A 122,798-nucleotide genomic window follows, 5' to 3' on the forward strand; every position below is an offset into this window, starting at 1 on the left:
CCGGGCACAGTGTCCCTGAAGACAGCCGCACAGAGAGACGGGCGGAGGTTGTAGGCCACCACTGCGTACAGCACGTACTGACGCTCCCCGGAGTAGGGCACCTCCTTGGTGGCCATCTGCCAGAGCGTGATGGCAAAAGAGTAGATGTCGGCCTTGGGCGTGGCAGCCTCTCCTTTCAGGATCTCGGGGGCTCTGTGCGTGTATGTGCCTCCCAGGTGGTAAGGGGGACAGCACCTCTGATCTTCCAGCCTCTCCGAACAACCGAAATCACCAATCTTACAGACATCTCGCTCGCTGATCAAAATGTTCGCGGGCTTCAGGTCCAGGTGCACAATGCTTTGTGAGTGAAGGAAAAGCAGACCGTTGACGACATCTAGGGAGTACTGCAGACACTTGCCCAAACTTAACTGCTCCCCAGTGCCATGGTGGGGCGCCTCCGACTCCTCCGCAGCCAGGCCAGGAGCCCCGTAGATGACTTGGTGCAATGTGACGTCGCCGCCAAACTCCATGATGATGGTCCCTAGGCTGTTAGAGCCTGCGGGCGTGCGCGTGCTGGCAGCCACCACTCGCACGATGTTGTCATGGCGTAGCCTTGCAATGTTCAGCTCAGCCCAGAAACTCCGCTGGGATGCTCGTAGGTTCTTGGTGCACCTGTTCACTTGCTTTATGGCCACAGGGACGCCACGGTAAGTCGCCTTGTACACAGAGCCAAACCCTCCGGCTCCCAACCTCCGTAGCAAGCACACCTGCTCCCAGTCGATGGAGCACCAGGCCAGACGGCGAGGCAGCCGAGGGGCCCGAGGAGGAGTGGCCCCCAGGAAGAGCTTCCCCGTCTTCCCGGGGAGCTCCGAAGGACTGCTGCACGGCCGCGAGTCCACCGACGGGGACAACTCGCTGGCAGCAAGGCAGCGGCGCAGGACGAGAGGCGAGGGCATGGTACGCGCTCCCTAAAGAGAGCCCCAGGCCAAGGTGAGTGTAAAGATCAGGAAAAACCGCAGGAGTTCGGAAACATGAAGGACCACTCCTTCACACCACCCCATTCCTTTTTCTCCTCTTCCTTCGTCTTCTCCAAATGAGCTACATCTGCGCTTCTCGCTCAGCAAGGGTCTATCAGATGCCGGGCAGGCAGAGAGTTTTTCCTTCCACACTTAAAGTGAATTCTCGTCAAAATAAGCTCTCCTCGGATAAACAGCACTAGTTTGTCCCAAAACTCACCCTACTTACACAGCGATCTTTCATAGGAAGAGGCTTTTTTTTTTTTTTTCAACTCTGGTCCAATGCACGTTCTTGGACCAAAGAGATCACAAAAATACGATGTAATTGTTTCACACTTTGCAGGCTATAATGATTGTGAGGGTTACTCTCCAGCTGCATTAAATCACTTCCAGCAGTTATTGGCTGCAAGAGTTGAGCAAGGAACAGCAGAGGTTTGTTTAACCTGTTTCAGAGATAATTAGGTGCAACATTCATGTAGCTAACTAAATTGCAACCTTAAAGGAATCACTCCAAATAGAAACACACAGAGGTCAAAACACGTACCTCCTCGATTCATCAAGGAAAAGAATTCTCTGTCTCTCCATTCAGCTTACACAGCAGATTAGCAAGACTCCTTAACGTCACATTGACTTCCTAACCATCCTTCCTTTCCACAGCAATTGGATTCACCTGGCAAACTCACACATAAGACTCGGCAGCAAATGAGCTGAAGTACTGAAGCGGAATTAGGGGAGAGGGAAAAGCAAAAGTGATTCTGAGCCATGGTCAGAGCTTTAAATAATCACAGAGATGGGGGAATTATAGAAGTGGAAAAATCTGAAAAAATAAAAATGGCACAAGAAACCATGAATTCTTTCTTTCTGGTTCTTATAACACAAATTAACATTCACATCTTTGGAAAAAAAGAACGATATTACCCCATTTGTTGAAGACACCTAATAATGTAGCATCTACATTTGTAAATACTCGAATGGTAACGTTTCCATATTTTAAAGCATCAATAAACACATAGGTGACTCAGAAACACATTTTAATGACAGTTATATGCTTCTGAAGTATACTGGTTCTGAGAAGTAAGTAAATACAAACCACTGACATAAGCAATTTGATGTCTGTGGGGTCCTAGAAAAGAAAAAGGATTTCCATTCTATGCTCCCTGTGTGGCTTAGCATGCAATCCTGTGTATAATAGTTAACCTGTTTGAGCCTCAATATTTTCATGTAGGAAACTAGGAGGGCTGGCACTGTGGCGTAGTGGGTAAAGCCACCACCTGCTTTGCCAACATCCCATATGGACACAGGTTCGAGTCCCAGCTGCTCCTCTTCCGAACCAGCTCTCTGCTATGGCTTGGGAAAGCAATAAAGGTTGGCCCAAGTCCTTGGGCCCCTGCACCTTCATAGGAGACCTGGAGGAGGCTCCTGGCTCCGGCTTCCGATTGACATGGCCATTTGGGGAGTGAACCACTGGATGGAGGACCTCTCTCTGCCTCTGCCTCTGCCTCTCTGTAACTGCCTTTCAAATAAATAAAGAAAAAAGAAAAAGAAATTAAGCTAGGGATTGGCATTTGGTACACATCCTTTGGGATGTGCTTCATCTGATACAGGAGTGCCTGAGTTCCAGTCCCCCCCTCATTTTTTTTTAAAGATTTATTTATTTGACAGGCAGAGATGCAGAGGCAGAGAGAGAGAGAGAAAGAGAGAGAGAGAAATATGTCTTCCATCCACCTTCCATTCACTGGTTCACTCCCCAAATGGCCGCAATGGCCAGAGCTGGGCTGATTTGAAGCCAGGAGCTTCCTCTGGGTCTCCCATGCAGGTACAGGGGCCCAAGGACCTGGATCATATTCTACTGCTTTCCCAAGCCATAGTAGAGATCTGGGTCAGAAGTGGAGCAGCCAAGACTCCAACTGGCACCCATATGGAATGCCGGCACTGCAGACGGCAGCTTCACCTGCTATGCCACAGTGCCGCCCCCCCTCCCCCCTTCTGAACAGCAGCTTCCTGCTAATGTGCACTTTGGGAGGCAGCAGTGATGGCTCAAATTCTTGCGTCCCTGTCATCTACATGGGAGATGCAGATGACTTCAAGGTTCCTGACTTTGGTCTGGTCCAGTCCTGTTAATTGCAGGCATTTGGTGGAATGGAACCATGAATGGAAGATCTCTTTTCTCCTGTCTGCCTCTATCCCTGTCTCTGTCTCTCTGCGTGTCAAATAAATAAAAATAAAATGTAAAAAGAAATTAGGATAATAATAATTAAAGGAATCACTATTTTGGAAAAAAAAGTAGAGCAATCTGTGGGGAGCAATTCGGACTATACTGTTACTGGAATTAAGATTTATTCTATGCATCTGCTCTCCCACAATATGGCGCTGGGAGAGAAGTAAACAGCTTCTACCCAGCTGCCTCTCACCAACTTGACAAGCTGCAGGAGCTGCTCCTGATTGGAGGAGAGCGGCGTGCTCGGCGTGTGGGCAGCCGAGTTGGGATTGGTGGAGAGGACTATATAGGAGGAGAGAGACGGCATGGTGGTGTGGGTTGGTTGGAGAGTGCGTTGGAGAGTTCGCGGGGAAGTTCGTTACTTCGTTCTTTCTCATTTCTCTCTACTCATTCTTGCTTTGGGAGTTTGCTGTTTACTTATTCTTACTTTACTATAGAAAGGACTTGTAAAAAAAGGGAACAACAAGCGCCCGGTCCGGTGCGGCTCCTCCGCGTGCGGAGGAGCAGCAAGTGGTGCCGTGACTCGGATAGGAAACCTAGGAGGGAAAGACCGGGAAGAAGTGGGAAATTACTGGAGAGAGAGACTAGCAAAGAGCCTAGGGGAAGGCCGGACGGAAAGAGTGCCGGTGAAAAGCTAGTCAGAACCTAGGAAAAAAGCCGCGGGGGAAGAAAATTAGAAGCTAGGAAGGAGGTATTAACTGGGAACGTCTGGGAGACTCAGTCTTCCATTACGCTCACTGCTCCAACATGTCACAGACGGTACAGACAATGGAGTTCTTTGGCTACTCTTTGCCCACTGGCTACCTCTTCCTCCTCCTGGGCACCATCCTCTGTTTCTCCCTAAAGATCATCTATGGGCTAAATATGGTTTCTCTCTCTCTCTCTTCCTACTCCCCACCTCGTCGCAGCTTTTCCTCTAAGCAAGGGAAACGAGGGGGGAGGAAAATTCATGCATTTGTAAGAGCAATCGTAGAGACGTCCCCCTGGTTTCCACAGCAGTGGAGGCAGGTGGGACGGAAAATGCGCGAGGCTGGGGAACCGATAGAAGTGCTGAAGCTGTGGCAACTCGTTGATCAGGTGCTTCAGAACCCCACGGAAGGGATCGAGTTGTTGCTTAATGAGGGGAGTGAAATGCAGGAAGAATTATGGCAGGGCAGCCAGGCGAGCAACTATTGTAACGAACAAGTGAGAAGAAAATCAAAGAAGGATTTAGAGAGCCAGGAAGCTTATGGGGGGGAGAAGGAAGCTGAGGAGGGAACCTCGCCCCCGAGAGAGATGCCTGGCCATACAAGGCTGGCAAATTCAACCATAAAGGATGAATCACCACCCCGGTATCGCCCATTGGTACTACCAAAGTTTCCTCCTGTAAAGAAAAGCCCCTTTTTTCCCCATGAGATTGAAGAAGAGTGGGAGGAAGAAGGAGTGATGGAGGGAGTAGGTATGCAGGAGGAGCTAGAAAGGCCAAGAACCGAAAACAAGCAAAGGGGAGCTGTTTATAGAAAACCTGCTTGGGAGCAGTACCAGGAACCAGGCCAGGTGTTTCCTGTAATTCAGGATCCACAGGGAAACAGGGGATGGACGCCTCTTGACCATAAATTACTTAAAGAGTTGCAGCAATCAGTACAATTGTATGGGCCCCATGCAAGTTACACTCAGGCAATCCTTGATAACATCGGGCAGCAAGGCCTAATACCTGAGGATTGGAGAAACTTAGTAAAGGCGGTATTAGGCGGGGGTGACTTCCTCTTGTGGCTAGCTGCCTATAAAGAATTTGCGCGAGAATATTCAAAGCAGAACTATCAAACAGGGAATCAAGCATGGGATGAGGAAATGTTAAATGGAGAAGGGCGATTTGCCTGTCCCGATGAGCAGGCCCGATTACCAACAGCTGTCCTCTTACAGGTGAGAGAGATAGCAAGAAGAGCCTGGAAGGTGATACCCAGAAAAGGAGAAGTAAGACACAGCCTAACTAAGATAGTACAGGGCCCTACCGAACCTTACGCTGATTTCGTGAACCGATTAATGGAAGCAGCAGGAAACATTTTCGAAACCGTGGAAGAAGCAATGCCCTTAGTCAAAAGATTGGCGTATGAACAGGCCAATAAAACATGTCGGGAAGCTCTTAGACCATGGCAGCATAAGGACATCCCTACCTTTTTGAAAATCTGTAGGGATGTCATGGATGATGTAGTTTCTGGATCACATGCTGCAGTAGCAGTAACCCGACAATTTAGACAGAACATCAGGGGACGTATATGCTTTAGATGTGGTCGAGAAGGGCATCTAATGAGGGAATGTAGGGCCAGATTTCCAGCCCGAGATCGGCAGGGCATAGAGAACTCGAGAAGACCAGGCCTTTGCCCACGCTGTAGAAGAGGAAATCATTGGGTCAGTGAATGTTACTTTAAAATAAACAGCGCAGGCAATCCCCAGAGGATGCCAAATGAGCCGGGCCCCATAAGAAGATCAGGTGTATATGGTCAACAGCAAAAAAACGGAATGTGGGCCCCTGCACCCCGGGGCCAAAACAATCGGTGGGTGCCACGGTCCCAAAACCAAATATTTACCGCGCAGAGTTACGAGCCACCGAATATTCGGTACTGACACCTCAAATGGGGCCACAAGCCATAGAGGTGAGGGCAGAAGCAATTTCAGCGGAGCATAACGGACTTGGAATAATCGTAGGAAAAGAAACAAATGCTTTGAGAGGCCTAATGGTCATCACCGGAGTCATTCAGTTACCTTTTGATAAGCTAAAAGTGCTAATACAATCTACAAAGGGTATTATTCAAATCAAACCAGAAGAACCTGTGGCTCAAATACTAATCATGATTGGAGCGCAGGATGTTAATGGACCCCAAGGGGAGAAATTTGCAGCCTTGTCCCTGTCTCTAGCAGATCGACCTCTGTGGACCTTAACCATTAGAGGAAAGTCGATTCAGGGCCTGCTAGACACAGGTGCGGATGTAAGTATAATTTCGGAAAATGATTGGCCGAAGTCATGGCCCCTTCAGCCAGGAGATAATACTTTAGTAGGCCTAGGTGCGGCCATGACACCATCAAGGAGTGCTCAGGTGCTTCATTGGCAGGATCAAGAAGGGAACAAGGGAAATGTGCAACCTTATGTTAGTGCACTCCCCATCACATTATGGGGAAGAGACATTTTAGAACAATTGGGACTGACGTTAACAAATGAGGATCAATTGGAGAGTTCTACAGGACGGCGTATTATGTATAAAAAGGGATATCAGGAGAGAGGATTAGGCTCCAGAGAAGGCAGAAGGGACCTAGCCCAGCCCATAGGCGATTTTAAAAGACAGGACACGGGTTTTTCGTGGGGGCCACTGAGATGCAGCCGCTGCCATTGTCATGGCTGGACAACAAGCCAAAGTGGATACCACAGTGGCCCCTTACCCAGGAAAAGTTGGCTGCGGTAAATGATATAGTATCACAACAATTAGAGGCAGGCCATTTGCAACCATCAACCTCCCCATGGAATACGCCAATATTCGTGATAAAGAAAAAATCAGGGAAATACCGGTTGTTGCATGATTTACGGGCTGTTAATCAGCAGATGCAACCCATGGGGGCATTGCAACCCGGACTCCCGGTTCCTACTATGATCCCAAAGCATTGGCCACTAATAGTACTCGATCTGAAGGACTGCTTTTTTAGCATACCTCTACATGAACAAGACACTCAGAGGTTTGCTTTCACCGTTCCTTCCATTAATCATCAAGGTCCCGACAAAAGATATGAATGGAAGGTGCTTCCCCAAGGAATGACCAACAGTCCTGCCATATGCCAGCTATATGTTGACCAGGCAGTAGAGCCGGTTCGACAACAGTGCCCAAAGGTACAAATTTTACACTACATGGATGACTTGTTAATAACGACTGAAAGTGAAAGTCACCTAATGGAAGCATATAAGCTGCTGTTATTATATTTGGAAAAAGTTGGGTTACAAGTAGCGCCAGAGAAAATACAAAAAGGGGAAGTAGTACAGTACTTAGGACTTAAAGTAACTTCTGAAAAGGTAACCCCATTAGAATTTGAAATTGCAATAGATGGGTTACAGACCCTTAATGACTTCCAAAAATTATGTGGCAATTTAAATTGGTTGAGGCCCTATTGTAAATTAACTACCGAAGATATGATGCCATTATTCAATATTTTAGAAGGAGATGCCCAGCTTGATTCCCCTCGTAGATTGACAATAGAAGCCCGCTTGGCGTTACAGAAAATTGAAAAACAAATTAAAGCAATGCAGATGGAAAGATGTGATCCACAACAAGCCCTAGAAATATTAATTTTTATGGAACAGCTGTATCCCTTCGCAGTCATTTGGCAAGGAGGACCCTTGTTGTTTGTATACCCACATTCACATGCACCGCGTGTACTATACACCCAAGGCATTGCGGTGGCTGATTTAATATTAACAGCAATAAAAAAGGCGACAGAAATGGCGGGGAAGACTCCAAAGCGATGTGTAGTTCCCTTTGCTCAAGAGGCAGTAGAAGCCTTTACAAGGGAATGCTGGCAATGGGCATACATAGTTCTCATTCTACAAATAGAGATTGACAATCACTACCCTCGCCATCCATTTGTTAACTTCTGCACACAGGTTTCAATAAAACGGGTGCAGAAGGTGCGAAGGGATCCAATTCAAGGGGCAGTTACCGTATTTACGGATGGAGCTAAAGGCGGAACAGGAGCAGCTATATTTAACAATCAACGATATTTTGTTTTAACAGCATCCCCTTCTCCACAACATGCAGAATTGGCTATTATCGCAACAGTATTACGCAGAGAGAGCGCACCTATGAATATTTTGTCTGATAGTGCATATGTGGTGAATGCAGTTCAGATGCTCGCTACACAGTGCCTTATTCTTAAATCCTCCTCAGTCTATTCTTATCTAAGTGAAATTCAGGGGTTATTAAATCAAAGAGAGCATGCTATTTACATAGGCCACATAAGAGCTCATTCTAATTTACCTGGCCCACTCACTCGAGGAAACATGATGGCAGATCACTATTCAAGATTCTTGCTTGCATGCACCGCTTTGGAACAAGCTAAAGAATATCACTCTAAATGGCATGTTAACACCCACACTTTAAGTTTTAAATTTAATATTCCCCGCAAGCAAGCAGAAGATATCATTAGATCCTGTGAAAAGTGCGTTGTTACCATAGTTCCAAAGATTCCTGCGGGAGCCAATCCCCGTGGCCTTAAACCAGGACATATCTGGCAGATGGACGTTACACATATCCCCTCTTTTGGGCGACAAAGCTGTGTTCACGTCACTGTAGATACATACTCAGGTGTAATTATGGCCACAGCCATGAATAAAGAAGGAGTACAACAAGTAATCCAACACTGCTTGCAGGCTTTTGCAGCCTGGGGAGTTCCTCATGTGATCAAAACGGATAACGGCCCAGCATATACATCAAAGCGTTTTGCTGCATTTTTGAAAGAATTCGGAATCTCCCATATTACCGGTATTCCATACAATCCACAAGGGCAAGCTGTGGTAGAACGCGCTCACTTATATTTAAAAAATTTAATAATTAAACAAAAAGGGGGAATAGGGGAAATGGCCACATCCAACAAGGATGTCTTGGCCCTAGCTCTTTATACAATTAACTTTTTGAACAAGAAAAAGAACGGTAAAACACCTGCAGAAATGCATACTCAATCAGCTGATAAGGAATCAATACAGTGGGTAATGTGGAAGGATTTACAGGACAACCAATGGAAAGGCCCGTTCCCCTTACTCAGAAGAGTACGAGGCGCCGTTTGTTTTTTTCCACAGGGTGCGGCACAACCAATATGGACCCCTGAGAGAAGAATTCGGTTGATAAACCTGCCAGCAGAAGATCTAGAAGAAGAAAACTCCATTTGAGGAAGAAAACAATGAATAACCAATCCCTGGGATCTTTGGAATACGGGACATTTTTCAACAAACTCTGAAGTAGCACGACAAACAAGAGTCAATAGCATGAAGATCACACTGAACTTTACACAGGCGCGTATCAACGCCAAAAAATAAAAAGAAAGGGGGATCTGTGGGGAGCAATTCGGACTATACTGTTACTGGAATTAAGATTTATTCTATGCATCTGCTCTCCCACAATATGGCGCTGGGAGAGAAGTAAACAGCTTCTACCCAGCTGCCTCTCACCAACTTGACAAGCTGCAGGAGCTGCTCCTGATTGGAGGAGAGCGGCGTGCTCGGCGTGTGGGCAGCCGAGTTGGGATTGGTGGAGAGGACTATATAGGAGGAGAGAGACGGCATGGTGGTGTGGGTTGGTTGGAGAGTGCGTTGGAGAGTTCGCGGGGAAGTTCGTTACTTCGTTCTTTCTCATTTCTCTCTACTCATTCTTGCTTTGGGAGTTTGCTGTTTACTTATTCTTACTTTACTATAGAAAGGACTTGTAAAAAAAGGGAACAACAAGCGCCCGGTCCGGTGCGGCTCCTCCGCGTGCGGAGGAGCAGCAGCAATCCTGTTCAGATTAACAACAACAAAAATCTTAAAAAATGTAACATATGGGAAGGTGGCGTGTGGCTCAGCAGATACCCATAATCCACATCAGAGTGCTAGTTTCAATTCCAGCCTCTCTGCTTCCAATCAAGCTCCTTGCTAACACATCTGGAAAATCAGCAGACAGTGGCCCAAGTATTTGGGCCCCTGCCACTCAGATGGGAGATTCAACTGGGGTTCCAGGCTCCTGACTTTGGTCTGGCCATTGTGGCCATTTGGGGAGTGAACCAGCAGATGGAAGATCTCTCTCTCCCTGTCTCTATGTTATTCTGCCATTCACATAAATTTAAAAAAATACATTAAAAAAAACTTATAAACTATGGGGAACAAGTGTGTAGCCTAATGGTTAAGCTGCATTTAAGATGTCTATGTCTGCTATGGGAGTGCCTGACTTCAGGTTCCTGCTGATGTGGACTCTGAGAGGTAGCAGAATCCTGCTACCCCTGTGTGTGACCTGGACTGACTTTCTGGCTTCCGACTTCAACCTGGCCCAGTTCTAGTGCTTTCAGGAACTTGGGGGATGAACCAGTGGGATCTCTCCTTTCCTCTCTGCCTCTCAAATATGGAATATTTTAGTACAAATGGAGTTGTGTATAAATCTATCAAACCCCAAATATTAAAGGATGGCAATGAAAACAGAAAAATTTGAGAGTAATAAAATTGTAGTTTCTAATAGATCTTTGTTGCAAAATTTGCTCAATAGCCATCACATAGTCAGAAAGTTAATTTATATCTCCAAAATTATTACAGATAAGGAGCGCTGTGAATAGTAGCAGTGTAAGAGGGACAGAGAAGTACCTTTACTCTTAAGTATTATAAATAATTGTTATTGTGTATTTTCTTTTAACAATCATGTAAACAATTAATTTTCTAAAGTTAATTTTATAATTGACACCAAAAATAAAGTATTAATGAAAATGTGGTACTTAGTGTATTCACGAACCCCAAATTCATTAGATCCATAATCTGCCAATCTGTCCAATAATATTTCATTGAATATTGAAGGGATATTATATTGAAGGGATATTATAAAAAAGGGATATTGAATATCCCTTTTATGATAGCCTTTGTTTCCTCTAAGATATTTCTCTTACTCCACAAACTGTAGTTACCTAGAAAGCAAGATTTAGCTCCCTTATGGAATTTTTTTCTCTCCAGAGAGTAGCACAATACCTAACATATAAGTTCTTATTATGTCCTTAAATTTGACTTTAATGCTGTGTTTCAAAATAATTTTATTTATTTATTTATTTATTTTTTAAAAAATATTTATTTGAATGTCAGAGTTACACAGAGAGAAGGAGAGGCAGAGAGAGAGGTCTTCCATCCACTTGTTCACTCCCCAATTTCCCCAATTGTCCACAATGGCTGGAGCTACGCCATTCCAAAGCCAGGAGTCAGGAGCTTCTTCCGGGTCTCCCATGTGGCTGCAGAGGCCCAAGGACTTGGGCCATCTTCTACTGCTTTCCCAACCCATAGCAGAGAGCTGGATCAGAAGAGGAGCAGCCAGGTCTCCAACCGGCACCCAAATGGGATGCTGGCACTGCAGGTGGCGGTCCTTAGTTATTTCAAAGTCACACAGAGAGGCAGGGGAGGTGTAGGGACAGGGGGAAGAGAGAGAAAGACACTCCCACTTACGAGTTTGCTTTCCAAATGCCCACAACAGCTGGGTTTGGGACAGGCTGGAGCCAGGCACCTGGGAGTCTATCCTGTTCTCTCAGGTGGGTGATAGGGACCCAGCTATTGAGCCATCACCTGCTGCCTCCTAGGGTGCACACTAGCAGGAAGCCGGAATCAGAAGCAGAGCTGAGACAAATCCAGGCACTTTGATATGGAATGTGCAGGGGCCTTAACTGCTAAGCCATTCACCACCCTGATCCTACTTTCGTTACTAATATACGTGGACTGTATAACATTTTGGATCCCAGAAATATGGTAGAGAATGAGGGTAAAGAGCAAAGGCTCTGGGGCCAGCTGGCTGGGGTTTCTTTGCAGCCCAGTGCCTCAATTTTCTCAACTGCAAAGCCAGAGAAACATGCCCAGCGCAGGACTGTGGTGAAGATGAAGTTTCATCTTCTGATTTACAGTAGTCAACATGTAAAGTGCTAATTAATATTTATGAAACTTTTTTTTTTTTGACAGGCAGAGTGGATAGTGAGAGAGAGAGACAGAGAGAAAGGTCTTCCTTTGCCGTTGGTTCACCCTCCAATGGCTACCGCAGCCCGTGCTTCACACTGATCCGAAGCCAGGAGCCAGAAGCTTCTCCTGGTCTCCCATGCAGGTGCAGGGCCCAAGGACTTGGGCCATCCTCCACTGCACTCCCTGGCCACAGCAGAGAGCTGGCCTGGAAGAGGGGCAACCGGGACAGAATCCGGCGCCCCGACCGGGACTAGAACCCGTGTCCCAGCACCGCAAGGCGGAGGATTAGCGAAACTCATTTTTAAAATAGTATGTATGGGTTCACACCCATAGGAAACACAAATGTGTTCGTATTGGTTTAAAAACACCCTGCCAGGACTGAAGGAACTTATTCCATTGTAAATCAAATTAATTTAAAGCTTAACTTGAGCATTTTTCTACTGTTAAATTCTGAAGTTAGATACAAAGCTCAGTGGGGTGGGCGTTTGTTCCAATGGGTAAGCCGCCTCCTGGGCTGCCTGCATCCCGCTCAAGCCCCGGCTCCCCTTCTGCCTGCTAATGTGCGCCCTGAGAGGCAGCACTTGGGTGTCTCCACCCACGAGGGAGACCCAAACTTGAGTTCCACGCGCCTGGCTCAGGCTGCCCCAGCCCTGGCTGTTGTGGGTATTTAGAAAATGAACCAAGAGATGGAAGATGTCTGTCTCTCCGCCTTTCAAAAATAAACACATCGAAAAGATATAAAGCAGGCTGAGTTACTGGTACATAACCAAAAAAGTGGAGGATTCACACGAACACGATCAAACGCAATAAGCCTTTATGCCCTCTCCAAGCTAAGACACACCCCAAATTTGTTGCTAACAGGGTAGGGACTACCTGGACTTAGAATTGAAGCAAAGAGAGCGCGCCTGAGGGACTGTGTGCACCTCCCGAGGGAAAGGCGGTCAGGTTCTTCCCTCAAAGACTTCAGAGCACTTTCTGCTCTTAGTCGGCAGCACTATGAAGATGCCTCCCTCTCTGGTACGGAACAGGCTATGTATCATGACATATATCATCATCTGATATCTGACAGATATCAGAGCTGACGGCCCGTTTAATCCAATTTTTTATCAAAAGGGACCAAGGAACCCTGACTGCTGGCGGGAAGGGTTTTTCGCGGGGCAGCGCGGAAGGCGGCGTGCACAGGGCGAGGTCCCCTTCCGCTGGCAGGGTGCGCACGGGGCTCCGGCTCTCGGGCTCCCGCCTTGGCTGCGCGGCGGCAGCGGCTTTATCCAGACTCCAGCAAGTCGCGCCGCTGCTGCTCCGGCAAAGCAGCACGGCCGCCGTGGCCGCCACCCCTGCGCGGCGCTCGGCTCCGCGACGCCTCGTGGCTCGGAGGTCCGTGCGCGCCTGCTGGCAAGGCGGCTCCTCGGCCTCGGGCTGCCGGGAAGCACGTGGATGGCGCCGCCCTCCTCCGAAAGCCGACCCCGGCCGCGCTGCTGCGTACACAGCGGCTTTCCCGTTTCACTCGGGGTCCTCACGTCATCTTCCAGAAGACCTCTTTCAAAGGCCAAGGGCCAGAACGGGCCTCCCAGCCACGCACAGGGCCCTCCGGCGGCGGCGGCCACGTTTGCGCGTGCGCGCCGGGCGACAGCGGCGTCACGCCGGGGGCTGCTGCAGAGAGCTCCGGTTACGACCCAGTTTCTCCCCCAGGAAGGTGGAGGAATGCGGTGCCGCGCAAGGGCGAGCCGATGGCTATTTACTAGTGCGGATCCAGGCTCGGGGCTCACTTTTGCCTCTTCGAGAACGAAAAGTTAAGATATGGAACGCTTGGCTTCACTATGAATCCTAATACCAAGACTGTGGAGTCCAACTTGAAAAACATGTCGTTGAAAGAAAATGCTCTTGCCCAAGTGGAATTGTACGATTCTTATTTTTCTGAAATAATATTGTTTTCAACGTTGTCCTTAGTAATATGATGTAGACTTGTTGCCATGCCCAGGCAGTTTACAGAGAGCTCTTCTGTGGTCTGCATAACAGGGTTGGGGCAGATTCGAGTGGGTGCAACTGGGGTTTGCGCAGGAAGTCATCTGCGCACGCTACCTGCTGCTTCTGTGCGTTCGCAGGGCACTTGGATTTCGTGTTTTCACTCTGTAAGATACGTAAATATATTTTTGCTTCTCTTCTAAATACTGTTTAACTGGACAGAATTTTAAGACAAATGTGTCTTTCAAACTGGTTTTAGACACCTTTGAATTTATTGATATCTTGGGATTTTTCTGGTTCTTGAGACCATAAAATGCTCATGGATATTTGAAAATGTGTCTGACTGAAATTTGGCCGTTTATTAATGACCTTGTCCAACTTAACCGTCGCAACTTAGGGGATCAGTCTGTTGGCGTCCTGCTTTACGCCAGGAAATGCTTTCTAACTATGTCTACAGTATTTACTAAAATCTGTATTTTTTCACCGATAAATGAGTCAAAATAATAGCATGTTTGGATGAAGGATTCAAAAGTAACATGGTCTGGGCCGGCGCCCTGGCTCACTTGGTTAATCCTCCACCTGCGGCACTGGCATCCCATATGGGCGCCGGGTTCTGGTCCCGGTTGCTCCTCTTCCAGTCCAGCTCTCTGCTCTGGCCCAGGAGGGCAGTGGAGGATGGCCCAAGTGCCTGGGCCCTGCACCCGCATGGGAGACCAGGAGGAAGCACCTGGGTCCTGGCTTCGAATTTGCGTAGCTCTGGCCCTGGCGGCCATTTGGGGGCTGAACCGATGGAAGGAAGACCTTTCTCTCTGTCTCTTTCTCTCACTGTCTAACTCTGTCGAATAAAAGAAAATTAATAAAAAAATTAATAAAAAAGTAACATGGTCTATTCAGCTAACCATCTTTATTCAACGAAACACAATACAGCAGGTTACCCTAGAGTCATAATTGACCATGGAATTCAGCCATTTCGCCCATGTATTCTGGAAAGGTGGCATTTAAATTTCAGCATTAAGTTGGCAAATTCAGTTAATTCTCTTAAGCCATTATTCCTAACTGATTTTAGCTGACAGAACTGGAAATTTATGCTTTTTTTCTGTTTAGAAAGCGTGGATTCTTACTGATATTACTAATTCAGTTCTAACATTGTGGCTCCAAATTAAGCCATTTTGATTTTATCCTCCCCCCCCCCCCGTATCTTATACTTAAAAATTCCCCAAACAAAATTAATTAATTAATTATTTGTCATCTGACCAAATTAGTAAAATATATCCTCAGTTATTTTTCTTCTCATACATACTACTTGCAATTAAGGATGTGTAGTCCAACTATTGTAGAATCATTCATAAGAACTCATTCTGTGGAGGCTTCATATTACCTATATCATGTATTATTAATTTGGTTTCCATTCTGAGAGATTAGCAGTATAACTAGATGGCAGTTTTCTTAGAGGGAAGTAGTTTTCAGTCAAGAGGTTTATTCTTTTGTGATACTCAAAGCCTGGAGGATGGTAGAAAACTGTCCTCAAAGTCTATCTTATGAGATTGACCAGAAGAGACAGGGAACAAAGGGAAAATCAAGCAACTTAATTTTCCAGATTCTTTATGCAAATTTCATTTAACCTTTACGTTTTGGTCTGTGTGTGCTGAGGAAGTGCAGTAGTACATGCGTAGGCTTCATCTGCACTAGCTCTGGAAGGGCAACCCAATTTTGAATTTTGCTATTCAATTTCTGGTAATATTAGAATCTACATATTTCATCTATTCATTAGAATTTAATTTAGTAAATATTAAAATATTAAATTTTAAAGTATCTTCTATTTTATCTTCCTTTTATTATATATATATAATTTTCCCACCAGTACTACCAGTTTACAATGTATAAATTCAAATTACTCTCTAAATTGATTTGATCAGAATCCAGTGCCAAATCTTTATTTTCCCCATCTCTATAGAATATATATGTATATTACACTGCTTCAAAACATTCATGGAAAATGGAATTTTCAAAGTTCTTTTGGTGCAAAAATCGTGAGATTCATGTATATTTGGGGGGGTTCTTCAAGAAATTCATAGGTAATGTGTATTATTATGGAAAAACTATGCATGAATTTCAAATTTATTTACTAAAATGAACTTACCTTTTGATTACATTTCCACAATGTTTCATGAAGTAAAAATGTATCTTATTGATGCCTCTTGTTTCACTAAGACTTTTTGTTTTTAAGTATCAACAATGCCTTTCTCACCCCTGCTTCTGTCATCTGGCTCTATTTATAGCTTCACTTCATCTATTCTGAAATAGTAATCTATTCTGCCTTGATAGAAAATATTCTAGTTATTTCTAGGGTGTGCCTTCTTAATGGCTTGCGGATCCTAGTGTTAATACTTTGAGGTTAATCCTATTTGAGATTAAGAAGCACTCTAATCTCAAATGAGATTAAGAGGCACTTTAGAGCAAAACTCCTGGCATCCCTGGCTGGCATCTTTGCAAGCGAGACATCAGGAGACATGTTGGAACTCCACACAAGGTGAGTTTCAGTGACTCTTGAGGCAGAGGTGGAAGAGGAACTCAATTATGAGGTGGTCGTTAGCTCATGTTAAGGTGGAGAGTCTGAAATACATGGGCAGGAAATGGAGAGAGAACCTTGTGGAGGGCTTCTCCTCAAAGTTTCCTTGAGGCTTTGGCCATTTTCTCAGCAGCTTGTGTCAGAACTTCACCTTGCCATGTATCCCATGAATCAATCTGGTTAGCATGGTGATTCCCCTCGTTTTTGTTTAGATGTTCAGAGTATCGTTCTTGTTTGTTTGTTTGTTTGACAGGCAGAGTAGACAGTGAGAGAGACAGAGAGAAAGGTCTTCCTTTTGCCGTTGGTTCACCCTCCAATGGCCGCCGCGGCCGGCGCGCTGTGGCCTGTGCATCGCACTGATCCAAAGCCAGGAGCCAGGTTCTTCTCCTGGTCTCCCATGGGGTGCAGGGGCCAAGCACTTGGGCCATCCTCCACTGCACTCCCGGGCCACAGCAGAGAGCTGGCCTGGAAGAGGGGCAACTGGGACAGAATCCGGCGCCCCGACCAGGACTAGAACCCGGTGTGCCGGCGCCGCAAGGAGGAGGATTAGCCTGGTGAGCCGCGGCGCCGGCAGGGTATCGTTCTTGATCCATAAACGGGAAATTAAAATTTGGTATCATCCCTAGCATTCTCATTGCAAATTTTGCAGACTATTCACTCTAACTTTCCAGCACAGATGGGTGAACACTGGAAATGCCCTCCTTACATTTAGATACAATGGTGCCCATAGCGGATTTGTCTTTTTAGACAAAAAGATTTAATTTCAGATTCCTATGTGAGACTAGAGTCTTCTGCACTAAACAGAGTTGAATCTAAATGTAGCAACCCAGCACAGCTAAGGGATAGTTAGGAACAGAAGTCAAAAGGAAGACAAGACATTAAGCTCAAACTCATTCTGCAGCTCTTTTGCTGAGCTCAGTTACCTGTTGCTCCATTCTCTTGGAATTCCTTGCCAAATTCTGTGGAAATAAAGATCATTATTTCAGACTTTCAGACTCTGTTTTTTTGCTGCTAATCTGTACCCAGAAAGAAGAAATAAAGAAATGTGCTTGTAACATCCACCAGTGGCTGAACTCTCCAGTCTTCCAGGAATCTTCAAGTTTTATTTACTGTTGTAATGTTCCTTTTTGTGTAACACAACTAGGGAACTTAACCACTTCAGCAGCCCATTTACTGGGCAACCCAGAACAGTGCTGGGTATGACTCCTCTGTATGTGCAGGGTGGGAAGGGGCATCTGTGTCCTAGAGGAGAAGTGTGTGCTCCTGAGAAGGATGCATAGAATCTTCATCAAACCACGGATGTGAGTCCCAGCTCAGGCCACCAGCAGATACTTACTAAGCCATTCCCCTTTATTCGTATGCATGGATTTCAAAACTATTTCTCACCCAAATAAACTCGTCTTTTAATGCTCTTTATCCATGAACTTTCTGAAGTCCCCTCATAGTCACAGAAATGGTTTGATTTAGGCTTTTGTATTTATTAGATCACAACAGTGTAATTTTTAACTATTCATAGGACAATTAGCTGGAGGCTGATTTGGAGTTTATATTCCATAGGTATATCCCAATGATTTACCAATTTCCAAAACAGAACAATGTGCTCCCTTCTACAATTGAGTATAATCTCATACAACCCAGTTCTTGTGCACAGGAGCGTCTAATTATATTAACAGTTGTTACTAATAATTTGACTTCATATTAGCCCTCACATACAGCCCAACTCTACAATTTTTTCCCAGATGACCCCCCAGGAGATAACAGTTATTTTGTAGCCTGTATCGTTTTTCCACCAAAAGATACAGAACTACAGAACTAAGTTGGCAGTACATTAGCAAGACTGTTGAACCAGGTGAAGCAGAACTGTGACTCTAGCTTTGAAGCGCAGCAGGTGTAAGAGGAAGCAGGGTCAAGTTCCATTTGAGCAGATATAAAATTACTAAAGGCATCATTTTGATGACTTGAGACTTCAGGTTGTATTGTCTCTTGTTTAATTCTGTTTCCTGTGCTTTTTTTTTTTTTTTTTTTTGACAGGCAGAGTGGACAGTGAGAGAGAGAGACAGAGAGAAAGGTCTTGCTTTGCCATTGGTTCACCCTCCAATGGCCGCCGCGGCTGGCGCGCTGCAGCCACGCACTGCGCTGATCCGATGGCAGGAGCCAGGTGCTTCTCCTGGTCTCCCATGGGGTGCAGGGCCCAAGCACCTGGGCCATCCTCCACTGCACTCCCTGGCCACAGCAGAGGGCTGGCCTGGAAGAGGGGCAACCGGGACAGAATCCGGCGCCCTGACCGGGACTAGAACCTGGTGTGGCGGCGCCACTAGGCGGAGGATTAGCCTAGTGAGCCGCGGCGCCGGCCAGTTTCCTGTGCTTTAACTTACACTTTCCTACTCCTTGGTTTATTTTTTGCACAACTGGTCTACATCCTGTTCTCCATGTTTGTATCACCTTAAATCAACATGTTATTAGTTCAATGGGCAATTATAAGATTTGGATGTAGTTTAGGCCTTTAGTTTAAGTTCCATTGTACTATATTTTGACATCAAGCTAGGGAATATATACATCAAATTATTATTGATTATCAATGATGTTAACAGAGAGAAAGGGGATTGTATTTTTTATAAAAAAAATTTTTTTTACTTACTTTGAAAGTCAGAGTTACACAGAGAGAGAAGGAGAGGCAGAGAGAAAGAGAGGTCTTCCATCCGCTAGTTCACTCCCCAATTGGCCATAATGGCCAGAGCTTTGCTGATCCCAAGCCAGGAGCTTCCTCTGGGTTCCCCATGCGGTGCAGGAGCCTGAGGGCTTGGGCCATCTTCTGCTTTCCCATGCCATAGCAGAGACCTGGATCAGAAGTGGAGTATCTAGGTCTCAAACTGGTGTCCATATGGGAAACCGGCACTGCAGGCAGCAACTTTACCTGCTACGCCACAGTGCTCGCCCCGGGGATTGTATTATCTTGACCTGTGAGAGTATACAAAACCTAGGAGAATTTAGGATAATCCTTAAAAATTTTTTTCCCACTTATTTGAGAGGCAGAGAGACAGCACACTCCCATCTACTGGTTCACACCTCAAATGTCCCCAGTGGCTAGGACTGTGCCAGCCTGAAGCTGGGAACCAGAAGTTCAATCCAGGTCTCCCATGTGGGTGGCAGGAACCCAATTACTTTGGTCATCACTGCTACTTCCCAGGATCTGTATTAGCAGGAAGCTGGAGTCAGGATCCATGGGTGGGTATTGAACCCAGGGACTCCAATATGGGATGCAGATATCTTGACTGATTTCACCACTAGACCAAATGCCCTTCCCTAAGATAAACTTTTTTTTTTTTTTTGACAGGCAGAGTGGACAGTGAAAGAGAGAGACAGAGAAAAAGGTCTTCCTTTGCCATTGGTTCTCCCTACAATGGCCGCCACAGCCGGCGCACCGCGCTGATCCGATGACAGGAACCAGGTACTTCTGGTCTCCCATGGGGTGCAGGGCCCAAGGACTTGGGCCATCCTCCACTGCACTCCCTGGCCACAGCAGAGAGCTGGCCCGGAAGAGGGGCAACTGGGACAGAATCCGGTGCCCCGACCGGGACTAGAACCCGGTGTGCCGGCGCCGCAAGGAGGAGGATTAGCCTAGTGAGCCGCGGCGCCGGCAGAAGATAAACTTTTGATATGGAAACAAAATAAGGTATAGCATTGGCACAGCAGGAACAGCCTCATTCAATTTAATCCCCAGCCAACCATTGTATTTGTTAGGATTCTTAGATTTGAGGAAGTTAACAAACTTAAGCAACAAGAAATTTATTGGAAAGATTTTGCAGGTTCACAGACTCAAGGGCAACCTGAAGAACCATGCTCGGAAGTGGGTGAGAAGCAAGATGTTTCTAGAGAACCAGGAAGCAGGAACCACTCTCTTAGTCCAGGCAGAAAGGTGTGGCCAGGAGAGCACCACTGCACTGAATGTCTCTGAGCCACTTATTTTTCTCTCTTCGAAAGAAGCAACCCACAGCCAAATCTGTTTACTTTTGGACCCCTTGGTTGTACCAGAATGGAGAAAAAGAGTACAGGGCTCTTTGGCCTCCCCTGTGAGAGGTAGGCCCTTGGATATACTGTTTCAACAAGAGCATGAACGGTTGAGAAGTAATTTCTCAAATGCAAATAAAAAACTGCATATTGTGCAGCCAAAGGTGACAAATGTCTTCTACATTCACCAGGGGATTTTTTTCTGGCAAAGATTAGGGCAACAGGCAGAGTGAAGGCCTAGACTACCCCAGAGTATCATACGTATTCATAAACTCAGCTATGATGCCTTTCAGTACTACGGGACCCTTGTATTATTTGGGTTGGGGTAAGGGATTCCAGAGACTCAAGTTTTGCACGATCTAGTAATATTCCCCTCCAAAATATGCTCCGCATCCATTCAATGATGTTTTTCTTCCTCAGGATCATCATAAATCAATTCTGATGCTGTTTTGGGGAAAGGGAAAGCTATCACAGGGTAATTCACCAGGCCTGTCTGGCCCACTTGGAGTGTTGGCATAATACAGTCATTTTGGACACTGAATTTTCCATACATTCCAGGGGTGAAAAGGAGCTCTTTTCATTTATTTGGATCTCCAAACTGGCTAATAATCTTATTCTCTTTCTCTTCTCCATAATGATTGATTCAATTAGTTTCAGTTGCAGGAATTTTCCAGAGCAGTGGGGTCGTAATGAGCAAAGCTGCCACCTGCAGCACCGACATCCCATATGGAGACTGGTTAATTCTCAATTGCTCTACTTCCAGTCCAGCTCTCTGCTAATGTGCCTGGGAAAACAACTGAAGATAGCCCGAGTATGGGGGCCCCGGCACACCCATGGGAGACCCAGAATAAGATCCTGGCTCCTGGCTTTGGATCAACCCAACTCTGGCCATTGCAGCCGTTTGGGGAGTGAACCAGTGGATGGAAGACTTCTCTCTACCTCTCTTTCTCCCTATCTCTCTGTAACTCTGCCTTTCAAATAAATACATAAATCTTGAATAACACTTTTAAAAACTTAAAAAAGAAACAATGCCTCTTTTTAGGTGCATGCTTGCTTGAGGGTGATGTGAATGCAGAACAAAATCAGAACGATGACATGGTGAGAGATGGAGACTTTTTTTTTTTTTTTTTTTTTTTTTTGGACAGGCAGAGTTAGTGAGAGAGAGAGACAGAGAGAAAGGTCTTCCTTCCATTGGTTCACCCCCCAAATGGCTGCTATGGCCAGCACGCTGCGCCGATCCGAAGCCGGGAGCCAGGTGCTTCCTCCTGGTCTCCCATGCAGGTGCAGGGCCCAAGCACTTGGGCCATCCTCCACTGGCCTCCTGGGCCACAGCAGAGAGCTGGACTGGAAGAGGAGCAACTGGGACAGAACCCAACGCCCTGACCAGGACTAGAAACCAGGGTGCTGACGCCACAGGCAGAGGATTAGCCAGGTGAGCCGCAGCGCCAGCAGAGATGGAGACCTTTTTAAACAGTGTTTGAACTCTTAGGACTAATTTTGCATGAAGCTAGATCTTCTCATGGACACAGATGTCCATGAGACACATCTGTGTTTACTGTGATCCAGTAAACAATTACCTTTGGGGAAACGGTGCGTGTGAGGCAGTCCTGATAGTGATTGAGATAGAATTGCCCCATATTTTGATGAGATGGCAGCCACTCTGATCACCATCTCTCTTCCTCACCTAGTTCTTCCTGTCGAGTGGCAACTACTTTCAACCTTTTAGCTGCATATCTGGGAATTTACCTCCTATTTTGTCATACATATCTGTGGTGCTCCCATTCCAAAGTGGCTGATAACTCTAGGCTACTGCATAGCTGTCATATTGACTTTTCCATATACTTCTATTGGAATTCTTTTCTCATCTCTCTTGGTTTGGGTTCACTTTTTCCTAAGTTCTAGGCTTTCATCTTATGTGGTCTATTATTTTCATGGGACACATCTTCCAGTAGCTTCCTGGGAAAAGGAGCATCGAAGGTAATTTATCTTGGATAACTATGGCTGACAGTGTACTTCAATCTGAGATTTGGTGCAAATTGTATATCGAAGTTAATTTCCCATGACAATTTTAAAAAGCCTAAAGCTTCTTTCCTGGTACTTTTCATATAACCAGCTTTTCTTTGTGGTAGTTTTTATCATATTCTCTGAATTTTATATTGATTATTTCATAACAAATTACCCCAACTTTTAAAAAATTTTTATTGAAAGACAGTTACAGAGAGAGGCAGAGCCAGAGAGAGGGGTCCTCCATCAGCTGGTTCACTCCCCAGATGGCCTCAATGGCCGGAGCTGCGTCGATCTGAAACCAGGAGCCAGGAGTCTCTTCCGGGTCTCCCACGTGGGTGTAGGGGCCAAGGACTTGGGCCATCCTACACTGCCCTCCCAGGCCACAGCAGAGAGCTGGATCGGAAAAGGAGCAGCCAAGACTAGAACTGGCGCCCATATGGGATGCCGGCGCTTCAGGCCAGGGCTTTAACCCACTGCGCCACAGCACTGGCCCCTACCCTAACTTTTTAATGAAATAGTTTTGCCTCAATTATTTCATTACAGCAATGAACTTAGTGAGGTTATTATTCTATAGCTTTTATGTAGTCAGGAATCTAAGTGCAGTTAGCTGGGTGTGTTGACTCAGGGGCTCTCACAATATTATAATTAAATTTTTGGCTGGGGCTTCCATGAGATTTGTTATAATGAACATACAGATGCTCTTCAATTTGCCATGGAGGTCAATTTTGATAAACTTACTGTGAGTTGAAAGTATCATGGCTAAAAGGCATTGAATACACCTAACCTACAGAACACTCTAGTTCAGCAACACAGTGAACTGTAGAGAGAGTCTCAGACCACACAGCACTAGCCCAGGAAAAAGCTCAAATTCAAAATTCCAAGTGCAGTTTCTCCTGAATACATATTGCTTTCACATCATCATAAAGTCAACAGCCATCATACACTATGCACCATCTGATTTTCTTCTGCCTTTATTAGAGTTGCCTCAGAAACCATGCAAGCTAGAAGGTAATAGACCTGCTGAAAGAGATCAAATAAGCAACAACATCCTATTCTTTATCTAGCAAAATATTACTCAAAATGAAGATGAAATAGATTTTTTCAGGCAAACAAAAGCTGTGTTTGTTGCCGCAGACCACAATCAAAATATTAAGAGAAGTCCATTTAAAAAAAAAAACAGGAAAATGATACTAGAGGGAAACTTGGGAATACATGAAATCATAAAGAATATTACAAATGGTAAATATGTAGCAAAAAGAAAAGATTTTTCCAATCTTAAAAATTTTCTTCAGAACAATTGAATATTTAAATTAATAGTAACACTAACAATAACAAAAAAGCATTTTGGGGCTTAGAACATTTGTAGAAAGCATGACAACAATGGCACCAAAAAGAAGAAGAGGAATTGGAGGCCTTTTGTTGTGAGGTTCACTTCATAGTAGAAATGGTATAATAGTATATAAGGGTAGACTATGGTAAGATATTGAAACTTTAGAGGAACCATGAAAACAGCAAAAATGGTATAGCTAATCAACCCATAGAAGATTCTTTTAAAAATGTAAAAGGCAGTAAAAAAAGTAATAAAATACCTATATGCCAAATAGTAAGCAAATTGTTAGACGATGTAATTAAACTCTAATCCATCAATATTAAATCTAGTGCCACCTTGCCCAAGGACACACCCTGATTTTAAATTCACAAGATTTTCTTACCTGGTATCCACCCATTAGTAATAACTGCAAGGTATCATAGTGCTTGCATTCAAGCATCCCTTACTTTACTTAATAATGGCCTGAAAGTATATGAGTAATGATGCTGGTGATGCAGGTATGCCAATGAGAAGACATAAAGTGCATCCTCTAAGTGGAAAGGTCTAAGTTCTTAAGGAAAAAAACCCAATCATATGCTGAGGTTGCTAAGATATATGGTAGGACTATATCTATTTGGGCCGGCACTGTGGCATAATAAGCCTCTGCCTGCGGTGCCAGCATCCCATTTAGGTTCACGTCCTAGCTGCTCCTCTCCTGATCCAGCTCTCTGCTGATGGCCTGGGAAAGCACTGGAAGATGGCCCAAGTGCTTGGGCTCCTGCACCTGCATGGGAGACTCAGAGAAAGCTCCTGGATCCTGCTTTGAGATTAGTGCAGCTCCAGCTGTTGCAGCCATTTGGGGAGTGAACCAGAGGATGGAAGTCCTTTCTCTCTGTGTAACCCTACCTCTCTTAAAAAAAATAATAAATCTATTAATGAATTATGAAGAAGGAAAAAGAAATTTTTGCTTCAGGGTGATTCTGCTGAAAGGCTATACTATTCTTGACTTTTAAATGAGACATGTGTTTTGGGCCCAGCGCTGTGGCCCAGTGGGTAAAGCTGCCGCCTGCAGTGCCGGCATCCCATATGGGCACCAGTCCAAGTGGCTGCTCCACTTCCAATCCAGCTCTCTGCTATGGCCTGGGAAAACAGTAGAAGATGGCCAAAGTCCTACACTCATGCGGGAGACCTGGAAGAAGCTCTTGACTCCTGGCTTCGGATCGGCACAGCTCTGGCTGTTGTGGCCAACTGGGGAGTGAACCAGTGGATGGAAGACCTCTCTCTCTCTCTCTCTCTCTCTCTCTCTTTCTGCCTCTCCTTCTCTCTCTGTGTAACTCTGACTCCTAAATAAATAAATCTTTAAAAAAATGAGACATGTATAAAAGGATTTGTATTATAATCTGTGCATGAAATAATCACACAAGATATTTAGATTCACTATAAAACATCTTGAGACCATGAGAGATGCTAACCAAAAAAAAAAAAAAAGTCAATACCTTGAGGTTAGCAGAAGACTCTGGGTCCCTGAGCATACAGTTGAGCCAATGAATAAACCAAATCTGGATCCACACAATCTGTTACATAAGGTAATACGTCTATTTTGAGCTTGATTTCTTAAAAAAAAATCTCGTGAGTTCTGCTAAGGCATCTCAAATTGCAAAATTTCTGGCTACAGTGCTTCACCATTGGCCTCGCTGCACTTCATCTCCTAGATATTATTTCATCTCACATCATCACAAGAAGAACTGTACAGCCAATAAGATATATTGATATAGACAGAAAGCACATTCACATACCTTTTATTATAGTATGTTTTTGTTTGTTTTTGTTTTTGACAGGCAGAGTTATAGACAGTGAGAGAGAGAGAGAAACAGAGAGAAAGATCTTCCTTCCGTTGGTTCACCCCCAAATGGCTGCTACGGCCAGGAGCCAGGTGCTTCTTCCTGGTCTCCCATGAGGGTGCAGGGTACAAGCACTTGGGCCATCCTCCACTGCCTTCCCGGGCCACAGCAGAGAGCTGGACTGGAAAAGGAGCAACCGGGACAGAATCCGGAGTCCCGACCAGGACTAGAACCTAGGGTTGCCAGCGCCACAGGCGGAGGATTAGCCTAGTGAGCCGTGGCGCCGGCCTTATTATAGTATATTTTTTATAATTGTTCTATTTGCTATTAGTTGTTACTATGGATTAAATATCTCCCAAATACTTGTGCGTTCAAATGTAAGGTATTAAGGGGGTGGACACTTGAACTGATGGTTTAGAGCTGGGGACTTTGGGAAATGATTATGACTAGATAAAGGCATTTGAGTAGAACCCTCATGACTGAATTCTGGGGACAGAGAGAGAGAGAAAGAGAAAGAGAGATACACACTTAGAGTCTCTTGCTACTTGATATTGTATTGCATTAGGACTTTGCTAGTAAGAAGGTCATCACCAGATAAGGTCCACAGGTCTTGTATATCCAGAACTGTGGACCAAAATAATTTAAATAAGCTTCTTTTTGTTTTTAAAATAAAGTTGTCTTGGGCTGGCATCGTGGCTCACTTGGTTAATCCTCCGCCTGCGACACTGGCATCCCACATGGGTGCTGGGTTCTAGTCCCGGTGGCTCCTGTTCCAGTACAGCTCTCTGCTGCGGCCTGGGAGGGCAGTGGAGGATGGCCCAGGTGCTTGGGCCCCTGCACTCGCATGAGAGACCAGGCAGAAGCACCTGGCTCTTGGCTTCAGATTAGCACAGCACTGGCTGTAGCGGCCATTTGGGGAGTAAACCAATGGGAGGAAGACTTTTCTCTCTCTCTCTCTCTCTCTCTCTCTCTAACTCTACCTGTCAAAAAAAAAAGTTGTCTTGCCTTAATTATTTCATTACAGCAATGAAAAACTGATGAATACATAAAATAGGTGATGAAGGTGGGACCATTACTATAACTGTACCTGAAGATGTGGAGGCAGTTTTAGAACTGGACTTCCAGTTGAGAAATATCTCTCCTGAACATAAATGCAAAATTTTTTAAACTATGAGCAAATTCACTGCAGACATATATACAAAAGAGACTGCCTCATGATCAAGCGGGGTTTATTCCAGGAACACAAGGTTGATTTAACTATAAAAAGACAACAAATTAAGTCACTAACTTACATGAATAAAAGAGACAAACTATATTGTTATTTTAATAAATGCCCCTAAATCATGTGATGGCACTTAAACCCATCTATGGTATCTCATCTAAAGGGAATTTCCTTTTAGGGACATCAACAATCATTAGGAGCTAGCATCACAACAGTAAATGACTACAGTTTTTTCACCCAAAGATTGAGAACAAGGCAAGTATGTTCATTCTCAGCCCTTATACCAACATTATGCAAGTCCTAGGTACTGCAAAATAAGGCAAGAAAAAGAAAAAGAAACACAGAGATTGGAAAGCTGAAAGTTAAAATATCTCAATTCTTAGACAAAATGATCATGTCTGTAGTCAATCCTAAGAAATCTAAAAAAAAAAAAAATCTTGGAATAACAAATGAATCTATCCAGGTGTCCGGGTAGGTCAATATATGAACAATTAATTTACAGCAGCATCAAAATCAACCAATAGGGATTAGTTTGGCATAATATGCATGCTGACCTAAATAACTGAAGAGATTTACCTTGTTCATTGATTAGAAAATTAAATACTAAGATGTCAGTTGTTACTTGTGTTTTTATACAGATTCATTGCAGTACTAATCAAATTCCCAGCAGTGGTTTCTAGAAACAGACGATCTGATTTATCTAAGGAAACGTAAAGGGTCTAGAATAGCCAACATAACTTTGAAAGAGAATGACAAAGTTGGACAACTAACATTAGCTAAGACTTATTATAAAGTAAAGTGATCCTGACAGTGTGGAACTGCTCTAAGAGTGGACATACAGATTAAGGGAACATAAAAATCAGCTCAGAAAAAGATATCCATATGACTATTTGATTTTTTTTGACAAAGTAGACAATTCAAATATGGAAAAGTAAATAAAAAAAACATTTATTTAATTTGTTTGAAAGGCAGACAGAGAGAAATCCCTCATCCCTAAATGCTCACAGCAACTGGGCCTGGGCCAGGCCATACCAGAAACTGGGAGCTCTATCTGGATCTCCTAAGTGAGTTGCAGGCACCCAAATCCGTGAACCATTACCTGCTGCCTCCAAGGAGTGCACTGACTGGATTAGAAGTTGAGCTGCAAGTTGAACCAGGCACTCTAACACGGGACGCAGAGATTCCAAGCTCTGCTAGTTTACTCCCCAAATGGCCACAAAGGCCAAAGCTGGGCCAACTGGAAGCCAGGAGCCAGGAGTTTCCTCCAGATTTCCCATGCAGGTACAAGGGCCCAAGAACTTGGGCCATCCTCCACTGCTCTCCCAGATCATAGCAGAGAGCGGGATCGGAAGTGGAGCAGCTGGGACTTGAACTGGCACACATATGGGATGTCGGCACTGCAGGCAGCGGCTTTACCCACTACACCACAGCTTTGGCCCCCCAGACAGCATCTTAAGTAGTGTGTAAACACCTGCTCCGAGGATGTCTCTTGAAAATGATACTGAAACTACCAGACAGCCACATGGAAAAAAAAATAACTTTGACCCTTATCTTACACCATCCACAAAATCAAATAAAAACTCAATCATTGACTTCAACATAACACACTAAAACTATAAAACTTTCATAAGAAAAACATAGGATAAAATCTTCACAGTTTTAGGATAGGCAACGACCTCCGGGATTGGACTTGTCAGGAATCAATTCCAAAGACACCACTAAAAAATTAAAAAGTAAGAAACAATGTGAAAAAAGACATTTGCAGTACATAGTCTGATATCCCTTTAGCTGCAGGAGGTGAATGTCTCTACATATGCTAATAAGGAGGCCCTCTGATCTTCACATTTAGCTTATTGCTGATCACTTCCAGATTTTCTTCATCTTTTGTCACAGTCTACTGCATTTAGCAATAGCAACCCAATTTCACTATTTAGTTACTATTTCCCCTATAGTTTTCCAGTGCCTGGCAGGATACCTAGAGCTATCTTGTCCCGAGTCATCACAGGTGACAGTGTTGATAATTGCTCTGCTCCCTTGCCCCAGAATGCCTCTGCTCCATCTTTTAGCAAAGTCCTCACCATTGGCATTGAGGGCTGACACAGCCCCCAGTGGACCATCTCAGCACTGGCACAGCTGCAGCAGGCTGGATTCCCTCAGAAACAGCTGTGTGGGCGTTGACTGGGGAGTGTGGTTGAGATGACACTGTGGAAGGGAAGAGAGGAAAGGAAGGAGGATTGGGCAGACAAGGAAGTTGGGCTGTGAGGCAGTCTTACTCAAGGCCTCTGCTGACCCAGTGGAGAGCACTGGAGATGGGATGGCCCTTCCAAAGTGTCCTGAGCTGAGGCCAGGGGAGTGGGAATTTGCTTACTTACACTGACTTGTCTTTGAACGAGGACTGCCCCTGCAGAAGGAGGTGTCATCTTGGGCAAGGCAGCTCTTCTCTGCTGAAGCTCTCTAAGGAAGCTGATTGCAGGGCACTGCCTGCCAGCAGGACTCCAGGATCTAGGTAAGAAGTGCTGAGCCTGGGAAAGAGGTCTGGGCAGTGTACTGCAGTGTCCCCAGACACCCTGTGTGACACATGTTCTTTCATCCTGGTTGTTGAGTCATCTCGCCAGGTCTTCTGGAAGCAGAGGGATTCATGGGCAGCTTTTGGCTGCTGAGTCTCTGAATTCTGATCCTTCATCCATCCAAAGCGTTATGGGGTCCATAGAGTCTTTATAACTAAGCACGTGTCTTGAAGACACTGTCGCTCCCCCTCTTCACGGAGGAACGACACAGGACCCTGCGCTGTTCTTTTGTCTGCTCGGCCCTCCCCGGGTTTGCTGCTGGTTCTTCCTGGGTTGGCTACCGACCCTTCCACCTCCGTGGAAGGGCAGTTCCCCCTGCCACTTTCCCCACTTCTGCGGGGGAGCGGCACACCGCCGGCCAGCTCTCTCGGGGGCTGCTCAGGTGTTCCCTTTAGATGTTCCTGGTGCATGTTGTCTCCTCCTTTATAGTCCTCTTCCACCAATCCCAACTCTGCTACCCACACACCGAGTACGCTGCTCTCCTCCAATCAGGAGCAGCTCCTGCAGCTTGTCAAGTTGGTGAGAGGCAGCTGCGTAGAAGCTCCTCTCCCAGCGCCATATTGTGGGAGAGCAGATGTATAGAATAAGTCTTAATTCCAGTAACAGTCTAGTCCGAGTTGCTCCCCACAGACACTAATTCATTGTATGAAGTTTTTGTCTTCTATCCTTTAACATGCATATTTCCATCATAATTTTTTTCGAGGAGTGGGATGGTTGGGACATATGGTAGGTCTATATCCAGATTTTTGAGGTATCCCCATATTGTCTTCCATAGTGCCTTTACCTGTTTGCATTCCCACCAACAGTGGATCAGGGTACCTTTTTCCCTACATATTCACCACCATTTGCTGTTTGTTGATTTCTATATGAAAGCCATTCTAACTGGGGTGAGGTGAAACCTCATTGTGGTTTTGATTTGCATTTTCCTGAAGACTAGTGATCCTGAACATTTTTTCATGTGTCTGTTGGCCCTTTGGATTTCCTCTTTTGAAAAATATCTGTTTAAGTTCTTTACCCATCTTTTAACTGGGTTGTTTTGTTGTTGTGAAGTTTCTTGATCCCTTTATAGATTCTGGTTATTAATCCATTATCAGTTAATTTGAAAATAATATCTCCCATTCTTTTGGTTGCCTCTTAACTTTCCTGTTTCTTTTGCAGTACAGAAACTTCTCAACTTGATGTAATCCCAGTTGTTAAATTTGGCTTTGACTGCCTGTGCCTCTGGGGTCTTTTCCAAGAATTCTTTGCCTGTGCCAATGTCTTGCAGGATTTTCCCCAATGTTCTCTAATAATTTGATGGTGTTGGGTTGTAGATTTAGATCTTTAATCCATACTGAGTGGATTTTCATGTAAGGTGTAAGGTATAAGGTGTAAGGTGTAAGGTGGGGGTCTTGCTTCATATTTCTGCATGTGGAAATCCAGTTCTCCCAGCATCATTTGTTGAAGAGACTGTTCTTGCTCCAAGGGTTGGTTTTACCTCCTTGGTCAAATATAAGTTGGTTGTAGATGACTGGATTGATTTCTGGAGTTTCTATTCTCTTCCATTGGTCTATCCATCTGTTTTTTGTATCAGTACTAGGCTGTTTTGATTTTAACTGCCTTGTAGTATGTCCTGATATCTGGTATTGTGATGCCTCTGGCTTTGCTTTTGTTGTATAAGATTGCTTTAGCTATTTGAGATCTCTTGTGTTTCCATATGAATTTCAAGATCATTTTTTCTATATCTGAGAAGAATGCCTGGTATTTTGATTGGTATCGCATTGAATCTGTAAATTGCTTTCAGAAGAATGGAGATTTTGATGATATTGATTCTTCCAATCCATGAACATGGAAGATTTTTCCATTTTTTTGTATCTTATTCCATTTGTTTCTTTAATGTTTTGTAACTCTCATCATAGAGATCTTTGACATCCTTGGTTAAATTTATTTCAAGGTATTTTCTATTTTTGGTGGCTATTATGAATGGAATTGATCTTAGAAGTTCATTTCAGCCATGGCATTGTCTGTGTATACAAAGTCTGTTGCTTTTTGTGTGTTGACTTTATATCCTGCTACTTTACTAAAATCTTCTGTGAGTTCCAATAGTCTCTTGGTGGAGTCTTTTGGATCCCCTACATATAGAATCATGTCATCTGCAAATAGGGATAGTTTGACTTACTCTTTCCCAATTTGTATCCATTTGATTTCTTTTTCTTGCCTATGCTGTTTTCTAATTTCCTCTTATTGTTTTTTGTTTGACTATATAATTTCCTGTGCTTTGTCTTCTAAGTTGGCCATTCTTTCTTCTGCTTCACTGATTCTGTTGTTAAGGCTTTTCACTACATTTTTTTATTTGTTCTGTTGAATTCTTCATTTCATTTTGATTTCTCTTTAAAATCTCAACTTCGTGGGAGAAATTTTCTTTCATGTCTTGTACGGATTTCAGTAGTTCATGCATTCACTTCTAACTACTTCTATGTAATCTTATGATCAATTTTTAAAATTCCATTTCTTGCATTTCTTCCATCTCATCATCTTCACAATCTAGTATTGGAGTGTTGTGTTCTTTTGGGGGTGTCATGTTGTCTTCCTTATTCTTGTTTCTTAAATTGGTGTGTTTGCTATTAGGCATTTGTAGAGATACTCATTGGTTTCTTTGTTGTTTTTTTTTTTTTTTTTTTTTTTTTTTTCTACTGTGGTGGCTTTTATCTTTGTACTATTCCTCTGTAGATAAGGGGAGTATCTGCTTTCAGTGAATATCTAGAGCCTTGTAGTGGGTGTGACCAGGGAGCTCTTCAGTTTTCCAGGGTGAAGGGAGTGGCTAAGGTGACACATCAGGTTTGGCACAGTAAACCTCCTCCTTTTTTTTTTTTTTTTATCATAAAGGAGGTTTGTTCTGCTCAGCTGATCTCCTTTCCACAAAGGAGACCAGTGTCTGAGCTCTAGCCCCAGTGGGTATAATATTTGTCCACTCTGCCCCAAGGACCACACAAAGGATCTGTGCAGTCCTCAGTGTAAGCTCATTCCACAGCAGTGTCCCTCACCAGGTGACCAGGAAGCCTTGAGCATGTGGAGTCTCCCATGGAGATTGCCCAAAGTCCCAGCCACACCATGAGTTCTCCCACACAGCCTCAGTGTTTTCATAGTCCAGGCACACAAGCCTCCTACAGTCATGAGCACCCAGTCCCCTGTTAGTTCTCCCTACCATAGTCAGGAGTCTCTGTTCTGCTGGTTGTTGGCACAGCTGTTACTTTATGTCTAAAATGGCACCTGCTCTATTGGCTTATTACAGGACATCATTGTAAGGTGATTATGGAGAGAGCAACGTGTCCCTCCTTTTTTTTCTCCTCTAGTTTGGTAGGTATAATACCCCCCAAGCCAGGTTCTCTCTAGGCTGTTCCGGCAGCTTTATCACCAGCGGCTTGGGCTGCTGCAGTCTGGTCTCACCTCACTCTCCAACGCTGGTGTGTAGACTCTAGCTGCTGTGGTCCTGAGTTGTGGTCGTCTATGACCTCTATGTAGGTCCACCATGTCCCTCTAATTTTGGTAGAGTTTCCTTTGCCATTTTCTCCCTGACACTGCACTGTCTCCACTTTTTGTAAACTATCTTCTCCTAGACTAGAGCAGTAAGCTCCCTCCCTACTCCACCATCTTGGAAACTCTCTAAAGATTTATTTTATTTTTTAAGATTGACTTATTTTTTTTAACAGGCAGAGTGGACAGTGAGAGAGAGAGAGAGACAGAGAGAAAGGTCTTCCTTTTCCATTGGTTCACCCCACAATGGCCGCTGCAGCTGGTGCACTGCAATGATCCAAAGCCAGTCTCCCATTCAGGTGCAGGGCCCAAGCACTTGGGCCATCCTCCACTGCACTCCCGGGCCATAGCAGAGAGCTGGACTGGAAGAGGAGCAACCAGGACAGAATCCGGTGCCCCGACCGGGACTAGAACCCAGGGTGCCGGCGCCTCAGGTGGAGGATTAGCCTATTGAGCCGCGGCGCCAGCCCTATTGACATTATTTTTGTAAGACAGAGTTACAGAGAAGGCGAGGAGGGATGTGGGGGGGCGTCTTTCATCTGCTGGTTCACTCTCCAAGTGCCTGCAATGGCCAGGGCTATGTCAGTCTGAAGCCAGGAAGCAGGGTGCAGGGTGCAGGAGCCCAAGGACTTGGCCTATCTTCCACTGCTTTTCCCAGGTGCGTTAGCAGGGAAACTGAAAGTGGAGCAGCTGGGACACAAACAGGTGCCCATATGGGATGCTGGTGCTGCAGATGGTGGCTTAACCTGCTTTTCCACAGTGCCAGCCTCAAGATTTATTTTATTTATTTGAAAGCAGAGGTACACAGAGAGAGGAAGAGGTAGAGAGAAAGAGAGAGAGAGAGAGAGAGAGAGAGAGAATCTTCCATCCACTGGTTCACTCCCCAAATGGCTGCAATGGCCAGAGCTGGGCCAGGCCGGAATCAGGAGCCAGGAGCTTCTTCCTGGTCTCCCACGTGGGTTCAGAGGCCCAAGCACTTGAGCCATTCTCTGTTGTTTTCCCAGATGCATTAATGAGGAGCTGGACCAGAAATGGAGCAGCCAGGACTCTAACCGTTCCCCATATGGGGTGCTGTCCTAGGAGGTGACAGTTTTCCATGCTAGGCCACAAAGCTGGCCTCCATGATATATTTTTCTTAAGATTTATTTATTTATTTGAAAGGCAGAGCTACAGGGAGGCAGAGAGAGAGAGAGATAGAGAGAGAGAAAGAAAGATCCTCCATCCACTGGTTCACTCCCCAAATGGCTGCAATGGCCAAATCTGGAGCCAGGAGATTCTTCCAGGTCTCCCATGCAGGTGCAGGGGCACAAGGTCTTGGATCATCTTTTGCTTTTCCAGGCCATAGCAGAGAGCTGGGTTGGAAGTGGAGCAGCTGAGACTCTAACTGGTGCCCATATGGGATGCCGGCACTGCAGGCAGTGGCTTTACCAGCTATGCCACAGTGCCGGCCCCTGTGATTTACTTTTAAATATACAAAAAGGTTGACTTGAAATTTGAGGTGGTCTTAAGAATAACAATGAGCAGAATTCCAAATTGTTTTTAAAGATTTATTTATTTGAAGGGCAGTGATAGAGAGGAAAAGAGATATAGCCCAGGTTAGTCCAGGTAGAAGCCAAGAGCCAGGAACTTCATCCTGGCCTCCCACACAAGTTAAAAAAACTCAAGGACTTGGGCCAATTATCTGGTGCTTTCCCAGGTGCATTAGCAAGGAGATGGATTGGAAGTAGAGCAGGAGGGACTCAAACCAGCACTCCGATATGGGATGCCAGTATCACAAGTGGCAACTTAATCTGTAGCCCAGAACTCCAAAATTTTGCAATTGTTGCAATTTGCTGTTGTTAGAGGTATACATTTATAAAAAATTATATTGCTCTAACAAGATTGGCAAAGTAACGTTATTGTGTACATTTTCAATTGAAAATACAACTAATAACTGAAAAATAAAAATAAAATGCAGCATAATAAAACACATATGTTTCTCACTTAAATGTACTAGATGCATATATATTTTATGGAAAGAAACAAGAAAGGAAAATGGTTTATATTTAAGTGCAGACTGACTGCCTAGACAAAATAAAAAGGACCTTAAATGTCATAAAACTTCCAGTTTTCTATAACTTATATCTGTATGGTTGGACTGTCTTCACTATGGAAATGATTTTGTTATGTCTGCATATTTTAAGCTTCATTGGTAATTTACATGATGGAATAAAGACTGGATACAAATCGTTGGTCCTCTCATATTAAGAAAATGGATAATTTATTGTAAGATTTTCTTACCACAGAAATGCTCCAACCAATAGATTTTAACTTTCTAAAACATTGGTTATATTGCCCAACATTTTCTGGATAGGATATTAACAATATATTATTTTGACAAATAAAATTTTTTTAAAAATTTATTTATTTATTTATTTATTTGAGAGAGAGACAGAGTGATCTTCCATCTGCTGGTTCACTCCCTAAATAGCTGCAAAAGCTGGGGCTGGACCAGGCCAAAGCCAGGAACCTTGAGATCTATCTGGGCTCCCGTGTGGGTGGCAGGAGCCTAAGTATTTGGGCTATCCTCTGCTGTTCTCCCAGAGACATTAGCAGGAAGCTGGATCAGAAGTGGAACAGCCAGAACTCGATCCAGTACTTCGATATGGGATGCCAGCACTGCAGGGAGCAGCTTAGCCTGCTGTGCCACAATGCCAGCTACCAAATGAGATCCTAAACATGGCTTTTCAACAGGATTTAAAAGGTGACTATCCCAAGAGAAATTTATTATTTAAAGGCAATTGCAAGAGATTCAGAAAGGATTATTTCTCAATTATTTTTCTTAAAGATTTATTGACTTATTTATTTGGAAGTGGAGGGAGGAGAAGGAGAGAGAGAGAGAAAAAGAGAGAGAGAGGGAGAGAATGAATATAAATCTTCTCTCTACTAGTTTACTGTAATAGCCATGTCTGGACCAGGATAAAGCCAAGAGTCAGAAATTCCTTCTGGATCTTGGATCTCCCATATAGGTATCAGGGCCCAAGCACTTAGGCCATCTTTCAGTGCTTTCCCTGGCACATTGGTGAGGAGCTGGATTGGATATGGAACAGCTGGGACTTGACATTCTGATGGGGGGCTGCTGGCGTTGCAAGTGGTGGTATAATCTGCTGTACTACACCACTCCCTCCTCACCGGGCTTCATCACACAAAGGCTATGATGCTACGAACACACAGCAGGGCATACTCCCCCAACCATCTCTGTCCCCATCATAGCTTCTTGAACCCTTTGGTCTAAAATGGGAAGGGAATTCTGTATAACCCTCAGAGCATTGTCTTGTGGAGTGTGAACTCCAAATTTAACCCCATTTACCTTTATTATCCATGTCCTTCCACATGGATGTCGGCTTTGAGAGGTTCTGCAGGAATTGTTCTCAACTGAGATGGGGAAGGAGAAATCACATTCACCCAATTAGAACAATGAGACTCCTGACTTAGGATTCTTGGCTCTTTAAGGGCCATTCCTACCACTTCCCAGATGTGTGAGGCTGTATGTCAGCGTGGAATGCTCCTATTGTAAATACCAGAACTTCTCACTCACGCTCTTTGGCTGAAGCAGTCAAAGCAATTAATTATTTCTCATAACAGGAAATATACCAGTCAGTGGTCAGAGCTGTCGATGCTTGATGTCCTTTGAGTGTGCACTTCATGGTTGGAAGGTGTCTGTGCAGCTTTGGGAAGTACGTCTATATCCAGGGCAGGCAACTGGAAGGTACTGGAAGAACTAGTTTTCCCAGGAGCAGCCCAGCAGATTATCCTATGTCTCTCTAATGTGGTAAGGTTCCCTAATTACCATTATGGTAGGGTAGCAGGAAAAAAAAAAAACTTTTTCAGCTCCTGGGCAAGCAAGCGGGTCAGAAATGAGTGTGTGGTAATGCAGCACACAGAGCCTGCTTTGGTGCATTTTCAAGAGTGTACCCACAGAGGGTGGCTTTCATGTCTGCACGCAGGGATGTCAAAAACAAGCGCAAAGTGGGGGCAGCATCAGCAGAGAAACCACGTATGGCTCACATGCCCATGAAGGCATCCCTGAGACGTGACATTTGAACTGAGAACCCTAGTAAATGGGGAAAACTGTGAGTGCTTTGGGCTGAGCAAATGGGTCTGTGAAGACTCGTACAAGAGGCAGAATATGTCGGTGCCGGGGCCTGACTGAAGGACTCTGTTAGACAAAATTGAAACAGCTGGAGAGAGATGGTGTAGCTGAGACTGCGGATGAGGTAGAGACAGGATTGTGGAGAATCTTCCAGGCCATTTCAAGGAATATGCAGTCATTAAAAAGCTGAGACTATTAAAAGGCAAAAATTAAGTCCCATGTGAACAGATTTTAGTGTTGAGCCAGGAATTTTATTCCTTACACTAGTGTCCCCTTATCTGTGGTTTCATGTTCTGTGGTTTCATCTACCCAAAATCAGCCAGGGTTCAAAAATATTAAATGGAAAGTTTCCAAAATAAGCAAGAGAAAAATTTCAAATCACAGATCCTTATTAGTAGTGTGATGAAGTCTCATGCCATCCTGCTCTGTCCAGCAGACAGAGGGTTTGTTTTCAAAGTTTATTCACTGTTTCACTCCCCAGATGACCATAATGGCCTTGGCGGGGCCAGGTTGAAGCCAGGAGTCAGAAACTCCATCTGGATCTCCTAAACGGGTGGCAGGTACATTTCCCAGTTGCATGATCAGGGATCTGGATTAGAAGTGGAGCAGCAGTGACTGAAATGGTATTCTGATATGGGATGCCAGCATTGTAAGTAGCGGTTAAACTCACTATGTCATAATGCTTGTGCCTAAACTTAATTTTTTTTTAATTTCAAAATTTATTTTGTTAATTGAAAAGTTGAGAGAAACAGAAACAGAGACAGAAACTGAGAGACAGAGAGAAAGAGTTCCCTTGTGATGGCTCATTCCCCAAATATCCACAATGGCCAGAGCCAGGCCAGGTCTGAAGCCAGGAGTGGGGAACTCAATACAGATCTCCCAGGAGAATGGCAGGAGCTCATTTACTTGAGCCACCACCATTGTCTCCATGGTTCTGCATTAGCAGGAAGCTAAATTTAGGAGATGGAGTTGGGAATCAAACCCAGGCACTCCTGATTGTGTGACCCAGTGGTCTCAACTTTTAGGCCAGAGACCCACTTCGAATTTATCTTTTAATTCCATTTTCCTTGAACTTTTTGGAGTGCCCTGGTATTTAGTGCTCTGTTCTATCCACAGTTGCAGGCATCCACTGGTGGTCTTGGGACATATCCCAAATGAATAGAGGGGGCTAGTACAGAGTCTCCGCATGAGGTCTGGGGAGGTAAAAGGAGGTAGATCTTCTAAGCCAAAAGACCATGAAGTCCCAGTCCCAGAGAAAGACAGTAGAGCTCAGCATGGTGTTGGCTGGTTGGAGAATCTGCTTATGGCTCTGTTAGCAGGAGATGTGAGGGAAATGTCTGCCCTGGATTTGGGGTGGCTGCTTTGAGAATTTGGTGCCTAGCTGCCTCAGGACAGCCCTGAGTGGGGACAAACTGTCAGCCAGGGCTACTCCAGTGTTACTGGCTGGTGCCAGCTTAGGACCCATCAGCATTACCTTCCGGAATGGGTGAGGGCATTGAAGCACCATCAGATTTGCATTTTTAAAAAGAGTCTTTTGGTGGTAGTTGGGGAATGAATTGAATACAAGAAAGTCTAGAGGAAGGAAGCCAATGGGAAAGTCGTTCTAGGAACCCCAAACTGGCTTTGACAGCTGGAGCCCCCACTCAGGGTTGATGGGACCCATGAGCACTTTCAGAGGCTTACAATCATTTCTGAACTTTGGCTTGCTAGGTCCCACTGGCAGAGCATGGAGATGATGGAGGTAGATTCTGACATCCAGGCTTTACCTTAAAACATGGAGTCAGACTTCACGTTGAAGAAACACATCAGCAGATGGGACAAGCAAAAGACCTGGAACGGGCCGGCGCTGTGGCTCAATAAGCTAATCCTCCGCCTTGCGGCGCCGGCACACCGGGTTCTAGTCCCGGTCGGGGCGCCGGATTCTGTCCCAGTTGCCCCTCTTCCAGGCCAGCTCTCTGCTGTGGCCTGGGAGTGCAGTGGAGGATGGCCCAAGTGCTTGGGCCCTGCACCCCATGGGAGACCAGGAGAAGCACCTGGCTCCTGGCTTCGGATCAGCGTGGTGCGCCGGCCGCAGCGCGCCGGCCGCGGCGGCCATTGGAGGGTGAACCAATGGCAAAGGAAGACCTTTCTCTTTGTCTCTCTCTCTCTCTCTCACTGTCCACTCTGCCTGTCAAAAAAAAAAAAAAAAAAAAAAAAAAAAAAAAAAAAAGGCCTGGTCCTAGGTGACAAATAATGCTAAGACAAGCAGCTCAGTGAAAGCTGGGAGACGGGATGGCAGGTCTGATTTTGGAGACCTTTGGATTCCAAGACCCTGACTGATGGGGGGTGTGGGGTGGGGGGTGAGGGTAGGGGTGGTTCCCACCATGTGCAAACTGGAGCCAGGACCTGAGATTTCTGGATTGGTTTGTGCCAGATGGGTCAAGAAAGAGAAAAGTTCCTGGGAGGAGGTGGAAAGGAAGGGAGGATGTGGATTCAGGAAGGAAGGTCTGAAACATTGTCCCTATGTTATTTGTGGGTTTCAGGGATTACAAAAAGTGGTACTGTCTAAGGGTATATCTGTATTAATGGTCATATTATTTTGCTAGCATTTTGGTTGGTAAATCAGTCCACAATTTTTTTCTTTCAGGATAACACCATCATGGATGAGAGTTCTCTCATTCCAATGTGAATAAAATCTTTTGATTTTGTTATAAAAGATTTGCCAGGGTGTGTTGTACTCTTGTTCATCAGGTATTTGTGTGTCAATCAATGGTTTTCAAACTTTTGGGGCTCAGGATCTCATTCCATATGTAAAAAAAAACAGATTGATATGTGTGGGTTAAACTCATATTTGTCCTATTAGAAATTAAAACTGAAAAAAATTTAAAAATCGCATGCAGCTACTTCTTGATTTACAATGCAGTTATGTTCCAATAAACCCATTGTAAATTGAAAATATCACAAGTGGAAAATGCATTTACTACACTCAATCTACCAACCACTGCAGCTCAGCAGCACAGAGCACTGTAGCTGGTCAGTTGCTCCCCTTGTGCCCATGGGGCTGATGGGAGCTACACTCAGTGCCACTGCCCAGCGTCATCAGAGAGGACTGGATTATAAAGCACCAGCCCACGAGCAGACCCAAATTCAATATTCTAAGTACAGTTTCTACTAAAGGTGTCAGCTTTGTGCCATAAAAACTGTGTTTGGGAGAAAGACTCTTCAGCCAAAGTATCATTCTTATCACATCATATCAAGGGTGAATACTACCACTGTTAATGTTGACCTTGATCACCAGGCAGAGGAAATGTTCATCAGATCTCTCCACAGTGAAGATGTTTTTCCCTCCTTTCTGTATTGTGTAATCTCTTCCCAATTCCACATGAGGTCTCATGGTATTGATAGCTTGACATTTTTCATGATGGGAATCAGGAAGCGCTATAATCTAGGGCTTTCTTTCCCCCCTTAGAAGCCAGTAATTACACATCAGCATACCACTGCTTGTTACCACCACCCAAGCAAAAAATAAAGCCACAAGCCAATAAATAAAATGTTTCCAGCTATCCTAGTAACCCCTCCATGTATCCCATCACAGCTCTCTCACTGCAAAAGTAACTACTACACTGATTTTTATAGTAATCATTTCCATGTGTGTGTAATTAAATGGCTTTATCACCCATGTGTCAATCCCTAGATAATATGGATAAACTTATTTTCATTTTGATGTGTATTGATCCTTTAATCAACTGACTCCCTCTTTATCCCTTAATTTTCCATAGAATTTATCTGTTGAAGCATGTGCACCATGTTATCTGTGGACTTTTCTCAGTTTGGATTTTACTGATTGATATCCATGGTGTAGTTCAACATGTTCTTTTGTTCTCCATTATTCACTACATCATTCTACCTAAAAATAGTAGCATAGACTTTTTTTTTTAAAGTAACCACAGGATATACCAAGAAAGATCATATCTGTAAAATAAACGCCAAGAATGGAAACCAAACAGTGTGCTCTCTCATCACAATGGGATTAAACTAGAAAAGAACATAAGATAACAAGAGAATCTCCAAACACTTGGCAACAAAATAAAATATTTAAAAACAATCCATGTGCCAAAGTTGAAATCTCAAAAGAAATTTTTTAAAAAATCATTGACCTAAAAATGAGAATATAGCATATTAAAATTTGTGGGACAGTGCTAAAAATAAGAAATTTGTAACACTAAATTCTCACAGAACAGAAGATAAGTCTCAGATCAATATTCTATATTCCCATCTGAAGAAACTAGAAAAATAAGGGCAATATAAACTCAAAGGAAGCTTCAAGGAGGAAACAGAACTCAGAAATCAATGAAATTGTATATGGAAATTCAGTGGGACAAAGCTATGTCTTTGAAAATATCAACAAACCTGACAGGGCTCCTAGCAGGTCTTCCAAATACAAGATAAGACACAAGTTACAAAAATCAAGAATTAAACAGGGAACATCATTACAGATCCTACAGGCAACCAAAAAATATAAGGTCATACTACAAGCTCTATCCATATGAATTTGGCAAGTTAGATAAAATAGACCAATTCTTCAAAAAGCACAAACTATCACAATTCATCCAATACACCACATATAATTTGAATTACTCTATAAAGTAAGTATAAAGGAAATTTAATTCTTAAATTTAAGAACTCCCCTCCAAAAAATCTTGTTGAGGTCCAGACATTTTCACAGGAGAATTCTTCCAAAGGTTTAAAGAAAATTTGGCACAAATTCTACATAATCTATTCCAGAAAACAGAAGAGAAGAAAACACTCTTCAATTCAGAGCTAGTTTTATCTTGAAATCAAAACCAAAGACAGTAGAAGAGTAGCAAACTACAGACAAATATCCCTCATAAACATTTATACAAAAATTCTTTAAAAATATTAGCAAATGGAATTCAGAAACATACACTAAAGTTTATACCATCACCAAATGGTATTTATTCAAGGATGCAAAGATAGTTCAACATTTCAAAATCAAACAATGCAATTCACTAAATTAACAGCCTGAATAAGAAGTCATATCTGCATGTCATTCAGTGCAGAAAAAAGATGCACTTAAAAAATTCAACATCTGGGCCGGCGCCGTGGCTCAATAGGCTAATCCTCCGCCTTGCGGCGCCGGCACACCGGGTTCTAGTCCCGGTCGGGGCGCCGGATTCTGTCCCGGTTGCCCCTCTTCCAGGCCAGCTCTCTGCTATGGCCCGGGAGTGCAGTGGAGGATGGCCCAAGTGCTTGGGCCCTGCACCCCATGGGAGACCAGGAAAAGCACCTGGCTCCTGGCTCCTGCCATCGGATCAGCGCGGTGCGCCGGCTGCAGCGGCGGCCATTGTAGGGTGAACCAATGGCAAAGGAAGACCTTTCTCTCTCTCTGTCTCTCTCTCTCACTGTCCACTCTGCCTGTCAAAAAAAAAAAAAAAAAATCAACATCTATGCATGATAAACTCTTTAAAAACTGGGGACAAGGGAGAGTTTCCTTAAGTTCATATAGGGCATTTTGAAAAACCTACTTGTAAGAGTATACTTATTGTGTTTACAGAAGTTGGTAATGGAACAAATCAAGGCCTTAACCAGCCAGATGGGATATAGTTGGCTTACCACCTGGGAGACAGCGGTTTGAGACATCGCCCCATGCCAGCAGAGAGTACCTCGTCGTCCCAAGTCAGCAGGAAGTAGCCCTAAAGACAGATTATCATCCCTCTACCCCTCCTGGACTTTTGGGGCTAATGTAATCCCATACAACTCTTGCTCTATAAAAAACAAAAAGGGAGAATGTTAGTAAAATGGCACAGTCTTATCTATGGTGCAATCTACACCCTGGACACCATCCTAGGCTCTAGCCCCCGCTGTCATGGCTGGAAGCCAGGTGACCACATAGCCCAACCACCGGTGTCAGCTCCACCCCCATCCTAGAGATTTGCTGCTCCTACTTCCCTGCCTGCCCACCCCCCCCCCCTGCAAAGTTTTAAGAGCACGTGTTCCTGAACACGTGGCTCTCTTTCTCTCTCTGTATCTCTGTCTCTCTCTGTCAATTTCTCTCTCTCTCTCTCTGTCTCTTGATCTCTCTCTTACACTCTCCTTCTCTCTCTTTTCCTTCTTCACCCCTTCCCTTAAAAAAAAAAGTGTACTTATTGAGAAAAGACTTGTGAGTCCCCTGTGACTGGGAATGAAGCAGGTTATCTGCTTTCATGACTCATTCACAAGAGTGTTGGGAGCTGTAGTCAATGTAATAAGGAAAAACAAAAAATCCTTAGATATCAGAAAGGAAAAACTGTTCCTATTTCTTAGTGATGTCATTATCTATGCAAAAAATTAAAAAATAAAATGAAAAATAAACCCTGTGGTCCCACAATATAAGATAAACAAACAAAAATCAATTGTACTTCTGTATTCTTGCAATGAACATGTCCACACCAAAATTAAAAATATACTCTTATGCATACTTAATAAAAAAAACTTCTGATGTCTAAATCATTAAAAAATGTACAGGACTTGTATGCTGAAAATTACAAAACACTGATGAAAGAAATCAAAGATCTAAGTAAATGGATAGACACACCATGTTTGTGGCTTAGTAGATTCAACATAATAAAGATTTCAATTCTCTCCAAATTTATATTCAAATGTAACATGATTTCTATCTAATTTTAGAAAGAATTCTCTTATAGATATAGATAAGAGTGTTCCAAAATTCATGTGGAACTGCAATGAAACCAGAAGAGCTAAAGCAATTTTGCAAAAGGAGGAAATCTACTGAATTTCAAGACTGATTAAATGGTTGTTGTGATTAAGGTCGTGTATATTGGTAGAGGGATAAACACATAAATTGATGAAGCAAAATAGAGAACCTAGAAATATGCAAATTGCCCAACAGATATTTTTCTTTGAGATTTTATTTATTTATTTGAGAGAAGAATTACAGAGAGAGAAGGAGAGGCAGAGAGAAAGGTCTTCCATTCATTGATTCACTCCCCAAATGGCCACAATGGCCAGAGCTGGGCCAATCTGAAGCCAGGAGCCAGGAGCTTCTAGTGGGTCTTCTACACAGGTGAAGGGCCCAAGCACTTGGGCCATCTCCCACTGCCTTCTCCAGCCACCAGCAGAGAGTTGGATCAGAAGAGGAGCAGTCAGGACATGAACTGGCACCCATATAGGATGCCACCGCCGCAGATGGAGGCTTAGCCTGCTATGCCACAGTTCCTGTCCCCCAATTGATATTTGACGTAAATCCAAAAGCAATAACAACAGGAAAGACAATATATTCACAAATGATTGCTGGAGCCATTGCTGGAGCCATTTTTGCCATAAGCAAACATAAACAAACTAACAAGAGTAAAAACAAAATAAACCCTGTCCCTAAGTCTCACAGTTTTTACAAAAATTAATTTAAAACCAATCAAGGATTTAAATGTAAAATGTAAAATAATAGAGTTTCTAGGGAAAAGCATGGGCAAACCTTCAGGAATGAAGTTATTTCTAAAAGTGCTTAGATTAGATACCAAAAGTATGACCATAAAAAGAAAAATTGATAAATCAGACTTCATAAATATTTTTAAAAGATTTATATATCTATTTATTTGAAAGAATTACACAGAGAAGGAGAGGCAAAGAGAGAGAGAGAGAGAGAGAGAGAGAGAGTTCGTTCTTCTATCAGCTGGTTCACTCTCCAATTGGCCACAACAGCTGGAGCTGCGCTGACCCAAAGTCAGGAGCCAGGAGCTTCCTCTGGGTCTCCCACGTGGGTGCAAGGGCCCAAGGACTTGGGCCAACTTCTACTGCCTTCCCAGGCCATAGCAGAGAGCTGGCTCAGAAATGGAGCAGCCAGGACTCGAACTGGCGTCCATATGTGATGCTGGCACTGCAGGTGGTGGCTTTACCCGCCAAGCCACTGTGCCAGTCCCTGGACTTCATAAATATTTAAAACTTTTGCTCTAAAAAACCCTGTTAAGAGGATGAAAGCAGTGAAGTTGCTGGTTGGGATGTGCAAGTACCATATTGGAGCGCCTGCTTCCAGTCCTAGTTCCTCTGCATCAGATCTAGCTCCCTGCTGGTGCATGCAGTGGGAGGCAGCTCATGGTGGTTCAAGTCCTGTCATCCCTGCCATCTACTTGGGAGACCCAGATGGAGGTCTTGTGTTTTGGCTTCAGCCTGAGCCAGCCCAGCCTGTTTCAGGCATTTGGGGAGTGAGCCAGCAGATGGAAGCTCTCCCTTTGTGTGTCTCTCTGTCTTTCAAATAAATACAAATTTTAAGAAGAGGATGAAAATACAAGTCACAAATTAGGAGAACATATTTGCAAACTACATTTCTAAAAAAGGGAACAGTATCTGAACTAGACCAAGAATTCTCAAAATTCAGCAATTGAAATGCCAAACAATGCGATTCAAAATTGACACAGTTTCTTTTCATTGCTTTTTAAAGGCAGTTTGTGATTTCACTTTGGATGTCCTCTTTAGTTCAAGGAATATTTGGGATGATGTTTCTTGGTTTTCAAATATTTATGTATTTTGAAGGTCATTGTCGCTCCCCCTCTTCGTGGAGGAACGACACTAAGCCCTGCCTAGGCTTCATATCCGAGTCACGGCACCATTATGTCACTCCCCGTCTTCGTGGAGGAACGACACAGGACCCTGCGCTGTTCTTTCGTCTGCTCGGCCCTCCCCGGGTTTGCTGCTGGTTCTTCCCGGGTTGGCTACCGACCCTTCCACCTCCGTGGAAGGGCGGTTCCCCCGCCACATTCCCCACTTCCGCGGGGGAGCGGCACACCGCCGGCCGGCTCTCTCGGGGGCTGCACAGGTGTTCCCCTTAGATGTTCCTGGTGCATGTTGTCTCTCTCCTCCTTTATAGTCCTCTTCCGCCAATCCCAACTCGGTTGCCCACACGCCGAGTACGCTGCTCTCCTCCAATCAGGAGCAGGATCAGCTCCTGGAGGTCATCACTCAAGTTGGCAAGAGGCAGCTGCGTAGAAGCTGTTTTCTCCTCTCCCAGCGCCATACTGTGGGAGAGCAGATGCATAGAATAAGTCTTAATTCCAGTAACTTAGTCTAGTCCGGGTTGCTCCCCACAGGTCATATTTTGAGTATTTTCCTAGTTTTTTTAAAGAGGATATAGCCTAAAAATTTACAATTTAAAAAATATGTTTAGATTTTGCTTATGACCAAATGAATAAGAGATTTTCTAAGACCTGGACATACATATGTGTGTTTACATATCTTTTTTTAAAACTGACATTTATCTAATAAATAAATATAAATATATGTCAAGTTTTATATTATTTGATTTTGTCCTTTTGTCTTTTTTTAAAATTTTATTTGAAAGGCAGAGTTACATTGAGAGAGGGACAGAGAGAGAGAGAGGGAGAGAGAGAGAACCTTCCATCTGCTGGTTCACTCTCCAAATGACCGCAATGGCTAGGGCTGGACCAAGCTGAAGCCAGGAGCCAGGAATTCCATCCAGGTCTCTTGGCGTGGGTGCCCTTGTCCAAGGACTTGGGGCATCTTCAGCTTCTTGCCTAGGCACATTAGCAGGGAGCTGGATATTTAGTGGAGCAGCTGGGACTCGAACTGATGGGTCCAATGGGATTCTGGTGTCACAGGCGGTGGCTTACCCAGCTGGGGCACAATGCCAGTCCCCCTTTTGTCTTTTATATCTAATTCTGAAAGAGTTACTAAACTCTTTGTTTGTAATAGAATCTTTAGAATTAAGTTCTTAAATTTCTAATAATTTTATATATTTAGCTATCATGAGTTTTGCTATAAGTTTGTAAATATTATATTTTCCTTTAAATTTTTTCGATTTAGGGGACTGTGCTGTGGCATAGTGGGTTAAGCCACCGCCTGCAGTGGCAGTTTGAGTCCCAGCTGCTCTACTTCTGATCCAGCTCTCTGCTATGGCCTGGGAAAGCAGTAGAAGATGGCTCAACTCCTTGGGCCCCCGCACCCACGTGGGAGACCCGGAAGAATTTCTTGGCTCCTAGCTTCTGGTCAACCCAGGTCCAGCTGTTGTGGTAATTTTGGAAGTGAACCAGCGGATGGCAGATCTTACTCTCTACCTTTGCCTTTGTAACTAGGACTTTCAAACAAATAAATAAAAATCTTTAAAAAGAAATTTTCCAATTTAGTGTTACTTTGCATTCCCAGTTTTTCTTTTGTGTGTTTTAAGCTTAAGTTCTGCTTTCTAATATTATGAATGACACTTGTGATGTCTTTTTGTGTGTATTTATTTAGAACCTATAAGTATTGGCTCCAGCATTCTTTCTGAAGACTTATTTCCCTAATCTGTAAAATGAGGATAATAATATATGCCCTGCTTTCTGTGACAATAAAGAAGATAATGGCTAGGGATATGTTTATAAGCCATAAAGAACTACAGATATGAGTAGTATTGCTCTTTCTGCCTCTGGGCCTACGGATCTGCCTAACTTTCTTAGATTATAAGTTACTGGAAGATCAGATCTATCTATTTATTCATCATTCATCATCCATCCATTGCTCTATCCATCCACCTATGCTGAGCATCATTCTAAACAATTCAACCATTAGTTGGTAGACTGTCTCTACTGTTCTAACATAATTGTTAGAATGCACCTGCCCATTTTCATTGTCAACACAAGGTGGAATATTGATATCATTGCTAGTTTGGAACCCATAAAGTATTGAATAAAAATGTTTATTTTCTTCTTATTGTTATGTAAAACATACATAAACTCTCCAGGAAACCCATTACTGTGAAATGTCAAATAAGAAATTCTTGGGTGAGGGCTTAAGTCAGGAAGTCAGGATTTGAAATTGTTCTTAAGTCACAATGAAGTTATACCTACAAGCAGTCCCATGACAAAATGCTTCTAGCAAGACTTCCACTGGTTTGCATGTCATTGAAAGAGGTATAACTTATAGAATCAAAAAGTGTGTTCTTTCTTCCTTTGCCTTGCTTCCACCTTGTCAGTAGCAGCTTCTTTCTATATCACCCTTTATTTATTTATTTATTCTTCCTTAATTTCTTTATATCCTTCTGGACATTAAAAAAGAAAAATTGGAGGCTGGTGCCGTGGTGCACTGGGTTAATCCTCTGCCTGCCGTGCCAGCTTCCCAGATGGGTGCCGGTTCTAGTCCCAGTTGCTCCTCTTCCAGTCCAGCTCTCTGCTATGGAGGATGGCCCAAGTGCTTGGGCCCCTACCCCCACATGGGAGACCAGGAGGAAGCACCTGGCTCCTGGCTTCAGATCAGCACAGCTCTGGCTATTGTGGCCACTTGGGGAGTGAACCAAGGGAAGGGAGTCCTTTCTCTCTGTCTGTCTCTCTCACTGTCTGTAACTCTACCTATCAAATAAATAAATAAAATCTTTAAAAAAAGATTGATTTATGTTAGTCTTACTTGATTCCTTGGTTTTAGGTGTGGTTCTTATAAATGACATGTATAGGTTTATTAAAAAATAATCCAATATGACAGTATCTGCCTTTTATAGGAAACTACAACCCATTTATTACATTTGCATTCACACTGATACTCAAACACCATGTTTAGTATTTGTTCTCCAGAGAATCAGGACCAATAAGAGATTTGATCCTATACTACCTATAAGGAATTGGCTCACATGGTCATGGAGGCTGAGAAACCTAAGATCTGCAGTCAGCAAACTGGAGATTCAGGAGGGTCAGTAGTATAAGTTCCTATCTGAACTGGAGTCCAAAGGCAAGTGAAGACTGGTATCTCAGCTCCAAGACAGTCATGCAGAGAGAAAGCATTCATCCCTACTCACTCTTTTAATCTGTTCAAGCCTTCAGTGGATTGAGGGAGGGCAATTTATTCTAAGTCTACCAGTTAAAATGTTAATCTCACCCAGCAGTATCTTTCTAAACACATCCAGAAGTAATGTTCAACCAAGAATCTGGGCATCACATGGCACAATGAGATGGACACATAAAACTAACTGCCACAAGTCCACCTTTTGTCAATCTGTCACCCATGTGCATCTCCTTAAACTCTACTCCAAATAAAGATAAGAACAGGGTCACAATTCTCCTCAACATAATACAGTTGTCCTGCATATAATCAGACATGGACTAGCCTCTTTCCCAGAAAAGGAAGTAAAATCCTACAGTAATGCTTCCTATTGTTCTTGATATTCTATAACTTAATCTTTTCCTTGATATTTCATGACTTAATGTAATTATGATTGAAATATTTAATAATATTTTGATCCCAGATATGAAGTCCATATATCTTATGTTACAAGATAAGGGGATAACACAATGGTAACACTACACAACTTCTAGAAAAGAATCTAGGACAAGATAGGCAAGGTTCTCAGCTTGATGATGAACTTTTACATGCAACTCCAAAACCAAAATCCATGAAGAAAAAAAAAAACAAATTGGATTTAAAAAATTTTTTGTTCTTTTGTTCTTTCTAATACTTTCTAATAGCAAGGGATGTGAAGAGAAATTTTTATTAAAATTGTTATACACTTGGCCAATAAGCATCATCATTTGTCTTTGGGAAATGAAAATGAAAATGACAACGAGACACAAGCTAAAATCTCCAAATTCTTTAATATTGAAGAACTGTAAGAATGAGAAACAACAAGAACTGTCCTTCATTGTTCACTGGAATACAAAATTCCTCAGTCATTGTGGAAGAGAGCATGGAAGTTCATTAACAGGTTGATCATAGACTCATCCTATGTCTGAGTCATCACACAGAATTTCTCCTATCTAGAAAGATTACACAGAACGAAAGAACAACCCCTTGCTCATACTGTAGCAAAGGCCATAAACAGCACACCAAGGAAACACAGCCATAAAGACCGAGAGACCTTTCCTAAGATTTGGCAGATTTCATAGCTTTTTCAGATGTAGGTATTATAAACCAAGGCAAATGAAATTCACTTTGCAAGTTTATTATGCTCCCAGGGGCAACTAAAATGCAGATAAAACCCAGCAGTCTTACTGACTTGAAAAAACAGACGGCAGAGTTTGGAGGAAAAGCAGCAGTTGGAAAATGAGGGGAGGAAATCCCAGAAAGGAGAGAGCCATAGAACGGAAGCCAAATTCTGTGCAGAAACATTACCCAAATTTCTGACTGACTCCTGAAATGCCCGTATGTTGGGCAGTATCCAAGCAGCCAGATGTAGGCAAAGAGAATCTCTGAATCAGCGGTAGCCCACCACAGGGGAGACAGAAACAAACAGAAACAGCCGAGTCACAGCATTATTAGAAACGCAAAGAAACAGGAACACCTGCGCCCCAGACAAGAGAAGAGGTGATCCATGGAGTCTGGCCCTGAAAGTCACAGTGGCTAGAATGGGCAGAAAAGAATTCTGAAACTATGCTGAAAAAATAAAAGTAAACAAAGAGGAAATCTCAGTAAAGAAAGAAAAGTGATAAACAAGAACCAAATGAGGAGTCCAGACTTAGATACACACCTGGAATAAAGCATTTCACTGGCTGGTCAACTAGTTATGGAAAGCAGCCGTACTAAATGCTGAGCAATGCTTGCAAAGTACTGGCATCCTCTGGGTGGTGTGGTGGTGTGAGTGCCAGATGGGGAGGTAAACTAGATCTTAGGTGAGGGATATAGGATAGAGCAGGTTAGTAAGGAGGTGTTACTGTGGGGGAAATAGTGTTGGCTGCAAATAAAAGGCCAGTCATGTATGGCTGATGATAAATAAATGCAGGGAAGAGGGTTGTAGTCATCAATGGAATGACAACTTGACAAATGACATCAAATTAAGGGGAAGAGGCAGAGTTACAAAAAACTATCAGACTTGCAAACACATACACACACACACACACACACACACGGTACAACAGAAACAATGCTTTAACAATAAACATTGAATAAAATAGAGGGATAAAATAAAACGTTATAGTATAAATATGAATGAACTGAATTAACCCATTAAAAGACAAAGATGGCTCTATTAGGTGAAAAATTAAAAAACCAAAAGCGCTCTCTCTCGCTCTCTCTCTCTCTCTCTCTCACACACACACACACACACACACACACACACACACTGGAAGCAAAGGGAAGCCGCATATGAATGATGATGGTTTTTGACCATCAAGTTAGCAAGGCTAGACTAAATGGACACGGACCTTAAGGGAGCTTCCCCCGAGATGAAAAGCATCATAAGGGGTGGGCGTTTGTCTTGTCGCTTTAGAAACATTCCCATATTGGAAGACCTGGGTCCAGTTGGCGACCCTGGCTTCTGATTCCAGCTTCCTGCTAATGCAGACACTGGGAGGTACTGGTGATGACTCATGTGGTTGGGTCCTAAGTACCCACGCGGGAGACCTGGATTGAGTTCCTAGAGAAGTGAATCACGGATGGATGCTGCATTTGTCCCCTTCATTCTCAAATAAAATAAAATAAAATAAAAACAAAAGCACTTAAGAACTGCAACCTGCAAATCGTATAGCAGCAAAAGTGAGAATGTATGGGAAATAGTTCATTTCCGGGCAAACCCTACTTCCCAAATCGATCCAAGAACAACTGGAGCATTTGAAGGTGGGAGTAGAGACGGGTGGGTAGGCAGGAACCGCCCAAAGGAAGGGGCCCTCAAATACCACACTTTTCAGGGGGCGACACCAGAGTTCAGCTCTCATGGAATGGGGAAAAAGATGTCTCCCAGTCTCTTGCAATCTCCCAGTCCCCTTTTCCTAAAACCAGAATAACTTTAAGTTCCAAAAGTTAATAGATTTAGTCAAAATGAAACTATGTGCCCATCTCGTGTATGAAAATGGAGTCCAAAGTTTAAACAAAGCACGAGCAAATTGAATCCATGATGGTATCAACGACAAGCAGGGATTATTCTAATACCACAATGTAAGATGAAAAACACTATCAAGAAACTAAAGGAGAAAACCCCCAAGGACACAGCCACAGATGCTGAAAAGGCATTTCCCACAAGTCAGCAGACAAAATTCTCAAAAGAGACGACCGTCTGCCCTGCTTGGAGGGGGTTCTGTAACAGGAGCGGGCGGACGCGGACGCCACATCGACGCCGTCCCCTGCTTCGGCGAGGTCCTCTCCTTCGGCCCCGCCGGTCGGGACCTGGCCGCAGACCTGGCCATCCGGCCCGCCACAGGCCCAGCACGGGCCGCGTCCTGGGTGCGGAGGCCGCAGCCGGGGGCAACCGAGATCCGCGCTCCACGGAAGGGCGCGGCGAGCGGCGAAAGCAGCACGCGGGCTGTCTCGGGAGCCCGGGACCCGCCGGGCGCCGCGCTCAGCCTTTCCGGGCCCAGCTCCGGCCGGCGGGGAAGGGCCGCGGGGACGCCCGCTCCGCCCCTGGCCCTGCCTCTGGCCACGCCCACGGCCCCGCGGTCCCGGGGGTCCCTGCGCGGGGCGCGCGGGCCCGACGCCCTGGGCGAGGCGGGTCCCGGCGCCGCCGCCGCTAAGTAGTCGGGCCCGGCCGGCGGCCCCCGCTCGTCCCAGCCCTCCGCGCTGGAGAGCCCGGTTATTCTGTGTGCGCAGTGTTTACAGAATATATGGTTCTTCAGGAAGCGATCGGTTTATAGGAGAAACACCTAGATTTACCCCACACTACGAAGATCAGCGAAAATCTTAAATATCAAAACACTGAAGCTATTTGAGTTACCATCTGGAATGAGACACCGATGCCTATCACCAAGTTAATATTCTCTTGGCGATTTTGGTAAATGTCGTGACACAAGAACATGAAATTGCTTGTACGGACGCTAGAAAATATATAAAAGTGTCTTTTTTTAATCGATGGTATGAATGCACATTTTAAAAAACCCAAGAGAATAGAGGGAAAAAACACCCCGCAATTTGAATAATTATGCAAATTTGGTTAAGTAAATAGAACATAAATGTTCAAATAAGTCAACCACATTTTTATGTTGTAGCAATAAAAATCTAGATGTGAAGTGGAAAAACAAACTTTAAATCATATAGGAAATGTTTTAACAAGAAAGACTGAGGGCCAATATTAAGATTCTCTGATATTAACAGACATAAAACAAAATCTTTAAAAACTGGAAAAATGAACCATGTTTTTCGATGTAAAGACTTACCTATATTATATAACTTCTTTTAATATGAACATCTAAATAAACTGCATTTTCCAATTAGAATCCAATTAGGAAAAATGACGTGGTTTTTGGGTCATTGACTAAAATATTCTTGAAGTTCTTAGGTTGAACAAATGTCTAAGAAGATAGCTAAGAAAACTATGAGCAAGAACAGAAGAGATGAGATTTGTCATGCTAGTATCAGAACCTACCCTAAAATCCCTTTAAGCAAACCAGTGTAGTATTGGTATACTAATAGGTAAATAAATCAGTGGCACAGAGTAGAGAATTTATATTTAGACTCTGGTTTCCTTGAAAAGTCAGTCTATGACCAGTGTGTAAGTTCATGGGGTTAGAAGGGAGGAGCAAATAGACTAATCAATTGGAGATGCCAGCACAATCATCTACTTTTATGGAGAAAAGTAAAAATTTTTGAGCATAAAAGCATGTATTGAAGTTTACATATAAAAATTGAAGCAATCAAGGTATTTTAAGAAAATACAGAAAGTGAGGGTGTTGCAGGTGTTTTTTAGCCAAGGACTTCTATTCCTGGGACTTTATCTTAGATAATAAAACCTGAAAACCTAGCGCTGTAAATGAAAATTTAATCATGGATGATTATATAAGAATTAAAAAGTTTAACAACGCTGTCTGTGTTATTTTTTTCATAGCAAACTCATGGAAAAACAGTATCATTGAAAAAAATTATAAAGCAAATGACAAATGGTGATTTTTTAATATTATGCAAATAAATCTTCAAACTGACCAAAACCAAAAATCTAAGGAAAATGATCAAAGGGCAAATAAATAGAGAAATAAAAGAGAAATCCACATGGCCACCAAGTATATGAAGAGATGTTCAAATTTACTAGTACATCAGGGAAATATAAAGTAAAGTAATAATTGAACTATCTCTTCCTTCCTTGAGACAGGCAGAAACTAAAAATAAATGTAATGCCTATTACTAGGCGGAGGTGGACGATGGTGTTTTTACACATTGCTATAGGAATGTGAAGTGTTTCAGATGGAAAGTATTACAGCAACTGAACTATAACATACTTGGAAACCAATCTGGCAAAATATCTTAAAATAAAACTTCAAATACCCTTCAACACAGGAATTCCACTTTTCAGAATTTATCCTATGGGATAAATTCAATTAATTCGGACCCATGATTTGAGATGCTTACTAATGCATTGTTCACAGTGGAAACAAAACGACTGCCCATCGCTAGCGTTCTTAAATACATTCAAATATGTTTGTGATCAATGATTAATGTTACTCATTATGTCTCGTCGTCCTATACATAGGATACCTATAACAAACTGAGTAATAAATATGCCACTTATGGTAACTTTGAAATCCATATTGTTTTTAGAGTTATATTCTTTTAGAAAAGTAGTAGGTGCATGATTAGAGTTTGAAATATTTTTAAATTCATTGTGAAAATGGTATAAATTTTACTACAAAAGTTACTTGTACTAAATGTTCGACTGACCAAAAGGTTACATCCATAACTAATATATAATATAAGAAGCACATTCATGAAGGTGTTTTCTACAACGAGATTGTCATTTTATTTTTGAGAAATAATTCACAAATGTGCTGTTTTTCAAATTAGCAATGTTCAAAAATAGCTCTTCTGTAAATAGGACCCTGGGACAATGTGTATTGCATTGTAAAGTGTGGTGCACTACACTGTTGCCTGACAAACTAATGTTCCTGTGTGCTAGTGAGTAAGGTAGTTACTTAAAACTGTAGAGTGCACAATCACACTTTTTTTTAACCATCTGTTCAGTTGTTATGATTTGTTGGTACGCCTTCGAAACAGTGGATTCCATGCTATAGGCACCATGAGAGAAAACAGAGTAAACGAGTTTCCTGTGATACCAGCAGCATGTATGAAGAAAAAAGCAAGAGGGTCATATGATTACAGATTCGATTCAAATAACGTAATAATTGTAAAATGGTAGATAATAAATGTGTCATTGTTGGGATGAACTGTAATACAGCGGAACCACTTGTTCAACAATGGAAAAAAGAAATGTGTACAACCAAAGTGCCACAAGCAAAGGTACTGGGTACCTGTGTTTGATTTACAAAAATTCCACTTCTATTAGAGGGTGAAAAATGGCCCTGGCCTTTGTTCAAATGAATGCATGGATAATTCACAAATTTGTGAACAAAGACAAGAGAGATCTCATAAATTTGCTGGATTTCAAAGGAGACACCCACTTAGCAGACCTAAACTGATAGAGAAAAACTTATAAACTCTAGATTACGGTTTCTAGTTTATTTTATTGTACTCACATAAATTTCATTGTAATTTTTGCATACCTGAGAACTTGGGACTTAATGTGTGACTTTATTATGTATAATCAGTAAGTTTTGTTGCATTGGGTTAATAATGTTTGCTTGGGAAAGTTTGCCTCATGCACTACCATGGATGTAATGTCCATGTCTCCTATCCCCCAAATTCATATGTGAAACACTAATCTAATCCCAATGTGATAGTATTTGGAGGTGGGCAATTTGGGAGGCAATTAGGTCAGCAGGGTGGAACCCTCAATGAATGGGATTAGCGCCTCTTAGAAGGGACCATTGAGCTATATGCTCTTTTCTCTACCATGTGAGGATGGAAGAAGAAGCTGGAGTCTGTTACTCAGAACAGGGCTCTCGGCAAAACCCAACTCTCCTGGCATCCAATCTCAGATTTCCAGCCTCAAGGATCTTGAGAAATAAATTTATTGTTTATAAGCCACCCAGTCTACAGTATTTCATTATAGCAACAAGAACAGACTAAAGCATGCATTTATGCATCTAATGTACTTGTATATAGCTGAGAAGTAGCACCAGTTATATGACTTCCTCTTATGTCCCCAAATTCCTTGGATGTTTCAAGATGTTAATAATGAAGAAATTGAAAAAGTGCGATCCATCTAGAAAAATAAACACAGGTCAGTAGCAATTTGGAGAATAAATGCATATAAAAATGCTCACCTTCCACAATCAGAAAAAAAGTAAAATGAGCACAAATTGGTGCTGCTATTTTGGAAGGTAACCTGGCAATGTTTAAACAATTTAAGAGGATTTGGAGAATTCAAAATTCTGCCATGTCCACTCAGTTCTCTTACTACTTTTGGGGGAATTTTTTTTTGAAATCCAATACATGATCAATTTTTATGTCTCATGAATGTTTCAAAAATGCACAGTCAACATTGACAGGTTACTAATCTCCATGCTGGGCAACAGAAGTGACAGTTCCCGGTCAGGCATGTGATCATGAGGGGAAACTAATCATACTCTATAGTGTGCTGTGTTGCTAAGCTATGATGTTCAGTAGGTTGGGTGTATTCAATACTTTTTCCATTTAGAATAATTTCAGTTTAGGGTGGGTTTATTCAGATATAACCCTATTGTCACTGAGGAGCACTTGCATTTTGGGAACATTATGACCAGGAGCAGGAAACCTGCTTCCACTGCCCCAGAACTCACTCAAACAGAAGGTAATTTCCATGACAAGGGAGAGTATGCCTTGTTCACTGCTGTATTCCCAGAACTTGTAATAATGCCTGGTGCAATACAGGTGCCCAATAAATGTTTGTGGACTGAATGAATGGATTCTGTTGGTCAGGATACTTGGGCAGGGAGTGCTGAGGCATACTTGCCATCAAACTCACTAACCCAAAATCTGAATTACTGCTTTGACCCTAAACCTGCAGTTTGGTCTAATGCCTAATGGGTAGCTGTTGTTGCCTCCTCCCACTTATTCCTAACAGAGAAAGCGGCAATCTCTTCATATTTAAAAAGTTGAGCTACAGGGGCTGATGTTGTGGTGCAGCAGGTTAACCAATGCTTGTGATATCGGTGCGTGGAAGTCTTGGTTAACCTGCTTCCTATCCAGCTTCCAGCTAGTGCACCTGGGAAAGCAGCAGCAGACGGCCCAAGTACTTAGGCTCCTGCCACTCATGTGGAAGGCCAGGATGGAGCTCCTTGTTCCTGCCTTTGGCCTGGCCCAGACTTAGCTGTATGATTATTTGGGATGTGAACCAGCAGATGAAAGATCTCTCTCTCTCTCCACACCGCTGCCTTTCAAATAAATAAATCTTTTAAAGAAAAAAGCTGAGCTGCTCTAATATTTCTTTTGACCTCATTTACTCCCCAACCAAACTGGATTTTCCAACTTGAACCCCATAGCACTTTGTTATTTGGCTTCCAGTATATCTCCAGAGGTTTGAGGTCTTCTACGCCTCCACTGCTCTGTGGGTATATGTACCTGTGAGCATGTGTGCGCATGTGTATGTGTTTGAAAAGTTGACATGTAAACCCTAAGCACTTATGATTACCAAATACCCTTTAAAAAACATTTATTTTATTCATTTGAAAGGCAGAGTTGGTGGGGGGGAGAGTCAGTGAGAGAGAGAGAGAAAGAGATTTTCCATCTGCTGGTTCACTCCCCCTATAGTTGCAAGGAACTTCATCCGGGTCTCCCACATGGCCTAATCTGCTACGCCACAATGCTGGCCCCCAAATACTCTTTGGAGGACATTTTCTTAACATTAGGATCTCTCTTTTTCAAAAACACATCCACTGGCAAGTTATCCGTAATTTATATTGAACCAAGAGTTAGCAGCAATATTGTTCATCACTTACTTCTGCTTCCTGGAGATGTCCATATTGATTCAAGTTTTGCTTCTCTGAGTTATTTATAATTTTTTTAAATGAGAGCATACATTGAAACCTTCCATGTCAGAACTTACTGCTTGCTTGAGTACCTTTGTGGACAAGTCATTCAGCATTTCAGGTAGGTCTGATGACACTTCTCATTCTCTTTCATATTAGGTAGTTAGTACCTATGGATTTTTCTGCTTTATCCTCATAACGTGGAGCTAAAGACTCCATGCATAGAGCCTTTGAAGTACCAAGTTATAAGAATTATAACTTGTAGTGAAAGCATTTTGAATGACTTAATTCTGGAAAAATAGTACACAGTGGTTGAAATTTGCTCACTTCAAGGCGGAAGGCTAGGAAAAAAGGACATTTCAACTATGTTCATATAACCTTTGGTGCATGCACTTTTTTTTTTTATAAAACGAAGATAACCCAAGTGTGAAAATTGTTAAATTTCCTCTAATTTTCTAGGGTCAGTGCTTTTAAAAAAATGTGCCTAAATATTAAGATGGCTAAGTGTCTGAGGTAAGTGCTTTAGTTGACCTTCATCCAACAAATGTGTTCATCAGCCATGTACTTGAAACTATGTGAATAGGCTTTTGCCCTCAGGTGCTTAGGCTATATACTATCCTGAGAATATAATAATCTGTAATTACCACTTAGTGGGTGAGACCAGAGGCAGCTGTGTTGAAGAGGTCATTAAGGAGGAGAGGTAAGATTTTGACGAGTGCAGTACATGAGCAGGAGGAAAAACTACAACTGTGTTGGGAGGATTCAGCACAGGCTCTGTTCAGGTAACTTTATATGAAAATTAGAGACAAAGGAAGAGGAGGAAATGAGCAGGTGCTTTTTTTTTTTTTTTTTTTTTTTCCTGACAGGCAGAGTGGATAGTGAGAGAGAGAGAAACAGAGAGAAAGGTTTTCCTTTTTGCTGTTGGTTCACCCTCTAATGGCTGCCATGGCTGGTGCGCTGCGGCCGGCGCACCGCGCTGATCCGAAGGCAGGAGCCAGGTGCTTCTCCTGGTCTCCCGTGGGGTGCAGGGTCCAAGCACTTGGGCCATCCTCCACTGCCTTCCCGGGCCACAGCAGAGAGCTGACCTGGAAGAGGGGCAACTGGGAAAGAATTGGGCGCCCCGACCGGGACTAGAACCCGGTGTGCCGGCGCCGCTAGGTGGAGGATTAGCCTAGAGAGCCGCGGTGCCGGCCGAGCAGATGCTCTTAAGGAAGAAAATGTTCAGGGTCCTTCAGATCACTGACTTGAAGCTCTCTCAATAAAGCTGGAAATTAGTAATAGTAGTGGAATAATATGAATTTATGACAGAAAATATAATAGCAAGTAGTGCTTTGCCACTGCCAAAGGTAATTTAATGGAGAAAACTGGGGGTGAGTTGAACTCACCTGTTTGAAGTCTTCAAACCAAATGGTCTTCAAGATGCTTAAAAGGGTTTATATTTGTTACAGCCACCTATCACCATTAATTCTCAGGTGGGAAAAGCTGATATGCCTTAAAATCTTTAATAGGACAGCAAGGCTTAGTTTATTGACCTACTTACACAGTGAACATTCCTAGGGCATGAAAATCTGGTTATAGGAACCTGCTTAAGAAATGTCATCTGGTGTCTGTGAATGCTATTAACAGATCAATTATATATTTTTAGAAACAGCAGTTTATCAACATCACTCCCATGAGAGTGCCGACTGCACTGGCCACCCTTTGAAAGGTGCCTTAAGGAAGACCAAAGTTCTGTACTGACAAAATGGAATAAATCAAAAGGAAAACCTTTCCAAAAATTCTAATACCATAATGCACAAGACATCCATTTTGCATGTTAGGAGCCTTTATACTTCTCGCTGTCTTCTACCCCAAAGCGCCCATGGCCTTGACTGAGGTGGTATTATAAATGGACTATCTGCCATTTGCAAAAAAGATTCAATATAGAAATGTCCATCTGTGCATTTATAATAAACACTGGCTTACATTTCAAGTATGCTTTACAAGGTAAAGTTTAACTCATTTACATTAAACAAGACTTGTTCATTAGAGCAAAACCATTTCATCTGCATTATTGGCAGCTCAAGATAATAGTACAGAAAGGTGTTTTGAGAACTCCTTCCTGGACCATGATCTCCATCAAACACTGTGCCTTTTCCCAACTCCTTTTCTTCTTTAGAGCAAAATATGGGAGTTTATGTGCTCTACTGTGAACAACTTATCAGAGAAAAGTGTTTTCACTTCTCTCAGGTAAAATCAGCTCCTCTAAAGAATGAACTGAAACTAACTCTATTCATGAGGGTCCCCCAGAGAAGCAGAATAGGATGCGCACATAAATACACATTCAGAGATCTGGTTTCAGGAATTGGCTCGTGATCATAAGGGCTGGCAAATCTGAATCTGCAAGGCAGGCCAGCAGGGTGGGCTCCACGGATGAGTCTGTGCTGCACCTGAATCCGAAGGCAAAGTTTTTTTCCTCCCGGGATCTGGGTCTTTTCTCTTAAAGCCTTCAACTGATTGGATGAGGCCCGTCTGTGTTAGGGAGAGTCATCTGCTTTACTCAAAGCTACTGATTTAAACATTGGTCACATCTAAAAAATATGTGCATTGTGACATCAAGACTGGTGTATTCACTAAAAATTGGGCACTGTGGCCTACTCAAGTTAACAGAAAAAATAAATCCCCACACCAGCTAAGAGTCAATATCTTTAGACTAGAATGATTTATTATTGATTACTACTTCTTTGTGGGACAGGATGCAGCTGAAATCCAAGATTTCTGGATTTTTTTTTCTGGCTGAAATTGCCAGTATCTTACCATTTTTTGTTTTATTGACCAAAATTACCATTTTTTGATCAACAAAAAAATGGTAATTTAGTAGGGCTGAATGTAGTATTTGGGTGTTCCCCTCTAAGATGCTACTGCCATCTTTATTCAGATGCTTGATCAGGAAACAAACTTCTCTCTATAAAGCTGACTTCTTTGGAACATCCCTAGGACTTAGGACAAACTAGCGCCCTTTTACTTACAAAATGTTTGTTGAATAGTCAGTTAAGGAATGGTGACAACAAAACTCAAGCTGTCTATTGTCAGACTGAACTTTTTCCTCTTCTTAATGGTTTAAGCCATTAGTGTGGACTTTTCATTTAACACTAATGAAGAATTCTCCTAGCTACAATTTTGATGCAACAAGTAAACTTCATTTCTAATTAATTTTCCATAAAGATTAGACCATAAATGAATCCCAAGCATACTTTTGTCAGAGTAGAATACTCTGGGTACTATAAAAAAGCTGAAGCATTTTCCTTCTGTAAATTGTCCTTGATATATTTCATTTGAATGAATTTAAATAAAAACATGTTTAATGTTAATTCAAAGAATTAACACAGAAATACTTTAAGATTTGCCGGAATTAAGTGAAAAGAGGAAGGAATGGACAACATTGAAATCTGTTGATTTTAATTACCCTTTCTCAAGTAGGAGAGCTAAAGGAAAGAGTCTGCAACAGTTGAGGCTGGGCCAGGTCAAGCAAGGAGCACGGAACTCATTCTGAGACTCTTACGTGGGAGGCAGGGCCCAAGTACTTGAAACATCACCACCACTTACCAGGTTGCACATTAGCAGGAAGCTAGAATTAGAAGTGGAGCCAGGACTGGAACCCAAGCATTTAGATAATGGGATGCATGTGTCCCAAGTAGTGCATTAACCCCTGGGACAAACACCTGTCACCCACTGAAAACTTTTTTCATTTATTTGAAAGAGTGATAGAGAAGTTTCTTCCATTTGCTACTTCACTCCCCAGTGCCCACAATAGCCAGGAATGGGCCACATCAAAGTCAGGAGTGAGAAACTACATCCAGGTGGCAGGGACACAAATATTTGGGATTTTACGTATTGCCTCCCAGGTACATTAACAGGAAACTGGATTGGAAGTGGAGGTGAACTCTTATCTCAGTCATCCCAAGGGGTGTGTCCCAGGTGGTGGCTCAACTTGCTATGCCACATGCACCACACCCCAGGGCCCCCAGAGTGGAACTTCTAAAAGGACAATTTATAGTACTGAATATTAAATGCCAACTTTCTTTCATTTGGACAATAAACATTTTAATTACTTTATTGAATTCTAAGCTCACCTAGATTAAAGTTTTGATATCTTACCTTTTGACCTTTTAAAAATATTTCTGTTCTTCTGAAGAAACAAAATCTTAAAATAAAAAATTCCTAGAACTTTATGATTCAACCAAAGTGCTGCCCTAGAGTCAGCTATTAGCATCTAACATTTATCACATGAGGAAATACTTATAATTAGAAGTGAAGAAAAAAAAAGTCATAAGCAAATAGAAAAGTATCATCTTTGACAATGTCAGGAAGATCTGCATTATCTAAAGCCATTCTATAATTTTATTCATATATTTTTGTGGAATTCACATATCTTTCTTACAGCAAACATAACACTGTAGGCAACAAGAAGCTGCAGTACTATTATTGTTTAATTAGCAGCAAATTAATATTTTAAATGTGAGTATCTGGACAATAAATAGCCTGCTTCTTTGGATGTGAATGTTTCAAATGTAGTTACCACTGCAGCTTCATAATGTGATTGCTATTTTACAGAGCTTATACACACACACAAAAATATGATCTTTGTCTATATTTTATACAAATACAACAGTAGTTTGTGAATACATTTTAAGTACATGATATACATGATAAGCCACTTGATTTCCCAATATCACAGAATAGCGATTTTAAATGCAATAAAAATATACAAAATTCAGCCTGGAATGCAGATTTTCTTCTTTTCTATTTTGACTCAAAACTTTATCATTAGAACATTTTTAGAGTACTAGTCCAAACACTTTTTCATTAGCTAAAAATACAATTTCAGCAGTCCAGCTTATGTTCAGGCATGACGAAATCCACCTCCTAATGGATTCCCAGTCTGTGTTAAATTCAAAGGGCTGTTAGTAACTTACAGCATGTTCTTCACTCCACACCCTATTGTAAAGCCCACTTTCCACTCTGAGTTACAGTCACCTTGTGGACAAAAGCTGGGTTTGTTCTGGTAACATTTGCACGTCCAAGATTTCCTTTTTGCAAGTGCACACAAATACATTGTGGTGGTGTAAGTTTGTTAATGACAAATGAAGTCACAGTATAAAAATATATTGTACACCTTTACACCTAATGCAGTCCTTTTTCTATGGATAAAAAAATACAACTGAATGAGACAGAGGTTTGTAGCACCATGGAGAGTTGTATCCCAAGTTACATTAGCAGCATGATCCAATGTAATATTGAAGGAGTGTTTCTGAGAAGATAAACATTCATTCTGGTTCATCTGTACCACGGAAGCTTATACAATGAAGTGTTTTACATGTTAGCAATAGTTCTGTGTCATTGCTAGAGCTAGATAACTTATCAAAAGACACTGCCTTCCATCCTCATAGAGTTGATGATGTTGCAGAAGGGCCTAACGGTGACCTAAGCATGCCCTTACCGGTGCTGGTAACATTACTTTGTCTTGTATGATCCCAGAGGAGTTCTCTACGGGCTTTTAGCACAAAACTACACACAACAACTTATGTAGGGCTAAATAATAAGAACAGAGCATCTGTGTTGTAGACATGGCTATTGACATAGTATGAGAAAAACAAGACAAATTCAACTTAGATGCTCATTTGTCAGAATAGTCTGCCATTGCTAATAACAAATACTCAGCATTTGAAAGATCTCCTCCAACGTCACATGGATCTCAGTAGGCTAGAAGCAACTTGGGTGAACTGGTATTTTCTTTTAACTTACATACTGGGAAGACAGTGTGCTTTGAGACACGTAAACCTTGTAAAAAAATAAACCATTGTAAAACCTTATGAAAGACACACACTGATTCTGTGCAATACAGCAAATTGATAAGAAAACACTGTAAAAATGTACCTGTTTAAAATACCATCTACCATTTTTTTACACAAAGCATTATATATCAAAGGCCTACATATATCTCATCTAATGGCACTTGAAACAAATTATAATAAGTCTTAAAATAAAAGGCATAACCTATAAGAAAGTTATCTGTAAAGATTTAGATTCATTTTGAAAGTGCTATATCTTGTAATATGTGTAGTATAGAGGTTGACCAAGCTCTATTTTTTAAAAAAATATTGGCCTATAATATGTGTATTGCTCACTAGATGCATGATCCTGAAAATATGTTCTCTATAACATTCATTATTAGCTTAATAAAGCAATCAGCTCTGGCTCATGTTTCAGTCAGTATATGGTTTTTAAAAACCGCTACTGTCCAAATTAACACAATATATCGCTATATCCCAACAAAGACTAAGAAAAATAAAAGCACAAGCAACAAACAAGTAAAAAATACACAGCTTGAAAAGAAACACTAAGTGAAATTAAAAAAGATGCATCAATTGTGATGCATGATCAGCCAGCACAACTGATGAACTTGGTAACAGGATTTTAAAATGAAAGTTCCAACAGTGACAATAAAGATGATATTAGTACACATCAATGGATAATATTGCTTACAGTGCCAAGATCCTTCCACACCCACACTTCTGTGTTTGCTGACTCTTTACACACATGTGGAAGTCAAACTGAATGAGGTTCAATATCTTGTCTGAGGTCCAAATTCTGAACTAAAATATTTATTTTGTTAATCCCTTTTTTTTTTAAACCAAGCTAAGGCACTACCCAAAATATCAAGGATGATCTATTCTGGCCACTGGAGATTAAAAACAGCATTGGCAAAAACTATTTTTAATCCCATCCAGTTGATATTAAAAAAATTTTTTTTTCCCTAGGGAAAACAAAAGAGCCAATTCTCTGTCTCATCCTTGTTAGAACATTGTGCAATTAAAATAAATGAGTCTGCCTCATCTTTTAATAGAAATTCTCTCAAAAAGGATTTAGTGACCACTACGGTCAATTTTAAAAACAAATTAGCTGAATTCCCTCTTACTTTGAAATGTTATTCAAGTCTGTGGGGGCAGAAACAGCAAAGAGGAGTACAAAGTGAAAATTAGGACTCCACAATTTTAACACTATGCCCTGAAAGCTGTGCCTCCACATATGTGAATTCCACACAGGGAGAAAATCAGGTTGAAATACACACATCTAGATGTATGTATGTATATGGCGCCATTCCCCGGTTCCAAAATCCTTTATTTAATAAATCCTGGTACTCCCTTTTATTGTGTTAAAAGCAAAATACAGCCTACGAAGGCCATTGTCTCAGTTTATTAATTTGATTTCTTCTTAAACACATTTTAGACTGAATAAAGTAGTGCTTCCACACTTGTGATCTGTGGTTTTTATTTAAAAACAGGTTTTTTATTTACTTGTGCTCTGTCACCACATTTCTTTTTTTTCCTTTTTTATGGTGATTAAAGCAATATTGAACACTAATCATTCAACTAGAGATTTAAGTAAGCAATCTGTTTCATAGAAACTAAAGGAAGCAGTAAGGAAGCAGAGCGCAAAGCCTACTTTCAGAGCAAACATTCTCCTAACCAAAAGCTTAGGAGCGGTTTGAAAATTTTAAAAATGTATTTCCTTATTAACATATATAATTTTAATGCCTTTGGAACACACTTTTTTTTAATAAAATGTAATTTTCCATAATAAAATTTAAATACATACGTATAAAAACTACTGCTCCTAGGATTAAAAAAAAATAGGAGCATGATAAAATATCAGGAGCCAAAGCTCCTTCGGAGAACAACTTTGATTCTATGAAGTGCGATAAATGTGTGTGTGTGTGTGTGTGTGTGTGTGTATAATATACATAGTGAAACCCCCATTTACATTATTACAATTTACATTCTCCACAAATTATACTACTCCCAAATATTTTAAATAATGTATTATAGTCAGTAATCTGCACTCATTTTTAGAAATTCTTGGTAAACATTTTTTTTTTTTTTTGCAATCTGCAGTGATAACTGGCCCTACGAAAGGGAAAGGATCTCCCATATTGGGCCAATGAGTGCTCAGAAATAGTTTTTCTTTTTTAAAAGAGAGATATACACTCTTCCATAAACTTCCCTCTTCCCCCCGACCCCAGCAGATGGGGTCCCCAAATAAGGTGTTAACAAGTGCTTAATAGATATGTTTCTTAGGTTGATGTCCCCATCGACCCTTAGAAAAATACAATAACTGGAACTTTGAAAAGATTGGTGGCTGTGTAACTTAAGGAAAGCCCATCATAACTATTTTATTCAGTGAAGACAATGCTGTTGATTGTTATTTTCACATTTATGAAGATAGTGCTTAGTTACTTAACTGTGTCCTCTATAAACTCAACCTACTTGCAACACTCCTCTCATTTCCTAGAGATGTGTAGAAGTGGGGTTTTACTGTATGTGTGTGTGTGTGTATATACACACACACACATATATATATATTTATTTATTTTAGTCACTTAAAACCTTGTGGTAATTCCTCAAATGGTTTTCCACTAAGGCATTAAACTTCAAATTCTCCATCCGAAAATAGCAAGGAAAGGATTCAGGCTGAAGGAGAAAGGTACGATGGGGAGAGGGCCACTGCTTTTGGCTCTCAATAGACCTGACTTAAGTGGTATGCATTTACTTTATTCCTAGAGTCCAAGTTTTCAATCCTGGTGATGGAGGGTGTGATCCCTAGACAAACTTCCAGGATTTAACTGGGGCTTCACATCTGCCTCCCTGCTTAGGAGTCATAGACACTGAGACCGTCCACTCTGGGATTAACACACCTACTGTCTGGAGCTCCACGACGGCCCTAGATTCCCAACTGACTGCAGACCAACAATCCAAATAAAATTGCTGGTGCACTCAACCCAACCTTTGGCTGTAAAAGGTGGCAAAGATGAAAAGAGATCTATGCATACACTGACTCTGAAGACTGTGATGCGATACACTCGTATTAAATGGAAAGACAGTAAGCTAAGAAGGATGAAAATGACAAAATATCCCGTCTACTCTAATTAGGGCCAACTACTAAGTAACATGGAAAGCTATGTTACCTTACTAGGAGTCTCTTTTTGCTATAAATACTGGTGCTTTGTGTTTAGGTTTTGTTTTCCTTATATGCTCATAATAAAGACAGTAAATATTTTAGCCAGACAATAGCAAGTCTTCAAAATATACTGATCTGAGAGTATGGTATGTCTAAGAATCATCTGTTATCTCCCCCAAAATGGATTCTTAATTCAACCAAAAGTTGATTATGAATCCACTTAGAGGCCCAGTAAAAATTTTAAACTCTTGAGTTATTCACATATGTTTTATAAAATTTACATTTTAATGCAGAAAATTTTAATGAGCCAAATGTCAAAAGGTAGAGCCATTGTTACTGGGCAAACAATGAAAATTTTAAGATCTAAAAGTAATTTGAACATGGGATCTGTAAAACTTTTTAGTTATAATAATAATGGCTTTCCTATATGAAATAAAACTCATAAAATAGGACAATTGGCAGTGAATCAGGACAAGATACCCAGGTAAACATAGCTGAACACAAATGGTTCCAAAGCTCATTTAAAAAGCTAGTTTCTATCTTATACTGGCTTAATGAAAATTGGTATCATACAAAAGCAGAAATTTTTATACTGTCTTAAAGTAGGCACTAAAATAAAAATGGTCATCTAAGGCAGGGCTACACATCCGTTTCTGTAATAAACCCCCATCTGGGAATCCTACTGAAAAGCTTGATGGAAACGGGGCAGGGTGGTACTTGTGCTTAAGCTACTGGTGAAAGCTGCGGAGAGTGAGTGTAGAGACCCAAGGCCTATAGTGTTGCCAGGATCCTGAAGATCCTGTGTTTGTGGGGGGAGCTGGGAGACAGAAGAATGCGCTTCATCTTGGGAATAGCTCATTCCAAGGCTCCCCACGGATATGGGATTATACGGAGGACCATTTAATGGTATGAAATTAAACAATTGAGAAAAATCCAAGGCTGGTGTGTTGAGGGGGTCACTGATGGAGACAGAGCTTTTGGACAGGGCGAGGTCCCCTGCACCGTCATCCAGGGACCCGCTCTGAGGCTCCAAGGCTAGCTTGGAGGATGACGATGCCTGGGAATCCTGGGATGAAGAGGGTGCGCCACCTTGGAGCTCCATCAGGTAACTCTCAATTTCCCCCTTTAATGGCTGTTCTTTTTCAGGAATAGAAATTGCATATGAGGTAGAACTGAATGGATATTTGAAAGAAAGGTGGTGAGAGGGATGAACAGCATCCATATCTATGGGGCAGGTCATTCCCAAAGGCAAAGTTGTGATCATTTGGTGGGCAGATCCCGAGCTCTGCATGGACTGAAATGGAGTGTTATAGAGGTTTAACTGCAAAGTGTTTGTGAATGGCTTTGATAACAGTTCACTGGAAGGTAAGGACATCACCGGAAGGAGCTCATCTTTTATAGGCACAGACACATTGCAGGTAAACGGATCCAGGAAATCCACTGGTTCCGTTTTCACCTTCAGAAGCTCTTGATTGTGACTCTTCTTCATATGTCGAGTTAGGTGATCCTTTCGTCCAAATCTCTGTGCACAGTACTGACAGAGGAAGTCCTTTCTTCCAGTGTGCACCACCATGTGTCTCCGGACATCCTTGCGGGTGTAGAAGCGGCGATCACAATGCTCACACTGATGCTTTTTCTCTTTAACCCCACCAGATGACTTGCCTGCATGAGATTTAAGGTGCTCCAGAAGCACTCCTGTGCTTTCGAAAGTCTGCAAACACACCTTACAGGTGAGGTCCCCGCTGGTTGCGGCATGCAAGGCCAAGTGACGTTTAAATCCGAGCTTGGTATTATAGTTCTTGCCACACTCTTCGCACTTAAACGTCTCTTTGTTAGGGTCGTGTGTGTGGAGGTGATTCTTCAGATGGTCTTTCCGGTGAAACATTTTCTCACAATAATTACACTTGTGGGTTTTCTCAGGAGAATGAGTAGCCATGTGCCTTTAAACACAGATATATTCTGTAAGTAATTATCATCACAAAAATGGCATGTATTCACTTTTCACATGGGAAGCTAAACTACTAGGCTAACACAGAATTACCTTAATATGGAAACTGTTTTACTTAATATGTACCACAAGGATAGTTAATATACCTAAATACTGCAAAACTTGAGCCATTTAAATTGCCACTTTAGTTTTTGCTGGTTTTTAGCTATCGTTACAAATGCAAATGAGCAATACTGAATATACTCACGTAAATGTCCAAACCCTTTTCTCGTCCTTATTTCTTTCTATACACGGAAATTCTACTCTTTTAAGCATTTCATTTAAAAAAATCCAAAGATACTAACACATAAAAGTATGTGACTTAGAATACTAAGAACTAGCCAATGTCTAACATATTCAACATTCCTCTTGGCAAATCAGCTGAAAAATGTGTATACAAATACATACGTTTACAGTGGCTTCAAATGGCCAACATAAGAGAAAATATAATCTGAAAGACAAATAGAGTTTAATACCTTTGTAATTTGTACTTAGAAACAAAGGCCTTGGTGCAGTCTTGTTGTATGCACTTGTAGGGCCTCTCTCCTGTGTGAGAGTAGGAGTGAACCTTTAATTTCTCAACACTGTTAAAGGCCTTGTCACACAGTTGGCAAGGAAAGTTTTTTCTTGGTTTGGTTTCACCACGCTTACGTTTCCCTGAAGGGACTTTCTGGGTATCTCTTACTTCTGACAAATCACCAGGAATGACAGTGGCCATCGCAGCCTAAACCAGGCCTTCTTGTTGGACACTTGGGAACTGCCCAACTCCACTAAATGATATAGCTTTAGGTGGCTTCTCAAGTTTCATGTGGTCGTAAAAGAAAGCAAAAAGGGACTGGAAAAAAAAATAAGAAACAACTAGTTTGTAACTAAACTCAATTTTTAAAAGTTTTATTTGCTATGTGATGCTTTTGAATTAAAAAAGAAACCATAAAATGGATTCAGCTGGTCTGATGTAATATCTGTAGGTTTCTTTATATTTGTCAAAAAAACATATAAAAGCATTGCTCAGAATGAACAGTTCATACATACCAGGAAATTCCACCTGACAAATGTTGTACTTAGGCATAGCAGTAGTGATTTCAGGGACCCTCAGGAAGCATCGAAACACAAGTCTAGAAGGGGTACTATCAACCCTCACTAGTCACAAGGCATGAGGGCGCATATATCTGACTAAAAACATCAAAGCACACATACTTTCACTTGGCACGTCCACTCTGGTCACACACTGGCTGGCTTATAGGACAATACAAACAAGCAGCTGGAACCTCTTTTAGGCACCTGTGAACCACTGAGTCCTTGGAAGTCCTTGATGCACAGGCACCAGAGGCCTGAAAAAGCTGAACGTCTTGCCCAGCATGACCATGTCCATTCTAGATGGGTGCCCTTACACTCTGAGGGATTTCTGAATAACAGTGCAAAATGATTCTTGAAATAGTGAAACCTTTTGATGTTACAGTATTTGAAGAGCATGACTCCATGTTGTTTTTGGGAAAAGCGCATGCTGAAAATAATTTTCCTGAACACTTTTCACATCACAGAAAATGATTTTGTTCACTGGGAGCACTGGGAATCAGCAGGTAAGCTGGAGTCACCAGGCCTCCCCAGGAGCTGGTGGGGGGTGGGGTAGATGGGGATCAGCCTGTGCTAGTCAGTAACAGTGTGCAGCAAGCCTGTTTGGACTTCTGACTTAATGCGCAACACCTGTGCAAGAATACAGCCTTACAGAGGTGATTCAGGCTGGTAATGAGGTGTGTTCGAGTTTGAATTCATTATTGGTGCTGTGAGAGAGTGAAACATACAGATTGTACAGCAAAGAGTGTTATCTATCTTTTTAAACCAAAAAAACTCTAAAACTGAATTGAAGCCTTTAAACATCATAAGTGAGAAACTAAGTATTATCAACTCTGTTTCTCACAGTAGGAAAATCAACCTCCCCAAAAGCCAATCAATGCGAGTGTTAGCTGATTCCTCAATGTCTATGAATACTAATTTAGTGATGTACTTTCAAAAGACCACAGAAATGATAATACTTGTAACCTCCTTTTAAAAGATCTGACTTTTTAAACTGAAAACATAATATGTGGCTAAATGACTGTATTCAACTACCATTCAGATTGGATTTTTCATCTTACTATGTTTTTAAGAAATGAAAATCAACTTCCTTACCCCTTATGTCTTGGCATCAGCCTGACACCTGCCTTCATAAACTTGGTCTGTTCCACTGACTTTCACAGATTCCAGCTATACTTCTGCATAAGACTCGAAATACCTATTTTTTTTTGTAAAATTAAGTGTATTGTATGCTAAAAATGCAGAGACTGTCCGTAAATGGGCAAAATATAGCAAGCATCCATCTATTTGATCAAATCAGTAGTGTTTGCTTCGTCTGTCCTTTCCTCTTTAATAGGTAGATATAGGCAAGATCCTGTGTGCTGTTCAAATTGTCTAAAAGTATCCCTTACACTTTAAAAGGGACATTAACACAACACAATCGACTTTATCCACGCTAATATTAATATGTAGTCTCTGGTTTTAGATTTTCTAAATCTCAAGGACTTGTTCCTTTTCTGTCATACTCTCATCAAAACACAACTCCTTTGTGGCCCTCAGAAATACCCAGCTGTAACCAATAATGACACTGTAAACTCGCATAAGGTATTCTGCCATGATAGGAAAAATTTATTTTCATTATTTGATATACTAATATGATGCTTTTAAGTACCTGTTTAGAACAATTTGAGAAACAAGGTGATCATTTTCTAATGGCATAATCAAAATGGAAAACAAGAACCTACATCCTTGTATGTAACTAACATCTGAAAATATTTCAAAGACTGGTCATACGTGCCATTTTGTTACAAGATTCAACATAATGGGCAGAGAATTCCATTTAAGAAAAACAACTTCAAAGTTATTTTAAAAAGTGTTAACAGCATACCATAAGCCAATATGCAAACATTTTGATTATATTAAAACTGGTGATACTCAATATGGAGTAAGAAATACATTTTGTTATCTTTGTGTGTACATACTGAGCAATGAAGAATTGCACTGATTTCAAATATTACACTTTTCTAAGACCAGCTGAAATTTTTTCATGGCTGATAATACCTTTTCATCTTAATGCATTACAAAACTTAAATTATTTATCATAGGCACATTTTAAACTATAAGAAAATTATGCAGTTGTGAGCTCAACATCTATACACAATCGAAGACCATATTCATAATATGCATATCAATACTTTAAAAGATGCATGCATAGAATTATAGTGATTTTTGTTCAATGCATACCTGACTGCTGATGGAAAAAGACTCAGATTTTGATCTTAGCCAGTCCCATTAACTCTTCGTGGAAGAGAGTGGAATCCAATCCTTCCCATTTTGGCCAATCTAAGGTGGAAAAAAGAGAATAGACTATACTCTAAATGGAACCAGTGCATAAATGATGGGAAAAAAAGCGCAAGAGAATTGCAACTTTAAGGCACATGCGTACATTCCATTCTCTGCTGATGTCATGCATTTTCACTGTTTGCAAATTTTTATTAGTTCTAAGCACATTTACATGACCAAATAAATGCAGAAATAAAAGGTAAAATAGTATTACCTAGATAAATGGCAATTTGTGATGCTGAATGACTCCCCACGTTTCCCAAATTCAATTTAATGTGTTTTCAAAAACTTAACGTGCATATGGAGAGAAATGGATAGTAGGGTTACTGAAGGTAACCAAACTGAACAAAAATTCATTAAGTTTAATACTATCATGGGAGAGACAAACTCAGTTCTGTCTTGGAGAGGGCATCTAGAACCACACCAAAGAACAGACTCCTGATGAAAACACTCACACCCACGCTGTGCACACTTGTGCAACAGGGGCTTCTCAGAGCTAAACTCTTGTTACCTGCAATACCTGCCAATCTATTATTCAGAATGCTGCAAGGATTGTTGAAATGTAGCAATAGCTTTGCGCTCTTTAGATTTCAAAAACATGCAAAGGAGATTAAATACAGGTTTGATACAACAGAAAAAGGTGTTAGCAAGGAAGCATCATTTGGTTTATTGGTTTTTGGAGATCACTGTTGAAAATATATTAAAATAGCTTAAAAATGCCTCTTAGCATGATTGTTAGTAGATTGAGAACACTTATAGAAAAAGATCTGTTAATAATTCTTGAATATACAAGTAAATATGGAAAGAACTGTGGTCAAAAGACAGAAAAATTTAGAACCATCTACTGGAGAGTACAAGGCATGAAAGATTAGTAAACTAAGTATTTTTAAGGTGAACATTCAGGACTAATGATTCTAAGAATTTGGGGGGATATATATATAAATCAAATAGTTTTAAAATATAATAACAAAAGTATTTGTCAATGACAGGTTAAATGAAAATAATCTTAAAGTCCTAAACACAAATCTAATAATTTTCCCTGAAACAAAATTTTCACAGTTTAAAAATTTGATGATGTATAATAACTGAAATATTTAATAGAGGACATTCAAGCATCATTACAATTACACCATGGATATATTTGAAAGCGGCAATTATTCTCATAGTTTAAAAGACAAGAAAAAATAAAAATTTAGACCAATAAAAGATATTTTAAAAGTTAAAGCAAAAGCTCCATTCTTTTGTAAAGCATAGGACATGCATAAATGGAAGAACTGAATTCTGCACATCAAAATTGCAAAATAATAAAATTAACTTTGTAAATACTTACTTGCCCAGGGCACATATACTGAGTTTTTGGTAGGGTAATTAAGAATATGAAAGACCATTCTGTGTTATGGTGTTATTTTAACAATATAAATACCTTACAAGTGTAGAGTGTTTTCATTATTGCCTCCCTGAAATTCACTGACTCCAGAGGTGGGTGCATTTATCATCACTGCCACTCTAAGGTGAAGCCACAGACGCTGAACCACTCGATAGCATGTGCGTGGTCAAGAAGGGGCTGGTGCCCTCAAACTCTTAGTTCACTTTTATTCTACTGTGTTCCATGACAGAGGCAGGTTAGCAAATCAATTTGCAAGTGGGTAAATCCTGTTATTACACAAGGGTACTTTGAAAAGTTCATGGGAAATTTGAATTAAAAGATAACTTGGTTTTGGTGCAAAAAAATTTCTGAAATTGTATACATGAGGGGTCTGCAAAAAGTTCATGGAAAATGTGCAGTTTGAAAAACACTATGCATGGATTTAAATATTTTTTTGCACTGAAAAATTATTTTCATTCTACTTTTCCATGAGCCTTCAGAGGTACTCTTACAATCAAAAGCCAGAAGAAGGGATGGTGTTTATTTTTCTCTGTTAGAGCTGCCAAATAATGATCTCCCAAGGGAAATAAACTTAAGACTTAAAAAGCATAAAAAGGCAGTTTACAAAGTAAATTTTAAACAATCTAAGTAACGACTAAAATAATAACTGGTATAGTATAGATCTGAGTAGAAAAAGAATCTAAAACCAAATTTGACTAATAAACAATACATATTTTTTCTTCTTTACCCAACATATTGCATACCTCATGCACACTTGTAAGATTTTTATTTGTGCTTATTGCTCAATGGCGTTTTATTATAAAATACTTGAGCATCTAAGTATTTCAATCCAGTCTAAAATTATGTATCCTGTTTTGAGATACTTTAATAGTCTACAAATTACCTGTTATATATTTTTCAGTAGTAATAAAATAATAAAGCATCATTTAAATTTTTTATCATAAACAGTCCCAACTTTATGGATAATTTCCTTAAAATCAACTTATTTTGAGTTCTTATGAGCTTTCAAGTAATTTCAAAGGACTGCTAATTATTTCCCCAAACAAAAGAAATTGGGAGCTGGTTAGAATTATTTGGACATCTGATGTGTAACATAAAAAAATACAGTTCAAGTAATCCTAACTAAAATTAACTGTATGCTCTCATTTATACAATTAGGAAAAACTGTTTAAATGTATTAGGACTACTATTCTTAAAAATCTTCAATAAAAGCTGTACCTATATTTTTATTGTCCACTTTTTAAAAAAAAAAAACCTTATCAAAGATTGGTTACTATGCTCTTCAGGTGAGGAAAATTCTTCTTTGTCTTGGTCTGAAGAATCGTGAAGCAACGTAGAAAACATGGACACCCATTTCAAATTGTTCTAAGATGGGAACAGCAGGTCAGAATACCCTTCCAGTTTTTGTTTGTAACAGGGCAGGAATTTTTTCCAGGGCAACTTTGTTATACATAGAAAGAACAGTTAGAGGGAGTATTGCCTGTAGCTGAGTACACACATACAGCTTCATCTTCCTACATTTTACCTGATTCTGAAACAGTGACTCACACAGAAAAATAGCAAGCAAAAATGAGTCATACAACAGAGGGTCTATGGAACCCAATTCCTATGTGAGCAAAAGAACAAGCTTGTAATGAAAACTCTTTCTGCATTTTAAATTCCATAGTTCTGACAGTCATTTTCCTAACCATTGTCAATTTTTACAACACTTACCTGCATCAATAATTCTTTCATATGTAAAAGTCAAAACAGATTTTGCTAATTAAGGGCAAATGCCAACAAACATCAAAGCTTTATTCTCCCTCATGCTAATCACAAAATACCATTAGTAAACAATTCAGAAAATGTTGACATTTACTTAAAAGCATGTTTTTTATATAAACAAGTAGGTTGCAAAAGGAAACTTACCAGTTGGGAACGATTTTATGCATACGAGATAAGAGTTTTGAATAATATGAAAGCAACTATTAATGAGATACTATAATTGAAGACAGTCAATTTTGAAGGAAACACAACAGCATACTTAGTACATTTTTAAAAACAACTTCAGTGATCCTGTATAACTGAGACATTTTTACAGCAATACATTTATGTAGGTTTCTAAAATCACTAATTAGTAAAGAATAAAAGAGAAAAAACTATTTTGCAATTATGAAACATGAGAGAGAATGAAAAATCAACTGTAGGCAGTAAAGGGGCAAGGGTCATTGCAGTTTTAATCATTGCTGTTTCCCATAAATAGAAGTGAAATAAGTATTGACTGAAGAAAAAAAAGAAAACAGGGCAAGTGTTCACTAGCAACACAATGACCTACAGATTTGCTCAAGCACACAACAAACATAAAGCACAATATACTTATCTATAATCCAGCCAAATATAATGTAGTGCGGATAAGGGATGCCCTGGCAAACTGAATATGCTAATGGAAAGGTAGTTTTGTAAACCTAGCAGCAATCTGAAAAGTCTTAAGCGTAAAACAATAACAATGATAGTAACAAAAAGCTGTCTGGAACACTTACTTTGCTTCAGAAAATAAGCCTTTTCTGATTGGCCTTATTACTAAGGAATCAACTAGAACAAGTGGATAACATCAATCTGGCCCCCATTCCTAACAAAGATTTGCAAAGTGAGAACATGCCTGAGGCCTTATATCAGCGGCTGGCAAGAAGCAGGAAGGATGGTGAGCTGCTGGGGGTGGGGGTGGGTGGGGTGCTAGCTGCTCTCTGCAGAGAAGAGCAGAAAGGAGCTGCATTTTCACCGTGAAGCAGGAGACACAGCAAAGGCCTGAGCCTAAAACCCGTGCGTTAGAGTAGGGTCTTAAAGAACTCATTCTATGTCGGGGATACAGAAAATTATAGCATTTTTCTTTTTTTTTTCTTTTTTTTTTTTTTGACAGGCAGAGTGGACAGTGAGAGACAGAGAGACAGGTCTTCCTTTGCCGTTGGTTCACCCTCCAATGGCCGCCGCGGCCGGCGCGCCGCGCTGATCCGATGGCAGGAGCCAGGAGCCAGGTGCTTTTCCTGGTCTCCCATGGGGTGCAGGGCCCAAGCACCTGGGCCATCCTCCACTGCACTCCCTGGCCACAGCAGAGAGCTGGCCTGGAAGGGGGGCAACCGGGACAGAATCCGGCGCCCCGACCGGGACTAGAACCTGGTGTTCTGGCGCCGCTAGGCGGAGGATTAGCCTAGTGAGCCGTGGCGCCAGCCCAATTATAGCATTTTTCTACATGAGTTAAATAAACTTGATAAAAACCAAGGATGATCTTTTTGAATGCCTGTATTTGATATTTTTAACTTATTTTGAGCAATTCATTAAATATAGTTCTAGGACAATGTTTTTGAAAACTTATCATAAAAATTAGCCTTCCTGAACTTCAGAAAGGTCTTCTATTTAATACAGAAATATTAAAAACTAACAGAAAAGTGAAGGAAAAGAGTAGACATATTTGTTTTCAAGAAGCACTGGTGGGGCAGACATTTTGGTGTCACTCAGGACACCCACATCTCATATGAGAGTGCCTGGTCTGAGTCCTGTCTCCTCCTCCACTTCCTGCTAATGAGCACCCTGGGAGGTAGTGGGTGGGTGATGGGTCAAGTACTTGGTTCTTGCCACGCACGTGGGAGGCCTGGCTGGAGTTCTAGGTCCCAGGCTTTGGCCTGGCCCAGCTCTGGCTGTTGCTAATATTTGAGAAGTGAATCAGTGGATGGAAGATCCTTGTGTATTAAAGAAAGAAAAAGAAAAGAAAGAAAAGAAAGAAAAGAAAAGAAAAGAAAGGGAAGGAAGGAAGGAAGGAAGGAAGGAAGGAAAAGAAAAGAAAAGAAAAAAGAAATGAAAAGGAAAGGAAAGGAAAGAAAGAAAAGAACTAACAGGAAAAAGTCAAGGAATTCCAAAGTGGAACCAGGAAATTCCATCACTTTTATCATTTTCACTTTTATCATCTCTACAATTATGATGTTGCTTCAGGCCACTAATTTTTCTAGAGTACCCAGACAGAATGAAAAGATGACCTGATGAGATGGAATATTCACATAAATGTTTTTCCAGTTCAGAAACATTTTCCTTGGTTATTTATTTTATGGAACAAAATACCATATGAAGTTAAAAAGTTTTTCTTCTCTTTTAAAAGTACTATCTTAAAGATGTATTACTCGGAAGTTAGCATTTAATTTTAACTTCTTGATAGGGGAGTTTCCTATGATTGCATATTCTTATTAAACTAAGAAAGCTAAGAAATACAAAGGAATGGTTCATTAGGGAATTTTCACTTTCATCACATAGGGCAATTAGTATTTGCAAACAGAAAAGGAGAGCAAATTGTACAAAAGAGAGCAATGATGTCTGAGAGAAAGAGCCACAAGTATACTCAAATACAAAGTAATATTACTTAAGCAATACTTGATTCTTAGATGACTTCCTCAGGTTTTTTTTTGTTTGCTTGTTTGTTTTTTTGTATAAAACATTTCCAAGCTATTGGTGATTTATTATTATAAAGGAAGTAGCCCCTAGGTCAGCTCAATCTGAAAATCATATATATCCCAAAACTGTGATGAGCTATTTATTACCACTCACCCCACTTCCACGGGTCTTAGAAAAATGTTTGCTCCTAACTATAAACATGTTCACACTGAAAGAGCCTCAACATTTGGAGGCCATTCCTCCATTCAGGTATGGTTAATTGCCTAATGTGATTAAAATCACAAACAGAGAAGAATCCAAATTCCATGTTTGAACTCCCAGGTATCTATACTGAATCTAACTATGAATTCAAAGAGAAAGGCAGAAATCAGATGCAATACGTGAAAAGTGCCAAGGGAAGAAAATTTTTACTCGACTATTAAAGCTCATGCAGAGAAATTAGTTTCAGGCCATCTCAAGGTAATGTGCACTTTAAATAGGGGCTTGTGCTGTTGCATACACAAAGAGGTTTAGTAAGGGCTGAAGCTTCCATAGCACTCAACAACGTGATGAAAACAGAATCCACTTCAGGTAAGGGTCTGCTTGTACCATCCATCTGTCCCTCCCAAATTATGCCCAGGTTAAAATAATTCTAAAACAACCACTTCCACTTATTCCCAAACAGTTAAAGGTAAATGAGATCAGTTATAGGCAAAACTGTCAAGTCAGAAGTTGCCATTCCCTCCTGGGCCTCCAGAGGACCCCACATACTCTCCTAGCTATTAGAAGAGATTTGATATTTAGATTCCTTGGTCAATTCTACTTGATTGAGAATGGATTTGAAAACCTTCCTTCTCTGAGACTTCTATCCCTAATATGGACTGGCAAGGTCTTCTTGAAATGAAGACTTGTCTGACCTGCCTTTCCTTCCAAGACAGTAATCTCCTCTGCAGGGGTACCACCACTCACCCTTATATCCCCACACGCAGGCAGTGTCCTAGCACCAAGTGGACATTTGATCATTACTTGTTCAACAGAATTGTAGTCCCTGTAAGGGAATTTCAGGAAGCAAAGCAACCCTGTTTCAGGGCCCTTGAAATCTCAAACTGGTTTTAAAGCAAGTTCAGGAGACAAATCCTGTATAATTAGATGGTGAGTTTGTTCTGGCGGAGTAGGAGCCTCGTGGAGCAAGATAACCACCTGGGAGTCTCACTGCTCCTGTGTCCCTGCAGAAGCACTCCCTGCTGCTGCCACGGGCCTTGGAAGTGAGGGGGATTCAGGCTCATGCCACTTAGGGGCAAGCCCAGGGAGCACTCAGTAGTCCTGGATTTTCAGAACATTTCTGCCTTCAGGTGTTCTGCTCCACAGCACATGTAACCTACGCTAATCAGGATTCACCATTTGGAAATGGCCAGTGAAGTTTTATGGAAGGGAAAAGGGACCATGTAAAATTTAAACTCTTTGGAGAAGATGTGCTTCATGCAAAACTGAAATGTGGGAATGATGACGAAAATATCGGAGCATATTTTAGACTACAGATATGGGAGAATCAAAAAGAGAAAACATGCATAATTGGAGTTTGGCTCAAAAAAAGTAATTAAAATTTTCTTTTTCCAGCCACTAAAAAAAAAAAAAAAGCCTCATTAAAAACAAGAGTAAAAACTACAGTGAAGAAGAAGGAGAAAAAAAATCCATAACTGATAGCACACACACATTTTTTTTAAAAAAAAAGCTTAAATAGGTGACTAAAAACTTAATGCTAATGGGATTTTAATGTTTCATTTCCAAAGAATGCTGTGCTTCTTAGCAAATTTTAGCCAGTTATTTATATTTATATATATGTACACACACACACACTTCTAATCTGATTATAAAGTTCTGTTTGTATACATGATAAAGCCTGCCTTGCTCTCACTCCAACTGCTTTCCCCGTTGGGGGCCTGCCATCAGAGGACAGTTCAAGAGCTTGAGTCAGCACAGCCACTTTTTTGCCCCGCAGTCTCCCCACCCCAGGGCTGGCGATACTGGCCTCTAAACCTCAATCCTGTGTTTGAGGTCCTGCTGACATACTTACCTGGTGCCAAATCCATGTGTGCTTGGATTTCCAAGTATTGCTACACCTTGGCTCTGTGCCACAGAGCTGCATCTACAGGCTTGGAAATTGGGATGCTTGTGTGTATCTTTTCCCCAACAATGTTAGCAAATTGCTTTTGTCCCACCAAACCCCTTACTCTAGCATCTTCTCCATCTGCCCATAGTTAATCAGGTCCTTCCTAGCAGACAGAAACAGAGTGGCAGCATGGAACAGTCTATTACTCTGAGCAAGACTGAGAGAAGGAAGAGTTTCAGAGTTCATCTGAAGGCCATGTGGAGAATGGGAACAGATAAGCTTTACAGCAGCTATGCATTTAGTGTACAGAGTGGGGTGTACTGCTCCTTGCCAGTATTCTAAGCCTTCCACTGGATCCTAACTACTAATGAAGTCTTGCTGATTGCAATATAGGTGGTTGGGTCTTACGACCGTAAGTGGCATGCTTATTATGTGGCATGCTTTTCAAAGCTTGTAATACCATATTTCACATTATTTAGAAATGGGAGTAATTGATCACTTTGAAAGTCATGCCATATAATGATAAAAGCCACCTACCTGAGGCCCTGCTCCAAACTCTAGCAAGGCAACCTTATTAACAGACTGTGATAGAATGAAGCATTCTGGGTGCCAAATACAGCCAAGGCAGCACCAAGAGGCAACCTAAAAAGAAAAGAAGAGTTAGTTTGAAATTCCAAAAGTCAGGCTCAATCTGGTAAATGGCATAGGAACCAAATTGGATTTTATTCGTTATTACTTATTTATAGTTTGTACTTTATAGTTATTGAAAAAAATCTATCTTAAACCTTATTAGAAACAAATGTGAAACACATAAAATATCAATAGTACATGAAACAATGAAAAGCAAACAAATCAATACCCCTAGATTTACATATCTGCTCCACCCTTCTTGAATCAGTTATCTAGATTATTCATACTTATATTTGGTAAAATAGTATTTCAAGTGCACTGCCAACTCTCAAGGTTTCTGCTTAATTTCATTATTTATATTCTAAAACACATCTATTTTCTTGGTACCATAGTTTTCAGAAAAACCTTCAGTGGTATCTACCATGTTCTAAGCAAAAGCTGAGACAGCAACCCCACACCACAAGTGCTTTTCTCAGCCAGGTACTAGAGCCATCTGCTATAGAGAACACTGAAGGGCTGAGCGCCCTAACACAGAGGCAGAAAAAAGGGCTGGGAACAATTTCTCAGCTCCTGAGTTAGTCTTTATGATGTGACTGTTACTTGTTTCCAAGTGAATTCCCAGGGGCCAGTCAGTCTTCCAAAACTCACAAAGAAACCCAAAATGCATCCTGAAGCACTCAGTGTTGGGGGTTATCCTCAGCATTCTTCTGTTTGCACAGATTATGAAGACAGACCTCCAGGAGCTTTAACCGAGACAGGAAAGGGATGCTGTAAGTTTTACACAGAAAAGCACCTACTTTGCTTCCCTAAACCAGAGTCAAGGTTCAATTACATATGGTTGCCACTCTATGAAGATAAATTATCTGTTAAGAAGTACAGTTTTTAGTAAAAAAACTGCCTAAAGTATTTTTAAATTTTAAGAAAAGTTGCAGAGTTGCAGAGATGGCGATCTCCCATATGTTGGTTCACTCTTCAAATGGTCACAGTGGCTGAGGCTGGGCCAAGCTGAAGCAAGGAGCTTGGAACTCCATCTGGGTTTCCCATGTGGGTGCAGGAACCCAAGCACTTGAGCCATCTTCTGATGCTTTCCCAGGTGCATTAGGGAGCTGGTTCAGAGGTGGAGCAGCCAGGACTTGAAATGGTGCCCATATGGGATGCTGGCATTGCAGGTGATGGCTTAACCTGCTACACCATAATACCAGCCCCTCAAAATATTTTTATAGTAACAAATCAATAGTTAGAAACAATATTATATGGTATAAACAAGTATCAAAGAAGGTCAGAAAAGGAAAAAGATGTACAATTAGGAAAGGCAAAAAAAGAGAGGAAGGAAGCAAGCAAGGAAGGAAAAGTGTGTGTGTGGCTGAGGGTGGGCATGACAGCCAAGAACTCAGGGGTCAAACCTGAAGGTGGTCTGGACTCCAGGATGACTTCCTGGCTACAGTGTGGTTTCTAGACATTATAAAGGATTCAAATGAGAAAATGCACGGAGACCCAGTGGCTTGGACATCTCACAAAAGTACTCATGATAAGCATGGGGTAATCATAAAATACCGACAGGATCAAAAGCGCCTATAAAAGCAAATTCTTAGCGACACAGGATGGGAGAGGGGGAGAGGGAATGCTAGTGTGATATGACACAAAAGATGGGTCCAAAGTGAGGTTTCCCAGGAGAAAGGCCACTTTCAAGCCTGACAATATTAACACGAAGAGACAAAAGGAAGAAAGACTAAGACAGTTGTAAGCCCAGTGTCCTAGAGAGATTCAAACCCAATGACTGTTTTTATTTATTTATTTATTTTTGACAGGCAGAGTTAGACAGAGAAAGACAGAGAGAAAGGTCTTCCCTCCATTAGTTTACCCCCCAAATGGCCGCCACGGACAGCACGCTGTGGCCGATCCGAAGCCAAGAGCCAGGTGCTTCCTCCTGGTCTCCCATGTGGGGGCAGGGCCCAAGGACTTGGGCCATCCTCCACTGCCTTTCCGGGCCACAGCAGAGAGCTGGACTGGAAGAGGAGCAACTGGGACAGAATTCGGCGCCCCAACCGGGACTAGAACCTGGGGTGCCGGCACCGCAGGCAGAGGATTAGTCAAGTGAGCCGTGACACCGGCCCCCAATGACTGTTCACCTCATGTGGGGACCTAATGACTACCACTGCAAGACACAACAAAGTAATTCAGGGAGGAGCAGCAGAGACAGGACTTCAAGGAGGAAGAAAAAGGTCCAAGAAGCATAGAAAAATAAAGCTTCTGAAACCTGTTTGGCACTGGGGCATGGAGACTCCAAACTTGAGCAAGAAAGTGTGTGGTGTGGGTGGGATGGAAAGAGATAATGGGAAGAGAAGGAAGAGGGAGAAACATGTAAATGACAATCAATTGGGTGATAAGAAAAGGACTTCCAAAAAGAGGAGGTTTCTTTCAAAAAAACTCTGCATGCAAAGAGAGGGGAAAAAAAGAAGGTAGGGTAGTGGTTAAAGGGGAAGTCAGGATCCTGGGCGGGAAAGGCAATAAAAGTGTTCCACCGGGAGCATAAAGAGGCAGAGAAGAGTTCGGGCCATAATCCTGAAAGACACATCCCAAATGCCATAATCATGAGCATTGAAATTCCCCAAGACCAGAATCTCTAATATCTAAAATCCCAAAAGATGTATAGAAAATAAATTATTTATTTATAGAAAATAGAATTCTAGAGAAAATAATTAAAAAAACAAGACCCCTACCTTATGTCTAAAATCCCAAAAGATTTATAGAAAATAAATTCTTTATTTATAGAAAATAGAATTCTAGAGAAAATAATTAAAAAAACAAGACCCCTACCTTATACAAAAATCCACTCAAAATGGATCAAGGATCTGAATCTATGACCTGATACCATCAAATTACTAGAGGAGAACATTGGGGAAACTCTTAAAGGAACTGGCATAGGCAAAGACTTCTTGGAAAAGACCCCAGAAGCACAGGTAAATAAAGCAAAAATAGACAAATGGGATTATATCAAACTGTGAAGCTTCTGCATTGCAAAGAAAATACTCAACAAAGTGAAGAGGCAACTGACAGAATGGGAGAAAATATTTGCAAATGATGCAACTGATAAGGGATTAATATCCAAAATCTATAAAGAGCTCAAGAAACTCAACAACAACAAAACAAATAATCCAGTTAAAAAATGAGCAAAGGTCTTGAGCAGGCATTTTTCAAAAGACAAAAAGACATTTTAAATATAGGCTCTCTAGAAAATAGGTGACAAAATAATTTTGTAAGGATAACATTCGGTATACTAATGACAGCTGCATGTAACAATTATGAGCAGATGAACTGTATTCACAAGGGAATAAAAAACAAACGAAAAAATGAAGTAGACAAACATACCACTACGACTGGTTACTGTACCCAACTTTATAATGGTGGTCATTTGAAACATGATGAGGAATGACCAGAACTTTCGGATGGGACTAACCAAAAACTATGAAAGGTCACCAACACATTTTCAGTTGCCCAAAGAGATAAGATCTTGAGAAATTTTAATATAAATGTGCAGTACAAAAAGGACATCTCTTCATTTACTGAGCAAGTCACAACGTTTTTATGTCCATGCACAGTAACTATACACAAAATCAGTGGGACAATACACTTTCCCACAGTCAGACTTACAAAAAATGAATAAAACAAACTAGGACTCTCTAAAGATCTTTACACAATTTATATCTCCATGAAAATGCTATGAAGATGAAATACTCATCACAGCAAGTTGTAAAAAAAAATACAGTTTAAAATAGTGAGGGAAATAGCTACACACACACACACACACAAAAAAAAAAAAACACCAAAAAGAAAATCAGACTTTCAGAATTTTAACATCAGGATTCTGAACTTCATTTTAGAGTTTAGATATTTTAGCCTTTGAGGATTTCAACACTTGGGATGATATGAGGGCAGGTCGGATCATGTCTTTCAGGATTATGACTGGCACCAGAGGGAAAACAAGTAAAGTGTTCTTGAGGGACAAGGCCAAATGGAGAGCAGGATAGAGTGGAAGGTTTTGATCATGGACAGGTAAAGGGGTCTCTTCACCAACTCTAGGGGATGCATGTTCTTCCCGGCGAGGTTGTCTGGGAGTTGAGCGCAGAAAATGCAATGGCCAGTGCTAAGTGGAAGCCTCCTACAGACACAGGTAAGGAGGAGGAGCAAGGCAGAAAGTACATCAGCAGTTACCTGGGGACAGAAGGTAGGCAAAGGTGGGGTCAATCACACAAGGGCCCGAGTGAACTTTTGGGGATGATGGCTGTGTTCACTGGGTTGGCTCTGGGATGGCTTCAGGAAGATGGAAATGCATGTTGCAATTAAGTCAATGGAATGCTTTACACATAGTCAGTTTACAGAATACCAATTATACACCAACAGAGCTGTTACAAACATAAAAAATGGCTAAGTTTTCACACTGGAAAAAATTGATGAGAGTGAGAAATATGAATTTACTTAAGTATGAAAAGAAAACTTTCTGTGAACTGAAATACCTCAAAATGGCTAAACTCTCTACTTCTCATTCAGAAGGGAGGAAAAACCAAAATGGGAGGGATACTGCCTTGAATGTGAGTCACATTCAATCCTTACTAGGAAGGATACAGAGCTAGTCAGTTTTTAGAGCCACATTCTCAGCTGTCAAACTTGGAGGAAGCCAACACAGTTCACCTGTTGTTCTATGGACTGGCATCTCATACTACATGATTTAAAAGCTCCAGGAATACACTTGAACTGGAACTGAGATGTACAGATAATAAATAGTTCACTGATAAGTTCCATTTATCAAATACCAAGTGCTCACTGAAGTGTTTCAATCCAGTCCCTGTTTAGTTCCTTTAAATATATTCATTAGTAACGACTTTAAACAGAAAGAATTCCCATGCTAATTGGTAGCTTGCCTTTGATTAACTCAATAAAATAAGTAACAGCAGAGCCATGCATGGGCAGGTGTTTCAGGTAGAGGGAGGTGGGTCTGGGTAAGTATATATATCCTTACTCTGGTAAGGATATTTGCTATTTGGGAGCAAAGAATGAGTACAACAGACTCGAGCTATGAGACTGCATGGAGATGTATGAAGTCACATTGCCAGGGTCTGAAACTTTTACATTATTCTGATAGCTTACAAACCATTCTCAATGTAGGTACCTGTGCCACACACTCTCCAATTCCACCCCGCCCCCCAACCTGATTTCACTTTTAGATTATTCTGAAAACCACCCATCTTTATGTTCCTTTGCTGCTTTCTGGAACAGAATTAAGTGGTGAGACTCCCTTCAATTTCTGTTTAGGTTAATATTTTTAAAAAGAAACCTGACCTTTCTAAATTACAAACTCACTTAGGCCTTTGTAGCATTTACTTACAGGTAATTAACAACAAGGGGCTCAAATCCATCAGTGCAAAACCCTGGAATCCTTTTTCTTTGAAGCTTGAGTACTTCAAAGCACTCAGGCAGCCCCCTCTGTACTGTGCAACACTCCTCATTTGCCCCCACAACGTTGGTCTCCTCCCTACTGTAACACAGAGACATAGTGCAGAGAGTTCTTCCCATAATCTCGGGCAGTACCTTTGCTCAGCTACTTGAAAACTCTGACATAAAGGCAAGCATTTGGCCTAGAGGTTAAGATGCCAATTAGGATGCCCTTGTCCCACATCAAAGTACTTGGGTCCAACTTTCCACTCTGGCTCCTGGTTCCAGCTTCCAGTGAAAGCAGAACTTGGGAGCCAGTGGTGATGACTCAAGTAGTTAGGTTGTTGCCACCCATGTTGGACACTTGGATTGAGTTCCTAGTGCCTGGCTTTGGTCCCAGCCATTTAGGGAGTGAATCACTGGATGGGAGCTCTGTCTCTCAAATAAATAATAAAAAATAAACAACAAACAAACTCTAGCTTCGAAATGGCCTCAAAACACAGATCCTTACCTCAGTTCAGAGGATGTGCTTTTTGGGAATCAGAACTGCGTTTGAAACCTGCCCACCAGTGTAACTGTACAACTGATTTACTTTCTTTAGAGTTTTCCTCTGTAGGATAAGAATTCTTATTTCACAGTACCATGAAACATGAGACAATGTGATAGGTGTAAAGTCTCTAGCGTGGTCTGAGGGTTCATACTGAACACAAAGCTACAGTACTCGGTGTTGTTTCTCAGAAAAAAGTGCTTCCCCAAAATGACCTGATTTGGACTTAAAATACAAGTTTTTTTTTTTATCCTCTCGTGTATACCTGAAATCATAGGCTAGTCATGGTCACAGATAAATCACAGCTAAAATAAAACTGATCAATATGGTGCTAACATTTTGTGTGTTAAACTGAATGGTAATTCGGGTAATATGTGATTACCAACTATCCAAGGGTGGAGCAGACCTCTGCTTGTGGCTTAACTGGTTGGTGAAAGATTTTAATGAACCTGTGTGAAAATATTACATTTCCTAAATATCAGAGAAAACAGTGACCACTCAGAAAAAAAAAATCTACTCTACTGAAATACACAGTAACCCAAATCCCACACTGCAAATCCTACGACAGGGGAAATGTCTTGTTCACAGAACCTCACATCAACTTGCTGCACCGCTTCTCTTGGAACTGAAGCAAGGGTTGGCAAGTGTGCGGCACTGAATCCCATCGTGCAGAGCCAGGCTGGTGGAAGATAATATGGGGATCCAACAATGGAAAAAAAATGAGTAATCTACGACTCACACTACAAAAGAGGGCTGCCTCAGGACGGTCACTTCGCAGAGTTTCAAAGTGAGAAATGTGATGTTTCCAAATGACTGTATGTAGACCATTTTTATGCTGTTAAAAATGTAACAAGAAATGTTTCTAAACACTAGACATAATTTTAACTACTTAAATTTACACTAGGTATATCTTTATGCTGTGCATGTCAAGTCTATCTATGGGTATCTGCCACAATGATGGACTTATTATTTTTTTTTGGCCTTAAAATTTCTTACTGACATTGATCATAAAGGAATGATATATAGTATTCCCATGTAGTCACCTGTGTGAAACTGGATATGCTTTTCTACCTTTCTGACTGTTACTATCTTTAATTGTAAAGAGAAGATAGTCAATTCTTACTTAATGGAATACTGGGAAGCAGGGGTGAAGGCCACAGATAAATCATAGCTAAAAGAAAATCAGTCACTATAATAAAATGACAAATGGTCATTTTGTATGTTGAACTGAGACCTGGTTAGTTTATATAAAACTATGGATTGAGCCATGCTGGGGAAAGGGGAAAGATGATCTTTGCAGTAACAAGAAACAGTAAAGAAACTCTTGGTCCTGTTTGCAATGTCTTCTGTTGGGTCTTAGCAAAAAACACAGAAATGCAGGGGTCCTGCCTTCTATATCCCATTTCTGAATGCCTAACAAATAGGACAGTGGATATACAAAGAAAGCAATCAGGCCGGTGCTGCGGCTCAGTAGGCTAATCCTCCACCTAGCGGCGCTGGCACACGGGGTTCAAGTCCCGGTTGGGGTGCCAGATTCTTTCCCGGTTGCCCCTCTTCCAGGCCAGCTCTCTGCTGTGGCCAGGGAGTGCAGTGGAGGATGGCCCAAGTGCTTGGGCCCTGCACCCCATGGGAGACCAGGAGAAGCACCTGGCTCCTGCCTTCGGATCAGTGCGGTGCGCCAGCTGCAGCGCACCAGCCGTGGCGGCCATTGGAGGGTGAACCAACGGCAAAAAGGAAGACCTTTCTCTCTGTCTGTCTCTCTCACTATCCACTCTGCCTGTCAAAAAAAAAAAAAAAAAAAAAAAAAAAAAACAAAGCAAAACAAAACAAAACCAAAGAAAGCAATCAAATATTTAGTGCACAACTAATAGGAAGAAGAGAAAAAAGAAGGAGGAGAGTTTTCCATTCTGTTGGCCAGATGGAGCAGTGGAAGAAAGCAGTTGCCTTGTCTATTGAGGTACCTCTGCCAATGACTGGGGATTGACAGAATGCTTTAAATTTTAAAATTTTCTTGGATTTCCCTTTGAGTATCCAGCAATCAAGATGACATTGTTCTCTTTTTGACTTGGCCCACTCTCAACAGATACCAGCATGCTGCAGTCACTGTGCCATCTTGTGGTCATGTCTAGAAAGTTCGTCTTCCCTAACAGACTGGTGTAGTCCCTCTACCTGCTCAGAGGCTCTAGGAATAAGTTGTGAGAACAAACTTACAAATAATAAAATCTCTATCATGAATTACCAAGGTATGGTGGAGAAGACAAAGATTAACCAGTCAACAGTTCTACCATCAAGGACCTTGTGGTCTATTAGGGGAGGCTTCTCAAAAGGATATTTAAAATTGTTGAAAACCACAGAATATTCATAGAAGGCAGAGAATGTTACATAGTGAGTACTGATTAGGTACAATGGGAATGTACAAAAAGCAAAGATACTTCCAAGCTTTGGGGATGAAAGTTTGAGAACAGACAATCAAACAGAGAGTGGAGGGAGGCAAGATGGGAACCGGTGCCAGGGAGGCTGGAGAAGCTGCAGTGCGTCTCAGAAGGGAGAAGCAGCAAGCGTGAGGCAAGAATGGTTATGGCTTCCTTAATGGGAGCTGACGGTGTCTAAAGGGAAAGAGTGGGAAGTGAGGCTATAGAGACCAGGTGGGCAACTGAGTGGAGGCTGAGAGGGCTGCTATAGGGAAAAGGCTATTCTGAGGGCTAGGTCAGACTCAGTTGTGTTGTGGAAGAGTGCTTGTCTGGTGATTAAAGAGCCAAGTGAAATACTGTGGCCTTTTTTTAGCTTCTTTTTCCTTAGCCGTAAAATGAGATAATCAAGCCCCTCCAGATTGTTGTGAATAAATGGTGTTGTGGGTAAAGTGTTGTATCCCAGTGAGTAACACTCAGAGAGACTTTTGCTGATGTTGAGCAACACTCAATAACGTGAAGACCCTGAATGGCAGCTTATTTAATGGGCCCTGGAGAACGAACCAGTATTTCAAGAGTTGGGTGAGGACCGAGGGCAAGGTGGCCTATGGCAGAGACACACAACACCACAGGAGTGTGGAGGGGTGGGAGGAGGAACTCTGCCACTCAGAGAATAGACAGTAGAGGCTTACAGTAAAGTGCAAGGAAGGTCAGTGGGCAAGAGGACAAACCAGGAGGTTGTCTTGTCACAGAAACAAAAGAGAATGTTCTAAGGAGGCAACAGAAAAGACAGACTAAGCCTTATTCCCTTTAGACTTAGATACACACAAGATTCTAGAAATCTCGAGAACTATTTCAGAAGAACCAGAATGGAATCCTGAGGAAGGAGAACCACAGGACACTAAGTCCTCCTCCCTCTTTGGAGAAGGCATCAGCTGAAGGAGAAGGCATGCAAAGGAGAGAGCTTTTTGTCACTGTGTTATTTCTTAAAGACTGCATAAGTCTGGCATGTTTCAATGTTGACAAGGCTCTGCTGATGGAAGGCTAAGAGAAAAGGATAATGGATTAAAGTGGATGGGAGTGAGACACAGCACAGGAAGAGACATGAGGACAGGGTGTGTGTGGACCTGAACCAAATATCAGGGACCACATGGGAGGAGAAGTCCTGAAGTCTGCTTTCAAGAGGAGATGATACCTGAGCACAGCTGTCCAGGAAAAACAGGTGCTTGGCCCAGTGGAGAGGAGGAGGGAACAACATTTCAGCAGAGACAATGGCAGGAACAAGGCAGACATACAGAACATAGGCTGAAGTGCCAGAGGACCTTAGAAGTCTAGAGCCATGAGGTCTACAGGGGAAGGGAGAAGATGTTCCCAAGACAGAGCTGAAGAATAGCCTAGGGCCAAATCACAACAGGCCCTGGACTCACACTCTCAACCCAGACATCTGTAGGTCCCTGCAAAGAAAAGGCAGAGGGAGAAGATTCTTTCAGGGGAGTGGTAAGGTGGATACACAGGGCGGTAGATGGAGGGGACTATCCCAGAGCATTAGTAACAGTCAACTATGGTGACAGGACCAAGTGGAACCACAGGGAACCCACATACCAAGTGCAAAAGTGGCATTGAAAGCATAAATTATTGCGAGAGAAGCAGAGGTCAGCAGGAGAAAGGGGATAAAGGGAAGCAAAGGATATGAGGCTGTGATTGGCATTTTAGGGTTCAAATTCACAGAGGTGGAGTGGTTCCAAGCAGTGATGGTATGTTGCAAAGCGCTGTGTGGGGTATTTTTAGTATGTACTGTAATTTCAGAGCATCCTGATTATGACTTCCGAATAGCCCTAGTACTTTAGATTTCTCAACTGACATCCTTCAGATAGTTAAGGTGCCAATTTCAATTCCTATTTTTTAAGCAAGGCGAACTGTTGGGTAATACGAGTAATTACTCCCTTCATTTATCTGCTTTGCAGGTTCCAGCTGAATTTGGCAGATGAGTTTCCCTCTCCCCCAAGTTATCATGAACATATAATATTTATATATGATGATCTTCCACTTATCCAGTAGCACCAATGATCTAAAACATATAGGGTAGAAAACAGAAAGGACAAACTTAGGTTCTGAACAGCAATAGCAGATGTCAGATGTCATAAATCCATACATATGATGCATGCACTTTATCCCCAAGGCATGTAGGTTGGCCTTCAGTGCCATTCTTTTAAGCAAAATAATAATTGGGCTACTAGAACTTTTGGTGCAGGGAAGATGAGCAGCCCCATGGATCAGAGGCAAATGTAATGATGGTAGCCAGAGGCGACTGCTAAGACAGGAAAACAGGAAGAGGTAAATGCATGCAAAAGAAATCAAAAGGTGTAGATGCTGACAGGGATTCTTTAACTGATCGTGGCCCCCACTGGGAAAGGTTCAAGAAATGGACACATCAAACTGACCATGCATGTGCCAATCCAAAGAAAAAGTGGGCATTTATCTTTTTTCCTCAATGATGTTACACCCAAGAATTTAACTGAAGAATATATCCTGAGATGTGTATAAAGATTTATGCAGATGACTGTTCATCACTGCATTATTTAAAGGTTGGGAACAACATCCACTGCTAATTGTGCTCATTCACAAGAAATCTGGCTTTTAAGGAAGACACAGAAGTAGCATGTAGATACACAGGAAATAAACCTTTATACAATAACAGGGCTTTAAAGTGATAGGATACAAACCAAAGAGCCAATTTAGTACTACATAGTTTTAAATGGAAAAAAAAAAAAACCTGCCAGAAGAAAATTTCTGTTAGTATTTAACATAGTTTTTAATGACAGCAACACTAATACTATAGAAATAAGAAACCATATAGCTCTATTTACTTTATTTCTATTGGTGTTATCCTGATTGCTTATGGCACAAAATTCAATATTTACTTCTTCCATATTCAACCTTTCAAAAATTTTATTTCTATGAGACAATAATATTTTTGGAGGCAAAAAGTAGAACTCGAGTGTTGTTGAGCACAGAGGGGCCAGCAGAGCAAGTCAAAAATACAACAGGGATTCCGTCAGCAAAATCCAAAATTGTGGGAAGTGCCACAGGACAACAAAACTAAAAAATCCACATCTTCAACCTCTAAATTTTAAGAAGGCAAAAAAAGTAGAGGGTAACATGTATCAAAAAGACTTCAAAGATATTATCAGGTAACTGTAAGTATGGGTCTTACTGGATCTTGAACATATTGTTTTTAAGAAAAAAGACAACTGTCGGGCTGGTGCTGTGGTGCAGTGGATTAAAGCCCCAGCCTGCAGTGCTGGCATCCCATATGGGCGCCAGTTCCAGTCCTGGCTGCTCCACTTCCGATCCAGCTCTCTGGTATGGTCTGGGAAAGCAGTGGAAGATGGTCTAGACACTTGGGTCCCTGCACCCGCCTGGGAGACCAAGAAGCAGCTCCTGGCTTCGGATCAACTCAGCTTTGGCTATTGCAGTCATTTGGCAAATGAACCAACAGAATGGAAGACTTTACCTCTCTAACTCTTTCAAATAAATAAAACAAATCTTTAACAACAAAAAATAAAGAAGACAACTGTGGACATTTGAACTCTTACTAGATATTTGATGACATTAAGGATTAATGTCCTTTTGGGGTGTGATAATTGTTGATTATGCCTTTACAAAGAGTCCGTTCTGGGGCCAGCATTGTGTGGTGCAGTAGGTTAAGCTGCAAATTTGGGATGCCAATATTGGATTCTCTGCTTATGATCTAGCTCCCTGCTAATGTGCCTAGGAATGAAGCAGATGATATCCCAAGTACTTGGACCCCTGCCACCCACCCAAGTGGAGACGCAGATGAAGTTCTTGGCTCCTGGCTTCAATGTGGGCTAGTTTGTTATAGACATTTAGGGAGTGAACCAGTGGAAGGGAGATCTCTCTTTCTCTTTATCTCTCCCTCTTCCTCTGATGCTCTGCCTTTCAAATAAATAAAGGAATACACATTTTAAAGATATGTAAATACATCTATACAAATGACATGAAAGTAATTTGTTCACAGGAGAGGGAATGGCTGTGGGTAGGGGGACAGATTAAACAAGACTGGCTGCTGAGTGACGACTGTTGAAACTAGTTATAGGGCCAGCGCCGCGGCTCACTAGGCGTGGCACCCTGGGTTCTAGTCCCGGTCGGGGCGCCGGATTCTGTCCCGGTTGCTCCTATTCCAGCCCAGCTCTCTGCTGTGGCCAGGGAGTGCAGTGGAGGATGGCCCACTGCACCCCATGGGAGACCAGGAGAAGCACCTGGCTCCTGGCTTTGGATCAGTGCGGTGCACTGGCCGCAGCACGCCGGCCGCAGTGGCCATTGGAGGGTGAACCAACGGTAAAGGAAGACCTTTCCCTCTCTGTCTCTCTCTCATTGTCCACTCTGCCTGTCAAAAAAAAAAATTAGTTATGAATATGATTAAATCACTCTATGGTTCCTCTATCTTTGTATATCTTTAAAAATTTTATAATACAAAGCTTTTAAAAAATCATAAAGGCAGTAATGCATTTAGTTCTTTGCAGTAAAACCTATACGTAGATATGCTACACAAACTCTATGGGTGCTTAATGAAAACCGGCTGACAATGACAAAAATCAGACACAATTTTCACATATTTTATGATGCTTTTATCATCTGCCAGCTAAGGAATGTACGTGATCATCTTTGAAAACCTGACCATACCACGAAGCTCACAGGCTGATCAACAGATATTCTCCTCTACTGAAACCAAATAGTGATTTCCTAACATTTGATGCACAAGTATCACAGTAACCAGCAGCTTTAGTAACAATGATCTCTCAATATATTAAGTTTTCTCAGAAAAAGCTTTTAACTTTTTATTAAGCAATCATTTAGTGCTGAGTATGGCAGAGGCAATGAGTGCATTATGGTGGAAGTGCCCTGAGAACCAAGGACAAGCTTCTACTATACTTGGCAATGTGTGTGTAAATGGGTGAGGTAGGGGCAGCCATGAGGTCTTTGCCAAAACCATTTGAGTGCAGCGGTGAGACTGAGGGGGTGGAGGTGAAGACATGAAGGCTTGTAGGACAAAGTGGAGGGCCAGATGCAGAAGCAGAGTCAGGCAAAGGTTGTAAACCGTTTTCCTCTGGGGCATCTTGGACATCTCCACTGACTGAAGAGTAGCTGGTGGGGCCTGAACACATTCCTTATTCAACAGGACAGGGAAGTGATGATGAACTTGAGTAAGGAGAACAGAGCTTCTCAACAGCAAAGAAAAGGAGATTAGAAAGCAAGCAAGGCTGTGCCCAGGGAACAGAGTATTGGAATTGCCTTTCTGGTAGACTCAATTTTCTCAGAGGACCTCAGGTATGGTTACCTGATGACCATTAGACTAGTTCTAATAGAGAACTACCTATAACATCTTTATCATTATTAGCTAGAATTTCATAGAATAGAGCAATCAGGGATACTCAGAAAACAATAAACTACTTGAGCATTTAAATAATCAGGTACTATGCTGAGAATGTTTGTTGTACATTATCTCATTTAATACTTAGTGACTTAAATCTCTGTAAATGACACACATGCCTCATTTTCTTCTGTGAATGAGGAATAAGCACAGCACTGGTTCTGGGGAGCTGCTAGAAATAGAGTAACAGAAGCTGGTGCTGTGGCGCAGTGGGTTAAGCCACAGCCTGCAGTACCGGCATCCCATATGGGCACTGGTTCAAGTCCTGGTTGCTCCACTTCTGATCCAGCTCCCTGCTAATGTGCTGGAAAAGTAACAGAGGAGCGCCCACATCCTTGGGACTATGCACCCACAAGGGAGACTTGGAAGAAGCTCCTGCTCTGGCCTGGCCGAACACCAGTCGTTACAGCCATTTGGGGAGTGAACCACTGGATGGAAGGTATCTCTCTGTCTCTGTCTCTCCTCTCAATAACCCTGCCTTTCAAATGAGTAAGTATTAAAAAAAAAAAAAAAAGAATGACAGCATCACTCTGTGGGGTACTCTGAACAGTGAGCACAGAGCAAGCACTTCTTACAGCAGGTAACACTGTTAAGTTAGAGAAAGGAGCTAACTTGCCAGCTTTCTAGGTCAGTAACAGAGGCAGCTGGTCCACCACTTACATGCTCCACAGAAGCTTGCCAGCCTCCTTGGACCAGAGGGAGAAAACATGCAGAAGACATGTGGCTAGTGGAGCTGGCGTAGGGTGGTAGACAGTGTCAAGAGCTGGTGAGGTTGCAGGTGGTGAGGTAGGTGCAGGAGACCAGGGCCCTAGTCCACATCCAGCAGCTGCAGCAAACACTGAGCAAGGTGTTCCTCCTGGAGCCATCACAGCCAATTCCAAGCAGGCAGAGAGTCCCGCAGCTTGGAAGCAGAAGACACAGCAAACTAGGAAGCTCTGGGTTGGTAAGAAGACAGGACCCAAGACCACCAAGTCTCTCCTTTGAACTGTTACAGCTCAGGATGCTTACGTCTCACAAAACATCTTGAGTGCTTGCTGTGCGCAGCTGAGGGGGCATCAAGATAGGTAGGACCCAGTCCTGTGAGCACAGGGAGAGATGCATCCAACTGTAAAGCAAGGCAGGCTGAGGCTGCATGCTCAGTGCTATCACACAGGTGCTACAAGTCCACAAAACAGGCCATGCAAGCACAAGACAACTCCAGGAGCACACAAGTGCTACTGAGTTCGTTGGAAAAGATGTGGTCCTGGGAGATGTGGGAAAATAATCCCAAGTATAATGAGACTGGGAGGGAGCTAAAGGCACTGCAGGTTGAGAGTATTCATGTTCTGGTAATAAGCTATGGTGCTGGTTCAACCACAGGATTCTAAAACCCACTGTGTACTCCTAAGAGGACTGGGACCCCCCCATGTACATTACATTCAGAAAAAACCTTACATAGGAAACAAAAGCTGCCTAAGCTGTAAACTGTGAGCATTTAAAAAAAAAAAAGATTTGTTTTATTTATTTAAAAGACAGAGTTACAGAGAGAGGTGGAGACAGAGAGAGAGGTCTTCATCCACTGGTTCACTCCCCAGATGGCTACAACACCTGGAGCTGCGCCAATCCGAAACCAGGAGCCAGGAGCCAGGAGGTTCTTCTGGGTCTCCCACGTGGGTGCAGGGGCCCAAGGACTTGGCCCATCTCCTACTGCTTTCCCAGGTCATAACAGAGGGTTGGATTGGAAGAGGAGCAGCAGTGACTTGAAGACCTAACTCTAACCCTAACCCCTAATCCTAACCCTAACCGGCACCCATATGGGAGGACGGCGCTTCAGGCCAGGGCGTTAACTCACTGTGCCACAGCGCCAGCCCCATTGTGAGCATTTTAATTAGGGCAAAAGGAATGTGGTGTGACCTTCTGTCCGGACATGTGTGACTTGAAGAGCACAGGCTGGAGTTCAAGGTGCTTTCAGTGGTCCTGTACTGAGTGCCACTTATGGCTGTCTATAGGAAAATCCAGGGGGCAGCAGGATGCAGCATGCCCAGGGGTTGCCAGCACTGCCAGCACCTCCCAGCCCCAAGTCACTGGCGCAGTGGTGCAAATCATGATGTTAGAACTGTGTATGCAGGTCTTTTTCACCTCTTCTGGGAGTTGGGGGCTCTGCCTGTGTGTCTCCTGTCGCTGTCTATGCCTTCCTCCCTGCCTTCTTGTACTTGTCTCTCTTCCCTCCTGGTAGGTGTGCTTGCACGTGCATCTTCCTCCACCCATGTCTGGATCTCTTCTCCACCCTATCTGGAGGTGAGTGAATGTGTGTGCACACATGACAACTCCCTCCCCACTGTGTTGTTGTCTCTCTGGGGGACACGCACATCCCTCTCCTCTCCCAGTGTGTGTGTGTACATGCTGCTCTCCTTCTCTGAGTACATGTATGCTACTGTACCTCCTGGGTGCCATCCGCCTGCTGTGTACTTGTGTTCCTCTTCTCAGGTGGGTGTGTCTCTCTTTTCCCTTTGGGGGGGCTGTCCCCCACCTCTAGGTGCTTCTGTGTCTAGCCCATTCAGGGCACACGTGTCTCTCCTCCCCATCCTAATGGGCCTAGTGAATCTGCCCATTGAAGTGAGAATGGTGTGTCTCCTCTCATTGGGACTGTATCTCCCCAAACACCCTGGAGTGGTCCCTCACTGCCCCTTGCACATCCTGCTATAATGGTGGCTCCCCTCAACCTGGTGTGAAAGGTCTCCTCTGATATCCTAGTATGAATGTCTCCCCTCACATTCTGGGCTCTTCTCACAACCTGGTGCGAACATGCTTCCCCTCACATTCTGGAGTGCAAATGTGTCTTCCCTTATAATGTCATGTCTCCCCCAAATATCTTGATGTGACTGTCTCCACCCTTCACATCCTGATATGAGCGACTCTCTCCTCACATCCTGGTGTGAACATGCTTCCCCTCATATTCTGGAGTGTTTCTCCCCTTACATCGTGGTGTGAATATGTCTCCCCTAACATCCTGGTCCTGCAGTGAGTGTCTCTCCCCACATCCTGGTGTGAGTCTGTCCCCCTCCTTACATGCTGGCTTGAGTGTGTCTCCCCTCACATCCTGGCCCAACTGTGTCTCCTGCAACTCTCGCATACACTTCTCCTCATATTGTGGTGTGTCTTCAACACACCCTGGTGTGAATGTCTCTCTCCTTAAATCTTGAACCTTTCTCCCCACACTTTGTGGTGTGAGTGTGTCTCTTGTCACATCCTAGCATGACTGTGGCTCTCCCTCCACCTCCTGGTGTGAGTGTGACTCTGTCTTGCCCATCCTGGAGTCTGCCTGTCACTCCCACTTCCACCTTGTAGATGTGTATCACTCTCTCTGTCTCTTGCAGCTGTCAGTCTTTCTCGCAGCCTATCTTGGAGAAGATGTGTCTTTTCCCCACTGCTGAGTCTCCCCTTAGGCTGCACATCTCTGCTTCTAATCCCTGGTATGAGCTGGCTATGTGTCTATCTCTGTTTTCCTGCTCTCTCTCTGCTGAAATACAAACATAATTACATAGAGCTGCACAGATAGTTTCCCCAGGCATGTGTGCCTTCCATCCCCACTATGTTTAAGTCTCTCTGGGATCTGGGGTCTGTCCTAGCATGGGGTGCTTTGGGTATGTGTACATTCTCTGTCCTCAGGTGGCTGTGTCTGTGTCTGACTTTGGGGCACATGTACTTGTCTGTGCAGCCCCATGGCAAAGGCTGCTGTGGGTGAGGGTCAGCTTGTCTGGTGGCACTCAAAGGTTTGTGGGTGTGTGTTGGGCAGGGGTCAGTTATGAAGGGAGGAGGGTATAGCTGTCCCCTACCTCCAGCCCTGCTGACTGGTGTTGCACAATTAACAGGAGGCTGCATGCCTCTAAAGGGCCAAACCCAGGCCTCCTGTTGTGAATGCTATGTGGGGTCCAAAGCTCTCCTGGGACACGCCTTGGGACAGCCCACTCTTGTCACCCAACCCCTAACTGCCATTCCAGGCTTCCTCTGGCTACCTTTCAATACAATCAACTCTCCGACTGGCCCTGAAAGCAAGGCAGTACTCCCCAGGTGTCTAGTGAGTACCTGCTGGGAGTACGTGGCCCTTGCTCTCCAGGGCTCAGCTTAGAGAGGTAGCTGGAGGCACACAACATGCAACAGTGTTCCAGGGAAGTTGTGAAGGAAGTGAACCACAGCCAAGGCAGGCAGACTAGGGCCACCCAGTGACAGGGCTCCCAAGGGGGCCAGGGAGGGAGGCATGTGGAAGAGAACACTAGTCCCAGAGAGTTTCACTTTTAGGGTACTACACCATAACGGGACGATTTCATAATGTCTGGGCCCTGGGGCTACAGGCAGAGTACAGCACAGATGAGGCTAAGACTGGAGGTGACAGCCACTCTGCAAGAGGAGCTACACTCTGCTCAGGAGTTCTGTGCATGACAGGAGCTCTTGCTCCTCCTGTCTCCAGAGTGCTGAGCCCCTCCTACTCTGCACCAGCACTTCTGAATGTAAGAGTCCTGAGTCCTCATAGCTGGTCCCTTCACACCCCTCACTCCTCTACACAAAGGTTCCTTTATCAAGGTCTCCTCTGATCACTGTCTCTAAGGGTCCTTTTCCCTCCAGTCCCTAAGGCTAGGCTTCTTTTCACGCTTGTGTTCATGTCACTTCCCTCATACCACCTGCTGCAATATGAGGGTGTCCTGCTTACTGCCGTTTCCCTTACTCAGTGGTGGTGGTGGTGGGGATCTGGCTTAGGGATGTACACAGTACCTGATCCGGGGTGGCAGGCACATTGAGTAAGAGATGGGAAGAAAGGTGTCCTGAACATAAACGTAGAGACAGTGCAAACCACAAGAGGTATGGAGGTCCTGGAGAGAGGAGGGTATGAGGCTTTCTTCCCATGAAACTGTGAGCCAAAGGAACAGGAGCAGAGGGAGTTGGTGCTCAGGGAAAGTACACCCTAAGAGAAGGGGACCTAGAGAGCCCTGGTGATTAGTGACGGGTGGAAGAACCACAAAAGGAAGTGCTAAAGAAGTGCCAGAGGAGGAGTGGGAGAGGCAGGAAAGCCAGAGGTGAAATTTGAAAAGGGTGTGGAACATTGCAGAGGCCACATGGGAATGAAACAGAAAACATGCCACCAGATTTGGCACTTGGGAACTTTCAATATATGTTCTCTTCAAATGCAGGCCCCAAATGACGACGCAGGCAGGATGGTTAAAGAGTAAGGACGTGGGCTGGTGCTGTGGCATAGTGGGTAAAGCTACCCCTGCAGTGCCGGCATCCCATATGGGGATGGGTTTGAGTCCCAGCTGCTCCACTTCTGATCCAGCCCTCTGCTATGGCCCGGGGAAAGCAGTCGCATACGGCCTAAATCCTTGGGCTCCTGCACCTGCATGGGAAGACCTGGAGGAAGCTCCTGGCTCCTGGCTTTGGATCAGTGCAGCTCTGGCCATTGTGGCCAACTGGGGAGTGAACCAGCAGATGGAAGATGTCTCTCTCTTTCTCTGCCTCTCTCTCTGTGTGTAATTCTTTCAAATAAATAAATAAATAAATCTTTAAAAAAAAAAAAAAAGAGTAAGGATGGGGCTGGCACTGTGGCTTAGACAGTCAAGCCACCGCTGCTACAATACCAGCATCCCATATAGATGTTGGTTCGAGTCCTGGCTGCTCCACTTTGGATCCAGCTCCCTGCTAACTCATCTGGAAAGCAGCAGACGGTGGCCCAAGAGCTTGGGCCCTTGCCACCTATGCAGGAGACCTGGATGGAATTCCAGGCTCTTGGCTTTGGCCTGGTCCAAACCCTAGCCATTGAGGCCATTTGGGGAGTGAACCAGAAGATCTCTCTCTCTCTCTGTCGGTCTCTAGTTCTGCCTTTCAAATAAATAAATAAATCTTCAGAAACAAAAACAAAAAGAGAGGAAGGAGAGAGGAAGGAAGCAGACCACATGTAGATGGCTCTTTCAGGAAGCCTGACACCAACTTGAGTAGGGGGTGGGATGAAGGCAGAGGTCTTCTATGTCAGTTTGGGAAGGAAGAGTTGAGATGGAAGGGAAGCAATGGGAAATTCCTGGGGGGGAGGGGCGAGAGATAACACAAGGACCCAAGCAATGATGGAGTAATGGGCTCCAGCAGTCCTAGTGCAAGATGCTCACAGCCATGGGTCCAGCCTCCCTAGGGAAGTCAAATCCCCCTTGAGCCCCCGCAGGAGGGCTAGGCACCACTACAGGAGGATCCAGAGGCGGAGAAGAGCCAGGCGGAATTTACACCGACCAGGTGTGCCAGTCTTCTCTGGGGAGGCAGGCAGGGAAGGAGGCCCAGGACAACACATGCTGAGGGACCATGAAGACAGGAATGAGCAAAGGACCAGAGAACGGAGAAACAGGTACAGACACATCATTAACCACTGTGCTTTGACTCCCTGAGGGTCCCTTTCTCAACAGAATGAAAACTCTTAGGCATGGTACTGGAGAGCTGATACATCCTGGCACCAGCCTCCCCTGCCAGCCTTCTTGGTCATTTCTCCACTCACTATGATGCCCTCTGCTCAGTGCCAGGCAAGAACCTGACTGTGCCACACCTGCTGGCTGCTCATCCCTTCCGTTCCCTGCTCTCAGCATCCCCCACCATCCCTCCCACCCTGGAATTGAATCCACTGGGTATTAAGTCTCTTTCCTCTGTCCACTTTGTTAATGTCTCCACAACAGAAGTCTTAAACCTAAAAACTGAAGTTTCAACTGAACACAGAGAAGTGGATTGGTGACTAGGGACCTAAAAGAATGATAGGGCCATTAATAACATTACATAAGTATGAACTGCTTGTTGGAGGGACCTGAGACTCTGAGATGCCTATCATTCATCCAGATCCAAATGGCTACAGCAAAGAAGCACTGGAAAATCCATGTTTAGAACTTTCTAGGGGGAGTGGACCTAGCAATAAAGACCTGAGTCTCCGCCTTGGCAGGGGGACCCCTGCTGCAAGGTTGAGTATGTTCATGTTTCGAGAACTCTGGTCTCACATCCATGGGCTCAATTTACTCTGGATCTCAAATCCACTTCATTTTCCTAACTCATCCTCCCCTGCTCAATCAGCAGCAGTGTCTTCCATAGTACACAGAGTAAATTTCCCAGGCTGGTAACTCAAGGTTTTCACAATCAGCCTCAGCATACTTTTCCAGTCTTCCCTTGCACTGTTCCCTTACAAACCCCCCTCTCCAGTCAGACTGGTCTTCTTGGTGGCTGTGGACAAGCACACTTCTGCCTCCCAACCTCCTTCCACCTGAACCTCCCTTCTTCCTGCCTAGTCTTAACTCACACCCTTTTCAGGGCCCTCTCCCTCCCATGGATACGTATAGATTTTAATGTCTGGGCCATTCATGTCGCATTTTAAAATATACCACTTTGTGGTCTCTTTTTTTCCATTAATCCAACATCCAAAAGACATAAAAAAAAGGCATGGAAAAAGCAGAGGGCATATACCAGTAACCAAAAAGTGGCATGAGGTACTCTTCCCCACTTCTGGCTCCCATTGGGAACAAAGAATAAAGTTTTAGTAAATAGGATGCAAAGCAAATGCAAACCACAACCTGTCTCACTGTCTCACTGCAGAAGCTATCAATGTCTGATTAAACACCAGTAATCACTCTAGATAGTAGCATCTAGAGTTGGGAACTGGCAAGAAACTTGGGAGTCTATAATTGTATTTTATATTTTAGATCGCTCAAATAATCATTCAGTCAAAAGTCTTGCTATTTTACACAAGTCCAGACAATTCTCATTTTGCCTTATCAAAATAAGTTCAGCTGATTCAGACTCATCTTTAAGTTGCTTTAAAGAATAAAAAATGAGATAGAGCACAGAATTTTAAAAAATTATTTCCTTTTCTCAAGATGATAATACTTTGATCTTGATTAAATATTTAATCATTCCCAATTTCAATCAAGTTAAAAAAATTTCAATGGGTATTTATGTGTATTTGGGGGAGACAGAAAGGAAGACACAGGGCCTAAATCCCCCAAACTATGGGGATGGTTACGTGAATTTCCAAATGGAGATCTTGAATTTAATCTGTTATTTTTAATAACTGGGGTAATACTATTTACTGTATTAAATTCTCTCAACTCTTCTGGATGGGAAGATCATCAGTGACAATTTTATCCTGGAAGTCTAACATCTAAAGTTAAACAAGTTAAGCAGTATTTTCAATTTTCCCGATACAGAATTATAATGTTTATTGAACTAAAACCATTCAAAAATTCTGGAATAAATGTTGGTTCATTATTCTGAAAGTGGATGGCTTTTTTTGTTTGAAAGCAAAAATTAACAAAACTGTGCCTATTAAAATCCATACTGTAAAACGAAGTTCATTTATATTTTCAAAAATCTCCTTTAAATTATTAAGTTTATAAATTTCCCCTAGTTCCTTATGCATATTTTAAAAATAAGTAGACACACTATACTTTCTAACTTGAGTTATTTACTCAACATCAACTTTATGCCAGAATCTTTTATTTTTGCACAAATTTATTATTTTATAAATACATTAACTTCAATATGGACATAATTTAGGTTTACACCAGCAAACCAATGTACAATGATTAGCTCTTATGGTCTTTTCATTATAAAGACTTACTTGTAAAAAATAACAGAATCCTGATTTCTGAAGTCCTTATTGCCTTTTACACTCACAATATGCTTACACTTCCTATCTCACAGACTGCTGTGAAAATTAAATGTGATAAAATAGATAAGTACTCCATGGCTTAAGCATAGCATTAATATTCAAAGTATTTTAGGTGATATAATTTAAAAGTCATGCTGGCCAATGATTCAGGGCATAATTTAACAAATCAAGTTAAGTTTCTTTTTCTTTTAAACAGAAACAGCCTCCTTTTTCTGCTCATTTTTAGTTTTGTTTTTACTCGAAAGAACTTTTAAGTAACACTTGGCTAAAATATCTTGTAACATCTCTCGTCTTTGAAAGATCACGACTTCTGCTTTATTATTTTGACCAGTTTCAAGCTAAATTTAAAATTCCAGTCCAACTATACTCCACTTTAGTGAAATGACAGATGAAACTAATACAAGTATTTACCTTTAAAAAGTCCCAAGTTTCATTTCTTGGCAGTTGAATACCACACCTCTCAAAGTGTAAGTTTTTGACAATCTAGGCTCAGTACAGCATCAAACACAGGAACAGTCTTCTGTGTACACCGTCCCTTCTACACTCATGTTAATATGTATGCTCACTGTCCAGAAGTGGTTTTGGATGTTGTCGCTTGATAATAACAGAACAGAAAATTGGTGCATGTAGTAGAGGCACTGCCACACACAGGGTGGCAGCACTGAGAACAAAACAGACCCAAACAGCAAGAACACTGGCAATGGCCAATGGACGCACACAAGTGTGACTGAAATCTGATTAGGAAAACAGTTCTGAGACCCACGAGTATTTTGGTTTTAATTAAGAAATTCCTTTTAATTCTGGCAGAGGTATCATGCATGGTAGAAAAGCTATTATGAGTCAGCCTCTGAATGTGATAAATCGCACTTCACAGCAAACTGCTTTCTCGTCCTCTTTCTGTACTGACCAATAAAAGGTGAACTGAGTATGATTAAAATCAAGCACCACATCAGACTCCACGTTTAGGAAGAGCAACTGTATCTTTAGTATGTATTTTAAAAAAATAATCCAGGCTATGATTAAAAGTGCTCCAAGACAGGAATTTCTTTTAATAATACAAGCTTGGGAAAAGGAATATTCTTATAAATAAAAGTAGTTACAAAGTTAGAGTTTTAAAATAACTGTCTGAATTAGGCTATAATGTCCCCAAAGAAGGGCTTTTAAAGAAAACAACTGTAACAGTACTTTGAAAAAATTAAAATATCATGAAAAGTATTAAATACTGAATGATTACAAATTTCAAGTCCAACAGACATTCAACAGTACTAACTTATTCATCACCACTTTTCTATGAAAAATAGCTAAAGTAACTGAATATACCTTAATTTCTGAAGTAATACTGACTATGTGTTTGAAAAAAAATGTATTAATTGTCAAAGGATAGATGCTTACAAACTTGTGCAGATGGCCAAACTTCTATATGTATTCACCTTGTTTACAAACTTCTAGGCACGCGTGTGCACGCGTGCGCACACACACACACACACAGAGTTTGAGACAAAAATAACTCTTTCAGTTAAAATTCCATATATTGCAGCAGTAAATCAAGTTATGCAGTTAAATAGTTTAAACCTTCATGCTATGTCTAAAGAAATTTACTGCTTGATAACTCGCTTTTGATTTGTGTAAACACTTATGACACTATTTTACATACAGTATCTTTTAGAATGTGATATGCGCCAAATTATTGCTGAGGAACGTCCAGCTTACACCTTTTACTTTAAAATCAACTGAAGCAGATCACATTACAAGGTAAAGCTGATACCTGTTCAATTAGCTGTTTGTTTGCAGGACAGTAGCTCTGAGGATGCTCAAGTTTTATGGAGCAAGAAAAAGGAGCATGAAATGTCACAAACTCCTGTTCAGTGTGCCCTGTACTCAAAGGTACTTTCCTTCCAAATAAGAACCGGTAGGACTGTTTCCATCACTTTTGTTATCACTGACTTGCTTTATTGTATGGCCAATTCTATTTTAAAGCTGAGACCCTATGGATTTAAATAGTGATTTTTCAAAAAAAATACTAATATTTAGAAGTAAAACATAATATAGGTTGAAACTGTATTCCATTAAATAACCTCAGTAACAAGTTTGCAAAACACATGAAAAACACTGTCTCAGATTTATTTAGAAAACAATTTTAAAGGGACAAGGAAAGCAAATTCACATTTGAAATGTAGCTTATAATTAGACAAACTGGTTATATGAATATTTATTTTAAAGGTTATAATAGGTATTATCAAAATATATAAATTGACAACTCCCACATAAACTAAAAATCTATAACAAATTTAGTTTTAAAGTAGCAGCTAATTTCTCTTCTTTGGAATGGAACACTTAGAGTAATTCTATATAGGAGATGCAAAAAAGCAGCTTAGGAAAGGGAATACACTCTCAGATAAAATGGTATTTTTACTTCTCTGCCTAAAGTTGATAAAAATAAAACCTACTTATTATAACTTTCATAGGATATGATGAGAAGTTATGTGAGATCTATGTAATTCTAACATAAAGACAATACAAGAAAACAAAGTTACTGAGAAAATCCAGCAGACTAAAATTCAACTGGTGCTACTGTGAACCTGCACACCTGAATTACGTTAAGCTTTCAGGTTCAACTTCTGAAAATTCTCCTGATCAAGAACAACTGTACTGATGTTTACTACTAATATAGTCAAACAAAATTGACTGTAATACTTTCTAATTTTGCCTTTCTGCAAAAGGGCTAAATTCCCCATTTCTAATTGATTTCTAGCTTAATGGTCTCCAAAAATGTATCTTTTAGGCTCTAATTGATTAAAGGGGCATAATTTTTTAAACAGATGCTGCTCTTCAGCTGTAGCATATACTCTGAGAGCTAACATTCTCATATGCAGAAACTAGAAGATAGGAAATTATAAATTATCAAGGCATTCATCAGGTGCCATTCCAATACTGGCTGGAGACACTAATTCTGCCATTCAATAACTCAGAGTCAAAATGAGGCTCTCACTCTTGAAAAGGAAGGGTTCAAGACCCTGCAATGGCACATCAGCCACGATGGGTACGGACTCCCATGCCCTTCAAGAGCGGATGCCTCCTCCATTCTCAAAATTTTTTCTGATACCAAGGCAAACTCGACTCCAGAACATAACAGTCACAGATTTAAACTGTCCTTTTAGAAAAATCAACTGCTGATTAATAAATAGGAAAGAAAAATTCCTTTAGTCCACAACAAACACCTAAACACATTCCAGAAACTAAAAAACGTTGGCAAAATGTTCTTATCTCCATCTTGTGAAAAGCTTTTTCAATGTGATCAAATCTGTAAAAAAATTAACCAAATTTCAAAAAAAAATTGCACAGAGCAAACTATTCTTTAACTTAAGGAAAATTTAAGTTTCTGATAAGGAATGAAGAAGGTAATTTTCAATAGTTTCTAAGGGTCTCAGAACACTTCATGTAGGTACTTATTTAAAATAATCTTCAATATCTTTTCTAAAAACAGCAGAAAATATTTTTTCTTATTTTTTGAAAAAGAATTCCAAATAGCCACTACAAGTTATTCCTAGAATTTAATTTAGTTTGATTCAAATCTAAGAAAATAAGAAGAGGAGGCTTTGTAGATCTGTTTCCGAGTCAATATAAAACTAGCAATTTGTGTTAAAAATACTCCCAGATAATCTTCCCAATTATCATTCCATTTTTAAGTAAATTTAAGTTGGTGGTTCTTTAGTCACATAAGTCGAATTTCACATTTTTTATAAATTGCTATTTTATTCTGAAATTCTTATCTCCCTAGTTCTTTACCATCAATTTTGAATATTTTAGTTCACACTTAGGCTGTTGTTTTATATTTTCATTGTTTCAAACTCTTAATTTTTAAAACACATTTTTGTTTTCTAACACCTTTACATTTCTAGGTTTTCAATATTTTTAGGTTAGGAAAAGATCCTACTTAAAAACAAGACCAAAAATATTTTAAGCAAATTGCTTATCCGTTTAACCCAAGATTTAATTGTGTGAGTTCATTCATTCTTTACACACACCCATTTCTTGGGTAGTCATCTCCAATTCCCAACACACACTGTGCTTGGTCTTCATGCCATGATCCTGCAGTAACACTGTTTACAAGGCATCCAGGGACTTTTATATAGTAATAATTTTAATGTAGTATCATACCACTGTGCTTTTTAAAATTAACTTATTTCTGTAGTATGAGAAAAATTTTGTATTCTGATAAGCATTTTTTTTAAGGAGCAAAATCTTTAAGACCAAAAAACACCAGTACATACACAAAATCAGAAAACAAAACTGCTCAAGTATCCTTGGCAGTTCCACACCACTTCTCTGTCAGTACCCTGAAAAAAGGAGGCACAGACAGGTGTACACACTAGGTAAAATGCAAACCAGCAGGCAGCAGGCCAATCAATTTAAAAGTAAAAATCAAATTATGCCTCTATATTTCTACTAGGGTTTTATACACATGTATTTCTCCTAACTTCAAATGTTAAAAACTCTGAAATAGTAATCTTATAAAAGAGTGTAATTAAAAATTTTCATTTAATTCTTCAAATTAAATTTAACAATTAAATTTGCATATAAGATACAAACATTTCCCTGATATAAATAAAATGGAGTAACAGGGTGGATTTCAGATTTGTGTATTTCAAAAAATTTAGGCAATGAAATAAATACAAAAACTAAAAATTAGTTACCTCTAAAATGTTCTTACGGTGAGAGGGAAAAGAATTCCCATACATGAATTCTGAAATCACGGATAACTTTATAGTTCGTCAATCCGATGTACCCTGCCCTCACATTTAACTTATTTGTAAATACATTTCCAAGGTTACCTAAACACTTACTAATTGATTAAATATGCTGCCTATATTAATTCCTGTTAAAATTAAAGAAATTAAAGGTCCACCTTTGTTTTGGAGCAGTAACTAATATACTTTCAAACTATTTAATGCTTCAAAAAAGGTGTTTATCAGAATCTTAAAACATTTTTAAAAATGGCTCAAGGGACAATTTGTAGCCCTTTTACCTTGAACACATTCACTGTCTTGTTTTTTGCTGGACAGTTCAGTTCTCTCCTGCTGAAACTCTGCCCTTACTTAAACAACTAAACATCTAAGATGTTATCAATAGAAGGGGAACAAATTTATATTTCTTATAAGTTTGGAAACACATCAAAAAGAACACATGCCCAAGCATTCTAGGTAGTTTTTCAGAAAAACTTCCCTTCTTTTTTCTTGGCTGTGTCTGTCTGTCTGTCTGTCTGTCTCTCTCTCTCTCTGTGTGTGTGTGTGTGTGAGAGAGAGAGAGAGAGGTAATATTTCATATATCTTAATTTTCCAAAGAACAAGATTCTAAATGAAAAAATATCAAAACATTCCTAAAAAGGTGATCATTTTGATTACACAGCTCCAGAGACAAATAATTATTGAAACAAAACTTAAAGGATAACTATAGATATATGTTTTAGTTATCTACCAGCTTTTCAAATCTGTTAAGACAGGGAAATTATATTAGCTTTAGGAAACAACGATTTAATCCTCAAAAAGGAAAACTTCCAAAATACTAAACTAAAATGTATATAGTAACAACCAGGATTATGTTAAAAATGAAGGAAAAAAACACCATCTTTGTGTGATATTAAAACACAAAGAATATCCTTAAAAACTTCAAACTGTATTGATGAAAGCAAACTCACTAATTTATCTAACTGTAAAATATCTATATTAAAATATTTTGGTTATACTAACTATACAGATATAGAATTTTATCAGTATTACCCCACACTTATAATAAAATCATCTTCCACAGCAGCTCAATTCTTTATAGAATTTTGAATAGCAATATTAGTAATGTAAATTTTAAGTAAGATTCTCAGTCTAAGAAATTTCTCTAATTCTAACTAAAATAAAGATTTTGAGTATATAATATCTTTAGATTATTTCTGTAAATTGGCATAATTTAATGTTATTTTCAGACAAGGGATATTCAGCAGGTAGCATTTCTAAGGCATCAAGAAAGACCAATATAACCAGTTCACATTACTGTGCTGTGCCCTATCTAAGATTGTCTGAGGAATCACAGATTTAATATTTGTGCTCTACGAACACATCTTCTAATTCAGACAAGTAGCTAGTTGTATATAATCCAAACACGAAGAAAGTTATACCATCAAATGAAAGAGAGAGGGAAAAAAATGACAATACCAGCACTTTTCCTTAGGCTGACAATAAGCTAATCGTGACTTGAAGTGTGGGAACAATCTAAATAACCCAATGATTTAGTATAACTGGCAGAAATACTTCTCCTTCACTTTTATAGACACTGAGTTGCTATCAGTATCTAGTTTGCCATAGTGGCAACTATTCAAAATCTAAAAGTCTCATTTACTTGAAAAGCATAGCATAAGAGGGACTACTTAAGAGTCAGTGTCACCATCCTGAGCCAAAATACAAAGAGCATGTAAGACAGACTTCAAAGGTTTTGTTAAGCATCAATGGCATTCTGAAACCTCTGCACAGAACCTTGGTGGTGGGTGGGGGACTCCTCTGCTCCATTGATAGCTTAATCCCTTTCCAATCAGTTTTGGTTTAACAGTGCTTCATGGGGTTAATTTTTCAATGAGTCCTCAGAAAGTTATAATTGCTTCCAAAGTCAGAAACCACAGATGATGTACTCAAACACTACACCAATGCCATACTGTTAAGGAGGTATTCACAGGAAGGTGCGGATAATAACTCATTTGTGGACACAAGGTCACATACAACACACTAGAAAATGATGCTTTGCTTAAACAGTATGGCAACAGAAAACATTCTGTATAAGGAGTCTAAAAATTCAGCTCAAATTTTAATTCACGTCTATAAATCATAAAAACAAAGGAAAATAGGTGCTTATTTTAGAAAACTCCAAATACCTGCGGAAAACAGAACACAAGTAATTTCTATTCCAGATTAACCTAAATTCCCACATACAGTATGTCTAACAACTTAAATATTTTAAATTTGGAAAATGCTGTGGAAATCTAATACGTAAAAGCTGATAGTAGCTCATGATCAGTAAACATTTCCTGTTAAATAACACAAATAAATTCAACTGAAAAGATGCAAACTGAGAGGTCTCAGTGTTTTAAAAATCTTTTCATTTCAAAGGTTCAAAGTTACAGCATTATGTCTAAGATGGGCTTTAAAAATGGATATAGATGTAAACTTTTCCATGGTGCTGGTATGTGTGCTTTTTTCCTCCCAAGGAAATGTCTTACTGCTTACACTGTTAAAGAATCTTCATCACTTTATCTGTAAGTTTCAACCAGAAATCCTTAATATAGCTTAAGCTAAAGTGAATATTAGGTATTTTACAGCTTTTACAAAATGGCTGTAAAATCACATTATGGGCATACATAGCTTTTTGATCTCACTGCACAGAATTCATAACTGTTCAATAATGCTATACCATTACACCACACACCTTAAACTATTTCCATTTTTCCACAATTCCTTCCAAAATCAGCTTCCAAAGCAAAGCGATGTAACATGAAAAGTTCCTGGGAGGGCATGTTACACAAAACAGCAGCTTGGATACACACTCTTGTCCACACACACACACACACACACACCTTCCCTGCAGTCTGTTTATCCCCCCTCTCCCTCCATCACTCCCAAAGGTGGGTGCACTTGAGTAATGGAAAGAGAAGGCTCTTCCCTTACCACACCCTCCCAGCACCTCTGCAGCTGGTCCCTCAAACAGTGATTCTGTGTAGGTGATGAGAACCATCAAAAAAGAGAGGCTGTCCCTTTAAAATGCCCTGCTCTGTCCCATATCCCACGTGGAACCAACATCAGCAGCACTTTCCCACTAACATCAGTGTGATGCAAGAGGCACCATCCTTGTCTATACGTAAAACCAGAAAACCTCAGCTTAACATTCTTTAGGGAGGATGAACAGGTGAAGCAAACGTGTCAGGAAGAGAAAAACCAAGCAGCTCCCCCAGCCCTCCCCAAAAAGGTCCTCGAGTCTGGCAGTTCAGACTCTGGACACCATCACCTCTCTACCCCTCCTCTGGAGAGCCCAGTTTAAAGAAAGGAGGGAGCCACCAACAAAACCTGAAGCATAAATGCGACGAAAATGCAATCTACAGCCGGAAAGGTTTATTCTTCCAATCACACATATTAACTCTATTAAGAAAATGGCATCACTTTTTTTTCCACCAAAAAAAAAAAAAAAAAACCAAACCCCGAAAAGATCATTAAAAGGGAGTTATAAAATAGCAAATATAGTGTTTATCTTATCTCAGATCAGTCCCCATTACCAATAAGTTTAGCAGTTTCTGCACTAACACCTCCCCCCTCCCTCCCCCTGCTTCTCTTGCATCGGATTTTCACGTTTTCTCATTGTCGGTTGAGTTATAAAAGGCTTTTTGCCCTTCGAAAGTTTTAAAAAAATAAATAAATATTAACTCCTTGGTCCCTGCAAAGTCAAAATGGACTTCAGGGGAAAGGCGGTTCGTCCTTTTACCTTTAGCGAGAAAAGGGGGAGCATCCCGGAGTTTTAGGGATTTTTTGCGATTTTTTAAAAATTTTTATTTGGTTATATGCCTGAGTTCTCCCTCCATTTTGGTTGTTTATGATACTGACAACAAGCTGTCCCTGCTGTGTGCCGATCTCCTGCTTTCATTTAGCACCCCCTCCCCCTACCCCCCCCAGCAGCCACACACCCCGGGCTCACACCTCCCGCAGACCCCGCACCCCGACCCCGGCTCGCCCACCTGAGGAAAGGGCACAAAACAAATGCATTTCTCCAGAAAAGAAAAACCTCTTTTGAAAAAGGGGCAAAGTTACCCCAAGTCACTCAAAGTGCCCCCCAAATATTGCCGACCGCGGGTTTCCGCCAGGCCCTTTGGGAAGCGACCTTCCCCCGGGATGTTTTGGTGGAAAATGCGGAGAGTTTACTCTCAAAACTGAATTTATATTAATTTTTCCCTTATTTTTCGGGTCTCTAATGTCTTCCGCTCTCGCTGCTGCCGCTGCCGCTGTCACAATATTCACAGCACCAGAGAGGAGGAGGAGGAGGAGGAGGAAAACTTTCCAAACTTTCCAGACCCTTTATAAAACGTTTTTTTTTTCCCACCGACCTCACCTTCAGGTCCCCAGCCGCATCGCCCCCTGCCCTGTCAGAAGCGACTTCGGGAGTCCTCGCAGCCCCGCCGAATTATTTTATTTTATTTTTTATTATTATTTTTCTCTCTGGGGTCCTGAGCAGGGGCTGAGAGTAGCACAAACTTTTCCTCCTCCTGCCGCCGCCGCTGCTCCTCTGCCCCCTCGGCTAGTCCCATAATTTAAATAACCCTGATATTTCTCCCGCTAAACGCCTCTCCGCCGCCCCGGACCCCGGGAGAACTCACCGCGGGGCTTTAACATCCTCCCTCCGGCCCGTCCGCCGCCTTTACACCGCCCGCGGAATTTCTAATAATTTTTTTCTCATATTTCGGGCTGGACGCGGCGGGCCTGGAAATTGTTTCCTTACGCCTCTTTCCAGCAGCCATTGTAGTGTATGCGCTGCCCCTGCAGCCCAACTTGCAGCTGCCGCTGCCGCCGCCGCTGCCGCCGCCGCCGCCGCCGACGTCGCGCCCACCGCCGCCTCCCCCGGCCTTCTCGGCCACCGCCCCCGCCTCCCGCCGGCCCGCCCCCAGCCCCCACCCGCCGCTGCGCCCGCCCCCCGCGCGAGCTCCGCCCCGGGGCCGGCCAGTCCGCGCTGCCGCCGCCGCGGGCCGGCAGGCCGATTGGCCGCTGGCGTCGCCCGTCAAGCCGAAGTGTTAAGAAGCAGGCCGCGGCGCGGGGGGCGCGGCGGGGCGGGCGAGGGGGCGGGGCCTCGCGCCCCGTCCCGCCCACTCCTCCCGCCTTGGCCCTCCTCCCGCCAGCCGGGGGCGGGGCGAGGCCCGCCCGCCCCCGCCGCTCAGAGTCCTACGCGCCTGTCAGTCTGGCTGCAGCGCGCGCCGATTGGGCGGGCGGCTGCCGGGGAGCGGGGGCAGCATGTTGGGGTGCGCGCTACTTAAGGTCCTGCTGCGTGAGCCATTGACGTGTTTGGAGCTGGAGACGGCCTGGGTGGTGGCGAAGCGGCGGCCCGAGGTGAGTGGTTCCCCGCCCCTCCCTCCGCGGCCGCTGCAGGGAAGCGGGAAGAGAAGGGTGCACCTGGGCCGCCCCGGGGGCCTCTAGTCTCCTCCTGGTCGGGCCTAGCCGCAGCGCGGACCCCCTTCACGCGGCTCCTCTCGCCACAGGGGTCTGTGCGGCCCGGGCCAGGAAGGTGACCGCTGCCGCGTGCGGGCACCTTCTCCTCCCAGCTCTAGCTTCGTCCTCCACCCCAGCCTTGGAAGCGCGATCGCTTGTCTTCACCCCCTCCCCCCCCATTCCCGGCGTATTCCTCGCACCCTGACCTTCCCGGGAGCGTCGGGGTGGGGGTGGGGGGCAAGCAAGGTGCGTTCACCTGGGCCCGCCGTCCACGACTAGACTCTGACCGGCAGCCCCGTGGAAGGCGGCGAAGCCTCGGACTGACATCTCTGCAGTTTCTCTTCCGATCTCCCTCCCCCACCCCCCGCTCCGGTTTGCCACCCCCGACCTCGTGCGCTTGACCTCTGCACCCTCAGTGGGTTAACGGCGCGGTGGGTCCCGGCTTCCGGACGCGGCCGAGCCGCAGATCCTGCTCCGGCTGCTACTACCAGCCGGTGGGCCTGGAAGTGTTCAGTGACGCTCCCTTCCCCCTTGCCTCTGAGGTGCTTGGGAGAGTGGGGCCGAGAACGACCGTGTGGGGAACCGGCTACTTGGTGGAGCAGTTTACCCTTTAGAGTGGATTTCAAGTTGTTCCTCCAACGTGCGGAGGTTCTGCGGCCCCTTCCTGAAATCTTTGGTTTTCTTGTTTGCCGTCCTCTGCAGCTGGCAGAGCCGTGTGACATTTTGGGGGGACTGTGCCTTCCAAAAGGGGTCGATAGGGCCTCCAGTGGAGCCCCTCCGGTCCTCTCTGTAAACTGACATTCCTCTGCGTTTCTAGGTAGTAGATAAGGAATTCGTGCAGAGGAGGTGACCTTCGGAAACACGAGCCTAGAGTGATTTGTTTTTAAAATCCGGAAGGAAGAAGAAAAGCGCTGTGAATAAACTCACGCAGCAGATCTGACTCGGGGGCATGTGATGGTGCCTAAGTGTTGCTGTTGAAGAATTCTCACTGATGATGATGATAAAGTATAGAGTAGAACACGTTCATGTAAAACACGAAACTTGAAATCTTTCCCTGCATCTGATGGTGGTTGAGATTATCTTATCCGAAGCGTATAGACTGCTGAGCAGGGTGCTGTGGTCTGGCCTCATAAGATAGATGTAAATATAAAAAGAAGGCTGTGAATTTATGTAGCACCAGCATCTCTTCTTAGGAAGAATTCACCCTGCAAAAGCATCTTGTTCAGGACAGGAGCTTCCAGATATAATTGGACAGCATCTTGAGCTTCCTTTTTGCCAAGCTGCTTCTGTTGGCTGATTATTTTCATGTATTGTTCAGTGAAAAGCATGAAATGTTTAGTTAGTCGTGGAAAGTTAAAGGACTCCAGAATAGCCAATCCCATTTCCATCTTTGCAAACGTTGGTCTCCCTTAGCTTTACCATAACAAGAAATGTGACTGGGTGAATCTTGATTGAGATTGTCTCCAGTTACTAGGAGTTTCCTTGGTTTGATGTTTTTTCCAGAAGTATCTTTTATTTACATTAATATGACTGATTTTTTTTTTTGATGGTCCCATCTTGGCCAAGGAAATTAGGAACTGTTTCATACAAAAATTCTGACCACTAGCTATTTATACTGACCAGTGTATTATTTTATTCAGTGGAGTTTGGTAGGTTGCACTGCTTTGTTTGCTGGCTTCTCCTTAAAGCTTTAGGTGGAAGAATGATTACACTGAAACAATTTAAAAATATAAATTAAAACAGCTCCTTAACCCAGAGCATTTTGAAATATTGTGGATGGTTTGTTAATAGTATGTTGAAACAAACAAACAAAATCACTGAAATAATTGGGGTATTTAGCTATTCTTTTTTTAAAAAAGAGATTTATTTTATTTATTTGAAAGAGTTACAGAGAGAGGTGGAGACAGAGAGGTCCTCCTTCTGCTGGTTCACTCCCCAGATGGCCACAACGGCCAGAGCTGCGCCAGTCTGGAGCCAGGAGCCAGGAGCTTCCTCCGGGTCTCCCACGCGAGTGCAGGGGCCCAAGGACTTGGGCCATCTTCTGTTGCTTTCCCAGGCCATAGCAGAGAGATGGATCAGAAGCGGAGCAGCCGGGTCTTGAACCGGCACCCATGTGGGATGCCAGTGTTTTAGGCCAGGGCTTTAACCCGCTGCACCACAGCGCCGGCCCCGCTATTCTTTTTTGAGTGTTCTCTTTCAGTTTTTTTCTGTAATATTTCTTTGAGGATAACAGACATATGTCAATTTCATTTGACTCTTTGGGAGAGAGCGATTTCCCTGGGATATAGTAGACATACATATTACCTGAGTAGAGCACTTACTTGTACTAATTGACACTCAGAACTGTGATCATCTTTAATCAGTAAATGCATTTACAAAGCTGAATTTCTAAGATTTGAGTTGGAAGATTACTGAACAATATTACTACTCCCTGACTTCTTTTAACCAAGAGAAATCTGAGGTAGAAGATGGCACTGAAAGTAAAATTTTAACATGTCTTTTCAAAACCTCTATAGGTGTTAACTTGCCTGTTTGATGTATTGCTACCTTAGTGCTGGTCACACAGTGTGATAGGCACTCTGATCCTTTAGTTGATAAAAAGATTTTTTGTTAAAGCTGAGCACAACTAAATTAAATCTTTATTTTGTATGGTAATCAGTGGATGTTAGTTTTGTTAGTATTTTAGTTGCTTAAACTTAAGAAACAAGTGTAAACTAGAACTGAATTACATTTGACTCATCTCTCTTATTGGATAGAAAGATTCCAGTGTGGCCTCGATGTTGAGGTACCAGTGACAGTATAAATACACACATGCATATACATATCCAAGTCTTTATTCTCAAAATATAAAGTATATGCAAAGTCTTTTACTAGGTGATCATGATGCCAAAACTGAATTTCAAGAACTTGTAAGGCTTGAGAGATTTATTGATTGATTTTCTACCACTGATTTCCTAATTCTTTTTTTCCCCTACGTCCCTTCAGTAAGAAGACTCTTACCATGCCCTTGGTAACGCGGCGGCTGCGAGATCCTGACGTGAATCCTTGTTTGTTGGTATGGTAGTTTGTTTTTCATTTTCTCGAGTGTTAAGTTGGGAAAGCAGGCTTCTTCTAAATTTGTGGACATCTGTTTTCTGCAGTTGTTGAATCAAGTTATTTCTGTACAAAAAATACTCTGGCTAGCTGTGATTATTTCACCAGAGCATTTTTAGATATTCACAATTTAGCTAACAAATATTCATCTTTTCTTCATTTTTTTTATCTGTATAATATGCAAGTATTTAGTCATCACTGTAAAACTAGACAGGCATATGTAACACTGAGGAAAATATCTTTAGTCAAAACCTCAAAAATTGGGAGGGAATTACATTTTATTATTATATCTAAAGTTTATGGGTTTTTTTTAAGATTTATTTATTTATTGGAAAGGCAGAGTTATACAGAGGCAGACGTAGAGAGAGAGAGAGCTATCTTCCATCTGCTGGTTCACTCCCCAAATGACCACAATGGCCGGAACTGGCCTGATTCAAAGCTAGGAGCCAGGAGCTTCTTCTGGGTCTCCCACATGGGTGCAGGGGCCAAAGGACCTGGGCCATCTTATATTACTCTAGCCGGTGCCCATTTGGGATCTGGCACTGCAGGCGGTGACTTTACCTGCTATGCCACAGTGCTGGCCCCAGTTTATGGTTTTAATAGCAGTAATTTCATCTTGTCCTTGAGCCAACCTGGCTAAGAATAATGGACTAGTAATAGAATTAATTAGCCTATTGAAAGTAAAGGTTGGGGCCGGCGCTGTGACGTAATGGGTAAAGCTGCTGCCTTCAGTGCCAGCATCCTATATGGACACTAGTTCGAGTCCCGGATGCTCCACTTCCGATCCAGCTCTCTTCTATGGCCTGGGAAAGCAGTGGAAGATGGCCCAAGTCCTTGAGCCCTTGTACCCATGTTGGAGACCTGGAAGAAGCTCCTGGCTCTTGGCTTCAGATTGGCACAGCTCCAGCCATTGCAGCCAACTGGGGAGTGAACCAGCGGATGGAAGACCAGTCTCTCTCTCTCTCTCTCATCCTCTCCTTCTCTCTCTGTGTAACTCTGACTTTCAAGTAAATAAATAAATCTTAAAAAAAAAAAAAAAAAGTAAAGGTTTTCACAAAGGTATCTTATAAACAAAAGGTTTTGCTGTGATAATACCTTTTCACTGGCATTTATCTGGTATGACCCTCAATACTGACATGTAGCTTTGCCACCCTTGAAAAATAGTCTTCTTATGGGTGCTGTGAAAAATTGTATATCTCCCCAATCCTATGAACATTTTCTAAATAATATACATTCATTAAATATTTGGCATAGAATTTAGCTTTGTTCTGTATATTAGCTCAGTTTTCAAAAGTTTTACTGTTTATTTAGATAGAACATGTTTCTTATGCCTGTGAAGGAAATCACCCACCCATTTCATTAAAGTTTTCTACTAGATGACTTCTCACATTCATACCCTTCCCTTTGAAGTTTGCTCTCCAGTCTACTTCTGGTTGAGACGGCTTTACTCTTAATTCCCAAATGGCAGCTACTCTCCATTGAACTCATAGACTGATGTTGCTCACTTTGGTTTTGAAGTGATGTTCATGACATCAATCAATATGACATACATAAATTGTTTACTTGCATTCTGGAATGACTAGTAGCCCAAAATACATTGAGATGAATGGTGTTAATTTAGGGTGACTTGATGTAGACCAGTTAATAGTGATTTACTTGGAATCCCCATGCCAACATTAAGATCAAAATTCAAGTCAAAGTGAGAATCTGGAAAAGCAAGAGAGTTGATTGTGTGTTGGGAGACTGAGTTCCAACTCTCTTGAGAAGACATTTTGAGTGTTTTGTGCCTTGCTTTAGTTTCTTGCTAAGTGGTTACTGGATTAGATGATCCCAGTTAGTATTTTGGCTCAAATTCCTGTTATTCAGTTATTCAAAATACTGGGCCTGACTGTGAAAAAGAGAAATGTCTGCCTGAGCAGAAAGTGCTGAGATAATTGACCACATTGTTCAGTTTCTTATTAGTGTCTACTCCACCCTTTAAATTGAACAAAAAAAAGCACATAATGTGAAATTGTTCATTTAGGGGGAAGCAGCTTCAGAAGAGTTTGTTTGTTTTGGACCCCATCCCACGTTTTAAGTGATGCCTCTCTTACATACTTAAGGAATCTGATGCATCTACCAGGTGTATGGATGAAAACAACTATGACAAAGAAAGGTGTTCCAGTTACTTCTTGAAGTACAAAAATTGCCGAAGATTCTGGGTAAGCCTCGCTTGGTTAGCTTTACATTGAAAACCCATCTCTTTGACTTGGAACTGAGACCTGAAATTACTTAGTACCCACAATCCCTTTTTTCTCCAGTGATGGCTTTAGTGAAGCTTAACTTTCCAATTGTGTCTTCCCTGTGTTATTTCAGCCCTAAAGAGACCTTGAGTGCTCTTGATACCTCATCCTACTGTAAAGTATAAAAATGCAGTTTCAATGTGAGTCTTACTAAGTATGTATGTGTCTGCAGCCCTAAAAAAATAACTCTGAGATGAATAGAACCTATAACTTACCCCTCCACGAGACGTCACAGTACACTTCCGTTTCTGCCTTTTCTCCCACTGCCATCCCTGGGAGTTAAAATGATCACGTTTTTCATAAGATGTTGATGTATAATTTTTGTTTCCTTAAGAACTGGACTCAGCTATTTATTTTCTCTTTGCTAAATGGACTGTTGGTTTCATTTAGTCATTACTTAGTAGCTCTTCTTGGTGAACTATACTAGAGAGTCTTCAAAAAGTTCATGGAAGATATGTTTTATGAAAAAATTATGCATGGATTTCCAAATTTTCTGTACCAAAATTTATCCTTTACCTCTACTTTTCTATGAAGCTTTTGAAGTCCCCTCATATATTCTTTTTTTTTTTTTTAAAGATTTATTTATTTATTTGAAAGGCAGAGTTAGAGAGAGAGAAAGAGAGAGAGAGAGAGAGGTCTTTCATCTGCTGGTTCACTCCCCAAATGGCCACAACAGCTGGAGCTGGACTGATCCGAAGCCAGGAGCACGGAGCTTCTTCCAGGTTTATCACGTGGGTTCCGGGGCCCAAGGACTTGGGCCATCTTCTACTGCTTTCCCAGGCCACAGCAAAGAGCTGGATCAGAAGTGGAGCAGCCAGGACTAGAAGCAGCGCCCATATGGGATGCACAGCAAGCCAATGACATGGCAGCACTGCAGGCGGTGGCTTTACCCATTATGCCACAGCGATGGCCCCTCATATATTCTTGTACCCTTGTGCTTACCCATTATTATTCCATGCCACTTGTTGTGAATGTTCCTGTGAGAATAATCCCTTCAATTTAATTCTTTTTTTTTAACTTTTATTTAATTAATATAAATTTCCAAAGTACAGCTTATAGATTACAATGGCTTCCCCCCCATAACGTCCCTCCCACCCGCAACCCTCCCCTTTCCCACTCCCTCTCCCCTTCCATTCACATCAAGATTCATTTTCGATTCTCTTTATATACAGAAGATCAGTTTAGCATACATTAAGTAAAGATTTCAACAGTTTGCTCCCACACAGAAACACAAAGTATAAAGTACTGTTTGAGTACTAGTTATAGCATTAAATCTCAATGTACAGCACACTAAGGACAGAGATCCTACATGAGGAGTAAGTGCACAGTGACTCCTGTTGTTGACTTAACAAATTGACACTCTTGTTTATGGCATCAGTAATCACCCTAGGCTCTTGTCATGAGCTGCCAAGGCTACGGAAGCCCCCTGAGTTCACCGACTCTGATCATATTTAGACAAGGCCATGGTCAAAGTGGAAGTTCTCTCCTCCCTTCAGAGAAAGGTATCTCCTTCTTTGATGACCTGTTCTTTCCACTGGGATCTCACTCACAGAGATCTTTCATTTAGTTTTTTTTTTTTTTTTTTCCAGAGTGTCTTGGCTTTCCATGCCTGAAATACTCTCATGGGCTTTTCAGCCAGATCTGCATGCCTTAAGGGCTGATTCTGAGGCCAGAGTGCTGTTTAGGACATCTTCCATTCTATGGGTCTGCTGTGTATCTCACTTCCCATGTTGGATTGTTCTCTCCCTTTTTGATTCTATCAGCTAGTATTTGCAGACACTATTCTTGTTTATGTGATCCCTTTGGTTCTTAGTCCTATCATTATGATCAATTGTGAACAGAAATTGATCACTGGGACTAGTGAGATGGCATTGGTACATGCCACCTTGATGGGATTGAATTGGAATCCCCTGGTATGTTTCTAACTCTACCGTTTGAGGTAAGTCATTTTGAGCATGTCCCGAATTGCACATCTCTTCCCTCTCTTATTCCCACTCTTATATTTAACAGCAATCACTTTTCAGTTAAGTGCTGACACTTAAGAATAATTGTGTATTGGTTACAGTATTCAACCAAAAGTATTAAGTAGAACAAACAAACAAAAATACTAAGAGGGATAACATATTAAGTTGTTCATCAACAGTCAGGGCGAGGGCTGATCAAGTCACCGTTTCTCATAGTTAATTCTTAATAATTTGAAGACATTTATTTGGAGTCTTAGAATCAGGTTGTAGGGTTTAACTTGGTTTTTAAAACATTCTTTTTGAGGAAACAATAGCAAATTCCTGAAAAGTGTATAGCATTTAAAACATGACTGATTGTGAATTCTTCTTATTTTATTCCTACACACAGAATTCTGTCATGGTCCAAAGAAGACAGAATGGAGTGAAGCCACCTATGCCAACAGCAGCAGAAAGAGCTGAAATCTTGGGAGCAATGGGAAAGCTGCCCTATTGAATGTTTGCATTAAAATTGTTTGTGTAACTTGGAAGCAGATGAATATTTTAAATAAGCGATTGCTGCAATATTGAGACTTTTCCCACCTCACCCAGACAGATCTTAAGTTCTACAAGGGGAGACCAAGGAATGTTGACCTGTGTCTTTGGTGTTTGCTCTCAGTGCCATGATGCTGGCATGTCATTGGCTCGCTGTGACACTGAGCTTACATTACTTCTTATAGGGCCAAGAGTGTTAGTACAGGTTATATGAAGAGTTGAGGTTTTCAAGTACGATGTGAACAAGTAAAGAAGTAATGGGCCTGGAGTGAGGGCAGTGTTTCCAAGGAAATAGGAGATGGATGATGCGGGTAACACTGTGGCAGTTGGAAAGCCCACGTTTGGAGAACTGTCTTTCTGTGGCCCGCTCCCAGTGAGTGGAGCAGTGATGAGGGAAGGCTGGAGAGGTAAGTTGCAGGTAGCTGTGTGCTGGGCCTTGAATCCCTGACCTGCTCCTAAAACCTCCTTACTTCACTCAGTTACCTTTCATTGGTACATTCGCTACAGGGGAAATGGTCCTGGAAAGGTTATCCTAAAGAAGTGACATGAAAAAGAAGTTTTTCTCTTTAAGGAAAGACTGAGTTATAAGATTCTGAGAATAAAATCCATAAACATTGGATAGCCCAACCACAGAAAGGGGAAAAAAGAAACTGATTCCCTCAGGAGTAGGATTTCTCTTTGTGGGGTGAGGTGGGCAAGGTAGGATATAGTGGCGGTTGGGGCAGGGCAGGGAGTTCAGGGAAATGCAGTACTGGGTTGAGACTAGAAGGTTCTTCAGTATGGTGACTTGTGGGTTATGTGCAGCTCTCCGTAGACCCACTGCCTTTTGAAAATCCAGTTTTTTTCATTTACAGAATAATTTGAATATAAAGAAGGTGTTTATTATATAATAGAAAATGAATGAAATCAAATTGCTTGTCTCTCTTCTCTTCATTGGATCCTGCATCAACAGTATTGTTATTTTTAAAATATTTATTTATTTTAAAGGCAAAGTGATAGAGGGAAAGGCAGAGAGCAATCCTCCATCCGCTGGTGCATTCCTCAAATGGCTGCAAAAGCCAGATCTGGACCAGGCCAAAACCAGGATCCAGGACCTCCATCCTGCCCTCCTACTTGGGTGGCAGGGGCCCAAATACCTGGTTCATCTTCTGCTGCCTTCTAGGCATATTAGCAGCAAGAATCAACATTCCCATGTGGGATGCTAGTGTCGCAAGCAAAGAGCATTATTTTAACGGCTGCTGGCAGTGAACTGTCCATTGGAGTCCGTAGCCCAGCTCAGACGTTTTTAAGACATGTGACCTTCATTATTAAATAGGATCCTACTTGAATAAAAATGGATTGTTAGAAAAATTGTTTTGATTTGTATTGGCTGTTATAAAAATGATGGATTAAAATAGCAGCTGAAAAGAATTACTACCTATTTGTGTGACACTCATTTTAACCCTGCTTGCTTAAGAGTTTAAAATTTTAATGGCATCTCTTTGTACTTACCAGTATCAGCATTCGGCTTGTAGCTATTTGTCCTGACATAGCTCTTCAGTTTTCAAATTGTTTC

At 42.0% G+C, this 122,798-nt stretch overlaps 3 protein-coding genes across 10 annotated transcripts in view; 1 reads left to right on the top strand and 2 right to left on the bottom strand.

The window, feature by feature from the left end:
* Positions 1-935, bottom strand: part of MOS (MOS proto-oncogene, serine/threonine kinase) — a 1,052-nt gene extending 117 nt beyond the window's left edge. The window contains exon 1 of the mRNA XM_002710483.3: positions 1-935. This exon is cut by the window's left edge and continues 117 nt beyond it. Within this exon, the coding sequence (XP_002710529.1) occupies positions 1-935 (935 nt within the window).
* A 61,182-nt stretch (positions 936-62,117) lies between these two features.
* PLAG1 (PLAG1 zinc finger) lies at positions 62,118-112,779 on the bottom strand. 5 transcript variants are annotated; one of them, XM_017341312.3, is made up of 5 exons: positions 112,551-112,779; positions 80,565-80,669; positions 72,037-72,135; positions 69,216-69,574; positions 62,118-68,692 (listed from the first exon to the last, which is right to left on the bottom strand). In XM_017341312.3, exons 4-5 carry the CDS (start codon positions 69,455-69,457, stop codon positions 67,432-67,434), a joined length of 1,503 nt encoding a protein of 500 aa, XP_017196801.1. In that variant the 5' UTR covers positions 69,458-69,574; positions 72,037-72,135; positions 80,565-80,669; positions 112,551-112,779; the 3' UTR covers positions 62,118-67,431. The 5 variants fall into 5 exon arrangements, with proteins under 5 accessions (XP_017196801.1, XP_051699711.1, XP_002710547.1 ...); XM_002710501.5 differs by lacking the exon at positions 80,565-80,669 and having other exon boundaries at positions 65,649-68,692; positions 112,551-112,708; XM_017341313.3 differs by lacking the exon at positions 69,216-69,574 and having other exon boundaries at positions 67,284-68,692; positions 112,551-112,766.
* Positions 112,780-113,116: 337 nt separating this feature from the next.
* CHCHD7 (coiled-coil-helix-coiled-coil-helix domain containing 7) lies at positions 113,117-121,239 on the top strand. 4 transcript variants are annotated; one of them, XR_011389998.1, is made up of 4 exons: positions 113,117-113,274; positions 116,359-116,428; positions 118,569-120,250; positions 120,338-121,239. XR_011389998.1 is itself a non-coding variant. In XM_051843753.2 (4 exons), the coding sequence occupies exons 2-4, from the start codon at positions 116,375-116,377 to the stop codon at positions 121,203-121,205; spliced, it is 258 nt and encodes an 85-aa protein (XP_051699713.1). In that variant the 5' UTR covers positions 113,121-113,274; positions 116,359-116,374; the 3' UTR covers positions 121,206-121,239. The 4 variants fall into 4 exon arrangements, 3 of the variants coding, with proteins under 3 accessions (XP_051699713.1, XP_051699714.1, XP_008253767.1); XM_051843753.2 differs by having other exon boundaries at positions 113,121-113,274; positions 118,569-118,667; positions 121,101-121,239; XM_051843754.2 differs by lacking the exon at positions 113,117-113,274 and adding an exon at positions 113,727-113,867 and having other exon boundaries at positions 118,569-118,667; positions 121,101-121,239.
* The last annotated feature ends 1,559 nt before the right edge of the window (positions 121,240-122,798 follow it).

This window comes from Oryctolagus cuniculus, chromosome 6 (genome assembly GCF_964237555.1).
Source record: "Oryctolagus cuniculus chromosome 6, mOryCun1.1, whole genome shotgun sequence".
In the NCBI taxonomy this organism is placed as follows: domain Eukaryota; kingdom Metazoa; phylum Chordata; class Mammalia; order Lagomorpha; family Leporidae; genus Oryctolagus; species Oryctolagus cuniculus.

Excerpts from the sequence above, each read along its gene's own strand:
- CHCHD7 (XM_051843753.2), top strand. The coding sequence starts at position 116,375 with ATGCCCTTGGTAACGCGGCGGCTGCGAGATCCTGACGTGAATCCTTGT. Across the intron at positions 116,429-118,568 it reads ACGTGAATCCTTGTTTGTTG|GAATCTGATGCATCTACCAG; the intron begins GTATGGTAGTTT and ends TACATACTTAAG. Across the intron at positions 118,668-121,100 it reads AAAATTGCCGAAGATTCTGG|AATTCTGTCATGGTCCAAAG; the intron begins GTAAGCCTCGCT and ends TCCTACACACAG.
- PLAG1 (XM_017341312.3), bottom strand. The coding sequence starts at position 69,457 with ATGGCCACTGTCATTCCTGGTGATTTGTCAGAAGTAAGAGATACCCAG. Across the intron at positions 68,693-69,215 it reads TCTAAGTACAAATTACAAAG|GCACATGGCTACTCATTCTC; the intron begins GTATTAAACTCT and ends CTGTGTTTAAAG.